At 48.0% G+C, this 122,226-nt stretch overlaps 6 protein-coding genes and 1 pseudogene across 8 annotated transcripts; 3 read left to right on the forward strand and 4 right to left on the reverse strand.

The window, feature by feature from the left end:
• Positions 1-12,131: 12,131 nt before the first annotated feature.
• Positions 12,132-13,740, reverse strand: LOC115511255 (annotated as a pseudogene).
• Positions 13,741-26,980: 13,240 nt separating this feature from the next.
• On the forward strand, positions 26,981-31,695 carry NOTO (notochord homeobox). Its single transcript, XM_030309038.1, has 3 exons — positions 26,981-27,332; positions 28,841-29,055; positions 31,462-31,695. Exons 1-3 carry the CDS (start codon positions 26,981-26,983, stop codon positions 31,618-31,620), a joined length of 726 nt encoding a protein of 241 aa, XP_030164898.1. The 3' UTR covers positions 31,621-31,695.
• A 1,963-nt stretch (positions 31,696-33,658) lies between these two features.
• On the forward strand, positions 33,659-45,543 carry SMYD5 (SMYD family member 5). Its single transcript, XM_030310851.2, has 13 exons — positions 33,659-33,770; positions 37,598-37,706; positions 38,432-38,571; positions 39,037-39,158; positions 39,547-39,616; positions 40,238-40,342; positions 41,120-41,182; positions 41,400-41,470; positions 41,774-41,880; positions 42,273-42,329; positions 43,176-43,270; positions 43,919-43,989; positions 44,086-45,543. Exons 1-13 carry the CDS (start codon positions 33,675-33,677, stop codon positions 44,228-44,230), a joined length of 1,251 nt encoding a protein of 416 aa, XP_030166711.1. The 5' UTR covers positions 33,659-33,674; the 3' UTR covers positions 44,231-45,543.
• Positions 45,544-46,006: 463 nt separating this feature from the next.
• PRADC1 (protease associated domain containing 1) lies at positions 46,007-50,034 on the reverse strand. Its single transcript, XM_030310852.1, has 5 exons — positions 49,915-50,034; positions 47,894-47,994; positions 47,258-47,367; positions 46,809-46,976; positions 46,007-46,558 (listed from the first exon to the last, which is right to left on the reverse strand). Exons 1-5 carry the CDS (start codon positions 49,979-49,981, stop codon positions 46,438-46,440), a joined length of 567 nt encoding a protein of 188 aa, XP_030166712.1. The 5' UTR covers positions 49,982-50,034; the 3' UTR covers positions 46,007-46,437.
• Positions 50,035-50,351: 317 nt separating this feature from the next.
• CCT7 (chaperonin containing TCP1 subunit 7) lies at positions 50,352-69,189 on the forward strand. Of its 2 annotated transcripts, none has more exons than XM_030310855.1 (12): positions 50,352-50,824; positions 56,486-56,639; positions 57,269-57,375; positions 59,561-59,686; positions 60,478-60,530; positions 60,884-61,055; positions 64,762-64,926; positions 65,773-65,961; positions 66,613-66,710; positions 67,092-67,224; positions 67,677-67,883; positions 68,817-69,189. In XM_030310855.1, exons 2-12 carry the CDS (start codon positions 56,612-56,614, stop codon positions 69,036-69,038), a joined length of 1,500 nt encoding a protein of 499 aa, XP_030166715.1. In that variant the 5' UTR covers positions 50,352-50,824; positions 56,486-56,611; the 3' UTR covers positions 69,039-69,189. The 2 variants fall into 2 exon arrangements, with proteins under 2 accessions (XP_030166715.1, XP_030166713.1); XM_030310853.1 differs by lacking the exon at positions 50,352-50,824 and adding an exon at positions 51,115-51,241.
• Positions 69,190-74,108: 4,919 nt separating this feature from the next.
• FBXO41 (F-box protein 41) lies at positions 74,109-84,212 on the reverse strand. The gene is made up of 12 exons (XM_030310856.1): positions 83,320-84,212; positions 81,612-81,837; positions 81,044-81,117; positions 80,415-80,773; positions 79,340-79,581; positions 79,009-79,124; positions 78,734-78,886; positions 78,458-78,553; positions 76,994-77,112; positions 76,657-76,815; positions 75,098-75,213; positions 74,109-74,965 (listed from the first exon to the last, which is right to left on the reverse strand). The coding sequence occupies exons 1-12, from the start codon at positions 84,210-84,212 to the stop codon at positions 74,903-74,905; spliced, it is 2,616 nt and encodes an 871-aa protein (XP_030166716.1). The 3' UTR covers positions 74,109-74,902.
• A 20,405-nt stretch (positions 84,213-104,617) lies between these two features.
• Positions 104,618-107,115, reverse strand: EGR4 (early growth response 4). 2 transcript variants are annotated; one of them, XM_030309041.1, is made up of 2 exons: positions 106,960-107,115; positions 104,618-106,555 (listed from the first exon to the last, which is right to left on the reverse strand). In XM_030309041.1, the coding sequence occupies exons 1-2, from the start codon at positions 107,093-107,095 to the stop codon at positions 105,240-105,242; spliced, it is 1,452 nt and encodes a 483-aa protein (XP_030164901.1). In that variant the 5' UTR covers positions 107,096-107,115; the 3' UTR covers positions 104,618-105,239. The 2 variants fall into 2 exon arrangements, with proteins under 2 accessions (XP_030164901.1, XP_030164899.1); XM_030309039.1 differs by having other exon boundaries at positions 104,618-106,558.
• Positions 107,116-122,226: the final 15,111 nt, after the last annotated feature.

The raw sequence follows: 122,226 nt of genomic DNA on the forward strand, positions 1-122,226 counted from the left end.
CCGGGCCCGCCAGCAGGTGGGGGCCGCTCCAAGGGGACAGGCACCAGGCGGAGGAGCAATTTTTTCTCCCTTCCAATGTTAAGAATTTTGCACCCTTTCCTTAATAAGCTTACACGTGGAGGACGAACTCCCATAAAAATTGGCTTGGTACAAAAGGTCAAGGTGCGAGAAGGAGAGAGAGCGGGGGGGGGGGGGGCGGCGGGAGAGAGAGCAGAGCTGGAGAGGGGTTACGAGGCAGGGAAAGGGGGGAGGAACGGGAAGAGGGAAGGCGAGTGGGGGAAACCCAGGCATGGTCTCCTCTAGTCCCTCGGACCCTCGTTGACTCGCCTTCTAGGGCTGGTTCTAAACCTCCCCTCTCCCCGCACCCCTAGTTCACCGTCTGCCGGCTGGCGCGAGGAACCCCTAGTTGGGTTTGGGGAAGGAAAAAGAGCCAAGAGTGGAGATATGAAGACGAGAGTGGTAGGCCGCAGATTTTCGGCCGCACCAGCGGTCCCTGGGGCGGAGCAGCCCCGAGCCAGCCCAGCGGGGCATGGCGCCTCCTGGTGTCCAGGGGACTGCGCTGCTTGGCGTTGACCGCCGCCCAAGCTCTGAGTCCTGGGCTGCTCGGGGAAGCAAGCCTTTGACAGGCTTCCAGCAGCCCCAGGGGACATGTCCAGAGTCTTAAGCCAGATCTTCCAGGGCCCCAGAGGTTGGAAGGACAATCTAAAACTCCTGAGCAAATCCTCTTCTTGCTTCTGTGGGATAGCCCCACTCCAGCCTCTCCCACATCCCTAGCTAGAGCTCCTCTGCCCTGCCCACCCAACTCACCCTCAATCCCTGCTCCTTCCTGTTCCCTGAACAGACTGATCGCTTCTACAAACGCCTTTGCTCAGGATTCTCAGCGGTTCCAAATCTTGCCCGTTCACAAAGGCACAAATAGCTGCCAACCTTTTCCTCCAGAAAGCCCTCCAGGATTTCTGTAGCTCAGAGGCTTTTTGAACCAGTTTAGCACCTGATTTGGTCTTGGGATCCCTCTGGGAGGGACCTTAGCCATCTGTCTTCTCCTTTAAAGACAGGCTATATGTTCTGTTGGAGCTGGGAGGTTTGGCCAGGGATAGACTTTCCCTCCACCTCCAGACAGATGCTGGAGCTTGAAAAAGTAGTGGGCTGGTCCCTAAGGCACCTGTGCCTTTCCCTCAAGAGTGATACAGTTTCCCTCCCAGGGACCCTCACTGGTGCCTCACACAGAGGACTGGCTCCTCTCCCCCCCCCCCCCCAGCCTCCACCTTGGGAGATAAAACCAGTGCTTTATCACTGCTCTTTTTGTAGGTAATGAAGTTCTTTCCCATACCATTGACATTTCTGAATTGAACAAACAAATCCAGTTCCCTGACCTGTGTGCCCCCTTCCTTTTCACCCTCCCCTAAGTTCCTTAGTGAGCTGCTGGAACCTCCAGAAGTGACCAGGTCAGGCAACTACCAGTTCCACGAGTGGAGGGGTTCCAGCCTCACCTACAGAGAGGTTGTGGCTAAACCCACCAGGAACTTGCCCTCGCTGTGGGTGAACATACTGGCCAGGCATTCAGCTTGTGGAGTGCAGTGCAGCATAGCAACATCAGCCAATATTCAAATGAGCCGATCTCTTATCCCAGAAAGTGAACTTTTAAGAATTTCTCCTAAATAGGGGTGCCTGGGTGGCTCAGTCGGTTAAGCCTCCAACTTGTGGTTTCGGCTCAGGTCATGATCTCACAGTTGGTGAGTTCAAGCCCCACATCGGGCTCCGCACTGACAGTGTGGAACCCACTTGAGATTCTCTCTCTTCCTCTCTCTCTTTGCCCCTTCCCTGCTCGCTCTGTGTCTCTCTCAAAATAAATAAACTTAAAAAACATTTTTAATTAAAAAAAAAAAAAAAAGAATCTCTCCTAAATAGTAACTTGCAGGGAACACAGTGCCAGTAGGGATGCTTGTCCTGAGGGGACATGGAAAACCAACGTAAGGCCTATCAGCAGCTGGCTGCCTCAGGTATATCAAGCATGCTGCACAACCACTTATTAAAAGTGAGGTGCAACTATATATATACCGACATGGTGTCCAACGCTAAGTGAAAAATGAAGCAAGTTAAAGAACAGTGTTACAGTTTGAGTCAATGATTTTTGTAAAAATCATTGTAATAAATATTTATGTTAGTGTATGTACAGAATAGAAATAAACCTGAAAAATGACGCTCACGGTGGTTATTTTGCTAGGGGATTATGGGAAGGCTTTCATTTTAATGGTAATTTCAGTATCGCTTTATTTTTATGCAACATGTATATATTAGTTTTGGAATCAGAAAAGAACCTTTACTGACAGGACAGAAGGGCCTTGGACATTTGAGGCTGGCCAGGATTGTGGTGTGGGAGCAGGAAAATGGGGTCCCCTATGTACTACACGCTGCCACCTCCCAGCTGGGACTGCGTAGGAGGGAGGGTCGCTTCCCTTGCCCCTCACCCCTCCAGGGTCGGGAGAGGAATCAGATGAAAAATGAGATATTTTTCGTTTTGACATTTGGGTATCTCCTGCAGTTACATTCTCTCGCCTGGGAGGTGGGAGGTGCTTGTTTCTCCCCCCCGCAATGAGAAAGTGTTGACCACAACCAGTCCGAGAGCAGTGAGAGCAGCGGTGATCAGCGCCCTCACCGCTTCCTTTCTCCCGCCTGTGCTCTACTGCCCTCCGGACACAGCGCTGCGCCCCTCCTCCTCGACTCAGGCTTCATGTCCTGGAGCTTCTGAGGGGTCTACAGGCCAAACTGATCCTCTTAGGCTCCTACGTAAGGGGCCTTGCCGCCTGCCGCATCACACGGTCTGCGCGCGCCCCCTGCTGCCTGCCGCGAGAGACACTTGCCGTAGGCCCTGCCCTTCAATCTGCCGGTTCTAGGCACCCTCCACCTCTCGCGTCCAGGAGCATTCTCGTGCCCTCGCTGGGACCGTGCCCAGAAGGCATAGGCATTTAAAAAGCAAAATGGTGCCTCCATAAATGGAATCCGCACCCCCTTGAGGCTATCACCTCACTTTGCAAGGGGCCTAAGTGACTTTCCTGCATCTTGTCACACAGCAAGTTAGATACAGGGCCAGACCAGAGCCTAGGTTTCCTGACAGCAAGTCGAGAACTCTACAAACCACTGCTGAAACAGAGGGCTTAAATTCTCCAGGGCATTGTACGAGGAGCTTTCCAGAGACTTGAGAAAACCGGGTCCTGCCTCCCAGGAACCTTGAGCCCCAGAGCAGGTGCAGGCCTGATTCTGGGTTCTGCACACACAGGCCAGTGGCCAGCATCATGAGCCCACCTGTTCTGTTTCTGGGCAGAGCCTACCCAGGCAGTGAGCACACAGGATCCTCCTCAGCATCAAGTTCAAATGTCATCCCAGCCAGCAGTGAAACACCAGCCCAGAAAAGCTCCAGAAGCATCCCCACCCCCCAGGCTGAGGCTGTAAGTTCCCTGAGGAAGGGTGGACAATGTAAGGTCAGAGCCAGAGGAGCTTGGAGGCAGGAAGGAGTGTCCCTCTCTTCAGCCATGTACTAGCTGTATCACCTTGATAGGTGGCTTACCCTCCTTTCTGAGTCTTGTGTTCCTTATTTGTAAAGAAGTATTGATTTGGTCAAGGGAAAGCCAGAAGGCCAGTGTGGCTAGAGCAGAGTGTGTGCGTACATATGGGGTGAGGGGTGCTGAATAGTAGTGGATGAGATTAGAGAGAGAAGAGCTCTCGAGGGCCTTGTCAGTCTCTACCTGGGATGACTTGGGAAGTCATTGGAGGATATTTAGCAAAGAAGTGACCTGCTCTAAACCCATTTACCAAAACTACCCTGGCTGCTGGGCTGGAGACTGGAAAGGGGCAAGGATGGGAGCAAAGACACAGATAGGTAGCTCTTGTAGTGATCCCAACAAAAGACAAGAGGCTCAGCCCCCCTGTGGTAGCAGTGGAAGTGGCTGGATGAAGTCTGATTCCGTTTATATTTGGAAGGTAAGGCTTTATAAGAATTATGCTGATGGACTGGATATGAGGATGAGAGAAAGGCTGGATCCAAGGAAGCCTGAGTTTTTTGGCCTGAACAGCTAAAGGGATGAAGTTGCCATTTTCTGGGATGGGAAAAGCTGCAAGGGGAGCAGGATGGGGACAGATGAGGAGGTGTGAGTCTCCCCAAACTCTCACTATGTGACTGTGCACACGCCTAATGTAAGCCTAGGTCTGTCTGACTTCTGAGACCATTCTTCCTTTGCCCCACCACACTGCCTTCCCAGGGAAAAGGGAAAGCAAACAGCGCCCTATCCTTGCCTCCTCTGCCTTCCCCCAGGTCAGCATCTTCTGGTGAAGGGTTGGCTGGAAGGCTGGGACCTCTCTCAAACTCTCCACGTGACTAGCTTGGGCTTCTTAAGTGGAAACTGGATCCTGAGAGTGAACATCCTGAATGGCAAAGGGAAAACTTCAGATCATTAGGCCCAGCCTTAGAAGTTACACAGTGTCACTTTCTCTACATTCTACAGACTAAAACAAGTCATAGGTCTAGCCTAGATCTGAGAAGAGTGGCTGGGGAAGTGACAAGGCCTCTTTGTAACAGATTATATGGGAGGAAAATATTATTACAGCCATCCTTAGAACCATACCCTACCACAGAATGTTTGTGTCCTGTATGCCCATCAGGCCTACTTTCCCAAGAGGACAGAGAAGGCTGTGCCTGTTGCTTTTCCTCCTGCCCTCTGCTATACTCCCAACTGGAGCTAGTTGAATTGGTTTGTCTCAGGTAGGGTCAGGGATCTGTTTGCTCCACGGAGACTCTGAGAATGACTGGCCTTGGCCAGTGTCTGTGAGGTCTGTTGCTTACTTACCAAGTAAGGTAGTGGGAAAAGAGTGGGCCAGGTGAACAGGTGCAGGAAGCTTTGGGGTTCATGGTTCTACCTCCTTCCTTCTGAGCAATGAGGGCAGTTAGAATGAGAAGTCCAAAGCGGGTAGAGAGCCTTGCCATTCAAAGTATGGTCCCTAGGCCAGCAGCACTAGCATCACCCTGGAGTCTGTTAGAAACGCAGATGCTAAGGAGCCAACCCAGGCCTACTGATGCAGATCTACAATTTAACAAGATCCCACGGTGATTCACATGCATGTGAAGGTTTGAGAAGCTTGTAGACTCTGGAACAGTGGTTCTCACCTTGGCTGCACAGTTGGAATCACCTGGGAAGGTTTTATAAGTCCTGATGCCCTGGCCACACCCCAGACCAACTAAATCAGCATCCCAAGGTGGAACTTGCATTAAGATGTTTTGCTCCCCACCAGACAGTTCCCACGGGGAGTGAGGAAGCCAAACTCCAAATGATTCCTGAGTCGGGACTCCTCTTTGGGCAAGCCCCACATGGCTCTTCTCTGGAAAGAAAGAAGTCAGGGCTGAGCTTCCAGTGAGGTCCAGCCCTCCCTCTCCTCACCAGAAGCTGTAGACATTCGTTTTCCAGGTTATTCTCTGGACCCTGTAGGCTCTGGGTTCCAACCATGTTCCCCCTTCCCACGCCTACCTCTATGTTTGAAGCCAGGACTCCAAGGAGCAGCTCTCCATGTAAGTGTGAACAGCAAACAAATCAGTCTGGGCACAAACAAGGGCATTTCCTAACAGGAATCTCAGTTCAGTGCTGAACAAACAGGCAGCCAGAGCCCCCGCCCCACTCCTAGACCTCCAGCTGGCAGCAAGGCCCAGCCTCTGCACCTGGCCTGGAAAATGAGCTTCCCTGAGCCTTTCAGTGCTCCTTCCCACTCAGTTCTCTTCCAACCTTTCCCCAACCCTTGACTCAACATCCCTAGCTTTAGTAGGGAGTGGCAAAGGCTCGGTGAGAACCCCAGAAACCTGCCTGGGGGATAAGGAGAGGTCTGGGCTGGTACCCAGAGCCTGTGACAGATCTGTTCTCCCCCTGCCCAACACCACCCAACACTTACCTGCAAGACACACACACACATCATCACCACCACTATCTCTATTTTCCTTTCTTCTAAACACAGAAACCTCTTTCTAGATGGTTCTCCCATCCTCTGCCCTCTCCAACCCCATCTGATTATAAGACACTTGGAGAGGTCACATATGCCATAATCCAATTCTTTTTATGTCTTTCCATTTTGTCAATATCTCTGAGTTTCTGGATCCTCAGATGGGGTTTGAATGCCCCTGAGGCAGAGAGGAACTAAAGACTGCAGGGCAGTGACCTTAAAAAAAGAACCAACACCTTTGTTTGGTGTTGTCAGTTATGAGCAGTTAAAGCAAGGTAGTCCCTAAAAGGGTTCACCCTCTCTCACACATACTCTTCTACTACAATGCTATTCCCCCATTTACCCCAAAGGAAAAAAATCCTGCCCCAAGAGCTGTGGGCATGGAGTAGAAATCAATTCAATGAAACTCAATTCCAACCATTTCCTCTGACACCCTCGTCATGGAATTTAGAGTCACTTGGATTTGAATTCAGATACTTGACTACCTGTAAACAAACCACCTAGCTCTCCAGATCCAGTTTCCTTGTCTGTGAAGTGGGAATAACAGCAAGACTGTGGGGATCAAGAAGATGGCATCAACATGCACCCTGCACAGTGCCTGTGGTATAACAGGGTTGGGTGGAGGACCATCCCTCTTTCTTGTCCATTTCTTCAGAAACTGAAGGAATAAGTTTCTGCAGAAACAGAATTCTGAAACTAGAGAAACAGAATTCACTTCAGCAAATAGGTTTGTGCCTACTACGTGCTAGGCACTGTGGGAGGCACGGCTGATGGATAAAAAGACAAATAAAGTGCTAATTTTATCTGGAAGCTGATAGAGTGATCTGGAAGCTGAATCCTGGACCCAGTTTTGCCTTTTGTGCAAATCACTCCCCATTTAGTTGGGCCTCAATGTCCTTCCTTTTTAGTACAAGAACGGGCTTTGGCTAGTTTGCCAACGGCCCAATCAGCTCTAAAGTACTCTAAGTGGGTAGAACACAAACTACCGTCATTGCACGAGGGTTGTTCTTCTCTGATCATTCCCCCTTCTTCCCTCTGTCCTTGCCCATCCTTACAGCTGACAGTCCCCCAAGGGGCCCATACTAACTAGCCCCTCTCTCTTCTCTCACAGCATTTTCTTTCTGCCTAATCTCACCCACTCCTTCCCTTCATAGGCTTTCCTCTCTTTGAAGGTCGTCTGCAGAGGAGAGCTTCCTCTAAGGAGCCTTCCTGATTCTCTGAAGTCATACTCTCTGCACTTCATACTCCCATAGAATCTCCCCCGTCATGAGATTGTGAGTTCCCAATGGGAAGAAACTGTGTTCTTCATTCCTTTGTACCCCTCATTAACCCCGCACATAAAACAGGCCTCAAACAAACAGATGTTTGTTGACTTCAGTCTAATTGAAGAGCATAGGATTTCAGAGAAAGTCTTAAAAGCAGCGTACACACAAAAAAGTTAGGAAACAGTAGGTAACTGCAAAGTGCAATGTGTGTTGCCAGCATATATGGTGCCTCCCTGTGTGACTGTGCATTGCACGAAGAGAGGAACAAACAACAACCTTGTTTGCTCTTGGCCTGTCAGGTGCAAGGGGAGGCGGGAGGAGTAGATGAGGGGAGGAACAGGTGTGGGTTGGAGCTGAGACAGCCGGGCAGGGGGGAGGAGGTGTGTGGCTTCCCCACAGTAGCCTCGGGCCCTCTCATCCTGTGGGCTGGGCTTGACTTAAGGCCTGATGTGTGTGTGCCCTGCATTGTAGCTCCCAAGACCTGCACTTGCCCCCACTTAGCACCTTTCTTCTGGACGCAAAAACTTTGGAAAGTTGAGAGAGCAAGAGAGATGGAGAGACCCTGCACAAGGGAGGGCAAAAGGAGAAAAGGGACAAGAATTCTCAAGGATGTTGGGAGTAAGGGCAGCAGAGGGGCTCCCCCATAACACATCTGCATCTTTCCAGGTCCCCAGGAGCTCTGGGATCCTGACAAGGGGTCAAAATGTTTGTGTCTACAGCTGTGCTTCTCCCCGCAATCCAGAGAAAGAAACCCATTCTCTACCTAAGTGGCATAACCCAAGTGCAAAGCCTAAGTGATCAGTAAATATCAGCAATTATTATTATTACCATTCCCCCCCTCCTTTTCCTCCTCTCTACGTTTCACACCTATCGGCAAGTATAGATTTAAAAAAAGAATATCATTATGTCCACCACCATGTACTGTATCAAATATTTTTACTACAGTCGTTTCGTTTTTTTTTTTTTTAATTTTTTTTCAATGTTTATTTATTTTTGACAGAGAGAGACAGAGCATGAACGGGGGAGGGGCAGAGAGAGAGGGAGACACAGAATCGGAAACAGGCTCCAGGCTCTGAGCCATCAGCCCAGAGCCTGACGCGGGGCTCGAACTCACGGACCGCGAGATCGTGACCTGGCTGAAGTCGGACGCTTAACCGACTGCGCCACCCAGGCGCCCCTACAGTCGTTTCGTTTTAAGAGAGAAAAGATTACAGAAAATTGATGGCCTGTGTGCCCTCCCTACTCCTGTTCCCTTCCTCCTCCCCAGAGCTCACCCTTAGTTATCATATTTTTCATGCTCAAGAATGTCTTTATACTCATACCACATATTTATGGCTTAAGTTATACATGTTTTAAACCTTTTTATAAATAGTGTAGTGGCTTTATATTGTGTCAACTTGGCTAAGCTAGGACTACGCTTCCCAGAATTTCCTTCCCTGCATGGTTCTGGGCTAGGGCTGGCCACAGGAGAAATCTGCATGCTACAGATTGGCAACAGAAGTGAAGTAGCAGCTGTCATGTTTACACTGTGGAAGGCAGGCCCTGTGGTGGCTCATGTATTATGACAGATTTGCTGGCTCACCTTGCTGGTGGGGGAAATGGGAGAAAACAGATGGGCACAAAGCTCCTTTATTTCCCATCAGAGCCTCTACAGTTTCCCCCAACTCCTGGGCTAGTTGTGGATTTAGTTCTAAAACAAAGGACCAGATTCTTCTGCAGGTCACCTGAATTAACAAAGTTAGAGGCTTAGAGGCGGTGTGAGACTGAAGCAGTTTCTAGCTCATTCTTGCTCTTCTTCCTGGGTTCCAATTTGTCCTTGCTCCCCCATTTCACATCCATCTTTCCTTCCCCACTGCCTGCCAGATTATCCATTGATTCTGTGATCTAATTAGATTTAAAGGCATAGATGACCCTTGCCAAGGATTACCAAGGGCTACCAGGGGTATAGGGATCACTAGTACTCCATGTCACAGAATGGGAGAAAAATGATCACCTGTAGACAATTGTAATTTGGTGCCTATAGAAGTCAGTGCTTTGATTGACCAAGTAGTTGCTTGAATATAATTAGAATAAGATTGGTGGATTGTTAAAATGCCCTGAAGAACTTGGGGAAAGAATATGATGAGTTGGGGCTCTAAATTCCCATCTCAAGGTCAATGTAAGGGACCTGAAATTTTCTACGGCTGACGGAAGAATTTCTTTTACATTCAAGAAGAGTGGCAACAGGCTCAAGCTTATGGAATCTACTGGTCTTACCATGTATCCTGAAGCAGCTGGCCTGAGAGAACAATAGAATGGCCTTTTCAAGACTCAGTTACAGAACTACCTGTGTGGCAACACCTTGCAGGGCTTAGGCAATGTCCTTCAGGATGCAAGATGTTCTCTAAATCAGCAACTGATGTATACTGCTGTTTCTCCCAAAGCAGTGGTTCGTGGATCAAGAAGCAGAGGTTAGAAATGAGAACAGCTTCCCTCAATAAAACACGCAGTGCTTCTCTAGCAAAAATGTTGCTTTCTGTCTCTGAAACATTGAGTTCTGCTGATCTAAAAGTATTAGTTCCCGGGGCCCCTGAGTGGCTCAGTCGGTTGAGCTTCCGACTCCGCCTCAGGTCATGATCTCACGGTCTGTGAGTTCAAGCCCCGCGTTGGGCTTTGTGCTGACAGCTCGGAGCCTGGAGCCTGCTTCAGATTCCGTGTCTCCCTCTCTGACCCTCCCCCATTCATGCTCTGTCTCTCTCTGTCTCAAAAATAAACATTAAAAAAAAATTTAAAAAAATAAAAGTATTAGTTCCCAAAAGAGAAATATTCCCACAGAGAACACAGCAGTGGTTGCACTAAACTGGATGTTGAGTCTGGCCCCGGCTACTTTGAACTTCTCTTGCCAGTGAATCAACAGGCAAAAAAGAAGTTTATTGTATTGTCTGGGGTGACTAGTCTTGACTTCCAAAGGGGAGAATGGGGAGCCTCTTGGCATTCCCATTTCCTGTGATTAATGTCAATGGAAAAACTGCTACAACCCAATACAGGAAGAAGTGTTAATAGTCCAGACCAGAAACAGAGGTCACCTCACCAAGAAGAGAATATGAAATGGGAAGTGGAAGAGGATTTATAAATACCAGCTAAAACAACACAATCAGCTGCAGAAATGAGGATGAAACGTTTCTTCTTATTTCAATGTAAATATTTTTGTGTTTTAATAAAAAAATTTCTTTCCCCTCCCTCCCCACTCCTCTACTGTCTGAATAAGTTTTTAACATTATTTGTCAGTAATTAATTTACAGGATATCACAGGAGAAATGTGACTCAGCTATAAGAGAAATGAACAACACTGAACTATGAATAAAGAGACTTTATATCCTCTTTTGGCGGGGAGCATTAAGAATGTACTTTTTATTTCTCCATATGGTTAACCAATTATCTGATAGGCTTTCATTGTGCAAGGGATAGATGCATCATGTTAAGTAGAGGCACAATTTGGCTATCGTTGGCTTTTAAACTTCATTTCAAAGTTAAGTGTAGTGAAAACAGGTATTTATGGATGCCAAGTTGACAAAGGGTGGGCTGTGGTGGCTTTGTACTGTGCCAACTTAGCTAAGTTGGAATCCTACTTCCTAGAATTCCCTTTCCTGTATGGTACTGGGCTGGAGTTGGCCATAGGAGAAATTTGCATGAGATGTGAAAAGTATAAGTGAAGCAGCCATGTTTATACTTGGAAGGTTGTTATAGGGTCAGGGCTCTCCATTCTGTTCCACTGGCCCATTCATCTATCCCTATACCAATATCACACCGTGTTTATCACTCCAGCTTTATAAGAAGTGTTGCTATTGGGTAAGGCGAGTTCTTTCATCTTCTTCATTTTATTCATACTGTCTTAGATATTCTTGGTGCTTCCTTATACAGTTTTTTGAATCAATTTGTCAAGTTGTACAATTCCATAAATTTTAAAAATTCTCATTTCATTTCATTTTAAGATAATTTGGAGAAGAATTGTCATCTTTTGACTTTGAGTCTTCCTCTCCATATATTCAAGTCTTATTTCATGTCCCTCAATACTAACTTTCTCTTTAAACATTTTGCACATCTCTTAAGTTTATTCCTATGTATCTTATAGTTTATGAGGCAGTTACAAGTGAGATATATTTTCAGCTACATTCGCTAATAATATTTACCTTTACCAATTCTTATATACTGATCATGTTTCCAGAAAACTTTCTCTGTGGATTTGCATCAACTTTCTCTGTAGATAATCATATTGTCTACAAATAAGAGTAGTTTGGTCTCTCCCTTTCTAATTCTTATATCTTTCTTTTTGCGTCTTATTGCATTGGCTAAGATTGCCAGTACAATGATAAATAGACTCTATGGTAGTGGATATATATGTCTTATTCCTGACTTTAATTGGCACTGCTTCTGCAGTCTCATTTCTAAATATGATCTTTGCAGTAGGTTTTTACCCTTTAGTTTGGTAAAAGGTATAATTTTTAAATGAATTTATGTTGAATTTTATAAAAAAAATTTTCTAGACCTATAAGATCATTATAGTTTTTTCTTCAACCTGTTTATATGCAATACCACTTTGATGACAACCTTTTACTCTTAAGTTTACTAAAACTTTACATTTTTAAATGATTGTAGAAAAGTGATCAAATGCTCCTTCTGCATCTATTAAGAATGTTATATATTTTTCTTTAATCTGTTAATATGGTGTATTCCTTTTGTGTGTATGTGTGTGTGAAACTCTGTTTTAATAAGATTGAACCCTTTTCAGTATTCCTAAGCTGTAAACATTGGGAAACTGAAGTATCAAAGGAAACACATCAAGGGTCATCTGTAACAGGGAAAAATCTTAAAACTTCTTATTGTCTTTATACAATCAATGCATAATATTTAAGTAAAGCTGAATTCCTTATTAGGCATTTTTGCATATGCTGCCTTCTCCCTATCTTTATGTGCCTTTGTCTTTTCTTTGGCTTTCAACAGTTCTGCCTGGATAGCTTTATTTTCCAGTGCTATCTCCTGAGCTTTCTTAAGATCAGTCAACACTTGGGGCGCCTGGGTGGCGCAGTCGGTTAAGCGTCCGACTTCAGCCAGGTCACGATCTCGCGGTCTGCGAGTTCGAGCCCCGCGTCGGGCTCTGGGCTGATGGCTCGGAGCCTGGAGCCTGTTTCCGATTCTGTGTCTCCCTCTCTCTCTGCCCCTCCCCCGTTCATGCTCTGTCTCTCTCTGTCCCCAAAATAAATAAACGTTGAAAAAAAAATTTAAATAAAAAAAAAAAAAAGATCAGTCAACACTTGGGGCACCTGGGTGGCTCAGTCGATTAAGCATCCAACTTCAGCTCAGGTAAAATCTCATGGTCCATGAGTTCAAGCCCCACATCAGGCACTGTGCTGATAGCTCAGAACCTGGAGCCTGCTTCAGATGGGTTCTGTATCTCCCTCTCTCTCTGCCCCTACCTTGCTCGTGGTCTGTCTCTCTCCCTCTCTCAAAAATAAATAAATGTTAAAAACAAAAAGATCAGCCAATGCTTGATCTATTCTTTTAATCCTTGCCATCCCTGAGCTCTATAGTACCATGATTTGGTATTTGATGGGTCTATTTCAAGAGCCTCCAAACAACTGCCAATTGCTCCCTGCCAACTTGACATCTTCAGTTTACAAGCACCAATATTCAGCTCGCAGCTTAAAGCTGTCGGTGCAGCTTCAATCTATCTGCTTTCTCAATAAGTCTTTGAACCTTCCACATATCTTAAAACTTTCATATATTTTTTTAATGGCCATCTCCCAGTTCTGGGATTTGAAGGAAAGTATTTCCAATATTTTTAAGTCTTCTGTTATTAGTAACATTTTATCTACATCTTTTAAATCTATATCTGCAACCTCAGGGAAACCTGGATGACTGTCATTAGAACCATCTTTTGGAGATATGCTCCAATCATCCCCTTCCTTCAATTCTTTGCATTCTGCAATAACACACAATTTGGCAGGTTTTACACCTTTCACTTCTACATTTTCCAGTATCCTTGCCACACCCATTCCTTTAATTACTTGGCCAAGTATCACATGTTTCCCATCCAAATGAGGAGAGGGAAACTTGTGATAAAGAACTGAGAACCATTTGTATTTGCAACCTGCATTTGCCATGCTTGATAAATCTTCCTGATCATGCTTATAATAAAAATTTTCAGCCTCAAATTTTTCACCGTAAATACTTTCTCAACCTGTCACATTTTGATTTGAGAAGTCTCCACCCTGAATCATAAATTTCTTAATAATCTGATGGAAAGGGCATCCTTCAAAATGGAGAGGTTTCCCAGTGGTGGGTCCAATATCTTTGTCTCCTGTACACATGCACAAAATTTTTCTGCAGTTTTGGGTACAATATCTGCAAGCAATTCTAAGACAATTCAACCAACTTGTTGCCCTCCAACGTCCACCTCAGAAAAGACTTGGGAGTTACTAGGGTTGGAGGGCTGAGTTTGGGGGGATGGGTGCGGCATTTTGAATTGCAGATATACTTGAGTGGGAACTCAGAGAACCTCTTGGACACCTGGCAGTGCAACCCGAAAGCCTGTTAATATGGTATATTCCTTAAAAGATTTTATGATGTTGAAATTCCTTACCTTTTCAGGACAAACCCTACTTGATTATGATTATTTTTATATAAATGACCAAATTCAAATTGCTAAGATTTGACTTAACATCTTAGCACTTTAGCATCACAGGATAATTGGTTTATGATTTTTGTCTTGAATGGAATAATCTCTATTTTATTTCCAGCCTACTCTGTCATCATTCCAAATAATTTCTATTATACCTTTTCTGTTTTTACTCTTGATAAATCTTCATCGTGGTTTGTTTATTTTATTATTTCTTCCAAAGAACCATTTTGGGTTTTGTTGATCTTCTCAACTGTACCATCTTTTTCTATTAACTGTATCTTTTTTTTCTATTTCATTACTTTTTATTCTTATCTGAATTTTCCCTCTATTTTCTTTAGCTTTTTCCCCTATTGGTTTTTTCCTACATACTTATGTTGAACACAATTCATTTATTGCTAGTCTTTATTTTTATTGTAGCTTTTTGTTACAGAAATTTTTAAATATAAACAAAAGCAGAAAAACTACTATAACGAAACTCCATACACTCATCAGCCAGTTTCAACAATTTTCAACTCATTGCCAACCATGTGTTGGCCAATCACCCATCCCAGATTGCTTTGAAGCAAATTCTGATGCCATATATTTTCATGTGTAAATAGTGCAGCAGGTTTTTCTAAAACATAAGGACTTATTATATACAACCTAAAGAATTATCACTAACATACCTTAAAAATATACCGTTACAGGGGCGCCTGGGTGGCTCAGTGGGTTAAGTGTCCAACTTTGGTTCCGGTCGTGATCTCGCGGTTTATGAGTTCCAGCCCCACATCCAGCTCTGTGCTGACAGCTCAGAGCCTGGAGCTGCTTCAGATTCTGTGTCTCCCCCTCTCTCTGCCCCTCCCATGCTCATGCTTTGTCTCTTTCTGTCTCTTTAAATAAACATTAAAAAAATTTTTTTAAATATACCATTACAATCCGTAAAAAAATAAAACAATAATCTTTCATGTCAATCAATTTCCAGTGTTCAAATTGCCTCAATTACCTCATAAATATTTATACAGTTTCTTTGACTCCTAATAAGGTCTAATAATTGCAATTGGTTAATATGTCTCTTATGACTGTTAACTTATATGTTCTCTCTTCATCTTTTTTTTTTCTTACGATTTATTTATTGATGAAGATAGATAGTGGGGCGCCTAGGTGGCTCAGTCGGTTAAGCATCTGACTCTTGGGTCAGCTCAGGTCATGATCTCATGGTTTGAGGGATCGAGCCACACGTCAGGCTCTGCACTGTTAGGTGTGGGATTCTCTCTCTCCCTCTCGCTATGCCCCCTCCCTCTCCCTCTCTCTCTCTCTGTACTCTGGATTTTGTGATTGCATCCCTGTGGTGTTTAAACATGTTGCTCTGGTCACTGTATTTCCTGTGACTTGGCAGTTAGATCTGAAGACTTGATCAGATTCAGGTTTGTGATAATAGGGACCACTGATGATCATTGCCACTATCCTTTATGCTGTTTTCTGTCCTGTCATTTTTGGTTGTCTGAAGTTTTTTTTTTCCAGTATATTCTTCAGGCAGAGATTGTGAGAATAGTATTTTCATATATGTATAGCCCTTCACTAAAACATTTTAAAGAGCAAATTCAAGAACCATGAGTTAGGAAAGCTATCCTGACCTACCATCTCTTTCTGGTTTCGAAACACTCATCTCAGTTAAACATAGGGTAAGGTTCTCTTTCATGTTGTGTGAATGCTATTTGATTTGGACTTTTTTTCTCCAATTTCTTTGTATTTTCTGTTTACGGTTCTTTTTTAAAAAATTTGTCTCCTTTAATACCTTCTAGAAAAATGATAAAAATTTCCACATCCACACTGCTCCCCTTTTAAGACCCTTTGCTGTTTTGGGGGCACCTGGGTGGCTCAGTCAGTTAAACGTCTGACTCTTGATCTCCGCTCAGGTCATGATCTCACAGTTTGTGAGTTCGAGTCCTGCTTGGGGCTCTGCACTGACAGTGCTTGGGATTCTCTCTTCCTCTCTCTCTGCCCCTCCCCTTCTCTCTCTCTCTCTCTCAAAATAAATAAATGAACTTTAAAAAAAATAAAAATCAATTTCTAATCTTTAAAAAATAAAATAAACCCTTTGCTGGTTTCAAAGCATGTATTGTATTTCTGTTCTTTTAGTCTTTGTCCATGAATTTTTTTTTAATTTTTTTTTAACGTTTTATTTGAGACAGAGAGAGACAGAGCATGAACGGGGGAGGGGCAGGGAGAGGGGGAGACACAGAATGGAAGCAGGCTCCAGGCTCTGAGCCATCAGCCCAGAGCCCGACGCGGGGCTCGAACTCACGGACCGCGAGATCGTGACCTGAGCTGAAGTCAGACGCTCAACCGACTGAGCCACCCAGGCACCCCTGTCCATGAATTTTTAATATACAATCTTAACTATTATTTTTGCTACTAACAAATAAAATTAGTCAATATTTTTAATTCTTCTCCTGATCATGACAATAACCTTTTAACAGGCCCATTGTTTAATATGCCCAATTTTATTATTGCTGTTGAAATTTTAATTTTGTAATTTAAAAACATTATTCTTAATAGTTCATGAAAATTTATTGACAGATTAAAAAACCTCTATGCTTTTTTGTGTGTGCCTTTTGAGTTTTGTTTTTTCTTGCTAATCTACTCTTTAACATGTCTCTTATAAAGAAGGGTCTTTGGGTAGCAAACTCTCTTGGTCTTTGTATGTCTGAAAATGCTTCCATTTTTACCTCTCTTTTGAATAATAGTTTAATATGTTAAATGACATAAAATTGTCACTTTATGTTTATGTTTAGTATTATGATATATAATTATAGTTATCCAAATTATAGGATATAAACTTCTAGATGGATAATCTCTCTCAATACATTGAAGAGACGTCTCCATTGTCTTTTTTCCCACTTTTTTCTGTTGTTGTATTACCATCTTTAAGTTTAAGTGTGAAGTCCAGAGGTATTAAATTCATTCACATGGTTGTAGAACCATCATCCCTATCAATCCCCATGACTCTTCATCTTGTATAACTGAAACTCTTTACCCATTAGATGGTAACTCCCTGTACTCCCCTTCACCCTCTCCTGGAAACCACCATTATACATTGTCTTTATGATTTTGAACATGTACTTCATATAAACTGAATCATATAGTATTTGTCATTCTGTGCTTACTTTACTGAGTATATTGTCCTCAAGTTTCATCCATGTTATAGTGTATGGCAGAATTTCTTTCCTTTTTAAGGCTGAATAATATTCCATTGTGTGTGTATACCACATTTTGCTAATCCATTCAACCACTGATGGACACAGGTTGCTTCCATGTTTTAGCTATTGTGAAGAATGCTTCTGTGAACATGGGTGTACAAATATCTCTTCCAGACCCTGCTGTCAATTCTTTTGGGTAAAAACCAAGAAGTGGAATTGCTGGGCCATATGGTAATTCTATTTTTAATTTTTTGAGGAACTGTCATACTGTTTTCCATAGCAGCTTTACCTTTTACATTCCCATCAACAGTGCACGAGGTTTCCAATGTCTCTACATCCTCACCAGCACTTATTGTTTCCTGTCTTTTGGGTAGTGGCCATCCTACTGGGTATGAGGTGGTATCTCACTGCAGTTTTGATTTGCATTTCCCTAATGTTTAGCGATGTCGAACATCTTTTCACATGGTCATTGGCCATTTGCACATCGTTGGTGAAACATCTATTCAGATCCTTTGCCTATTTTTTAATTGGATTGCTTTTTTATTATTGAATTGTAATAGTTCTTTATATATCTTAGCTATAATTGTCTTATCAGATATATGATTTACCAATATTTTCTCCCATTCTGTGGGTTGTCTTTTTACTGTGTTGATAGTGTCTTTTTTTTAAGTTTTTATTTAAATTCCAGTTAACATACAGTGTAATATTAGTTTCAGGTGTACAATATAGTGATTCAACACTTTCGTCCAACACCCAGTACTCATCACAACAAGGGCATGTTGATAGTTGTGTTTTGATGCACAAATTACTAAAAATTTTCACGAAGTCCAATTTGTCTATTTTTCCTTTTGTGTTATAGTCAGGAAATCATTGCCAAATACAATGTTGTGAACCTTTTGTCTTATGTTTTCTTCTAAGAGTTTTATTGTTTTAGGTCTTACATTTAGGTCTTTGAGCAATTTTTAGTTAATTTTTGTATGTGGTGTTGGGTAAGGGTCCACCTTCATTATTTTGCATGTGGATATACAGTTTTCCCAGTACCATTTGTTGAAAAGACTGTTTTTTACCCATTTAATGGTCTTGGAGTCCTTGTCAAGAATCATTTGGCCATATACATAAGGGTTTAATTCTGGGCTCTCTATTCTATTCTATGGGTCTATATGTCTGCTTTATGCCAATACCACTCTGTTTTTATTAATGTATCTTTGAACTAAGTTTTGAAATCAGGAAGTAGAAGTCCTCCAGTGTTTCTCTTCTTTTTCAGTATCGATTTGGCTATACAGGGTCACTTGAAATTCCATACAAATTTTAAGATGGGTTTTCCTATTTCTGTGAAAAACATCATTGGGATTTTAATAGGCATTGAATCTACAGATCACTTTGGGTAGCATTGACATTTTAACAATATTGCCTTCCAATCCATGAACATAGAATCTATTTCCATTTGTGTCTTCTCCAATTCTTTCAGCAATGCTTTCTAGTTTTCATTGTACAAGTCTTTCACCTCCTTGGTTAAGTTAATTCCTAAGTATTTTATTCATTTTGATGCTACTGTAAATGGAATTGTTTTTATAATTTGTTTTCAGATTGTTCATTGTTTGTGTATAGAAATGCAAATTATTTTCATGTGTTGACTTTGATTCTGCTACTTTGTTGAATTCATGATTTATTCTAACAGGTTTTTTGTGTGTGGAATCTTTAGAGTTTTCTACATATAAAGTCATATTATCTGCAAACAGAGATATTTTACTTCTTATTCACTTTGGATGCCTTTTATTTCTTTTTTTTTTTAAGTTTATTTATTTTTGAGAGAGAGAGATAACACAAGCACGGGAAGGGCAAAGAGAGAGGGAGAGAATCCCAAGCAGGTTCTGTGCTGTCAGCATGCAGCAGCCTGATGTGGGGCTTGATCACATGAACCATGAGATCATGACCGTAGCCAAAACTAAGAGTTGGATGCTTAACCAACTGAGCCACCCAGGCACCCCTTATTTCTTGTTGGAAATTTTTTAGTAATCTCTACACCAATGGGGGCTCAAACTCATGACTCTGAGATCAAGAGCTATATGTTCTTCCAACTGAACCATCCAGGTGCCCCAACAGTTGTATTCTGTTTTTGTTTTTAAATTTTTTAAGTTTATTTATTTATTTTGAGAGAGAAAGAGACAGCGTGAATAGGGGAACGGCAGAGAGAGAGAAGCAGAGAGAGAGAATCCCAAGCGGCCTCCATATTGTCAGCACAGAGCTGGACACAGGGCTTGAACCCATATACCGTGAGATCATAACCTGAGCCCAAGTCCAACACTTAACTGACAGAGCCACCCAGGCGCCCCTTCCAGTCGTGTTCTGAATACAAGTGGTGAAAGCCTTGATCCTGATTTTAGAGGAAAAGTCTTTCATCATTGAATATAATGTTTACTATGCATTTTTATTCTATGATTCTTACTAGGTTGAGATAGTTTCCTTCTATCCCTAGTTTGTTGAGTGTTTATCATGAAAGTGTGAAATGTGCTAAATTTTATCAAACACTTTTTCTGCATCAGTTGAGATGATAATGTGTTTTACCCCCTGTGTGTTGATGTGGTGAATTATATTCATCAATTTTCATATGTTGAACCATCCTTGCATTCCAGTAATAAATCCCACTTAGTCATGGTGTATAACCTTTTAATATGCTACAGAATTCTATCTGCTAATATTTTGTTGAGGTTTTTGCACCTATGTTCATCAGGGATATTAGACTGTAGTTTTCTTGTAGTGTCTTTGTTTGGCTATCCTGTATCAGGTAATGCTGACATCACAAAAATGAGGAAGTGTTCCCTCCTCTTCATTTTTTTAGAAAAGTTTGAGAAGGATTGTATTAGTACTTCTTGGTAGAATTCCCCTGTGAAGCCATCAGGTCCAGAGGTTTTCTTTGTTTGAAGATCTCTGAATACTGATTCAATCTTCTTACTAGTTATAGGTGTATTCCAATTTTCTATTTCTTTGTGATTTAGTCTTGGTAGGTTGTGTGTTTCTAGGAACTTATCAATTTCATATAGGTTATCCAACTTTGGCATACAATTGTTCATAGTATTGTCTCATAATCATTTTATTTCTATAAAATTGGTAATAATGTCCCATCTTCATTTCTCATTTAGTAATCTGAGTCTTGACTTTTCTTCTTAGTCCTTAGTCTTTTCATCTAGCTAAAGGTTTGGCAATTTTGTTGATATTTTGAAGAACCAACTTTTGGTTTCATTAATCTTCTCTATTGCTTTTCTATCCTCTATTTCATTTATCTCTGTTTTAATCTTTATTATTTCCTTCCTTCTGTTATCTTTGGTTTTAGTTTATTCTTCTTTTTCTATTTCCTTAAGTTGAAAATTATGTTGTTGATCTGAGATCTCTCTTTTGAAGGTAAGCATTTATAATTATAAATTCCCCCCTTGGTAGCACTTCCATTGAACCCTATGAGTTTTGGTATGTTACGTTTCATTTTTGTTCATCTCTAAGATTTTCTCATATCCCTCATGATTTTTGTTTTTATTTATTGTTTGTTTAAAAGTGTGTGGCTTAGTTTTTTTGTGAATTTTCCAGCTTTCCTTTTTTTATTCACTTCTAACTTCATCTCATTGCTGTTGGAGGAGATACTTTTAAAATCTATATTTTAAAATCTATTGAGACTTAATTTGTGACCTAATATATAGTCTATACTAGAAAATGTTCCATGTGCACTTGAGAAAAAAAATGTGAATTCTGTTGTTAGGTAGAGTGGTCTATATATGTCTGTTAGATTTAATAGTTTTATTGTGTTAAGTCTTCTATTTCCCTACTTATCTTCTGTCTGGTTGTTCTATACGTTATTGTGAGTAGGTTATAGAAGCCTCCAGCTTTTACTGTAAAACTGTGCATTTCTCCCTTCAATTCTATCAGTTTTTGCTTCATATATTTTGGTCCGTCACAAAGTACGTAACTATTTGCATTAAACTTCTTGCTATGTTGAACTTTGTGTAATATATAATGTCCTTATTTGTCTCTTATAACCTTTTTTGGTTTATAATCTATTTTGCCTGATATTAGTATATCCACACCTGCTCTTTTTTGGTTACTATTTGCATGTAATATCTTATTCTATTGTCCCACTTTCAATTTCCTTGTGTCTTTGGATCTCCAGTGAGATATAGTGTTGATATAATAGATTTGGATCATTTGTTTTTATCTATCTATAAATATGCCCTTTTTGTCCCCATATACACAATAACAACTTTATCTTTAGGCACCAGACCAAAGTGATAGCGAAAGTGAGGAGGAGTTTGGCAAATGATTGTAGGTGCTTCTATTCCCCTAACCTTTGGGCGAACAAATATGAGGAACATCCTTCTGAGGAACATCCTCTCTGGAGGACATAACTAGGTATCTCCTGCTGGAGGGGATAGAAGTTGCTTTCATCTCTACTTTCAGCAAAAGGTACTTGTAGTTTTTGACTGCAGGAGTCAAATTCTGTAATATTTAACTTTCTTTTACAAATATAACAAATGTAAAATTAAACCATGATGCTACGGAATGTTAAGCCAACCCAAATAAGGATTTCATAATTTGATAAATCTGACTGAAGTAAATTTTCAATAGAGATAATACAAACTAAGAAAAATATCTACCAACAGTCATAAAATGGATACTACTAATAAAAAAAGAACAGAATATTACATTTAAATATTTACACTGAAATAAAAAAAACATCAAATTTACAAAGGATACAGAGCTTCACATCTACAAAGAAATAAACTAAGACTCGAAAGATTAAATGATGGAAATACTTTAGTGTAGAGAAAAGCTTGTGTCAAACCCTAGTTTTGTCATTTACCAGCTGAGTGATCTTGGCTATTGTTAATCAGCTTCTCAGAGTTTTAATTTCCTCACCTGTACAAAGTAAAGGTATTATTTGATTTACAAAGTGGCTATTAAGATTTAATATGATAAAATACCTAGTTCAGTTTCTCAAAGCCTAACAACTGCTCAATAATTATTATGATCTTACCCAAAGTCATGAAACCTGTTGGCAGAGCTGGTACTGGAACCCAGGTGTCTTGACTATTGGTTGATGTACTGCCCTTTCCAAGGCTGCACTGTTTCAAGGCTTACATTTAAGTCATGTTAAAACTAAGATTCAACTCCATTGGTATACAATATGGATGGGCGTATGCATATGACTTCAACTAAACCAAGGTCAAGGTCTGTGAATAAATTGATTGGCCATATTTCATTCAGCCCCATCTTCAGAAAGTCACTTCCATGACCTGAGTAAGAGTGAATCAGGTATGATACTAAACTGTTTATTAAACCACTTCTATGTAATTATCTCTCTTTAACCTATTTCTGTTCTCTCTGGAGGACATAACTAGATTAATTCCAAAGTTCACCTTTGATATTTTTATGTTCATACACGAAGTACAGCACATTGATAGACCATTATATAAAGGGAATTTGTGAATCTCAAACAAGAAGAAATGCACATGTAGAGCTTTTCTCCCTATGCAGTACCCACCCCCTTAAAAAAAAAAAAAGCACTGCTTTTGTCCAGTTGGACATGGTAGACCATATTTAGTGGAGTATGTCTGACGACGCTTAGGAAAAATCAAAGAAGTTCTTTTCTCATTGGATGGGATATAATCTCTGTTTTTTGATTGGGAAGTTTAATCCATTTACATTTAAAGTAATTACCAATAAGGGGGACCTTACATCTGTCATTGTGCTATTCATTTTCTATATGCCTTATAATAGCTATTTTGTCCCTCATTTCCAGCATTACTGTCTTATTTTGTGTCTGGTTGATTTTTTTTTGTAGTGAATTGTTTAAATTCATTTCTCATTTCCTTTTCTGTATACTCTATAACTATTTTCTTTATGGTTACCATCAGGATTACATTAAACATCCTAAAGTTATAACACTCTAATTTGAATTTATACCAGCTTAACTTCAATAATATTACAAAAACTCTGCTCCTTTACAGCTTTGTCTCCATCTCTTTTCAGTTGTTTTTGCCACAAAATTACATCTTTATATATAGTATGCCAAAAAACATAAATAAATATTTTAAATGTGCTAGTTTCTTAAATTATGTAGAAAGCAAGATTTGCAGTTACAAACCAAAGTTAGAATAATACTAGCTTTTACATAGAAATTGTTTTTTCTTTAAATGTATTAATCTCTTATCATGTAGAAAACAAAAAGTACAGTTACAAGCCATCATTACAATTAATTTTTAAATTTTTGTGTATTTGAATCAATCAATACTTTCATTTATAGCTTCAGATTTTGACTCATCCTTTAATTTTTTTTAAGTTTATTTATTCACTTTGAGAGAGACAGAGAGAGAGTGGGGTGGGGGGCAGAGTGAGAGAGAGGAGAATCCCAAGCAGACTCAGCACTGTCAGTGTAGAGCCCGATGCAGGGCTCGAACCCACAAAATGTGAGATCGAATATGGTTTCTGAGCCGAAACCAAGAGTTGGACGCTCAACTGACTGAGCCACCCAGGCACCCTTTGACTCATCCTTTAAAAATCTTTTCCCTAACAGCTACACAAAAATCAATTCCAGACCTAAATATAAAAGCTAAAATAACAAGGAAAGAAAAAATAACAGGAGAGTATCTTCATGACTAGGGGCAGGGAAAGGTTTCTTTTAAAGGACACAAAAGCAGATAATTAAACTTTATTAAAATTGGTAATTTTTGTTCATAAAAAGACCAACAATAAAAGAATGAAAAGGCAGACCCCAGAATGGGAGAAGATATTTTCTTCTCTTTACAGTGCAACAAAGAACTTGATCCCAAAATATCTATCTATATGTAAAGCATCCTACAAATGAAAAAAGAAAAGATAGTAACCCAATGTAAAAATAAGCAAAGCACTTAACAGGCACTTCACACAAAAAAGGATATCCAAGTGGTTGATAAACTTATGAAAAGATGCTGAACATAAACATCTTCAGGGAAATAACTGCAAATTAAAACCACATTTTGCTAAATGACACATAGCTAAGAGATTTAAATGTAGACAGTCTGTTAACCTCTCTTGCTCTTTTTAGTAATATTTAAATTGAGAATATTAATACCTGTCCTTAGAGGAATTTATAGCCTAAGTGAAATAACAGAAAACAGATAACTATGTACCGAACAGTGAATTGTGTACTAACTCCAGAGCTAGAGACACAGTGAGTACATTCTTTACCAAAAAATCAGCACAGATAGACTTAAAATGTTCTTAAGCCTTCCATCTTCTTCCAACAAGTTTTTTTCTTGTTCTTTGTCAACTCCCCCTAATTCCAGGATGCCTGCTGCTGCAGATTAGCCCATTGAGAGTCTCAGTGCATAAAGTGACACAAACCAGACCCTTGGCCCTATAAATCTGTCCTCATCCTATCTCTCACTGAACACTTTTAAGAAGTTTAGCCCAACACATCTACCAATGTAAATGGCCTCTCTCCTCCCCATAATAGTTACCATTTAACTAAAAACACCATCTCATTTAATTCATGTACCAATCCCATCAGGTGAGTATTATTTTCTCACTTAATAAATCATTCCCATTTTACAAGAAATTCGAGGCTTGGAGTGAATAATCCACTTATCCAAAGTCACAGAAATGACAGATTTTTAAAAAAATTAATGTTACATTATTTTTTAGTATATACACAATCAGGGGATGTAGACAACAGTAAATTTTTAATTAGGATGAAGAATGGAATTTATAATTGTAATCTAGACCTAGAGAAAAGCTAAGATTTACTGAACATTAGATAGATTTTTTTAATATTTAAAAAAAACGCAATTTTTCACTTATTATTTTTTAGTCACTATGCCAGCTACCAAAGATACCAAGATAAGACTTCATAAATACCATCACCTTGGTCATTGGTTCTCAATGTACAGTTCCGAGATCAACAGCATCAGCATCACCTAAGAAACTGTTTAAAATTAATATTTTTAAGCAGCACCTACGTTACTGAATCAGAAACTCTCAGGATGGTGCCCAGTAATCTGTGTTATGAATGTTGTAGGTGATCCTGATGCATGAGAAGCACTGCCCTAAATCATCACTCTAGTCTCCCAGGTGAGGAAATTTAGGAGGTGACTTGAGAGTATGGATCAAAACAAAGATTTGCTAGAAACCAGTCTCCACTATGCCAATAATAGAAATGATGGAGATGTAAATATAGGTTTATCCAACCCCAAAATCCACATTTTTTTTTAAAGTTTATCTATTTAAGAGAGAAAGAGTGCGCACACACAGGAGAGAAAGAAGCCCCAAATCCACATTTTCTATCCCTGTGCTCCAATGACCCCTAACAGCATGAGGTGTTATTGTCTTTATGGGTCTGAAGAAGTGGGTGCCCATGTCCCTCCTCATAGGCATGCTGTTGGCACCTTGATACTGCCATTGGCGTGAGGGGGGGAGTCCTGGGGGGGGTGACATAGCCCCTCCCTCTTAGAGAAAAATCTCCTTAAAAGCAAATATGTTGAGAAATGGAGTGGTGTGTGTAGGATTTGGGAGTTATGGGGGGAAGGGGTCCTCCAGAACTTTCACTTGATTGCCCCAGTAAGTCTGACCTCAGGTAAGTGAGACCCTGTCTTCTGAGTTTGCATCTCACCCATCCTTCCCCAGAGCTGTCACTGTGTTCCTTCATCTCTGACTTAGCCCCCCCCACCACCACCCTCCACAGTAAGGCTACACTGGGACTATCTGGACCACCCACTGATGATTTCACCCACAATCTCAGCTTCCAGGCTGCTTGGGGTACTGTCCAGAAGGTGGGGCCGGTATTTGCTGAGTGGGAACGACAGAGGACAGGTGGCTGCTCACTCCAGCAAGGTTCCCCTGGTCCCCCACTTGGCAGAGCAGACAGAGGCATATTTGTGTCGTAAATAGCTGATGCCTGTTGACAATGACATGGAACTGCCTTCGATTGAGTAGTTTCAATGTTAGGCATTGATTTGAGGAGGCAGAATGCAGTAGGAGCCTGGGAAGCAAGAAGCCCTCTGAGCTCCACAATCCCAGCACAACAATCACCAAGCACCAGGCCAGTTCTAAATGCTTTACATGCATTAGCTCAGGTAATCCGCACAGCAACTCCGTGAGATAGCTACTATTACCATCCACATTACAGGTAAGGAAACACAAACAGTAACTTGTAATTTGCCCAAGGACAACAGCTAGAAGTACTCATTATTCATCTGTAAACCAGGGATACAAATGCCGGCCCTACACCTACAGAACTCAAGGAGTTTTGTAGTAACTCCTATGTATTGGTAATAAAGAGTATTTCTTAACCTGGAACTGTTACAGTTTTTTCCCCTTCCACCTTTTTAGACAGAGGAAAGTTCCTGGAAAAATCCAAAAGAAACTGGTAACCATGGAGGTGTCTCCACTCAAGGAAACTGAGTGGCTGGGGGACAGGATGGGAAATTTACTTTTCACTGTATTTATCAATATATTTAAATTAGATTTTATGTATGTATGTATGTATGTATGTATGTATGTATGTATTTAAAGTCTGCTTAGCCCCAGGTGAAGCTGCAGCGAGCTAGGGTCCTTTTCCGACCGCACCAAGGAGGGCATTTTTAAATACCGAGTGAGGGAGCGAGTGCCCACCTTGACTAGGCGGCTTGACCGGCTTTGGAGGGTGGGGGCTTCGCAGCGCGCTGGTGGCCCCGCCTAGGCGGCTGGAAGAAAAGGCCGACCCCGGCCCCGCCCCGCCTCGCCAAATTTAAGAGCCCTTGTCCACCGCCGGGAATGCTCCTGGCCAACAAGTCTCTCTCCCTTTTGCGTGGTGCTCCCCCTCGTCCCTCGCGCTCCCTGCACGGCTGCCCACAGGCCGTGGCTTCACTCCCTGTGCCCGACAGGGCAGGGGCCGCGCCATGCCCAGCCCAGTGCCGCGAGGCAGCCGGCCGCCCGCTCCCCCGGGCGCAGGAGACGAGACCTCGGAGCTCCAGCGCCGCCCCGCGGGTCCAGGCAGGCCCCGCTCTCCCGGGCGCCTCGAGTCTTCCTTCTCCGTCGAGGCCATCCTGGCCAGGCCTGCCCGCCGCGCGCCCCCCGCCGCCGCCCCAATGTCCGGCGTCGCCGCGGACCTCGGCTCGGCTCCCTCCCGGTTTCCCGCGACGTGGCTGCCGGCCTACCTGAGCGTGAGTCTCTACCAGCCATGCCCCCAGCTGCCCCGGACGGGGCTCCGCGTGGCTCACCTCTACGGCCTCCAGGGCCTCGGCGTCACAGGTACGAGCTGCTCGGGCGCCCGGGAACCGGGCGGGCGGCCGAAGCTTGGCAGCCGCGACAGCGGGCACAGGATAGAGACGTCCCTGAGTTTTGAGAACCACGCACGGTCGGTGGGAAGGGGCCCAATGACCCTTCACCTTGCCGTTGAACCCGAAGCCCAAGAGAGGGACTGGCCGAGAACAGACCACTGCACGAGGCTTCCCCCGCAAGCACGCTGCTGAGGTGGGGGGAGATGTGTGTGAGCGCACGGGTGCAGAGCAGAAGGTGCGGGGAAGGTCAGAGGGGGCCTCGGAAGACTGGGACAAGACCAGCCCTGGGGCTGCAGAGTGCCCCTTCTGGAGAATTAGTCTCTCGCTCCTTCTACAGCCCCTTTGAATAACGACTGTTAGCTTAGACTCTTCCCCAAAGTAGCTCTCTTCTGGAACGCGCGGCCCAGTTAGCTGGGAGAAGCGGCTGCTGCGGTGGTGAGGTTCATCGACGAGCTGTTAGCTGGCAAATGCCGGGACCCCAGTACCGCCTCCACCGCTCACGCCCAGTCCGGGTGAGCATAAAGCCCCACACTTAACTGCTCTCTGAGCCTGCTTGCGTAACGCGCTCTTAAAAGAGGAACCTCGGGCTCTGGGGCTCAGGCACTTAAACCCCAAGGAGAATTTAACTGTGTACCTAACGTTCTCCTCTAGCATTTACATCCACCCACAGGAGCTTTTGCCATTTTTGGCAATCTGATTCCCGGTTCCCCACCTCCCCTTGAGGAAAACAGGAACAAGATTAACGCAAGCCTTGTCAACCCATACCAAGATCCATGTAACATAATCTTACCTGGTGCCTACTTCCTGGGTTCTCTCCATTCTGCATTTCCACCCCTTTCAGCTGGGCATTTCTCCACCCTTCCCTTCAGAGAAAGCCTAGGCTCTCAACCCCATCCAGATTCGTGCCACTGCATCTGAGCGACATGCCCAAGTTTCCCAAACAACTTTCCCTAACTGCCTCACACAGCTGAGGTCTGAATTGCAGCTTACTGCTTTGTATTACAGTTAATCTCATTTTCAAATTAGTTTTTTTTAATGTATGTTTGTTTGTTTGAGAGTGTGTGCTTGAGCAGGTATGGGGCAGAGAGAGAGAGAGGGAGGGAGGGAGGGAAGGAGAGAATCCCAAGCAGGTTCCAGGCTGTCAGCACAGAGCCTGACTCAGCACAAATCCCACAAACTGTGAGATCGTGACCTGAGCCAAAACCAAGAGTTGGATGCTCAACTGACTGAGCCACCCAGGTGCCCCTCATTTTCAAGTTAGTTTTTGCATAGGTAATCCATTCCTACAGTTCAAACTCCACAATGTTTCCTAAGACAGATGGAGAAGAGTTTCCCCTTATATTCCTGTCCCCCAGTCACCTGGTTAACTCCACCCCACAAGCAGCCAATGACACCAGTCTCTTTATTCTTCCAGGGGTATTTTATGCATATTTAATACCTAAATACGTGTGTGTGTGTGTGTGTGTATCTGCTTTTTAGGCTTAGAGCTGGCTCACTGCTCAGGCCTCTGGGGCACTCCAGACTGGGCTCCAGCCGAGGAACTTCAGGACACTGAGAGACCTCAAAAGAGGGTTCGGACCATGTTTAACTTGAAGCAGCTGGAAGAGTTGGAGAAAGTGTTTACAAAACAGCACAATCTAGTGGGGAAGAAGAGAGCCCAGCTGGCAGCCCAGCTCAACCTTACGGAGAACCAGGTGGGAGCAGGGACCCCTGTGGGGTCAGGGCTGTGCCTGGGGGCAGACACTGCTCTCCAGAAGGCCCTGGGTGAGGTTGAGGGGAAGACATGGGCCTTCTTCCTCTGTGCCAGGTCACTGAGGGAGACAGGCCCTAATCACTGGCACACTTCCTACATGAATGAGGAAAGTAGTCCCGTTTGAAATCACATGATGGGAACAACTATGTTAATCTAGATATTAACCTAGAACTTATGTTTCCATGTTAAAAAGGGAGCTGACCATGAAGTTAAGTGTGTTCAAGGGACTAAATATTAAAAATAATAATAAATATTCACTAGAACCCTATACTTCACTTGAGCTACTATACCACTTTTCTGCTCTTTTCATAGGCAAACTTCCCATGAATTTGTTATAGTCACTCCATGTCCTCACTTCCCATCTACTTAACTCATTCTGATATGAATTCTTTCCCTACCATTCCATCAAAGCTTCTCCTCCAGGTCTCTTAATGACCTCCATGTTGCCAAAGTCAACAGATGCTTTCCTCGTCTTACTCCCCACTCAGTACAGTTGACCTCTCCTCTTATGTAAACACATTCTTCTCTTGGCTTTTGGACACCACATTCTTGGTTTTCCAGCTCTCTGGCCACTTCCTCTGTGTCAACTTTGTAGGGTACTCTTTGTGACCTCAAATTGTCTCTGTAGCTGATCTCATTTATTCCCATGATTTTATTTTATTTTATTTTATTTTATTTTATTATTTTTTTAATGTTTATTCATTTTTGAGAGAGAGAGAGAGAGAAACTAAGCATGAGCAGGGGAGGGGCAGAGAGAGGGAGACACAGAATCCAAAGCAGACTCCAGGCTGAGCCAGACGTGGGGCTCGAACTCACCAACGGTGAGATCATGACCTGAGCTGAAGTTGGATGCTCAACCAACTGAGCCACCCAGGTGCCCCATCATTTATTCCCATGCTTTTAAATACCATCTATAAGCCAACAACTCCCAGATTTGTCTCTTAGCTCACTCCTTTTTTTCCTAACTTGTACATTTATCTACCTTCTTTTTTTTAATTTTGTTTTATTTAAGTAATCTCTACACCCAACATGGGGCTCAAACTCACAACCCCAAGATCATGAGTTGCATGCTCTTCTGACTGAGTCAGCCAGGCACCCCTACCTTCTTTTTTTTTTAAGTTTGTTTATTTTGAGAGAGCACACATACACGTTTGTGGGGGAGGGGCGGAGACAGAGACTCCCAAGCAGGCTCCACACTGTCAGTATACAGCATACGCAGGTTTGATCCCACCAACCGTGAGATCATGACCCGAGGTGAGATCAAGAGTCAGACACTTAACCAACTGAGCCACCCAGGCATCCCTCTATCTACCCTCTTGAGGTCTCCACTTGGATGTTTCCTGGGTATGCATTTCAACTTAAGTCTAAACTTCAGTTTGTGACCTTTTTCTCTCCAGATCTGTTCCTTTCCCTACTCATGGTCCCACCATCCATCCAGTTGCTCAAAATACCAAGTCATCCTACATTCTTACTTCTCTCCCACTTCCATTGCATCGGCAAGCCTTGTCACCTCTACCCCCAAAGTACAGCTGGAATCGCTTCATTTTTTTCCATTGCCCGTAGTTCACACCAGTCCTAGCTCTTTCTGGATCATTGCAATAGCCCCCAGCTGTCTCCCTGCATCTCCTTTCATCCTTTCTTCACAGAGCAGCCAGATGTGCAATTCACTTGAGATGCAAACAGGACTATGTCACATCCCATTTAGTAGCCTGAAAGCTGACACTCCTTACCCATAGCCTCCATAGTCCTAGGTGATCTGGGCTCTGCTGACCTCTCCATTCTCCCTTCCTTCACTTCCCTATCTCACTCTCAGCTATTTCAGCCACACTCTCTTTCTTTTTGGTCCTCCAACACACCAAGCTTGGTTCTACCACAGAGCCTTCCTACAGGTTGTCCCCTGCCCCAGCCTGCTTTTTCTGTTCCCATTAAACTGGCCTCTGATCTGGTGAACCTTAGCTTAAGTGCTGCTTCCTCAGGAAGGGCCAGACCCCTGTTCATACTCGCATTTGTGTTTATGGATTTCTTTGTTTCCATATTTATCTGTCTCTCTGTCTCTCTCTCTCTCTCTCTGGACTGTGAGTTCCATGAGGTCAAGGACCATACCTCTCTTGCTCACCACTGTATCACCATCACCTAGGATGGTGCCTAGTACATAGTAGGAGCTCCATAAATACTTGTCGGATGAATGAATGTGTCTAAAATTATAGGGAAGGGTGTTTTGAAGGAGATGCTTCCTTTAGAAGGAAGATCAAATGTGGACCAGAGATCAGGGGCCACTGTGGGAATGGGGGAAGCAGTGGGAACTGCTGGTCACATTCTAATTTCTGACCATTGCCTCCAATTATAGGTGAGGGTCTGGTTCCAAAACCGCAGGGTCAAGTATCAGAAGCAGCAAAGGCTGAAGCTACCAGCTGTGTCTGCCATGGCTGCCTCCCAGGATGAGCCCTCCAGCAGCTCTGACAGCAGCATCCAGAGAGAAGACACTGAGTCAGGAGTGGACAGCTGAGGACTGGGACAAAGGCTCAACCCAGGCTGTCTGGGCTAGTTCTTCCTGGGGACACCCACGGGAACTTCTGAGCCTTTTTTCTTCATCTGTATAATGGGTGCATTGACAATTTACTCTTCCCAGAGCTGACAGGATGTCTGTAAAGCTGTTACGGGGTGCCAGGCCCAGTGCTAAGTGTTCAGCAAGTGTTAAGGTTTATAAGTTCCCTTTACCTGGGGGTGTGGTGCTTGCAACTGAACTGGCCCCTCCAGGGATTAATCTTTTCCTGGCTTGCCTGTGGAGAAGGGGCTTCCTTGAATCAGTATTTGGGCCTAGAAGCCTCTTCCCCACCAGAGATGGTGGATATGAGAGTAAAGAGGAGGGAAAGGTAAACCATTTAGCCTACTTCAGAGTTTCCCAAAGTTTTCTTGTTTTGTCTGAACTGCTACCACTTTTAGGAGCTCAGCCCCAATTGTCTGCTTAGGCACAGACATGCTTCCCTGACCCCATCTTTTTCCCTCTAGCTACCCACTTTGACCCCTCTCCATCATTGTACAGAGAAATTTGGCTCTGCCTTTGCCAAAGCAGGCATTTTTTCACAAACTCTGCTGTATTTCCATGAGACAGTTATAATTTTTCCCCTTCAAGCCCCTAACTCATGGTTCCCTTTCCTTCCCAGGAATCTGCTCCGTTTCTAAGAAGCCTGCTGATAGCCTACCCCTGTGAGGCCAGTCACCAGCAATTCCAGAGCTCATTTCTCTAGTGCTCTACATTCCTGGGCAGGCCTCTGTTCAGAGTATTGATTTAGAATCTCCAATGGCTTCTGGGTAGAGGGGAGCTGGTGAAAGGAGGCCTGCCCTGCCACCTGCCGGTGACAGAAGGCATGGTCCCCACTGCTGTCTGCAGCGTTCTGAGGGAGACAGGAAGGGCAGGGAGCAGAGGTGAAAAACCACATGCCTCCAAGTGGTGGTAGACCATCTTCTCCTAGACACTAGGCCACAGGCTTGAGGCCAGGGTCCAGCTTCAAGAACTCTTCTCTTCCCCTGTCTTCAGGGAAATCCTTCCTAATGCTGGACCCAAAGTCCACTCTGTTAATCAAAGGAATCTACCTGCATCTACCACTTCCAGCACCTGCCTCCTCAATTGACTCACCTTTTAAAAATAATTAAAAAAAAAAAAAATCAACAGTTAACCTATTCAACAGTTACTAGGGCCTACCCAATCCCCCAGTATGACCATGAGACCATAACAGAAGCAGACGCATCCTTTTTCAAGGAGCACAAAATCAATTGGAGGACAAGGAAACGACGCATGGTTGTCAGACTTGGCTGTGGGGACAGATGCTGTAAGTCAGTGGTTCCAGCTTTTTGGGGTCCTGAATGAGAACAGGGCCTTCTGCTGTTCCCAGGACAATATGTATATGTACACTCACTTCTGCACACAATTTCAGGGTCCTCAGACCTGAGCTCCACCATCTACCCCCTTCTACCACCCCTAGGCTGCAAAGTCCCTTAAGCCCCTGAAGGGTCTGAGAGAAGCACAAGTCCAGCTTGATCTGTCGAAGGGCTGTCTGCCCGCTGCCAGAAGGCCCAAGGAGAAGGGAACTCTTGCACCCGACTTTGTAGATGGGGAGGTAGGGCAAGCTAGTCCTTCCTTTCAGGTAGAAGGTTAGAGAGGGTATAAGTTGGCCGGCCGCTGTCCCACGCCATGGCTGGATCCAGAGTGCCTGACTCTAGACGGGGCACTGGGTGGACAGAGACAACAGACACCAAAACACCAACTGGACACAGATACATCAAAACTATACACACACCCACCGGCTATGATACATAGGTACGTACGAAGACACAGACGCAAAACTGCACAGATGTAAAAAACGCGGACCCAGCGACATCCAGCCATCGAACCAATCGACCTAAACACAGATTAAAGGGATCCCAATTTCCCGATTCGGACTTGCTAGCGAGCAAACCCTAGCAGCCTGGAGACACACTCGCCGGGGGCGGGGCCAGAGAGGGGCGGGGCCCCCCGGGTCGAGGCGAGGTCAAGGGTCAGAAGGCGGAGGCGCGCCCAAGATGGCGGCCTCCATGTGCGACGTGTTCTCCTTCTGCGTGGGCGTGTCGGGTCGGGCTCCGGTCGCCGTGGAAGTCCGATTCGTAAGCAGCGCTAAGGTGAGGCCGAGGCAGACCCGCCAGGGGCACCTACCGTGTCCGGCCTTGGAGAGAGCCCCGCGGGACCCTAGGCCCGGAGCCTAGAAGCTCCTGAGCCGTTCCGACTCTGCGGCTCAGCCCCTCCTCGCGGCCCGGGGGCTCCCCGTCTGTCCCCGCGCGCAGGCTTCCGGGGCGGTCAGGCGGTGAATCGGGGGGTCCCGAAGTCTCCGTAGTCTCCGTGCGCGCCCCCTCCCTACGGGACCCGGTGCGCCCTCCGGCTGCCCTGCTCCTGCTGCTCCAGGCGGGGCCGGGTGGGCGACGGGCCTTTTGGTCCAGGCTGGAGTACTCTGCTGCTGGGCCGTGGGGGTGGTGGGCGGGGACTGGCTGGGCAGAGGGTACTGAGGTATGAAAAAGAGTGGGCCCTCGGGGAACTTTCTGAGTGAGATTTGGGAATGGGGTGGGGAGAGAGGCCAGGACCCTTCACAAAGGCCTTGGGATGCTAAGGAATTTGGACTAGAGCTCGAAGCCCGTGGGAGCATTTGAAGCATTGAAACAGGAAAGCAATATGGTTTTGTGGTTATATTATCGTGTTTTAAAAGTTAATTGTAGAAAAATACTCTAAATGCATGTAAGGAAAGAGAAGATAAAAATCACTCGTAATCCTATACTTGTGCAAATATGTGGGTACTAAAGTCACAATTTTAGGAACCTCTGATGCAGCAGTAAATCAATATCAATAAACCTATTCATACATATTTTTAAGAGCTGAGTAATAGTCTGTTTCAAGGGATTGCCACAGTTCATTCAGCCACCTACTTATTTATGCACTTTTGCGTTGTATTTTATTTTTCATCCCTGAGGGCAAAGGTCCTGGAGCTCAGTTTCTGTGCACACATCCTTTTGTTCTCTTCATCGGAGTATTTTCTTTACTAGTTAACTTTGCCAGTTGATACGTGCAAAATGGTATCACTTTGTTTTAATTTACAAGTCTGTGTTTACTGATGAGGGTGAATAATTTATCATGTATACCAGCAGTGCATATACCTGGTCCCTGCCCAAGATGTCAGCCTTCTAGTCATCTGCCTCCTGCTCTCCCCGCCCCAACCTTCCATTGCCTTCTTTCCTCTCCAGTGCATCTGGAGCATTCCTTTCCTTCTGTGGTAAAGCAGCTCCCCAATATCCTTGGCCTCTTCAGCTGCTCACATCTCTGTCTCCACCTCTGTTCTTGATTGGCTCAGTTTGATGGTATCCCAGTTCCATCACTCCTTGCAGGCAGAGACACTGACCTTTCCCTTCACTAAGTCCCCTATCTCTCAGCCCCTCTCTTCTTTATTTCTTCCTCTGACCTCATCACTTCAGCCACTCTGCTTGCCCAGCTGTCCTGTCCCAGCCTTCTGTCAAACCCCACCTCTGGAAGAATGAGCTGGCTGCTCTCTGTATTCCCACACACAATCTTCTGCTGGAGAAAATCACATGCACACCCAGACATGCTGACAAGGTGGTTTACTCCAGGCTTTTTGCATCTATGTTCATCAAGCGAGATTGGTTTGTGACGTTTTTTTCTTTGTGCTATCTTCCTCAGGTTACTGCATCACAGTTATGCTTGTTTTTTGGTAAAATGGAGAAGCTTTCCATTTTTTCTCTGTTACTAAATAGTTTTTAAATAGCATGAGAGTTACTTATTCTTTGGTTTGAGGGAGCTGGCTCATGAACCATATGGACTAGGGGCCTCACATGGGGGTTGTTTTTGACTATTTTCTGTATTGCTTCTATCGATATTGGCAGGAATGATCTTTCAAAGATTTACCAACTACTCTGCCAGGGACAGAACATGATACTGTCTGACCAAAGACAGAGGATGCCAACCAGAATGCCATACTGGTGTGGGTCAGCCAGATACCAGCACTGCTTCTTTCTCTAGCTTTCCTTCCTTTTGAATTCAGTTCTGGTAATTTGTATTTTTCTAGAAAATTATCCATTTAGTAAAGCTCTTAAAGTTTACTACATGGTCTTAGAGTTTTGCACAATCTTTTTTCTAAAATTTATTTTTCCAATTGGAAATATCTTTGCAAGTTTATGCCCTTTCCACTCAAGGCATAAGCTTTCTCCAAGCCTCTTGGTAATTAATATTTAATGAGAGTGGCTTTCTTGGAACCCTGCCTTATGTTTGGGGGATGAGTGGTTTCATAAAGGAACAGCTCTGATTCTGTTCCCTTTATTTTGATTACCAAATATTTTCTGCATTTGATCCTCCAGAAAGAGAGGGAAAGACATTGATATTTGCCCAATGTTGAGATTTGAGATTGTCAGCGATAATGTGGGTCCATGTTCATACTCCTTTGTCCCATAAAATAAGGCCATGTTTTCATTTTGCCAGATTGGGTCCAGGGCTAAAAAGCATGGAGGTGGGGTTCTAAGAAGACAACCAAGGGTGCATCAACGGCTTTGGCCAGAGGTTTTGTTCCAGCTGTCCCCCTCTGCTCAGGGCTCTCCTGGTCTACACATCCCTGCCTCTCTGACTTTGGGAGGTGCTGCTATCTAGCCACAGTGTCAATGCTAGAAGGAAACCGGGAGCTACCTGAGAGGCCACATGACAGGACATTTTACTGCTATGTCAGATCTTTTTTTTAATTTCTTTCTCTTCTTGTGACAGTTCAGTGCTGGCAGGGGCACCACCCCTCTTCTCTAAGTGAATAGTGGGAACAAGTGCCCGGCAGAGCCAGCAACTGCCAGGGTTCTGAAGCTGTCTCCTGAGTCCCTTTGCACATCTGAGAAATAGCAATTCAGCAGTTGTTTTCTCATCCTTCATGCCTTACATGATGTTTACAGTGCTTTAGACCAGAGTTCCTCAGACTTTAACGTGCATTTGAATCACCTGGGCATCTTGTTAAAATGCACATTCTCATGCAGCAGGTCTAGGGCATGGCCTGAGATTCTGCATTTCTAACAGGTGTCCAAATGATGCCCATGCTGCCCACTTATCATCTCACTTAGAGTAGTAAGGAGCTAAAGCTCATAAGGTACATTCACCTGTGCTATATCATGGCATCCTGGAAACTACCTGGGAGGTATCATTATGATGCTTTTCATATGTGAAACCGTTGCCAAGAAGTGAAGCAACTGGGGTGCCTGGCTGGCTCAGTCAGTGGAGTGTGTGGCTCATGGTCTCGGGGTCATGGGTTTGAGCTCCACGTTGGGTGTAGAGGTTACTTAAATAAATGAACTTAAAAAAGAAAAAGAAAAAGAAGTGAAGCAGTTGGCTCCAAGGTTCACAGCAAGTAGTGTTAGGGTTGGTGCTAGGATTCACCCTTCCTTTCAGCATAACTCTGAGAACTTGGTGAGTTCCCCATCGACCAGGGAAATAGGGCACATTCTCCCCCAGGCGAGGCCTCCCTCTCTCCTGTGGCATAGGAGTCCTTTGCAACCCTGAGCAGCGGTGTCACCGCCAGGATCCTGGAGGGACACATGGGTGACTCGAAGAAAATTGTCCTGTCGTTACTGGCTGCTAGTACAGGAGGCTCCAGCCTGCCGTGAGACTTGGCCCTGCTCTGGCCATTCCAAAAATTCTCCTCTGGCTGACAGTGTGGCTCCCTCCCCATCCCAGGCCCTCTGCTCTGAGCAGGCTGAAAGAGGTGTGACTGAAATTAGGTCAGAGCTACATTTCCAGAGGAGGCAGTTGGTCAGCAGGGGGTGGGGGGGGTGGGGAGGTGACCATGTTCCATGAACCCTCCCAAGGCAGAGGCCTCTCCTGAGAGGGAGGCGTGGCGGGGGGTGATGCTGGGAAGCCCTCTGGGAGCTATGTCCTCTTTCTCTCCTTATGGCCATCCTATTCCTTCTCTCCCTGTTAGGGAAAGGGCCTATTTGCCACACAGCTGATCCGGAAAGGGGAGACCATCTTTGTAGAACAGCCCCTGGTGGCTGCACAGTTTCTCTGGAATGCACTTTATCGCTACCGAGGTGAGCACATCTCGTCCACTCCTCATGGCTGCTGGGCCAGCTGCCTGTATGCATGGAAGAGAGCTACATACATTCCCAATAGCTGATGTCTCTGGGAATTCAGGTGTTGGGAGAAAAGCTCTTCTTGGAGAACCGTGCCTGAGAATCATGCTTGTCTCTAGTCTTAGGCCATTTGGGGCTGGGAGTGAGCGAGGGATGGGCTCTTCCAGCCTGCTTCCTGGGGGAGGACTGTCAGGCAGGCAGAACTCAGTGTGACCTGCAGTATCAGGGACTGGATATCATGTGGAAGGGCTCTGTGCCAAAGGGCAGCTCTCCACCAAGAGGAGGCCACTCGCCCCTTGGTCAAAACAGGCTGAGTTAGGGGTCAGAAGCAAGTAGGATGCCCTTAGCTTTTCCAGACACATGCTTTTTTCACACTTTTCTTAGGCTAGAGACAAACATGAAAGGAGGGTCAGTTGGCTCCAGAATGTGGGGAAAGCTCAGTCTGGGGGTTAGGAGGGGAGCCCTATAGACTAAATCCCAATCTGCTTTTGAATGCATGTGAAATCGTGCACCCATTCTGTTCTTTAACACAGTTGTTCATTCACTTACTTCCCAAACATTTGTTGAGCACCTACCAAGTGTCAGGCACTATCTTTAGCCCTAGGGATGCTTCTGTGAAAAAGACAAAATGTGGCCCCTGCTCTAAAGACACTTACATTGTCACATGGGGCTCTCTCCCTCAGCCTGTGACCACTGCCTTCGGGCACTGGAGAAGGCAGAGGAGAATGCCCAGAGGCTGACTGGGAAACCGGGCCAGGTTCTGCCTCACCCTGAGCTGTGTGCCGTGCGCAAGGACCTCCACCAGCACTGTCCCCACTGCCAGGTGAGCATCCCTGGGGAGTGCACCTGAAAGGGAACTGGTGGGAGAAGCCTTAGCCGAAGTCCTCTTTGGGGAGACAGGAATGACAACAGACCTGCTCGTGGCCCCTGAGAGCCATAATGTAGGGTAAGGCATTCAAAAGGCTGTAACTATTCCAGTTGTGTTCTCCCTGTCCCGGTCCCGCTATCTAGAAAATTGGTTCAGTGGGAACTTGCCCTCTTCCCAGGAGCCTGGCAGGGGCTCTTCCCTCTACTTGAAAGCTCTCTCCTTCCCATAGTTCGACAAGCCTGGGTGCCCCTCTCACATGCCCCCGGGCGGTATGTGCTTTCTCATCTTACGATGTCATTGAGCTACTGCTCAGGGGCTGTTTGTAGGAGTGCAGTCAGAGGAGGTGAGTACCACTAAGGAAGGTCTGTGCCTCACCCCATGGCCAGATCCTAGGGTGTTGACCTCCACCCACTCCACCAGGTGATGTACTGCAGTGCGGAGTGTCGGCTGGCGGCCGCCGAGCAGTACCATCAGGTCCTGTGCCCAGGGCCCTCCCAGGACGACCCCCTGCATCCTCTCAATAAGCTACAGGAGGCCTGGAGGTGGGTAGCATTTCATCTCTTCTTCCCTTTATCCTCCCTCTCGACCTGCCTGCCCGCCTGAGATCAGCAGATGCAGTCATCTTTCTTAAACTGCCATCCCCAGATCTTTCCTCCAGTCTTAGCGTTAAACAGAAGTCACATCACCCAACCCCCTGCCTTCAGTGTGAGCCGCCAGTCCCACTACCCTCAGCATTTTACACACTCCCAGGAAGAGCCCCATTAAGCCCATGGGGCGGTAAAGGCCTGCCCTCATCCTTGCCAATGACATCTCTCTTTGGTTATAAATAGAGTTGATAGGAAGGATTCTCTGTAGTGATCAGACTGGGCTTCCCTGAACACAGCTACTGGGGAGGGGATTTCCAGACCAAATCTTTTTCTTTCTCCCCAGGAGTGTTCACTACCCCCCCGAGACTGCAAGCATCATGTTGATGGCGCGGATGGTGGCCACAGTGAAGCAGGTAAGCCCACCCAGACCTCCCACGGAAGCCCCTTCTGGCCTCATGTGCCCCTTGGCCTCAGTCTCCTCCTCACGTCAAGTCCCTGGCTTGGATGCAGAGTTCCCTCTGCGCTTTCCAAAGGAGAGCTGCTTGCTGTGTAAACTCAGGAGCAGCTAACCATAAATCTGGCAGGAGACTCATCTTTCCTGCAGCCTCTGATCTAGGAGAGGACCTCCCGTGCAGCAACAGTTCACACATTCAATTTACAGGTGCCACTTTCTCAGGATTGCCTCTTATGTAAAGTGAGAGAAGCCACTTCAACCCATTCTGTTAGTATTGGAGCTCCACAACCCCATTCTCCTCTTTTTCCAAGTGTTGTTGAACTGGCCAGCCTGGCCCAGTTGGGGAGATGGTTGGGTGTGGGCAGGATGGGAAGGAAGTCCCCAGGCCAAGGAAGGGTCTACCTAGAATCTCATGTGTGATGGTGTTTCGCTGATGGCAGAGGCTTTAGAATCACAGGCTACTCTCCCGCCTGGGTATGAGGGACAGCAAGGAGGTGGGTGTCCCTGAGTCCGTGCGTGCACACACTTGCACGCCCAGGCATATGTGAATGTGATCCTGAAGTATATTTGTTCCCTGCAGGCTAAGGATAAAGATCGTTGGATCAGGCTCTTTTCCCAGTTCTGTAATAAAACAGCCAATGAGGAGGAGGAGATTGTCCACAAACTCCTGGGGGACAAATTCAAGGTCAGTCTTCCCCCATGATCCCCTCATCCCAATAGCCTTGGATGTTCTATGGCTACCTGAGGGGAGCTCCACATTTGGTCCTTTGCCAGCCACAGAGCCTGGAGCCAAAAATCTATTCAGAGAACCTATCTTCTTGCCACTATTTAACTTTGTGACCTAACAGGGACCGAAAGTTGAGAAGTGGGGTGAACAGGAAGGAGGGGTCGGGTGCCCTGACATGGTAAGGCAGAATCTCATGATAGGATAGTGGCGGGTAAGTCAGTATAATGGAAAGTGGAGGGTCAGGGAGCAGGCGTGAAATAGCATTTTAGCTGCCAATGTGCTGAGTGCCCACTCCCACCCAAAGATTACACATTCTCACTGAGGACAGCAGACTTCCACGCAGGAGCTGCCTGAAGGTGCAGGCAGGGTTTCAAGGGCAGCTGGGGTGGGCCTTCCTGCATTTATTCTGAGGAGAGGGAGGGGGTCGTCAAGCTTGTCTGGAGGCCAGGTCAGGGAGCCTGGAAGGTGGTCGCGAGGACAGTCATCTGAAGCCAGGTTGCCTCAGCCCTCCTGGAAAATAGGAATTTGGGGTTCCCCACTCTGGCTTGGAACAGGCCAACAGACTGCCAAGGTTCTTTGGAAGTAAGAACTCTGTGGCCTTCCTTTTGCCTTCAGGGAAAGTTCATTCTACAGAGCTGGCCCCTTTTCTTTTCCTTACCTGGTCTTCTGGGCCTTGCCTGGGTGCTAGTGGGAAATCCCCAGGATACAGGTCTCTCCCTGCTTCCCCTAAACCAGGGCCAGCTGGAACTTCTGCGGAGACTCTTCACAGAGGCCCTTTATGAGGAGGCGCTCAGCCAGGTGAGCATGGGGAAGGTGGGACCAGTGACCTCCTGGTCATTCCAGCTCTCCAGGAGCAACCGGGTCAGCATCTCCTACTCAGAGAGTTAAGCCAAGACTGACTTGGTGTGAAGTTGGGATGGGATTGACTCACAGAAGACTTCCTGAACAGAGAGTTGTTTCAGGAGGAAAAGCGAGTGGCTGTAATCTGAGCACTCATTTTTCTTTCTCCCCACAGTGGTTCACACCAGATGGATTCCGGTCTCTCTTTGCTCTTGTTGGGACCAATGGCCAAGGAATTGGGACCAGGTTAGGAGAGAATGTTCCAAAGCTATTGCACTTGTCTGTCAGGGCTTGGGCGGGAGATTGACAGAGGAAGGTAGCCACACTTCCTTTCAAGATTAGGGTTTGACTCTGTGGCAGGAGAGCTGGACTGGATGCAGTGGTGGGAGTCAGAAAGACTGAGGTGGTAGTTTGCTCCTGGGAGCCTTGGTCTTTTGGGGAAGATGGGCCCCTGCCCTGGAGAAAGAAATGGGCTTAACCTGTCTGGAGGTGGAGAGCCCTGGGAGCTGGGCCTCCTTCTCTCCAACCATGGATGCCTGGGACCCCCAGCTCCCTGAGCCAGTGGGTCCATGCCTGTGACGCTCTGGAGTTGAAGCCTCAGGACCGAGAGCAGCTGGACGCCTTCATTGACCAGCTGTACAAGGACATCGAGGCAGGTTGGTGAGATGGAGCCTTGGTCTCACCCAACCTTGAATGACCCCCTAGCCAGACACACAGTCTTTCCCCGAGGGGGTTCTGAGCTAATGGTTGGGGAAGGTAATCCCTATGTGCCTATAGGAAGCTTCACATCTATCCACAGGACAAATAAGATAAGACATGACCCTGAGGTCCATATAGAGTCTGGATGCTGGGGGAGGGGGGTGCTGGACAAGTAAGGTGATGTCATTTATAGAAAAGCAAGGTTTATGCCTCCTGGAAGCAAGTTTAGATGAAATGGTAGTGACTGGGTGGCAAGACAGTGGAACCATTGCCTATCCTTGTAAGTCTAGTTTTCTTTTTCCACCTGTAAAATGGATAGAATAACATCTACAATGTTACTGTCTTACAGCAACTGGAGAGTTTCTTAACTGTGAAGGATCTGGCCTCTTTGTGCTTCAGAGCTGCTGTGAGTCCTGGCATTGAGGAGGGGTACATCTCTCTCAGCCCCTTTTAGGCTGGTGGGGAGGAGTCTGGGAGCAGGATTAGGTCTGGGCTTCCTTGGGGGTTCTCCTGGGACTTTTTGTTGCATCAGTTTTTCATTCATTCATTCATTCATTCATTCATTCATTGGATTGCTTGTGCCTTAATATATGTTTATATATAAAACCTTCCAGTGGGCCAGGCCCTGTGCTAAGGCAGGACACAGAGCTCTGTTCCTTGCAAAGAGAAGCATTGGCCTTGCACAACCACTGCCCTCAGGCTCCTGGGAGGAGGGAGTTTAGGCTAGAAGGCTGGTCTCATCAGCACCTAACAGGGAGGAGCAGAGCCAATCACGCAACTGTCTTTTCCAGATCTCAGCCTCCCCCCTCTGGTTTCCTCATTGTCAGCCCTCCCAAGATCTGGGGCATGCTACCCCTCCCAAACTAGGCTCGCAGGGGGACTGGCTCAGCTGTTACCAGACATCCAGTTGCCAACTGAGTTAAGTGTCTGGCATGGGGTCCCTTTCACGGCCCTGTCCTTCCCTTTGTGGGACACTAGGAACACAATTGAGAACAAGTTGCCCAGTGCTGAGGACAGCAAGGGCAGTGATGGCAGGTGGGAGGGGGTGGCAAGAGGAAGTACATTTGTGCCTGTGCTCTGTGGTCTTTAGGAAAGAGCACTGGACGGAGGGAGTCAGGAAATTTGGGTTCCAGGACCTATGTAGCCCTAGCAGGGATCAGAAAACAAGGAAGGATGGGACCCAGTTCTTTGCAAGTTGAGGCTGTTATTTTTATTAGTCAGCAGTCCTTATTTCTTGCCTCTTGTGACCCAGGTAACCACAGCTGTGTCCCCAATGCAGAGACCTCCTTCCCAGAAAACAACTTCCTTTTGCATGTCACGGCCTTGGAGGATATCGAGCCAGGAGAGGTGAGAGGGCTAGGAGCTGTGGGGGGTGGGCCTTGCAAGTTCTCTCCAGGGATTGGAAGCAACAGTGGCTAGAGCCCCAAGTTCAGGCTGTTCAGCTGATCCCCACATGACCCAGGGCAGGAGTCTTTTTACCCATGGTTATGCTCAAACCCACAGTACCCCCAATTCTTCAAAAAAATAACCAGAAAACTTCAGAGCAGTGATTCAGAGACAAGTGCATGCCCAGGTTCTTGTCCCCAGCCACCTTTTGATCAACAAATCCACAGCTTCCAAGAAAACAAGAGATGGCTCTTCGTAGCGTGGGCTATGGGTGCACGTGTGGGTTTGGGGTTTGGAGTCCTGGCTGTTAGCACAGTGCACAGAGCCTGGTTGAATCTTCTTCCAGAGCTAGTAGCACCATGTCAAGATAACCTCTGACAATGGCCACAGACCTTAGCCATTGGCTGCCTATAGTCGTGGCCTGAGGCTAACCACTGTCCCCTCTCTGTCTCAGACACAGGCTGTTTGAGCCTCTTGGTGGCCTTCTGAGAGCACAGGGAAATGAATGAGGGCCTAGCTCCTGGGAGATGGGACAGTGGTTGGGGAGGCCCTGATCCCATCTAAGAGACAGCACAGACTGTCAGACTCCACCTCTTCTCTGCCCTCCAGGAAATCTGTATCAGCTACTTAGACTGCTGTCAGCGGGAGCGCAGCCGCCACAGCCGCCACAAGATCCTCAGGTGCCAGCTGGGATGTGGTGGGTGGCTGGGCTCTGGGAGGCTCCATCCTGGTTACTGCCTGACTTCACCCTCACCACCACCCCCCATCTCCTGCAGGGAGAACTATCTGTTTGTCTGTTCCTGCCCCAAATGCCTGGCAGAGGCCGATGAACCCAACGTGACCTCGGAGGAGGAGGAGGATGAAGAGGAGGAAGGAGAGCCAGAGGATGCAGAGCTGGGGGATGAGATGACCGATGTGTGATGTCACCCTGCCTGGAAGGGGCCTGCCCCAGACCCTGCAGGAAAAGGGGGACTTCCCCCAGAGAGGAGGCTTGGAAGGAACTCCCCCACTCCCGTTGCCTGCTTCCCCCCCTCCATTCCAGCTCTGTTTCTGCCAGAGAGTAGTACAGAAGCTGGACCTTAGGCACGCCACCCCCCACTAGACCTCACGCCCTGGACACTGCTGCTGAGTGGCTCAGGCTCTGCGTGGTCACTGAGCCTCTCAGTGCTGCCCCCTCAAAACACACACACACTGAGGTATCCACTCCAGTCGGCGAGCAACTCCAACAGAGGTCAGAAACAGTGTTTCTTCCACTTGGCCCCATGGCCATGCTTCCCTGTCCACCCGAGGCTTCACCGCTTTCTACCTACTACAGACGGGGGTAACGAGAGATCGGCCTGACGGCACTGAAGAAAAAAGGGGAGGGGTGAGATGCCTTCACCTTCTTCCCCACTCCCACCTTTGTGGCTGCTAAGGCAACTGCCTCCTGCTGGCACAGCTAGGAGAGGCAGGAAGGAGCAACTGGGCCTCCAGAGCACCTTCCCTAAGGCTCTGTGCTGGGGACACTGAACCAGGGGGATACCTTCCTCTCCCCACCCCCACTATTTGGACATCCAGGGGAGTGGAGAGTATAACCCCTTCCCCAGATTCCAGAATCTCTGTACCTTGTGCCTTGCCTCTCAGGCCCTGGCACAGTAGCTGGCCACGTGGGGTGTGTAAGAGGCCTCTGCCTCTCTCAAGAGGGGCATGTGGGGAGATGACTCCTTCCTCACACTCCTTTCCCACTGAGGACTCTAGCAGCATGGCTGAGACTGAGTGATGACAGGCCTGTGCTCCTTAATTTCAGATGCTCAAGAGGCTTCCCTGGGATCAGTTTAACATGGGTCAGTGAGGAGCTCTCCCGGCCTCAATCTCCATCGTTAGGGTCTCCACAGAAGAACACTGAAGTCTTCCAGAAACCTAGAGGAGCTAGGCTAGATATTCTGAGATAAGCCCTGTCTGTGTCACCTGCCCCTCCACCCCCAGATTAGTACTACCCCTCACTCTTGGGTTGGATGCTGTGGGAACTATAGCCTATCACTTGCGATTTCTTTGCCTACTTTCCCTGGGCGGGGGCTGCCACAACCCCCTGCTGAGGGATCTCTGAGAGGGCAGGTGCCCACCCCATAGGCTCTATCCTAGATCATGAGCCAGGTGGAGCTCACCTGTCTGGCCTATTGGGTTCTTCACAGCAGCCAGCACCCCTCATGCCCCCGCCTGCCCACTGTTCTCAATAAAGTGTGAGTGGTGACAGGCCTCTGCAGGAATCCTTTGTGTAGAATGACTTGACAAGCTGTCTGAGGCATGCAGCAATCACATAGGTGGCACAGGGGCACATAGTTTTAGACCAGGCAATGGCAGGAGATGGGAGCTGCAGCCCCCCAGCAGGCTCCTCCCTGGTCACATCTACAATGCTGTGCAAAGGTTTCTAAATGCCAAGAGCAAGGACCTCCTCTGAAGTCCAGCGTGGATCCCCAGGACCAGGCTATCAGAGGAGTCTTCTCAGGGAACTGAACTACAGCTTCCTGAGTTCTTGAGCAGGAGGTAGAGTGTGCTGGGATCCAAGAACCAGCAGCCTAAGCACTGGTTCTAAAGGACCTTGAGCAAGTCATTTACCCTCTGTGGGCCTCAGTTTCCTCCCTTCAAAGCAGGGGCATGGGACCAGATGAGAGAGCGAAGGCCCCTCCCACCCCTGTATGCTCTTATTCTAGGACACAGTTGCAACCCTGATGAGAGGCTTTATTGCTAAAAAGTCAGTGAGGGTTTATTAATTCCTCAAACACCACTCCAGCAGCTGCTGTGAAGTACACTGAAGAGACCCTGGGAAGGGGAGGCGAGAACCAGGTGGGATGTGACAGGTCACAGATGGCTCTCAGGCCACCTGCCCTTAGCCCCTGTGTTCCAGATTCTAGTCCAGAAGCTCTGGGGCCTGGCTCTTGTCTATTCCCATAGCATGAGACATTTGGGGACCCCGAGGAAGGGAAGGCCAGTGGCACAGCTTTTCTTAGCATAGCCAAGGCCAAAGCCTTTTTCCCCTACCCGGCTCCACCTGTCCTCAAATGCTATCCCCAAATCCCAAATAGCAGAATTCCTGGATTTCCCCTTCCCAGCCCAGAGTTGTTTATGGCTGGTGTGTGGGACCAACTCTTCTACCAGAAGGTCCAGGGCGGTTGCAGCAGCTCAAAGGTGGGGATGCTGGTGACATTGACTGGGATGGAAATGATGGCCCATGGCAGCCCATGCTGTTCCAGGGAACGGCGGATCATGTAGCTGGGAGGGCATGAAGAAAGGTGGCGATGGTCACTTTCTCAGCACCCCATCATGCCCCATTGTCCCCATCACTCTGGGAGTTCCAGAGCCCAAGGACTTGGCCCTTCAACTGGGGCCCTCCAACATTTTTGGCCCAAGGACTCGGCCCTCCAACAGAGGCTTGTGGGAAGGGACTGGTGATTGCCCTTGACCTCCCCAAGTCATGGCACCCAGCCTGGTGCTGATACAGCCAGAGACAAGGAGCCCTCACCCATCTCGGCCGAGCAGGAAGAGGGCAGGGATGTCAGCTGTGCGCTGGGTACTGTCCTGGATCATCTCCACGTAGAAGCTGTCATTATCAACCGCGTTGTCAGAGATGATCACTGCCCGCCCGCCGTGCTCCTGCACCACCCGTGTCTTGGAGAGGAAGGAGCAGCCCCTGGAAGAGGTGGTGATGAGACCAAAGGAAAGGCAGGGTCCTAGCTACCCCTCCTCCAGACTGTCACACCAGAAGGATGAGAGAAGGACCGTGGAGAATTTTTTGTAAAGGCTCATACGTAAATGGCCAAAAGGCATGGGTAATCTTAAGACATCTCTTAAAGACCATTAAAAACATGAATTATTTAAGAACCGCTACTTCAAAGCACCACTCCCAACACTGATCTCAGAATCTAACCTACACCTGCCCTCCTCTTGTGCCTGTGTCTGTCCGCTCCTTACCCTCTCTCCACCAGAGCGATCTGGTCCTGGATGAAGAAACCGTTGCTGAGTTCTCCACAGGCCTCTGAAGGTTCCGCAGGGACAAGATGAATCTGCTCATACCTTGTGTGCTGAAAGACATTTAGGTCAGAGCGTGAGGAGACATACCTGTTGTAGGACCAGGCTGACCATCCCATTCTACCGGTTCCTCACAAAGTTGAAGGAAACATAGAGTGGTTTCTGTGTGCTGGGCACTAGAGTATTTTTACTAAATTCTCACAAAGGCTTATCTAGTTGTCCTACTCCACGGTGCCTTTTCATGAGATATGTAGGGGAGTTGGTAGGATCCAGAAAGGGGAAGTAATTTGCCGTAAGCCACATAGTGCAGAGACAGCTAGCGGAGCCCTTGGTTTTTTATGATTTCATGTCCCCAGAGAAGACAGCTTCTCCCTGTCTGGTGCCCAAGTCTGTATTACACCCCGGGGAATAGCTAGCTGGAAGCCCTTCCCTCCTGCACAGCAGCCCCTGGAGGGCAGGCCTGGATTGTGCACCCTTCCCTGTCCTAGCAGTCAGGTATTGGTTGAAGGGATGAGACGGTCACCTTGACTTAGTGGGGTGGAGACAGGAGCAGAGACAAAAGGGTCTCCCTGAACTTACAAAGATACCACCAAAGTCCTTGGCAGGTGTGGCCGTGAAGATGTATCGAATGTCTCCAGGACTCAGCACTTGGAAGTACAAATAATCATGGATGCGTAAGCCTGAAAGATAGAGTACAGGTAAGAAACTTCCAGGGAACAAGCTGGTTCAGGTTCAGGTCATGGACCACTTGTGTACAACTGGGCTGGCTATAATCTGGGCTCAGGGACCCAGCTTCAGCCAAGTGAGTCCTCCAGGTGGGTGAGATAGATGATCTCTGTCCTGGGGAGGATAGAACTGATGCAGATAGTGTTAGTAACCCCAGAGATAACAGCTGCTGCTGCTGCACTGATGAGCCAGGAAGAGTGAGAGCTCTTGTGTTCCGAGGATCCATCCCTCTTTGTTCTGAAGTGGACCTGAGAGTTTCAAGGTGGCGATGTGGTAGCCTAGGTATAAAACAATTTGTACTAAAACTTAAAAGTTGACTCTGGTTCCATTGCCATCCTCTTAGTCCAGCCACTATCATTTCTTGTCCTGACTGGTCCAGCTTCTTAATTGGTTTATCTGCCTCCATTCTTGCTCTCTACCATCCATTCCCCAAACAACAGCCAGGGGTCTTCTTGAAATATTTTAAAGCAAATATGATCAAGTCACCACTCTTATGGCTTCAGTACCCTTCAACGACTACCCTTTGCAGGGTCCTGTTCCATCTGCCCTTGGCTACTACTACAACCTTATCTACTCCTTTCTGGCCTCCTTTCAATTTCTTCACCTCTGCATCTCCTTGCAACTGTTCCCTCTATCTGGAGCCTTCCTACCCTTGCCCCCAACCCAGCTCTACCTCTTCACCTGGCTCACTTCTGCTCTTTGGTTAGGTCATAGCTTAAATGTCACTTTCTAGAGAAACCCCTCTGCCCTATCACTGCCCTTTCCCTATGCCCATTCAAAATGTACTTTTTCTCCATTGACACTTTCAACATAATTTGTAATTATACACTATTCAGAATTGTTTAATGTCTGTCTCTTCCACTAAGGCAAAACCCACAGTTTTGTAGCTTAGTTCAATGCTGTATCCACATTATGTAACAGTGGCTAGGATATGTGGGTGCTCAATAAAGGTTGTTGAAGGAGTGAACAACTATTTTCAGCTCAGTCGCACTGAGGGAGAGAATTTCCAGAACAACCAGATTTTTCTGGGGTGTGGGATCCTCTCTACAGCACTAAAGTTTGATGTTTTGCCTGGACTTGAATCCTTGGTTGCCTTAGCCCAGAGAGAGAGAGGAATGTGGAAGTGTGGAAGCTGGTCAAATAGTCAACAAACTATGAAGCCACTACTGTGTGTCAGGGGGTTAGGACTGATTGTGGCTTTAGCTGTCCTCTACTGCCCAAATCACAGAGACCAGATAGAGTTCCATTGGCTTGGCATTGGGCTTTACAGCCTTTCATCCTGAGAGTGAGGACTTCCCATGAGACACAGATATATTTCCAATGAGCCGCCTTTAACACTAAACCCCTCCTCCTTACCACACACATCTTGCCTGGCCTTTGCATCTGCTGATCTGTGTAAATCAAGTGTGGTATACGTATGTGCTCACGTATGTGTATGGGTGTATATACTTATGTGCTCCTTTAGGTGCAAACAGGTTGTGTGTGTACGTGTGTGCTTGTACGTGGGGGCCCACGTGTAAGAATGTGTGTTCCTGTATATGTATGTGAGGGCTCACATACTATCTCCAGCTTGGAATATCTCTAACTGTCCCTTGTTCCTTCTCCTGGTCGCCCCTTCAGCCATCTGGGCCGGCACTACTGGGGGCGTGGAGAGGAGTCTTGCTTCGACGTGGGGAGCTGAGGACTCAGAGCCCAGCCTCAGGCCGCGCCCTGCTCACGTCCCTGGGGGCCAGCACCCACCACTCCAGTCGCCCGTCCCTAGATCTGCCCTGCCTCGAACTCGCGGGGTCCCAAGGTGACCCGTGACTCCCGGCCCGAGACGCGAGCAAGCTAGACGGCCAGCCCCGCCCCGCAGCCCCGCCCGTTCCGCTCACCGTGGGCCGCGACGTATGCGGGGAGCCAGAGCACGAGACAACACCAGCCCGCGGCGCCGGGGACCATCTCCAGGGCCCGGCCCGGCGCCGCGCTTCTTCCAGCCGCCCCACCGTGCTAGCTCGCTGGACTTCAGCCTGACAGCTGCTCCGGCCTCCCGCCCCCAGACCCGCTCTTGCTGCTGGTTGGCGGACAGGAACGAGGCCGACGGCTGATTGGCTCTGATGCCTGTTCCTGTAGCTACACTTTCCGCCTCTGCGCCTTAGCCCACTTCCTATTGGTCGAGAGAAGTGGGGCCTAGGACTGATTGGCCTAAACTCTTAACAGCAACTGCCACCCCTCCCAACCCGCGCCCCAGCGTTTCTTAGTTTGGATTCGACTGCAGGATTGCGCGGGCTGGTGGGCTGGCTGGCGGGCGGGCGGGCGGGCGGGGAGGAAAGAGCACTGGAGGTGGGCGCCCCGCTGGACTCACTTCAGCCCAGGAAAGTCGTGGCCGTCAGCTTTGCGGTCTTGGCTGGATCCTCCCTGCGGCCGCCTCGCAAGATGACGATTTGCTTCTCCCAGATGTGCTTTCCTCCTCACCTCCCTCCTTGGGAAGGCATTCGTCTAGCGCCCAGGTGGTCTCCCGCGACCTCCCCTCCGCTCGTCCTCTGAGAAGTTCCACCAGCGCTTGCGCGCTGGGGTCGCGGCTTGATGATCCCCACCCTCGAGGAGGCTCTGGTCAGTGAAGAGCCAGAAAACGGGATTTGGGGCCAGGTGCCTGGTGCCCACGCCTGCTTCTCTACCATTTAGTGTACAACTGTGACCGTGGACACCTTTCATAACCTCTCAGCTTCAGTTCCTTCATCTACAAAATAGACATAACAGTACCAACGTCATAGGATTGGAAGGGCTTATGAGATCTCTCACCAGGTGCTTATTTGCTTATTTACCGTAAGCCTGTCCCATAGCGTTCAATAAATGTGCTTACTGTGTTCCTTGGTCTGGCTTTCGGAGGTGGGGGAAGGAATGAGGGTTTAGTGGGTAATGCGAGTCGAGCAAGGAGTCTACATACTCAAAGAGAAATGCATAACCACAATCCTGCGACCCTCCGGTAACCAACGCCTCTCCCTCCGAGGCCCAGGCCTCTGGCCTTTCTAGCCGTACTGACTCTGTGGTAGCAAACCATAGAGTGGCGGAAGTGGCCCGTCCCCTTCCTCTCCCGAGCCAACGGCTCGGCGAAGCTTCTGGGGATTTCGCTGGCGCGGGGGATTGTGGGATTGCTGGGCGGCCCCGACGCGGAGAAGAGAGAAGGTGTAGCGGGCCACTAAACGAACTTCCAAAATGATGGTGAGTGGCGTTTCGCCTATCTGTCGCCATCCGCTGCCATCTGGCCCCTGGGTGGCACCGCCCGGCCGGGGTCAGTTCCATAGAGCCCTCCGCTGCCTACTAACTCTGTCTTTGCCCCCACCCCTTGTCTGTGGGCGACCCCGGCTCTCCGCGGCCTGTTTCGGCCGGAGCACGGAGCATGGGCCCTGGGCGAGGACTTCTTGGGGCTGGAGGGAAGGTTCTGGTGTGGCCGACTGGGGACTACAAGTCCCAAGCTGCTTCGGGGCCGCAAGCCGGCTGAGGGGACCCAGTTTTTGGAGCCCCCCGCAATTGTAACCCGTGTTAAATGAGTCCCGACTTGAGCGTGCATACGCGGTCGGCGGGCCGACTGGGAAGCACTGGTGCCTGGGGAAATGTAGGATGTAAAAACGTGTGCTTCCTAGAACAGGGCAGAGGCAGCGTGGGGACCTTGTGTTGGGCTGAGCGGAAGGGCTCAACTAGGGTTGCTTGCCGGTCGGTCAGCCCGCCTGCTGCCACATAAATGGAAACAGACTTGGTTTGTACTTTAACACTCGTTCATTGCTTAAGTAAACGCGTATTGAGCGCCTGCTGAATATACCGTACCCAGCTGGTTGTTGCGGGTGCAGCTCCTCAGCCGGGAGAATGGAGAGGGCAGATGGGGACAGCACATCAGAGGTGGAAGGACCCGGGCTCTGACTCCAACCCTGTCTTGCCCTTCCGGATTTGGCCTCGGGCCAGGCTTTTCTTAGTTGGCCATCTAACTCTGGGTTTCGTTTTCTTGAATTGGGGGTCTTGATGAATCCTGCAGGGCCGCCCCCCGCCCCACTTCTGCATCATCTTTTTGTGCCATCTCAGTTGTAGATAACTTCCATTGGATTCCCAAGCCTCCTGCTATCTCTTGAGTTGCTGTTGAACAGGGCCAGCGTTTAAGAAGGTGTTTGAGGCAAAACGCTGACTGGGATACTTACTGCTCCCTGTAGTGCACTTGACAATTAACTCATTTCTATCAGTCAGAGGAAGTTCTCTGTTCTTTTCTGGGCTTCTGCTGCTTTTTCCTGTCCTGGTAGATGTCAAGCTGATACATATGAAGCGTTCTGTTAGGGAATGTCCTGTGAATCCAGTTGTACCCACAGAGAAGGAACCTAGGATTTATCTGTGCTTTCTCCCCTTTATACCTCCAGTACTGCCCTTTTTCAGTCCCTCTTCAGCATTACTTTTTCTTGAAGTCGGCTTCATCTTCTGTGCAGAGTCAGCAGAGCCCTTGAGAGTAAGGGCTCTGGAGCCGCACTGAATGCCTAGTTTTGTAACTTAAGCTGGGCCACCTACTATGTGTGTGACTATGAGCATGTTAAATTTGTGGCCTTCAGTGTGTTAGAAGGGATTCACTGAGCTAATACATATGAAGTGCCCAGCATCAATAAGCAATTGGCAAATGATAGCTATTCTGCTAGGTAGTGGTTTGCTTCCTTTCCTCCCTGTAATCTATCCTGCTGACAAGGCTACCATAAGAGTTTTGGTTGGCATTGAAAGAACGGAGGATCAGGACCAAGGTTCTTCTGTCTGGTGATAAAACCCTTTACTGGGATGCTCCACCACACTTGGGTTTTTCCTGAACTGACCCCTGCTCTTTTTCCTTGTGGTATTAGCTGTTTATATCTCTCCTTTTGGAATGTGAGACTTCTGTAGGGCCTACAAAGCATAGGGAACAAAGGGACTGTGGGCAGCTGCTCCTTGCTTTGTCTTTAAGAACTCTCTGTGGATTTGGTGTCACCACACTGCCAGTGCTTTTCCAAAAATTAGAAGCTGGTGCTATCTTAGTTCATGGTTTGAATGAAACATGTGCAAGTATACGTAAAGTTGAATTTTTAACACCATAAGCTGCTGTATATTGCTTTCTATGTGGCCAAATCTAGGCGCTCCACAAATTGAGATTCCTATAGTCCTTACCTTTGGGAAGGTCATGCTTTAAGATTGATGGTGATATAAAAATTACGCCAAGAGGAAGCAAAGAGGGAATTACGGGATCCTCTGTTCGGGGTGCCCCTATTGGCTGCTGTTGAGAAAATATGTTAGAAGAATTGGGGCTCTGGTGAATCGCTGGCCTGTTGATAAGAAACTTTTGTTTTTTAAAATGTCTTCATATATATATATATATACGTACATATATATATATACACACGCATATGTATGTATACACACATATGTATATATACGTGTATATATACATGTGTGTATATATATACATATATATATATATATATATATTTTTTTTTTTTAAGTAAGTAAACTCTACAGCCAACATGGGGCTCAAACTCATGACCTCGAGATCAAGAGTCACATGCTCTACCAACCAAGCCTGCCAGGTGCCCCAAGAAAGTGGTTTTGGCAGAAGGTGCCAGGGTAGCTCTTATAAATAGGGGTACAGTTTGGGGGGGGTGAGAAAAAAATCTTTACATGCATTGATGTTAGCCTGTTGGAGAGGTGAAAATTTGTTGAAGGCAATAAGATGAACTTGAGACCCAAGTTAGTTTTTGTTTTGAAATGTAAGACTATCTGGGGCAAGGATGAAGCAAGGAAGCTTGGGGGCTGCCATGAGGAATAATTTAGCAGGACTAGGAGAAGGTGGGGACACCTTTTTCCTTACAAAAGGTGGAAGAGGCTTGAAAGAAGTTTGGCCAAAGAAGCCATTTCTTGCCTCCAGACCTGGGACACTGGTGAAAGGGAAGGAATTTTCCCTCCAGCCCATGCCTGACCCCAGATTTAGGGGATCATCTGACAGGCATTCTTACTAAAGTTGTTTTTTTTTTTTTTTTTTTTTTTTAAAGTTTAGTATTTTGAGAGAGAGAACGCGCCCGTTAGCAGGGGAGGGGCAGAGAGAGAGAATCCCAAGCACGCAGGCTCTGTGCTGTCAGAGCGGAGCCTGATGTGGGGCTTTATCTCACAAACTGTGAGATCATGACCTGAGTGAGCCAAAATCTAGCGTTGGACACTTAACCAACCAAGCCACCTAGGCATCCTGTCTCAGGCGTTCCTTAAAAAAAAAAAGTTTGTTCATTAGAAAAAAATTAAAACAAAACATATAATACAAAGTGTCAGAACCCTCTTTACCTCCACTCTTACTCGTTAACATTCGATGCACATCTTTCCAGCCCCCTTTTATGCACTTACATATTACATCTTGCCTCCTGCTTTCTCTCTCTTTGTATTTTATGTAGATAAATGTAAATCAGAACATGCCATTCGTGGGGCACCTTGGGTGGCTTGGTTGGTTAAGTGTCCAATTCTTGGTTTTGGCTCAGGTCATGATCTCTCTGTATGTGAGGTGAATCCCCGCATCAGCACAGGGGCTCTTCGCTAACAGAGCTGAGCCTGCTTGGGAATCTCTCTCTCTCTTTCTCTGCCCCTACCCTGCTCACTCAGGCGCATGTGCTTCCGCTTTCTCTTCTGTCTCAAAATTAACATTAAAAAAAGAACATGCCATTCCTCTGCTAAAAGGTTTTCCAGGCCTTCCTTTTGTAGGAATAAAATCTGCACTCCTTACCATGATCTACAATTGAGTATGCCGTCTGGTTCTCACCTGCCTCTTCAGCCCTTTTCCAGTCTTCTGTCTACCCACTGCCCTCCTGCTACACTAGCCAGAGGAGTTGAACTTTTTCAGGAATTGGCCAGTGAATATGGAGTCAGCCTCATGGGTCACTAGACTTTCTGGTGTGTGAATCCCTGACTCCTTACTGTTGAGTTGACACAACCTTGTGCTTTCCTTTCCTGCTCAGATACCTGAAGCACCCACAGGGGTGGGCCTGGGCAGTGGCTTTCAAACTTGTTATTGCAATTTGTGGTAAGAAGTAAATTTTAAGTTGCAGCCTAATAGCACACACATAGCATAACAAGTTTTAAAACAGTTTTTGTCTTTACTGTTTTGTTTCACACATACAAAATTAGTCACAAACACAGGGAAGACTGAGTCTGGTTTATGAGCTCATCTCTGAAGGCACAGGTTTTGATACAGACTCTAGTTTGCTAAGCTGAGGAATTACTGTCAGGCTAATGGTCACTGGAGCAGAGGCAGCTAAGCAGGCCTTTACGCGGGTATCCCTGTCTTCCCAGAGTTTCTGCAGGTCTGCCAATTAAGCCCCTTTGGGGATAGTGATTGTTCTCAAGACTGGCATGCAGGGGCGCCTGGGTGGCTCAGTCGGTTAAGCGTCCGACTTCGGCTCAGATCATGATCTTGCAGTTCGTGAGTTCAAGCCCCGCGTCGGGCTCTGTGCTGACAGCTCAGAGCCTGGAACCTGTTTCAGATTCTGTGTCTCCCTCCCTCTCTCTGACCCTCCCCCGTTCATGTTCTGTCTCTCTCTGTCTCAAAAATAAATAAACAAAACAAAACAAAAAAAGACTGGCATGCAAAATAGAGAAAAACTTCTGTGGGACATTTGGTTGGAGATTGGTCACAAGGAAGCTCTGTGGAACCAGCACGAGAATGGAAACACTGCTGTATGAATTAGACTTGTTTTGTGAGGCGGGACAACATGCTGCCTCCCTGCTCTCCAGCTGAGCGTTGTGGTAAAGCTGCCTGCCTGGGCATCTCCAGGACACCACCTGAAGCTGCTGGTGCCTCGTGTTTTGCATCAGTGCCCCATCAACTTCCCTAGGATTAAGCTGTAATGCAGATAAGTGGTTGCTTTGCCAGAGGGTGAACATTGGGCTTCTTCCTCCTGTGCTCTGACCTAATTCTTCAACACAGGGAATAGTGTCAGAAGTTGAAAAGGCTATGCTCGTCCAGCCGAGCGCTGGAGAACACAGTATTTGATTTGTTCTTTTAGACTAAATCGTGCTTCTCATGACCATTTTCTAGCACGCCTGTAGGGTATGTTGTAGTCCTGGCGGTATCTCTGGATGTAGAGGCTGGTTAAGAAATCTATGTGGTGGACAGTGGGAATATGGTTTTAAAGGCCTCCAGAGGGGTGCCTGGGTGGCTCAGTTGGTTGAGCGTCCGACTCTCGATTTCGGCTCAGGTCATGGTCCCAGGGCTGTGGGATCAAATCCTGAGTCAGGCTCTGCGCTGAGCGTGGAGCCTGCTCCTGCACTTGTGCGTGCATGTGCTTTCTCTCTCAAATAAAAAAATAACAAAAGGCCTCCAGGTATTTCTGTTATGAGAGAGATGAGAACATTTTTCTTTTCCCCTCCCTCCTTGAATTTCATTGTAGTCGATGATTATTAAAAGCAGTCAATTGCTTTCTTCTGTAGCCCACACCAGTTATCCTGTTGAAAGAGGGGACTGATAGCTCCCAAGGCATCCCCCAGCTTGTAAGTAACATCAGTGCCTGCCAGGTGATTGCAGAAGCTGTAAGAACCACCCTGGGCCCTCGTGGCATGGACAAGCTGATCGTAGATGGCCGAGGTAAGTCTGCAGGGTTCCTCAGGCCAGTGTGCAGAAGAGGAGACTCCTGGGGAGTGCTGGGGCTAGCAGAAGTTGGTATCAGAAATTCCACTGCTTTTAAGGTCTCTGAGGGATTGCTCGCTAGGAGATGGTTCCATTTCATACATTGTCCTGAATGCTGAACCCTACAGGGATATACGGAAGAACTTGGGCTCAGGAACATGTTGCCTCATAGAGAGATGCAGCCTGGAAACATGAAAGAGAACTATCTGAGTTAACTTTGGTCATTCCCATTGTATCATATTACCAAGACAGAATTCCCCCTCGTGTTTTAGTATATTAACTGACATGTGAGACAATAGTAGGTATCAGCTATGTCAAGAATATCTAAATGGTTTCTCATTCTCATTTAGTATTTTCTACATCCAGTTCAATGTATGCTAAATGCTGTTCAGAGAAAATCGGTAGCTCATGGTCTTCAGAAGTTTGTGATTTTAGGTGGCCCTTTGTGCACAGAGCTAAATCTATAAAAAGATCAGTTTATTTATGCCATGATCTCCTCTACCCCATCCCAGTAAAGTGTGCTTGGGCTCCAAGTCCAACTGGAGAAAAGGTCTTTAAATTTTTACTTTGTGTTTGTTCCTTTTAAGGCAAAGCAACGATTTCTAATGATGGGGCCACAATTCTGAAACTCCTTGATGTTGTTCATCCTGCAGCAAAGACGTTAGTGGACATTGCCAAGTCCCAAGATGCTGAGGTGGGAAGATCAAGCATATGTGTTTAAGTGAAGGTTGAAACACATGCCTGCTTGCTCCTTTGCTCTTCTGTCTTAAACGTTTTTTGATTATATATCTAAAGTTATGATGTCATAAGTAGTACGTGCTTATAAATTGTAAAGTATTTAGATGAAGTTAATCTTCTAAATTCATACTCTTGGGGCGCCTGGGTGGCTCAGTTGGTTAAGCATCCGACTGTGGCTTAGGTCACGATCTCGCGGTTTGTGAGTTCGGGCCCCACGTTGGGCTCTGTGCTGACAGCTCGGGGCCTGCAGCCTGCTTTGAATTCTGTGTCTCCCTCTCTCTCTGCCCCTCCCCTGCTCATACTCTGTCTCTCAAAAATAAATAAATGTTAAAAAAATTTTTCTTTTAATTCATACTCTTTCACTACATGTAGCTGAGATCTTAGGACCAGGCTCCTTTCAGTTACCTGGTAAATAGTTTAAGCTCTCATGTGTTAGTCACCTTTTAAGATGGGGCTGGAAACTTTAAGGTTTCCAGTTTATCTTTTTTTTTTTTTTTAATATTGGTAAAATATAGATAACATACAATTTACCACTTCAGGTTTTTTTTTTGTTTTTTGTTTTTTGTTTTTTAGTAGGCTTCACATCCAGTGTGGAACCCAGTGCAGGGCTTGAACTCACAACCCTGATACCAAGACCTGAGCTGAGATCAAGAGTCGGCTGCTTAACCTTCTGAGCCACCCAGGCGTCCCTCACTTTAGCCATTTTTAAGTGTACAATACTGTGGCATTGACCAGTCTATCTTTTAAAACATTTCTAACACTGGAGTCTTGATACTAAATGTTGACAGAAACGGATTTGCATTTTACAGTATTACAAATAGGTTCTGAAGTTATATAAAAAGGTGTACTGGGACCCAGTAGCCTACAAAACAGTATGGCTTATATGAAATTAAAGTGGGAAGAGTCTGAATTTGACCTGTTACTGACTAAATCCTTTCTGGCCAGGAATTTGGCAGCTTATACCCTTTACCACAGTAACACTTTTTCCCCCTTTGAGAGTCCCTCACGTTACACAATGGACATAAGTGAGCTGAACATAAATTTCTGCCAAATCAGAGGTAAGCTAGTTTTAGTTCTTCTTCTCCCTCATTAAAAATAGGGTTTAGAGGGGCGCCTGGGTGGCGCAGTCGGTTAAGCGTCCGACTTCAGCCAGGTCACGATCTCGCGGTCCGTGAGTTCGAGCCCCGCGTCGGGCTCTGGGCTGATGGCTCAGAGCCTGGAGCCTGCTTCCGATTCTGTGTCTCCCTCTCTCTCTGCCCCTCCCCCGTTCATGCTCTGTCTCTCTCTGTCCCAAAAATAAATAAACGTTGAAAAAAATTAAAAAAAAAAAAAATAGGGTTTAGAGGGGCGCCTGATTGGTTTAGTCGGTTAAGTGTCGGACTCTGGCTCAGGTCCTGATCTCACAGTTTGTGAGTTCGAGCCCCACATCCGGCTCTATGCTAACAGCTCGGAGCCTGAAGCCTCCTTTGGATTCTGTGCCTCTCTCTCTCTGCCCCTCCCCAGTTCGCATTCTGTCTCCCTTTCTCAGAAATAAATAAAATGCTTAAATAAATAAATAAAGGGTTTAGATCCCATTGTGGAATATTACTACATTAGAAAGGTTAGCAGACTAGTGATCTGTCAATTCCAAACAGTATTTAAAATATAAAGGACTTTGGCTGGTCCTGGAAGGTTTGTTTTAGTAGGATTTGGCTGTAAATTATCTTTATGTAAACTCCTATAGTACTTTGTGCTCCTTGAAGAATATTTGTCTCATGCCTCTTGTTACCAGACACATAAGTATTGTATTATAAGCATGACTGGGATTGTCTTAATCATCATAGTGCCTGTATGTAATAAATAAATTGTTGGTTAGTCTGTATATATGATTTCATATCCTGAAGAACTTTGTCAAAATCAGCCCTCTTTGGAGAATGGGCCTGGCTGAGGAATTCATTTTGTAGCCCAGAACCATTTGATGGGATGGATACCTAACTATCGTCACCTTCCTTGTACTCATTGCAATCACCTACGCTTCCAGAAAAAACATTTCACACCCATTTAAACAGTCCCTAGTTTAAATGGGTAGGTTGCCTAAAAATGGAGTCTCAGGCCTTATTCCTCACTGTGAGAAATGTGAATTTCCTGTCATCCTTTTCCAGGTCGGTGACGGCACCACCTCAGTGACCCTGCTGGCTGCAGAATTTCTGAAGCAGGTGAAACCCTATGTGGAGGAAGGTTTGCACCCACAGATCATCATCCGAGCTTTCCGCACTGCCACCCAGTTGGTATGGGAATACTGGCTACCTTAGCCTTGTGTTTCTCAGGATAATACCTTTAGCGGAGTATAGAGAGAGGTAACAGGGTTCCCTGGACATTTTCTCAATTCTCCCTATGAATCTCTGTTCTGCCATTCGGTAGCTATTTGACTAGATATTTCCTTAATCTCTTTAAGCCTCAGGTTTCCTGACTCAGTAAGTGAGAGGTTTTTTGTTTTATCTAAAGTTCCTCATGACACATATCTCGAGACCCTGCTTTTATTGACCTTTGACCTTCATTGTGTGATCTTAGGCAAGTCGGTCCCTCTAGGCTTTACTTTCTCCCTTAAATATCTCTGGTTCAGGGTGGTAACATGAGATCACATATGAGAAGTGCTTTTGAAAAGATACTAAGTTTAACGTACAGATATGTATGCCATACATAACGTGTCTAATAATATATAGTGCTAGCAGTTGTCATGAGTGTTTTTCTTAAGCCAGAAGGTTTGGCCCAATCAAGCGTCCTAGCTTGTTTCCACTCATCTGTTTTAGTGTTCCTTGCATATTCAGAATTCAGTCCTGGAAATATCCTGATGATTCTTTAGAACTATACCTACTGTATATTTGTCACTGGGAGTTTTCTAAACCATAGAGCTGTGTGTTTCTGGGCAGCAACAAGACTCAGAAGTGTGTTTCAGCTGCAGAGTGGAAATGCTTACAATTTGGGAGTAAACAGATTGGAGAGTGGCAAGAGAGACTGGGACCCACCTCTCCAGTTTGCCTTTGGCACCAGGGACTCACTCGGCTTCTGTTCTTGGCAGGCAGTTAACAAGATCAAAGAGATTGCTGTGACCGTGAAGAAGGAAGACAAAGTGTAAGTTTGCAGCGGGCTTTGTCAGAGCCTTGACTTTTTGTGGCCAAATTGGATGTAGAAGCGTGTTGCCACCCTATATGGGCCTGGAGCTATTTGGCTCTTGCTAGACCCTTGGCTGTGCCCCAGCTCACAGCACAAAAGAGGCTGTAGACTGTAATTTTAAAGCTGTCATATACAAGGTCTTTGACTGCAGTCACCATCTGTCAGTGATAATTTGCCCTAAAGATTGTAGAAGATGAAGTTGATGTGGGCTGAGTTTAGAGGCTAGAACAGAAGCCCCCTACACATTACAATAGACTCAGACAAGGGGCTTTCCAGACCTGACACAAGTCCCACCTATCCTTGTGTCCCAGGGAGCAGAGGAAGCTGCTGGAGAAATGTGCCATGACCGCTCTGAGCTCCAAGCTGATTTCCCAGCAGAAAGCCTTCTTCGCTAAGATGGTGGTGGATGCAGTGATGATGCTCGATGATCTGTTGCAGCTTAAAATGATTGGAATCAAAAAGGTGCAGGGTGGTGCCCTAGAGGTAAGCCTGCTGCAGCCTCCCTAGGAGGCTTCTGCTTTCATATTGACCCTTCACATAGGTTGGTATAGGAGATGAACACATGTTACAGGAATAGAGAGAATGTGTGTTGAGCTGGAAGTCAGACTGGAGTTGTATTCCCCATACTGTCACTGCAGGCTGTGACTGTAGATATATTTTGTAATTTCTGTGGACCTATATTTACTTGTCAGCAGAACAGCAGATTGAACTAGTTGATTGTTAGAATCTTAGTGTAATGTGGGAGGGGATGGGACTAGCTCCATCTGATAAATTATCTATGACCCTCTCAGTTAATAAGCCTGAGAAGTACTTCTGAGTCCATTCTCCAAGTGACATGCCCAAGCTCTCCCTTCTTTTATTCATTTATTTTGGATAGATGATACATAGTTCTAAATGTAAAAAGAATCCTAAAGGAAAAAAATAAACATCCCATTCACCACTCCTGCCCCAGATACAACCACTAATAAGTGAGTGAGTGAGTGAGTGAGAGAGTGTGTGTGTGTGTGTGTGTGTGTGTGTGTGTGTGTGTGTGTGTATGTATGTGTGTGTATGAGCAGGTGCTTCCAGAATTGTTTTACGCATCTGTAAATACATATGTAAATACTGCTTTCCTAAAAACAAGTGCTTATTTATAATACATAGTGTTCTGTAACTCACTTTTGTCTGTTTAACAACTTAATTTTTTTAATGTTTGTTTATTTTAGACAGAGGATAAGCAGTGGAGGGCCAGAGAGAGAGACACACACAAAATCTGAAACAGGCTCCAGGCTCTGAGCTGACAGCACAGAGCCCACATGGGGCTCAAACTCGTGAACCATGAGATCATGACCTTAGCCAATATTGGACACTCAACTGACAGAGCCACCCAGGCGCCATTAACAACTTATTTTAGAATTTGATCCATATCAGCATGTGGGGCTTTTAATTCATTGCTGTCCAATAGAACTTCCTGTCACGGTAGAACTGTTACATGTCTGTGCTGTCCATTTTATGGTAGCCACTGGCCATGTGTGGCTACCAAGCACTTGAAATGCAGTTAGTACAACTGAAGAACTAAATTTTTAATTTTTATTTATTTAAATTTAAATAGCAACATGTGGTTCATGGCTACTGCATTGCACAACCTAACTGTAACTTGTTCTTTTTTAACACGGTAGTATCTGTCTGGAAGCATTCTGTTGGTATCTCTATGCTGCTTTGGCCTTTCTCCACTCTGGCCTGCCCTACTTCTTAATTTTCTCTATCTTGGTGACCCAGCTTGAAGGGATTTGGAAGGGGCAAGACCTGCTTCAAATATTATAGCCTGGCCTGGCCCTTCACTTTTCTGTTCTTTGACTTTTACCCTTCTGAGTTGCATTCCCACTCTGTTGTCCTTCCTCCTGTCATGGCACATGTCAGTGGACTGAGGTTCTCTTTCTGCAATAAAACTTGTGAGGAATTTGGAGGTCATCTGAGTTACTCCCCTGTCTTTGGCCCCAGGTACCACTGCTTTCTTGGCCCATCATGGCTTACTGACTTTGTCTTTACCCACTACTTTGGTAGCAGTCGCCCATCTTCTCCTGGGCCTTCCTATTTCCCTGGACTCTTGAGATTAGATTGGCCAGTTCACTCAACTAGGGATCAAAAATAATAATTTGGTGGGGGCGCCTGGGTGGCTGAGTTGGTTAAGCATCCGACTTCGGCTCAGGTCATAATCTTGAGGTTCATGAGTTCAAGCCCTGCATCGGGCTCTGTGCTGACCGCTCAGAGCCTGGAGCCTGGCTTCAGATTCTCTCTCTCTCTCTCTCTCTCTCTCTCTCTCTGTCTCTCTCTGTCTCTCTCTGCCCCTCTCCCACTTGCACTCTCTCTTTCTCAAAAATGAATAAATTTTTTTTTTTTTTTTTTTTTTAAACAATAATTTGGGGCATCTGGGTGGCTCAGTCAGTAGAGCATCTGACTCTTGATTTCAGTCAGGTCATGATCCCAGGGTCATCGGATCAAATCCCGTGTCAGGCTCTGCACTGAGCATGGAGGCTTTTTAACATTCTCTTGCACTCTGCCCCTCTCATTCACGCCTGGGCTCGCGTGCGCTGTCTCTCTCTCCCACCCCCTTCCGTCTCCCTTTCTCTCATAAAATAAACAAATAAAACTAATTTATCTAGTGAGAAGGCCAGGGGCTCCAACCCACTTTCCTCAGACTATTCCCCATTCCTTAAATGCATGTAAAACCTTTAACACCAAACCTGACACACAGAATTCGATAAATGGTAGTAGTGATTATTGACTTATTCTCAGGATTAATAGAACTTCCTGATGTGTATCTTCAGCCCTTAACTTTCCCTTGAACCTCATGCTCTTGTATCTGCTACTGAAGTCATTATTTCATTCTCCAAACCTGAAACCGTTTTCTGTGTTTCTTGATGAGTTGGTATCGCCACCATTGACTCAGTCACTCACCAGAAATCCAGGATTATCTTTGAAAATCTTTCCCAACTCCCACAACCCTTCAGTCACCATTGTCTTATTTTGTCTACCAATTTATTCTTTATTTCTTCAAGCTGTCTTTTTACTTACTCCCAAGACCATTGTCCTGGCAGTGGTCACCCTTCCTCCAGTCTTATGTCCCCTAAATCAATCCTATTTTCTGTTGAAAGGCGAAGCTCCACAATTTACTCTGTCCTGTGTAAAGCCTTTTGGGATTCCACATTGCATACAGGATAAGAGGTAGGCCTTAGCAGAGCCTGTAAGATTCTCCTAAACTGGCCTCTGCCTTCTACCTTACATTCCCACAACGGCAAATGCACTCTTTGATGCCACCACACTCCCTCTGCCTCTTGCGAACATCCTTTCCATTTTCTATTTGACTGATTTCTGCTCCTCTTGATTTGTCTCAGGCATCACCCCCTGTAGGAGGCTGTGAATTTGAATGATGCACGTATGTGTTCACTGATAGACAACAGTATTCTAGATTAGCACTGGCAGAGAACATAGAGTTATTGAACGGAAATACCCTTTTTTATCGTGTGGGAAATGACTTGGTCATTTAGCAAGAAAGAGATCTGAGATTTGAACCCAGGTCTTTAGATAGTCCTAAAGTCAGTCCTAAGTGCAACATGCTTTCTTACTGTGTATGCCCTGCTGTTAAATCCAACCCACGGGAAGCCACAGTGGTGGCTTGGGAACTGTACAGGGAATTTCTGACTCTTAAGATCTTTTGGCTTCATCTCCTGGGAAGAGGAAGGACCTAGGATGCTGCACACAGGACTGTGTGTGTGCGCGTGCAGTAGGAGCGTGTGTAGGTGTGTCCAGTAGAAGACTGGGGGGTGAGTTGGGATTGAAGAGGCCTGTGCCTTATTCATAAATGCCTGGTTCCTTGCCTGGCACTGTCGGTAAATACATTCAGTGTTAGCCCTTGGCTCCTGCTTTGAAGGCCAGTCTTAGAAAATAGCCCAAAGAGGCCTTTCCCATGCTTAGTCCCTGTAAGCTGAATGATTGATTTTCTTTATACTGAAGGGATAACCAAAATATGTTTTGTATTTTTCTTAGCTTTTATGAAAGTGGAAAGGCTTTGTTGTAACAGTGAAATAAAGACGTGGTTAACTCTTTCATGTTTGCAGAAATGGACACATGTTAGTCTAGCACAGCACTAGCTTGATTTCATTTCATGCCAGTAGTGACTGAACTGTTAACTGTTTGTTTTTTTAAACAGGAGTCCCAGCTAGTAGCTGGCGTCGCGTTCAAGAAGACTTTCTCTTACGCTGGGTTTGAAATGCAACCCAAAAAGTACAATAATCCAATGATTGCCCTTTTAAATGTTGAGCTTGAGCTGAAAGCTGAGAAAGATAATGCTGAAATCAGAGTCCACACAGTTGAGGTAGGCCCCACCAGCTGGCTAGAGGCATGGAGTTGGTCAGTGTTCTGGGCCAAAGTCTTGGGTCTTTGTGGCTCTCTTGGGCCCAGCTGTTTCTCAGGCTCCTTATGAGCCCCATTCTCCTCCTGTCCCCCTGAATATGTTGATGTCCAAATACTAGGCCCACTTCTTTTCTCACTCTTCTCTCTGTGAGTGAAGAGACTTGGATAGGGACCTGAGGAGACTTGGATAGGGGAGACCTGCTGAAATATTCTCTGGCCCCAGGGAAGGGGCTGGCAGCTGCCCCCCACCCATACACTGAGCCCAGTGTTTTGATTCCTCTTACCTGGGCAGTTGAGGGCCCCTCTCCTCCTACACTGGGTCCCACACTGTAGGGATAGGTGTGCTCCCATCACTGATAATACCAAGGCTATCTCGAGTAGCAGTGTCATCCAGCTATAAGTAGGTGCTGTTGGGTAATGTGTCGCCAAAACACAGTGGCCTCTGGAGGGAATGGATCTTGTTATTGGGAACTCCATGGGTACAGCATCTTAGAGGAATCTACAACTCTGCCAAGCTAAACTATTTCTCACACCTTGGCATACCAGCTGTGGAGTAACTCCCAGTCCTGGGGTTTCTTTCTACTTTGGTGTCTGAAAGTTTTGGGTGATTCCTGAGTTCTCATGTAGGGTTCTTGTTACTTGGACTGAGGAGAGGCTATTTTGTTTACCCTTTTTAATTCCCAAATACATCAGCACGTTTTATTTTGGGGAGTATATTTTAGCCTACCATATATGCTAATCTCCCCCCCTGCCCTTCACACCCCTCCCCTCTCCAAGCATCCTTATCCTTTTTTGGGTCTCTCTTCAGGATTATCAGGCAATTGTTGATGCTGAGTGGAACATTCTCTATGACAAGTTAGAGAGGATCCATCACTCCGGAGCCAAAGTCGTCTTGTCCAAACTCCCCATCGGGGATGTGGCCACCCAGTACTTTGCCGACAGGGACATGTTCTGTGCTGGCCGAGTGCCAGAGGAGGATCTGAAGAGGACAATGATGGTAACTAAACATTCACAGGCTGCTTCTTGGCTTTTGTGGCCCTGGAGGGGTTTTAATTTACTACGGGTATACTGGAGTGCACTGTCAGGTTGGCCTGTGACTAGGTCTGTCTAAACCTTTTTCTTTTCTTTTCTTTTCTTTTCTTTTTTTTTTTTTTTTTTTTTTTTTTTTTTTGCTGTGAAGCACTCCAATCCCATGTGCATGTGCTCATTGTAACCAGAGCAAGTCAGGAAATCTGATTGGTGAGGGAACCTAGCAGTGATGCTCTGATCAGCTAGATCAGTTCAAGTACTGATGTTTTCGGCCACATTTCTCCTTTTTCTTTTTGAGCATCTCCACAAGATATGTTAGGTCTAAAGCACTGATCCTAACTTTAGTTGTTGGGCCCAAGGCACACTAGTTTGGGGGCGTGGGTGTTGGGTGAAGTAAAAGGTCTCCATCTCCTTTTGACCAGGCCTGCTTGCCCTTCGTAGGTCTTTGTTCTGTTTTGTTTTCTCCTCTTTTAGGGAGGTAAATGGGAGGTTGTCCAGTGCAGGGAGTCCTGGGGCACTGTGGCAGGGTCTAGCATGGGAATTGGCTTTTGAGACTAGGTGGCAGGAAGCTCTCTTCTGGCTTCACGTGAAGGTGATCTGATCTTCTTGTGCTCCTCAGGCCTGTGGAGGCTCCATCCAGACCAGTGTGAATGCTCTGTCAGCAGATGTGCTGGGCCGCTGCCAGGTCTTTGAAGAGACCCAGATTGGGGGCGAGAGGTAAGCAAGCCATAGGCCTGGGCTGCCTGCTGGCAGAGCTCATGAGACCTGCCTGGGTCTGGCCTTCTGCCATCTTTTGGGTGTGGTATACAACATGTGCTGCTCTTTTTTAAGGTCTCACCTTTTGGGACATAAAGAACTCAGATATAAAGTATTTCAGGAGAGCAGAAGATCAAGTTGGGTCTAAAGTCTGACTCTACAGTATCTTCTGCCCTAGGGTTACAGCCCCATACCTTCCCCAAAACTCTTCAAGAGTAGGATTGGAAACCCTAGTGAGTAACAAGAGAGCAGCTGTTGAGTGTTGGGCGAATGTGGTGAGGTCATACACAACAGGTTGGCAGCAGAAAGAAGTTTACATGTATGATTTGATCCTGGGTGTAGGTATAATTTCTTCACTGGCTGCCCCAAGGCCAAGACTTGTACTATCATCCTCCGTGGTGGTGCTGAGCAGTTCATGGAGGAGACGGAGCGGTCCCTGCACGACGCCATCATGATTGTCAGGAGGGCCATCAAGGTAGTAGACAGGGGGTTTCCTGGATCTTTGTGGTGATTTCTGCCATATATAACTTATCCTTCCCTGGGTGGCCTGTTAGCCCTGATTGCCTCACAAATCATAGACAGCCTCAGTCTCTCAAAATAGGTCATGCTGCCTTAAAGGCTAAGACTTGTTCTCGTGAACAAACAGTGGAGCTACTGTCCTTAGCCATCCCAGTGATTGTACCAATGACCTTGAGGTCCAAGGTGACCTTGGAGATAGTCAGAAACCATAAGGTCCACCAGATGGAGGTTGGAATGTGCTAGACAAGAGCCACATCTAGGCTTCCTGGGGTTTGGGATGAGGGAGGAATGAGGAACTACTCCCTTTCTGTGCTGGGAGGACCTTTTGACTGGCTGGTCCAACTCTGCTGTGGCTGGACCTTGAGCCAGGGGCCTGTTAGCATTAAGAGGTGGGTCTGGTCTCTGCAGAACGATTCAGTGGTGGCTGGTGGCGGGGCCATTGAGATGGAGCTCTCCAAGTACCTGCGGGATTACTCAAGGACCGTTCCAGGAAAACAGCAGCTGTTAATTGGGGCATATGCCAAGGCCTTGGAAATTATCCCACGCCAGCTGTGTGACAATGCTGGCTTTGATGCCACGAACATCCTCAACAAGCTGCGAGCTCGGCATGCTCAGGTGGGTCCTTCTCCTTGAGTCCAGGGATTGGGTGCATGGGGCTAAATTTTGAGTGTGTGCTATGCTTACTCAGGCTCCATAGAGTGTTCAGGCCCATGACAGGGCTGGAACTAAACCTAGTACCGACTCAACTGTGTTTCCTCTGAGGGCAGAGGGAAAGCCACAGTGCCAGGACTGGAGCCTCCAGGGTTTCTTCAGTGCTTCTACCAAGAGTATAATCATAGCTCCTTGTGGTGCCATCAAAGGAACCAGGGGGACCCTGCAGCCTCCTCCCTGGAAGCACACGCTGAGCACGTTACTGGGTTTCCCAGTGGTGGCGAGGCATGCCAGAGCCCTGCTGCTGGGCGGTCCAGCCACGGCGCTACCATCTCTTAAGTTGTGATCTCTGTGAGAACTTAAATGTGTTCGTTTGCTATTTAGCAAACATTTGTTTAGAGATATTTGTTAAGTGCTCAGTACTGTGACAGCAGCGCTCCGTGACCTTGCTTCTGCCTTTGTTAGGATTTTAAGAGAGTCCCTTCACTTCTTTGCATCTCCATTCCCTCATCCGAAGTGGGGACTGATGGAAGCAGCGAGATAAGGGATTGGAAAGTGTTCCTCTTGAGAACTGTGGTGTGATATACACGGTCCTCGGGTGACCTGAGGACTGGACCTCCCCAAAACACGGCACGTTGCCTAGAGGAGGGCCCAGAGCTCTTGTGTGAGCAGCATGTCTAGGGTTTGAAGGGGGTGGTTGTTGGGGGCATGAGTGGGAAGAGAAGACCTGCACTTTCAGGTTCTTTGTGTGATGCCAGACAGATGCCGTCTTTCTTAGGGAAATGCTGGCAAGTTCAGAGTATGAGGTTTCCTAACGACCTTGTCTTTGGGAGGATTTGCAAGAAGAAACTTGAGAGTAGTTCCTTATTAACCTCCCCTCCTCTCCTGCTCTTTCAGGGGGGCATGTGGTATGGAGTGGACATCAACAACGAGGACATTGCTGACAACTTTGAGGCCTTCGTGTGGGAGCCAGCTATGGTGCGCATCAATGCCCTGACCGCAGCCTCTGAGGCTGCCTGCCTTATCGTGTCGGTAGATGAAACCATCAAAAACCCTCGCTCAACGGTGGACGCTCCCCCAGCTGCGGGCCGGGGCCGGGGCCGGGGCCGCCCCCACTGAGAGGCACCCGGTCCCTCATGAGTGGCTGGCGGGCTGGCTGCAGGGTATGCTTACTCTCCCCGTCTTGGTTAGTTGGTATTACAAGGAAGGGGTCGTAATTGGCCCACTCTGTTCTCACTGAGGTTATTTAAATAAAGCTTAAGACTTAGAATTCACTTTGCAAATTATTTGGGCACCGGACTTTTACTGCTAAATGTCTTGACTCCAGCTCAGGATTTTACTTTCGTATGTACTCACCTGACAGATGGAAAAGTTTTCTTCTCTCCTATCGGACTGAGTCCTCAACAGCGTCTGGTTTTTAAGGCAGAGGGTCCACTCTGCCAGCAGAGCTCCACCTGAGGGGCCTCCGTCCAGAAGTTTCACTCTGAGCGCTCTCTTAGTCCCAGAAGTAGTTAGGAGATGTGGAGTCCCTTCCTTTTCTTCTGACGTCATCTTGTTTAGCCCTGGCCTTGCCAGGCAGTGCTCCGAGGACTTCTATGGATTTGAATCAATGTATTCTATTACCTTACTTGCTCCTTCCACTTGTATATTCTTTTTGGCTCAGTGTCTGGTCTCTCTTACTCGAGATCTCTCGGAGGAATGTATAAAGAAGCCACATTCCCTTTAAATTCTGTAGTGATTATCTTAAAAGTCCATTGAGGAGAGGTGGCTGAAGGAGCACCCACGTGGTCTTCTCTGTTTGACCACCAGTGGTCTTGGGGGTTCCTTTTGCTTTCTTCTGACCAATGGAAGTTTGCAGTGGCCACCACAGATCAACTAGAAACCAGCAGGGTTTGACTGCGTTCTCGTTTATACTAGTCCTCAGAGCTGGCCTGCAGCTAGCTGTAGTTAGTAACTGTTGAAGGTAGAGGTGAGTGACTATGTCACTCTGAGCCATGGAAGCTTTTGCTGCCTACAACTGGAAGTTGATTAGAAAGAAAGTCTCTTGAGTCTGATCCCCTCTTGGTTAGATGGACTCAAAAGCAGGGATGGGGTGGTGATCAGGTCCCGACTGTGGAGTCTGACCTCCTTCTAACTTGATAGTCTCTGGGTAAACTAATTTTTCTGAGCCTCAGCTGCTCTACCTTTGTTATGAACATAAAAGTAGCTGGCTCAGAGTTATGCTCATCTACCTGTTTGATGCTAGAGCCACTCACAATTTAAGCCTAAGCACCTGGTCTTTTTACTGGCTTTAAATCTTTCAAGACCTGAGTAATAATCAGTGGCGCAACTTCATTTTGCAAGCTGGGGTAGTCGAGGCCAGTGACGGGCAGTTTGGTCTCTCCCAGGCTAAAGCCTATTGGCTGGCTAGAACTTCCGGCAGAGGTGGCCAAGCCATTGAGGGACTGGACAGTGCCCGCTGCTCCTTTCGTCCTTGTGCAGGGGTTGTCCTTAAAGATGGCGTCTCCCAGCTGAATCAGAAACGACACCCCAAGGTTTTTTGTCTGCATGCAGACGCTGAGTGAACTGGGACAGGGATAGTGACCTGCATGGCTTTCAGCGACGTCTGCAGTCCTGACAGGTCTTCCTAATGCTTTATTCACTCTGTTGATGCCATTCAGGTCATCCAGCCACTTCCTGCCTCAGTGCAGTTTTGCTGCAGAAAGGCTTGGTGACGCAGATGGACAAATACGGCCACCTACCATTTACTTCCCTGGCAGATATTCCAGTTTCACCACCTTTTTATTGGATACAAAGTCATAAATTCTCTGATGCCCATGTGAGTCCTTTTAAATACATACACACTCAGGTACATTCGGCACAGGGCATCTGTGGATAATGTGGAGCAAAGTGCTGGGATGGTGATGCCTGGGTGGGGCAGAGAAGTGGGGCCAGGGAAGGCCCCCTGGGGGCTGGAGGTACAGGCACCACTTCAGAAACAAAACCAAAAAATGCTCTCCACCCCTCCACCTCATTTGCTGGGGGTGGGGGGAGCTACCCTCTCACGGCTCAGGCGCATTGCAGCCTGGCTGTGCGGGGAAGGCAGGCCCGGGGGCCACTTGTGGAGGTCCCCGATAGCGGTGCCCACTAGAGCCAGGCCTACCGGTGCCAGTCATGAGGCAAGCCTAGGTCACTTCAGGCCTCTGCACCTAAAAGCAGGAACCCAGCTAGGGCAGGGCTGAGGCCAGGGAGCCCGAGGCCAAGCCTCCTGGAGCCATGCCAGCAATGGCAGACAAGGCTTGGGCTCATGGTGGGGAAGCCTGCCTGATTGTCAGGGCAGTCTTGGGACTGGCCAGGGTCCCGGGGGGTTGGGGAAGAAATAGGAGCTGGTTGCCTTAGTCGGCCCTGGTATTCTGGTCTTCACCCAGTCCTAAACCTTATCCTCAGGCAAAGGCTGCAGATGAATACACTTGTCCAGGAATAAATACATACACACGATACACAGCAGTATATACAGAAATGCGGGCCTGGAACAAGGCTGGGTGAGAAAGCATGACCACCAGGGTTAAGGAGAAGTGCCGCCAGGCCCCTGGGGGAGGGAATTCTACTCCTCAAGGACTGATGGGCTAGACAGATCCCATCAGTTTGAGTTAACTCCTCTGGGCACGTGGGCCCTGCACCCGCTCACCATCTCCCATCTTCAACCCAAGTCCACCAGGAATCGGGTGTTTGGCACCAATAGTCACTCTGGAAAGGTCTTCAGCTTAGTGCCTTAGAGGGACTTAGGGACTGGGCAGCTTCCCACCCATGGCCCAAAGGACCAGGGGAACAAGCAGAACCCAAAGGGAAAGGATGGAGCCAAACCTTGGAGCAGCAGGCGTTGGGAAGGAGGTGGCTTTTTCGTTGTTGAAGGACTTCCCATGAGAGGCCGGCTCAAACCACTCACAGGACCAGGAAATCCTGGACTGCCTTGCTCCTTAGGTGGTTTCTCGGCCAGTGAAAAGCCATGGTTCTGGGCAGCACATTTCCTCTCCCCGGGGGGGTCAGACATACACAGCATCTCCTTTGTTCCCTGCTGGTGCCATGGGGAGACAGCCCAAGCAAAGCCTGATGAGTCAGCCTACCATTGCAGGCTATATAACAGGGAGAGGTGGTAGGGACACCAAGTGCTGGGGCCCATGGGACCTCTGCATGTGCCCGGGACCCCCGAGCAGGGCCTGCCTTGATTGGGTCTCTCAGGTACTCCTCTCCCTTGCATCTTACTAGGTGTGAGATGGAGGAGGATTCTCCTTTGAGTGAGTGAGGGATAAGGTGCCTCAGGGATGGCCAGGCCCTCCGTCCCTGTTTTCCATCCTCAGCCTGCTGCGTGGTTGCCAAAGAAGTGAACAAATGGAACAGGCCTGCAGACGAGCTCCCCGCACAGCAGCAGGGCTCATACCGCTGAGAGTCAAAAAATAGCTTTGAGTTGGGGGACAGGGGGCCTGCAACTTTCCGGTTCTCAGCACACGTGAAGTCCAGGGTGCAGGAGTCTGTCAGCCCCAGGGGCAGCTGTGCGGAACACGCTGTGACCCATCGTTCCGGTCGGCAGGAGCCTGTGCAATACGTACTCCCGCACATCCTTTACACACACACTAAGCTGGCAAATACAAGGTGGGGACTTGCTGGCCAAACTTCCTGCCAGCCAGGAGAGGGGAGGCCCTGTTCACTCTTCTGCCCCCAGTGCTGGTGGTGGTCAGGGCTGTTGCAAGGATGTGTGGATGGGTGGGTGGAGTGGGTGAATGAACCTACTCCTGGAATCAGTTCTTTCAGCACTTTCTCCCACTCTAACTCACTGCCCATGCACCCTGACCTCCTTTCCTGACATTCCAGTGGCTGCCCACCCCGGGAGAAATTACCCAAAGCCTTCTATTCAGGGATGGAAGCTTCCTGGGGCAGAAAAATCCCTCAGTAAGGCAGGCTCAGGCCAAGCAGGGCATCCCTTTGTGCTTTGTCCAGGAGATTGGGGGGGGGGGGGACGGGGGCATGGGTGGGCAGCACCTCCGGTCCTAAGGTCTCAAGCGGGAGCTGTAAAGGGTGCAGTTGGCAAGGCAGGACAGATGCACCCAGGGTACCCTCATATCTTTTCCAGGTCCCTGGAGGACAGAGAAAAGTTGTGCTTCTTCCTGTGACTCCGGGGGACAAGGCCGGGGAGGTGGGAGCCAGTGGAGCCAGCCGCTCTGGAGTGGGGGATGCCACACAGCCAAGGCTTTGTGCACGACTGGACAGGGAATTGCCAACATGACACCCTTGGTATTTGGGGTCTTCAAAGGGCAAGGCCAGAATAAGCCACGGGAGGAAAAGTCATCAACAAGAGCTGGGACAGAGCTGGGTGTGGAGCCAGGGGAGCTGGATGCTGAGCCTGTGGGGTCCCCGCTCTGGAGGACTCATTACAGAGTAACCCAGGCTGGGTCTTGATGTCTAAGCCAGGCTGTGGCAGAAAGTTGGGTCACTGCAAAGGGCTGAGAAACTAGAGGAGTCCAGCCCCAGCCAGGACCAGCAACCTAATGGTTAGGGCAAAGCTGGTCCTGTATAGGAGAGAAGGAAACCCTAAGATGGATTGAGGCTAATGTTTGAAAGAACTTTCCAAATGAATGTTGGCAGGACCCGTGGCCTCTACACCACCGTGAGGGTTCTGAGAGTGGGAACTGGGGAGACCTGAGTCTTTGGAGCCTTAGTGCCAGAACCTGGTCTTGCTGGAACCGTGCAAGTCTGTGAAAACCTGCTTGCGTTCTGTGACTTCTAAGCCAAGTGGCTGTGGCTCAGGCCCCAGCACTGCCCCTAGGCTAAAGAACTCCAGCATAGCCCCCAGTCCATAGGGCCAGTGGAGACTGGGGAGGGAGGCAAGTCTGATGAAGGTGCTCTTCCTCATTCTTGGCCTCATGCGTCTGGTTCCCTACCAAGGCTACATCTTCAAGCAAGCTAGCCAGACAAGGAAGCAGCCCAAACCACCCTCCTGGCCTCTTCCAGACCCCAGCACAGAAGGCAGCCCAGTGACTCCCTCCCACCACAGCACTGGAGATCCAGAGGCCATTACATTGCTGCCCAAGCACCTGGAATAGAAGTTGTTTCTTGAGGACAGGAACTGCTTCTCACTGCTGATAAAATTTCCAGAGCTGGTTCCTTGCCTCGCCAGAGGCTCAGGATTGGTGGAAGGTATAGAAACATGCACCTTTTAGCTCTGAATTTAGCTCTGGTGTGCCATGGGGGTATGTGGTTGTTGGGAGGAGGGGTCTTGTTTCTACAGCAATAAAAACTAAGTTTTCTCTACTTGGCAATTTCCCCACTTTGGGAGTGGTAGTTTCAGTATCCTGGGGAAAAGTTCTAGATGAATGTTTTGCCATTCCAAGCCCATTCCACTACCTCACTGCCCCCTACCCCCCACTTTTGGCTGACCACATTCCCAGACCCCCAAGGCCTGTCTGTGTTATCCCTGGAGAATGTGGACCCAGAGCCTCGGCAGGCTATCTGATGGGGGTGCCCCACAGAGGGCTGGAACAGGGCAGGGGGAGGAAAAGAGCCCTTCTTGCCAAGTCTGAGCTGCTTTGGGGAGCCCCGTCTGGCCTGGGGACTAGCAGAGGCCCCTGACAAGGGGAGGCCTGCCCCAGCAACCCAAGCAGCCGAGGAGCCACTCAGTGATTATGGCACGTCCTCGGGGCGATGACACCGGGTGCTGGTGGTGACTCAGCTCCTTCCTGGCTGTGCCCAGAAGGCTGCTCCAGTTGGGGGTGGAGTGGGGGTCGGAGGGCAGCTTCTGTCCAAGCCCCTGCCCTGAAGAACCAGTGCCCGACATCAGGCCCGTTGTTCCGCTGTCCCAAGAGGAGGACAGGAAACTGTCAACCCCTCCCTGGAAGCTAGGGATAACACAAGGCCTCCGAAGGTCTAGTCCAAATCAGGGTCCCTCTGGAGGTCCAAAGAGAGTGCCCTGGTGTGGGGCCGGCAGGGGCCCTGCCGCCCCCCACCCCGGGTTAGCAGCCGCCGTCCACCTTGATGTGCAGGATCTTAGAGAAGCCGGGCCTCCGTCGTAGGGCCTGTAGACCGAACCCTGGTTAGTTCCCCTCAGGTCAAGGCAAGTGGGGCCCTCCCATCACACACCCAGGTCACCAACCCCAGCCCAGGGATGCCACCTGGGGTTTTGGTTGGCCTAAGAGCCAACTCCTTACCTGGAGTTTTGTCACCATGTCCTCAAACAGCTTCTGGGCCTCAGGACTGCTGGGCTCTTTGAAATAATCAGCAATCCCAATCTGGACCACGATGGACTTGAGGTTCCGGCAAATGCCTGGGAAAAGGTGGGTAATAAGGTGATGGCTCATGTTTGGCTTGGACAATGGGGCTGCTCTTCTATCGCTAATTCATGAAATCAGAACCCTACGGAGATGGTCACGTGCCAGGCATTGGGAACCACCTAGAGGAGAGCACACTGGTGGCACCCAGGGGATCAACCACACGGGAATGCAGGGGAGGAGGAGGGCAAGGTCATAGAGCAGAGGCTGCAGTGAACTCTGGGAGGATGAGTGGGAAGCAGCCAATTGTGCAGGGGCTCTAGGAACTTCCCTGGCAGAGGGGACAGCTGTGCCATGGCCTGGGCATCTGGAAATGAATTAAAAGGACAGAGTGGCTGAGGTGAGGCTGATGGCTCTTCTCTGGAGCATGGAGGAGGGGACAGGCAGCAAACAAGTTGGGAGCAGAGGGCTTAAGGGACTAGATGTTGCCATGAAGTCAGTGGAGGAGGAAGAAGAAAATCAGGTGGCTGAGAAGGTTCTGGAGGTCATGATTTTAGAGGTTGAGCAGTTCTGGTGGTCAGTCCAGGGCCAGGCCATGAGGCTGATGGGGAAGGAAGAAGAGGATCCTAGAAATAATAAGAAAGTCAGGGAGCCTTCAGTGCTGACGATGTAGGTGTGACCAGGGCCTCAGGAAGGGGAGGCCTGCCCCAGCAGCCTGAGGAGCTGAGGAACCACTCGGTGGTTACTGCAGATCCTCGGGGCGATGACACTGGGTGCCGGTGGTGACTCAACTGTGCTGGCTGTGCCCAGAAGGCTGCTCCAGTTGTCGGGGGGGGGGGGGGGCGGAGGGCAGCTCCTGTCCAAGACATTGCCCTGAAGGAGTGTGAGCAGCCTGAGCTGGACACCCATGTCCTCAGTGAAGGTGGAGGAGTGGCCAGGAGTGAAGTAGGTGGCTAGAGGGAGGTGGGCTCAGAGGAGGCATGGAGTCTACACCATGGAGAAAGGAGTCTTCACCCTGAGAATGGTCCTCACCCTCCCACCCACTCCAGAGGGTCAGCTTAGAAGAAGGGGATACAGAATCCAGAGAAGTACAGTAACTTGCCCAGTCACACAGCTAATAAGCAGTAGAGCCAAAATTGAGACCTAGGTCAGTCCAGCTCCAGAACCTGTGCTCCTAACCTATCTGTTCTGCCTCTGCCCTTGGCCAGAGGCTCATGTGGGGCAGATGGCATTGTACAGCTCGTGTCTCCAACGTACGTAGAGCATAGGGCAATAAATGTTGAACCGAACCGTTTGGACCAGATGCTGGCAAGACTTGAACGCCACACTGCCCGCAGAAGACACCTGTGGCAAAGTCAGGATTAGCGTCCCGGTTGGTCTGCCCCCAGTTCTGGCTTGCTGACTAGGAGCGACAGACAGGGAGCTGGCTATGCTACTTGCTGATGTGGCACAGTAAGTGGTGACAGTGGTAGCCCCCCTCCTGCATTCCCATCGCTCACTGTTGAAATGCAGCAGGGCCTTGGGGGTGACGGGGGTGGCTGTGAGCACCAACATCTCCAGTCCCTTCAGGCCTTCCCGGCAGACCTCAGCTGCCACCTCCTGGGTGATCTCCGACACATGGTCCAGCTCCAGGACCTGCAGCCGCATGCAGTTTCTTGCTAGGAAGGGGGAGGAAGAGGGGAGGTCCTGCTGACAAACTCCCCAGGCTGCCTCCCGCCCAGTGCCTTGGTGCTCCTGCCACCACCCAGGCTGCAGCCCCAAACCCCCTGGGATTTCAGTGTTGCACCCACACCTGCTTCCCACCACCCTCCACCCCAGTCCCGAGGAAGGACTCACCAAGTGATGCCAGGCCCTGCACCCCACAGCCAGCGCCCCCAACCCCCAGGGCCCGAAGGTGGGGCCAACAGCGGCCGATCATCTGCAGGCAGCGGTTACTGAAGCGCGTGGGCTGCTGGCTGGAGAATGGGGCGGAGAGAAGGCTGTCAAGGAAGTTTCTGGTTGCATGACACCCCAAGCCGGCTCCTCTTTCATGCCCTGCCTTAGGCTGGGGCCCCCGCCAACCACCCAGCTGCTCCAGTTAGAAACCTGGAATCATCCCTGACTCTTCTTCCCTCACCTCCTGCCAAGACCTACAGATTTTGATTCCTGGATAACTCTTCGACCTCTCAATTCAGGCCACCATCCATATTCATCTGGATTCATCTAGAAGAATCCTACACACTGCTGACAGTGAGTCATTCATTCCTACATTCTCTCAGTCATTCAACAAATGGGCCTCAAGTGTCCACTACAGCCAACAACTGAACTAGCCCCTGGGGATGCATCAGTGACAATATAAACATGGTCCCTTCCCTCAAGGAGTTGGGGAAGGGAGGGACACAGAAGGTAACCAATCTGATATAATCCTGTTTTTAAGATCTAAGATACCCCAGTGGCTTCCCAAGCACTCTCTAGATGAAATGCAAAAATCTAAACCCCTTAGGCCAGACCTGCCTAACCTTGCCCCAACCTTCCTTTCCACACTCATTGCTCCCCTCTGCCCACCACCCACATCAAACTCTCTATTTCCCTGAACACTTCATCCCTCAATATTCACCCTGGCAGCAGGTTCTCTGGCGTCTGCTTGCACTTGGAACCAGAGATATGGAAATGGGCATTCATAGCCCCTACTCTGAGAACTGCGAGTACACCGTGGACTGAAACATAGAGAAATTATTGCAAAACAAATGACAACAGGGGTTGGGACAGGGTGCAGTAGGACTGGAGGCAGGGAGCAGTGCCAAGTTCTGCCAGGTGTTCACGAAGGACACTGGATGCCCTGGGAGGAGTTGTTCTGTGGAGAGAGGGCTTGGGGGACAAAGCGCAGGGACAAAAACGCCTGGTCTGAGGAACTCCAAGTAGAGCGGTGAATGATCTGGATTCTCTAAAAACCAGCTCAAACAAGTGTGGCTATTTCTAGCTAGCGTTGCCTGAACACCTACTGTGGCCCCTGCAGGCTTTATGTACACATCTCACTGGAGCCAGCTACAGTCCTCCCAAAACTGAAAGATCTCTAATACCATCTTCACTCTGCACTTGAGAAACTAAGACATGACTGGATTGCCCAAAGTCTCACTGCCAGTAAGCCAGGGCATCACCCCCTGTCTGATTTGGAAGCCCTGCTCCCAACACTTACTTACACCGACTAATGAATGCGAATCTGTCTCCCCAGTCAGCTTTTGGAATGGCTCAGATCTGCTCAGTCCTCAGCCCCAGCCCCAGCCCCACCCTGTCCCCCACCTGACCCCTGCCAGGGCTCACCAAGGGTGAAGTGGCGCCACCTGGAGGGAGACAATCTCTCTGCAGCCTGCACCCAGAGCCCAAATGACCTCGTGGCCCACGGGGTCTGTGGCACTCCTGTTGAAAAGACAAAGGTGAGACCACCCACCCTAGTGGCCTTTGCTCCCTTCCCTTGGACCATAGAACTCTTGAGTCCCTTTGCCTAAGACCCCTGGGGAAAGAGTATGCAGACCCCAGGGATCCCTTTGGCCCGAGGCCAAGAGGGTGTGGACCTTGAGTCTAGTGGTGTGCACCTACCTGTAGGTGACGGCCTGCAGGGCACGGCAGTAGCAGCTGGCCAGCCAGAGTGAGCGGTCAGTGAGGATGTTGGGACAGTGGGAGATGCGCAGGATCAGCAGGTTCCCCCCAGCGGCCTTCAACAGGGACTCCAGCCCTGCTTCCAGGCAGCCTCTGGGGATGGCCAAGAGGTCAGGGCACTGCCTGTGGCCACCTCCCCCTCTGGGAAGCAACCCCCAATGGAATTCTGGGTCTGCAGCCTGCAACACCCACCCGCCCACCCGCCATGGGCTCACCGGGTGCTCCGGGCATATTCTTCCTTGCTCTCCTTCTTGCCCCGCTGCCGGGGCTTCAGGTTCTGCAGCGTCAGCGAGTGGGCCTGGGTGCACCACTGAGCCAGCATCGCCAGGAACTGCAGGGAGACAAGGGTTACCTGGCGATGAAGGGGTCTGTGCTTGCCTGCCTAGAGGCAGACCAGCCCCTAGACAGGAGGCCCCATGAGAGCATTGTGGGGAGTCAGGCTGAAGCTGGGGTATTGTAAGCATTTCAAGGACCTGACCTTGAGGGGCCAGATTCTGCTGGGAGCAAGGTGGGTTCACAGCAGGGGCAGTGGACAGGGACAGGCACCTTGGAACAGACGCGGGCATTCTCCAGCAGCACCCGTGTCCAGACCGCGGGGTGACGAGCCACAAAGCGCCAGTCCCGGCAGACCTCGGCAGCGTGCAGCAGCGTGCGTGTGTCCAGATAGGTGAAGATGCAGAACAGGGCGGCTCGCATCTTGAGGATCTCTGGGCTGATGACCTCGTTGGAGCGTGAGGGGCTGCCCCTCTCAGCTCGCCGACCCCGCCCACTGCCTCCCTCGGGGCGGGCTGCACAGTACCAGAGGGTCAAAAGTCAGTGTGGAGAGTCAAAGGCCAGTGTGGAGGTGCGGGTGGGGAGATGGGGGGGGGGGGGCTAGGAGCTGCTGAAGGAATAGTCACAAAAGACTCATGCTGGAGGGCCAGTGACTTGGGAGGAAGGACAAGGGGCCTCTGCTTCCCCCTCCTCTGCCACACCCTATCTCTATACAAATTAGAAAAAGGTGACCCTTCCTCAAGCAAACTGTCTTTTTAAGATCATATATCATCACAGAGTCCAAACTCACCCCTTAGATGAATCAACTGAGTCAAGAGTGGGGAAGGGTTTGGAGGGTGAGGGTACAGATGGTTAGAAACCCAGTCTCTGTGAACAGAAGGCCAGGGTGAGGCTGCCCAGAGCACTCACTCTACAGCAGTCACACACCTGATCTCAGCCCTCTAACCTCCTGACCCTGACCCACCCACATATGCACATGGCCTTGTCCGTATACAGAAGGGGGCTCTCTCTGCTGCTCCGGGACTTCAGCCTGCAGTTAACACTCAACTACTCTCCTGTAAATGTCAACGAGCCCACCACGTGAATGGACCCCTGAGATGTGGCATCCTTGTGCAATACCCAACCTGAGCGCCCCTGTGCTGCAGCCCTGCTCTGTCACGTGAGTTCCTTGCCCAAGCTCACAGGGCACTTGTAGGACAGTTTGTCATTCTCACTGTGGGGAGTCTGGGACAGGGGGGAAAACAGGTGTGGGAGCCCAAGGGATTTACCGCCTCAGCCCTGTGTCCCCTGAGAGGGCCCAGCACCAAGGAAAGACTGGCCTCTCTGGACTACCCTCCCCAGGACTCACCTGAGAGCCGGCAGCTGCTCAGTGGCCCGGCCATAGCAGGCCCAGAGCGGGGGGCATCTGAGGGGCCCTCAGCCTCTGACTCCGTGGTTCGGGAGCCCACGTCCGAGACATCACCCTCCTCCCCCTCCGTGCTGTGTCGGCGGGGTCTGCGCTGCCAGTTCTGGATGGCCTGGCGCCGCAGGCCTGAGCTGCGAGGGGGCTGGGTACGCTCCGAGCCGCCGTTGGCAGCCTGGGCCCGTGTGCTCAAGCCCCCAGGGCCACTGTCCTCGGGGGCCCCCTCTTCTGGCCGGGGTAGCTCCAGACTGTCACTGTCATAGCAGCCTGAGCTCTGGGATGCAGCAGGGACACGGCTGGAGGCCCTGGGGTGGGGTGGACCAGACGGTGAGGAGCGAGGGGCACCAGGACTGCCCGAACTCCCCATGCCACCCCTACCACCGGCCAAGGGCAACCCACTCCCCCTACTTTCCAAGAGCCCCCTTCCAACAGTGTGGAAAGGGAGACATAGGTGACCCAAGGAATATGGGGAAAGGACAAGGAGCCAAGGCCTCAGATGGGCCAGCCATCCAGTGGGCCAGTGGATCTTTCCAGGGTGAGGGTGGGCTATGGGGCGGGCCAGGCCCGAGGCTTACCCTGTGCTGGGAGAGGAGCCATGCCTTGACACGGCGTATGTGCTAGGCATGGCCGGGCCCGCGTGGTGTTCTCGCTGTGGGCCCCCAGAGCGGGAGGGAGAGGCAGGGCAGAGGAGGCAAAAGGGTGAGAAGGAACGGGAGAAACAGGGCACAAGATGGAGAGAAGAGAGGAGGGAGAGGAGAGAGAAGGAAAAAAGTTGGGAAAGATGGACAAATAGACAGACAGACAGCCCAGAGAGGCAGGCTCCCCGGCCCCCTCCCCACACCCACCCAGCACCCCAGACCCCGACTTGTGGCTCCCGGGCTCTCATTTGAGTGGAGACGGGCCCCTGAGAACCGGAGCGGCTGGATCACACCTCACTGGATCGCAGCCTCAGGGGCCAGCACTTCTGCCCAATCAGAGGGGCCCCTACTTCAGGCCTCGAGTCTGCTCGTGGGGAAGAGCCAAAGAAGGGAAGCATGGAGCATGACCGGGGGGGGGGGGGGGGGGGGATGCCAGGCAGTGTGTGAGGTGAGGCTGCACGGGGCAGGGGCGCAAGCGGAGGGGGGAAGGCAGGCAGGCACTCACCATTCTGCCTGGACCCCGGGGGCCGGGCCCGGCACCGCTTCCCCCCGCTCCACGGCCCAGGCTGGCGCTGGGTGTGCTGCCACAGCTGCTGCTGATGACCTGCAGCTGCCGCTCGGCCCGGTCAGCCCGCTCGAGCAGCTCCTCGATGAACTGCTGCAGCCGCAGCTTGGCGCTGGCCTCCCGCGCCGCCGTCTCCTTCAGGAACTGGTCGATCTGTACCACCTCCCTGGGCCCGGAGCAGTCTCTTACCCCCATGCCTCGGCCTGGCCGCCCACCCACCCTCCGGAGGGGACCCCGAGCAGTGGGGAGAGACACGGGCACAGCTGCCTGTGGTCATGTGGGTGCACGCGGAACAGGCCCAGGCACAATGCCCCATAGGACAGCACACACAGAAATGCGAACATCCACCCCGAGTCACACACTCACACCCCGCTGACCCAGCCCCAACACTCCTGCCAGACACCCCTCCTCCCCACCGAAACAGTCATACTCAGTGACACTCAGAGCCACCCCCTCCCTCCAGCAATGCTCACGGGCACACAGCCACGCACACTCATGTACGTGTCAAGTTCGTGTCATGCTCGTGTCAAGTTCACTTGCAGGCACACACGCAGTCTGAGGCAGGCACAGTCCCAACGACACATTCCAACACACACACACACACACACACACACACACACACACACATTTTCAGAACCATTCTCAGACGCAGAAGCCTCCGGGAAGTGCATGTACACACAGCATGCTTCAGAGTGACTTCAGGATTCACAGTTGGTCATGCATCCACTCAACATTTACTGGGCACCTTCTAGGTGTCTGGCACTGTATTAGGGACACAGCAGTGGACAAGCCTGAGAAAAATCCCTGCCCCTGTGGAGCTTACGTCACAATGGGGACAGATAAATAACATCCATCTACTACGAAATTCTACATTTAAAGACCAGGGAAATAAGAAGAAGCCAGCAAAGAAAACCGAGGAGGAGCAGACAGGAAAAAAGAAGGACATTCCAGGAGAGTGTCCTGGATGCCAAGTGAAAAAGGGGTTTCAAGGTTATCACTGTGTCAACGCGGCTGAGACGCTGAGATGATGACTAGTGGCCTTGGCAACGTGAAGGTCGTTGGTGACACAGAGGACAGTGGTGGAGGTAGACATCTGATCAGAGTGCATTGAAGACGGAAAGTGGGGAAGGAAACTGGAGACAAGGAATATAAACAATACTTTCAAGGAGTTGTTCTGGAAGGAGAGAAAAGGGGCTGTAGCTTAAGGGGGGCAGTGGGGTTAGGGCAGATGGGAGTAATGATCTTATGTCTGGATGCTTTTAGGAATGATACAGTTGACGAGGAAAGTCTGGTGATGGCAAAGAGGGAGAGCAGAACTGCGCTATGTCTTTGAGTAGGCAAAAGTAGGAAGAGGGTCTGGTGCCACAATGTAGGAGCTGGCCTTCGCTAGAGAGACAGAAAGGGAGAGAAACAATTTTCACAGCAGGCCCGTGGTCACACTTACATGTACTCACAGTCCCAAACACATACCTTCATGACACTCTTGGCCCCACCCACACCGTCATTACAGGCTTGTGGCTATTGATGCCATATTACAAAGCCATGGCCACACAGACACAAACAGACACACTCAGGCCCAGTCACAGTGGTGGCAGCGGCAGTGACACACACGGGCACACCCGCCCACAGGGCCCTGCGGGCCACTCACTGCTGCTTGCGGCTCAGCTCCTGTTCCTTGTGCACCAGGTCCTGCTTGAGTGAGGCGAGCAGCTCCACACTCACGTCCACCTGGCGCGAGAGCTCGGAAGCACGCTCCTCCAGCTCCTCCTTCTCGCGCCCCAGCCGCGCACTCTCCTGTCGCGCCGTCTCCAGCTCTGCCGCCTTGCGTTCCAGCTCGGCTTGCAGCCGACCCACCTGGCCTGCGATCTTCTGCTCCACCTCTTCGCTCAGCCTCTCCAGCCGCCGGTCGACCTCCAGCTTCTCCAGCGCACGGATCTTGAGGCGCGCCAGGCCCTCCTCGTAAGCCACATCAGCGGGTGAGGGGGACGCGGGGGAGGCGGAGGCGGGCCCGGGTCCCGGCCCGGGCGGCGGCGTCGAGCAAGCCGAGGAGGCCACGGACTTGCGGGCGAACAGCTCCCCCAGCGGGATTTCGATCTCTCTCAGCGCGTAGCGCGCGGCGGCTGCGGGCACGAGGCCGGGCTCAGCCAGCTCCTCGCAGGGCAGGCTGGCGGGAACCAGGTCGCCGGCGAAGTGGGCGAGGGGCGCGTGGTGGTGATGGTGGTGCAGCAGGTGCGGCGTAGCGGGCGACGGCCCGGCCGCCTGCTCCTTGCCCTGGAAGGACGTGCTCTCGAAGACCTCGCGCCGGGCGCCGGGCACCGCCAGCAGGGCGGCGGGCTCGGGCGTCAGCGGGAAGCCCGAGGCGGCGGCAGCGGCGGCTGCAGCGGCCGCGGCGCCGTCGCAGATGCTGTTGGTCTTGGAGAGGATGTAGAGCGTCTCGTACGTGTGGCTGTACTCCAGGTGCGCGCGCAGCGACGACAGGCTCCGGAAGCGCTTGTGCTCCCCGCAGCGGGGGCAGCGGTACGGCAGGTCCAGCGAGGCCATGGCCCCGCCGCCCCCGCGGCGCCTGGGCTCCACCGCGGCCGGCCCGCCGGTCAGCCGGGCGCGCTCATGGGGGGCTGCGGGCGAGCCCCCCTGCGGGGTCAGGAAGGCCCAGGGCGCTCACGGCCAGGGGCGAGGAGGCTAGAAGAGAGGGAGTAAGACTTAGGAGGGTGGTATCCCCACCCGTGAGGAAATGTACTTCCCCAGGAAACCCATGCCCATAATAGAGGGGCGAGGGGATACCAATGGCTTGACCTCCTGGAGGAGGCTGGCCTGCTCTGGTACTGGTGGGAGGGCCTGTACATATATGAGAGTGAGAAAGAATGAGGATTCTTTAAGGGGGGAGAGGGGGGAGAGAAAGGCATTAATATTATGTATAACACTTCCAAGCTATATTCCAACTTAAACAACCCAAATGCCCAACACCGGTAGAATGGATAAATTGTAATATATTCATAATGGAATTTTATCCAGCAATAAGAAAAGGAAGCACTGGTACATTCAACAACGTGGATGAATCCATTCAATATTATGTTGCATGAAAGGAGCCAGAGGGCGTGCATACTGGAGGATTCCATACATATGGAATTCAAGAACAGACTAAATTGATCATGACAGAAGTCAGAATAGAAGTTACTCCTGGGGACGATAAACTGAGAAGGGGCAGGAGGGAACCACATGTGATGCTGAAAATGCTCTAGATCTTGATATGAGTGGTGGTTTTACATGTGAGTACGTGTATACGTAAACAATCAAGCTGTATACATAAGGTTAGTGTACTATATGTATTTGGCTGTATGTATGTTACCTCTGAAAACAAATCTTTGGGGCTTCTGGGTGGCTCAGTTGGTTGAGCATCCCAACTCTTGATTTCAGCTCAGGTCATGATCTCCTGGTTCTTGAGATCAAACCCCACATCGGGCTCAGTGCTGACAGCACACAGCCTGCTTGGGATTCTCTCTCTCCCTTCCCTCTCTCTCTCTGTTCCTCCCCTGCTCACGCACACACACTGCTCTCTCGCTCTCTGTCTCTCCAAATAAATAAATATACTTTAAGAAATCCTTAAAAGAAGGTGTTATTTCCACCTTGATGGAAATACCCATCAAGACAAACTATTGGTACCATGTTGCAGTGACCAAATTGTCACCTCACCTGATGATACCTGTGTGTGTGTCCCTGTTTGTTCCTGTCCTGTTTCTGTACCACATACTCCCATCCCTGCCATGCTAGGCACATAGCTCCTTTTTCAAATGTCTTTGCTAGGTTGGTCTCCAGTAAGTGCCCCTGCCCTGCCCTTTACTCCAAGGGCCACCGTATTTGTCCTCTTCAGGCTTCTAGCACAAGACACCACCCTTCCTGGCATCCTAACCCTGCTCACTCTCAACTCCTGCTGCCCATCCTCCCTCATCTCTGGCTTCTGGTCACACCACTCCTGCCTTGTGGAATCTCTACCCTATTCGTCACTGCTCTCCTCTTCCTAACTGCCTTCAACCACCCTCTGCTGTCCCTGTGCTCCTCTGGGTCACAGACCACTGCTTATCAATCCAGTTGTCATCAAGGATCTTCCCCCACTGGTCCCACCGCTCATACTAATGACCAGTCTGTCTTTACAGACTGCCACGAAGCTGCCCCATTTGGGTTCTCTGACCTCCTCTTCTTACTGCCTTCTGAATCTTCCTGTCTCCTGATGGGAGGTCCACTTTCATACCTACCCTCTCCCCAGCAGTCTGGTTTGCTCCCATTCACTCCCAGCTTTAAGCCACTAACTCTCAGCTCTGCCTCTCTATCCTGACTTGCTCTTGACTTCCCTTTGCCTTCAGGCATTTCCACATGGATATATGGGTGAACATCTGTTCCCTTTACCAGCCCAGAACCCAGTCCTCCTCGTAGAATCATTCTGCTTTGCCCTTGGGGAACCATCCTTCCTTCCCCACTTTCTCAGTCCCTGTGGTCTGAGTGGGGGTTGATGGTCCACCCCCGACTCCAGGGGTAAGAAAGTAATATAGACCTGGCCAAACAGAGTCCTGGGATGGGCAGAGATCGCCCAAGTTGAGTCAATGAGTCATTCCTCCAGGACTTTTCTGGAACTACTGGGGAAAAGCATCCTCTTTGCATTCAGGTTTCTAAGCTGATGGGGAAGGCTAGAGCTGCAAGGGCTATCTTTGTCTCTTTGGGGAGGAACCTCCTGGGAATGAAGCCAATACAGAGAAGCAGAGCTGAGATGGACAGATTTCTCACAGATACTGTTTGAGATTCTGGTCTGTTCAGTTGGGTGAGCCAATCAGTTCCCCTTTTTTCTTGACCATTTGGAGTTGGGTCTGTGGCACTTGCACTAGAAAGAAGTCCGAAGCCAGAAATTAGAGTGAGAAATTGAATGTTTTAAAGGAATAGGCCCTAAGGAATAGGCCCTAAGGAAGAATTAGCTGAATTAAGTGGGGAAGTAAGATAGTACCAGATCCCTCCTCAGAAGCTGGTGAACCCTACTACATAGCAGCAAAGCAGCTAATTAAACTCTTGCACTATCTCCCGAGCTCAGCTGATGTTCCTACCTGGAACTTTAGGGGACCTGTAGAAAAATGTCACCATATGGGGTGTGGCCTTTCCCATGGCCTCAGTAAGGTCGGACAAGAAAGAGACACACTCTGGCTGAAAGGGGCACATCTGAAAGCAGACAGGAAGAAAATGCTGCTTTGCCTAGAGAGGCCCTTTCTGCCTGAGGCCAGTAATCCAATATGGCTGAGAGTCAGATAATTAAGAGCCAGTTCTCTGCTTCTAGCTAAAGTCAACTCAAGCAAAGACAGGGAGGCTGGAAACACAGACAGAGACAAACCTGGACCCTCACAGGCTCTTGACTCCTCAGGCTCTCCAAGAACCCCTCCTGCTGTGCCCTCCCAGCTCGACAGAGGTTATCGTTGCTTTCATCAAAAGAGCCTTCCACTGGGATACAGCTTGAGTGAGAGAGGACAAATGAACTCTAGACTAGGGGTTTGCATTGCCCTTTGCAGAGGCCTAGCTAGAGGCAACAGAGCCATGGCTCCTGGGAAGGGCAGAGCACCAAGAACTGTTGCTAAGAGACAACTCCTGCTCCTCCCCCAACACTATCACCAGGGACTTGATTCACGAATTACAACTTCCAATGAGGTCTCTAGTTTGGTTAATGGCTCTGGGGACAACTGAATGCAAACTGACTGAAAGCTTCCTAATGATTAAGGGGATTGTATTGCCAGAAAAACCCACAAACCTGGAAAACAAAGGCCAGGGATTACTCAGCTACTAATGTTCCTCACCCCTTAAACTTGCCGTCAGTGGGAGGTGACTCTCCCCCACCCCGCCCCACCGCAATGCCCCTTTTTGTGTGTGGCACAGAGCATGAAGAACAACGAAGGCTCCTCGAGATGGCAGAACCATAGCAGCCAAATAGATGAGCCAGGGAACCTCATCCTTGCCAACTGGTCAAGCATGTGGACCATGCTATGGGTCTGTGACCACTGAGCATTTTTCCTCATCTCCCCTCTTGAGCTGGGAGGGTATTGTTCTTTCAGCTATCCGATCTTTCCTCCATCATAGTCTGGCCGTAAATTGAAAGACCATGAGTGGCTAGCTCAGTACCTTGCCAAACAGCCCATCACCAAGATCTTGAATTGGGTCTAGATGTGGTAAGTGGATGAGAACTTGGAACATCTCCTTCTGGAGATGGAACAAGTGTGTTTGACATTTTGTGAGGGATAGTTGCATTATCATAAACAGAAACATTTTAAAAAATTGTACAATTGGGGGTGGGGTCTGTGTAGATCTTGTTCAGACATGGAATGTAGAGGACATTTATTGTTTTTGCTGTTCAGCTCCAGCCCTGCTTTGTGGATGGACCCCCAGTTTTCCCTTGAGAACCATTGCCCCCACTTTGGGTGGGGCTCTGGGGGAGCACATATGACCTTAAGCCTGTTCATCAGTCACAGCGCCAAACTCCAGGCCAATATAGCCACTCCAGGACCTGTGCTCAGCTGGTAGAATGTGAGCCTGGAGCTGCTTGTGGCCACTTCTTTTTTTTTTTTTTTTTTAATTTTTTAATGTTTATTTATTTTTAGAGAGAGACAGAGTGTGAGCGGGGGAAGGGGCAGAGAGAGAGACACACACAGAATTCAAAGCTGTGCTGAGTTGTCAGCACAGGGCCTGACACGAGGCTCAAACCCACACACTGTGAGATCATGACCTGAGCCGAACTTGGATGCTTAACTGACTGAGCCACCCAGGTGCCCCTGCTTGTGGCCACTTCTATCCTCCTTGGGCAAGAAGAACAATAAGGCTCCTGATGACCTCCCTTGAGCATCCAGTTCCAGATCTGCCTAAAACTTTAATCCAGGACTTGTCAATTGTGTGAGGCAACAAATTTTTTTGTAGCCTAAATCATCTGAGTCAGTGGCCAGTCACTAGTAATGAAGCTCTAGACTAACACAGTGACCCACAGTGTAAAAAGCAAACCTTGGACTTCCCCTCACCCACTCCCCAGAGTCCATCCCTGTTCTCTTCAACAGTGCCACTGTCCTCCCAGTCATACCACACCACTGGCCATCTTGGCTTTGCTCTCTGCTAACCATCAAGACCTGCTCATTTTCTCCATCAGTTCTCTTCTGTTCTGTGCTCTTCCTCACACCCAGACTGCTGGCCCAGGCTTCAGCTCAGAGCTCTACCTCGTCCCGTATTAGGCACCAGATTCCTCTGTCTACCGAGAACTCATGCTCCTTCAATGGCTCCCAGCATCTACCAACTGCAGCCAAATTCAGCTTCACCTTTGGCCTCGCTGTACTCTCTCTTTTTTAAGTTTATTTATTCATTTTGAGGGAGAGAGGGGGAGAGAGAGAATCCAAAGCAGGCTCCGCACTGCGGAGCCCGATATGGGGTTCAAACTCACGAACCACGAGATCGTGACCTGAGCAGAAATCAAGAGTCAGAGGTTTAACCTACTGAGCCACCCAGGCGCCCCCTGGCCTCACTTTACTCTTGCCAATTTGAGAGCGAAAAGTGGCCTGGCTGTTTTGCCTGCATTTCTCTGATTATTATGGCTGGATATTTTTTTTCCCACATATTGAGCAGTCATTTATATTTCTTTGGTGACTTGCTTATGTACTATTCTTTGCTCATTTTTATACTGAACGTTCATATTTTCTTACTGATTTGCAAAGGCTTTTTATAATGTTGATCCCTTGTCATTTATATACTACGAATGTTTTACTCAAGTCTGTCAATTGGCTCGTTTACAGTCTTTACTGATATAATAAAGCTTATAGTTGGCTTCAGTAAAAATCTTTAGCATTTCTGATTTTGTTATCATGCTTAGGAAGTCCAGCCTTACTGAAGATTTTATAAACAGTTATATATGTTTTCCTTTCATACTTTGTGTAATTACCTTTTTTTTTTAAGTCTAGAACAATTTTTTAAAATTAAGGGCCTTAGGGGCACCTGGGTGGCTCTGTCGGTTAAGCGTCCGACTTCAGCTCAGGTCACGATCTCACGGCTCGTCAGTTCGAGCCCCACATCGGGCTCTGTGCTGACAGCTTGGAACCTGGAGCCTGCTTCAGATTCTGTGACTCCCTCACTCTCTGCCCCTCCCCCGCTCACACTCTGTCTCTGTCTCTCTCAAAAATAAATAAAAAATGTTTAAAAAAAATTGTTTTTAATTAAGGGCCTTAAACAAATAATCATCCATAAACTGACAATGACTTGGTAGCATACACATACTTCAGGCTGTATGGTTTCCTTTTATACAATGGAGTTTTAAATCCATCTAAAAATTTTTGGTATGCATGGTGAGACAAGGATTAAAACAAAACAAAACAAAACAAAGCACTCCCTCTCTCTCTGCCCCTCCCCAGCTTGTACTCTGTCTTTCTCTCAAAAAATCAATAAAACATTAAAAAATTTTAAAAAGACACAACTTTTTGTTATGGACATCTTCACATATATTCAAAAATACAATATGAAGATAAACTATGTTATATACCCATCAACCAACTTCAACAGTTACCAACTCATGACGCTTCTGTTTTATCTGTATACCTGCTCCCCTGCTTTGTATTTCCCCCACCACTAGATAATTTTGAGCAAATCCAAGTTTTATTTTACCCAAAAACAACTTAGTTATCTATAAGCCAAGGACTTAAATTAAAAAAAAAAAAAAAAAAACTTAGCAGGTGTCTGGGTGGCTCAGTCAGTTAAGCATCCTACTTCGGCTCAGGTCATGATCTTATGGTTCACAGGTTCGAGCCCCGCATCAGGCTCTGTGCTGACAGCTCAAAGCCTGGAGCCTGCTTCAGATTCTGTGTCTCCCTCTCTCTCTCTGCCCCTCCCCCACTCACGCTCTGTCTCTCTCTCTCTCTCTCTCTCTCTTAAAAATAAATAAACATTGGGGCGCCTGGGTGGCACAGTCGGTTAAGCGTCCGACTTCAGCCAGGTCACGATCTCGCGGTCTGTGAGTTCGAGCCCCGTGTCGGGCTCTGGGCTGATGGCTCAGAGCCTGGAGCCTGTTTCTGATTCTGTGTCTCCCTCTCTCTCTGCCCCTCCCCCGTTCATGCTCTGTCTCTCTCTGTCCCAAAAATAAATAAGCGTTGAAAAAAAATTTTTTTAAAAATAAAAAATAAATAAATAAATAAATAAACATTAAAAAAATTTTTTTTTTTTTTTTTAAATTTTTTTTTTTTTTCAACGTTTATTTATTTTTGGGACAGAGAGAGACAGAGCATGAATGGGGGAGGGGCAGAGAGAGAGGGAGACACAGAATCGGAAACAGGCTCCAGGCTCTGAGCCATCAGCCCAGAGCCTGACGCGGGGCTCGAACTCACGGACCGCGAGATCGTGACCTGGCTGAAGTCGGACGCTTAACCGACTGCGCCACCCAGGCGCCCCAACATTAAAAAAAATTTTTAAATACTTAGTCACTGTTCTAACATCACCATCGTTTAGGTATATTAACATCAAAATCATTATCATCCATCACCATTATCATTAGGTATATTAACACCAAAAAAGTAGCCTTGGGAGGGAAATCCAGAAGAGAGTTCTCTGAACAGACCAACAAAATAAATAGTCTTGTGGCAAATCTATTCAAAGTGCAAAAAAGAAAGAAAGAAAACAAATACATAACACTGTGAATGAGAAAAGGGATATAACCACTGACACAGAGATTTTTTTTTTAATTACTAAAATGCCACCAGGTACAATTCTTGGCCCAAATTGTTGAAAATCTGGATGAACTGAATATTTTTCTAGGAAAATATAAATTATCAAAATTGACTCAAGAAGAAGTAGAAAACCTGAATGGATTAATAAGTATAGATAAAATTGAAGAAGTTGGCAAAGTGACCAGAGATGTTATAAATAGAATTCAGTTCACACACACACACACAACTGTTCAGGAACAGGGTTATTCTGTGATGTATGGTCAGCTTGGTATCAGGGCACACGTGGGTACCTGCCCATCCCAACTAAGTGCTGAGCCCTCCAGTGGGGGCACTTTCAGGGATCAGAACTGGCCAACCTGTTCCGTCCCCTCCCCATATACTTTTGAAGCATCCTTTTCCTACACAGCACCCTGCTAGCCAGGCTCTGACAAAGGGGAAAGTCTGGGGGTGCAGGCCTATGTGTGGACGTGCAAGGTAGAAGTAGGAAGGGACTTCTTGGTTCCAGGTGGCTCTTCCCCTGAGGCCAGCCTGCCCCACAGTTTCCCTCCATATGCTGGAGCTGAGGAAGGACTATGAATCATTCTTAGGAATATTTTTGCCTAGATGTATGTACTCCCTCAGCATGAGCATAAGCTTTGCCTGGATGCAGGCAAGAAGGTGATGGAGGCAGGGGGAGGTAGAAGAGGAAGAAAAAGAAAAATAGAAGTGTTGCCTGTTCAAATTCTATCACAGTCCTGTATTAGGAGTATCATGACAGAACAGTTGGAGATTTTCCTTTGCATTCTAGTCTCTTCAAATCAGCAACCTCTGCGTTCCTAAGTCCTGCCTCCTTTTTCAGCCTGGCCCTGCCCCTTGCCCCCATCCCCAGGACCTGTTATGCTCCTGCCATCTTTCTGAAATGCCTATCTCAAGTCTAATTTCTTTCAAATCCAGCTGAAGGTTTGCATTAGGTAGAAGGATTCTACAGGATGAACCACAGGATCTTTTTTTTTTTTTTTTAAGGCTTTCAGGTGTGTGAATCTCATCTCCTCAAACAAGACCAACCATTTCAAGATGTGTGTCTTCTCTGGCTCCCGTCTACTCTCACATTCTCACTGACTCTGACAGAAACACAGATTATCTTGCATTTTCATGGCTTCCACTACCATGTAATCATTGAGAATTCCTGCAGTGGATATTAGTATTTTTATCTGCTCAGCAAGTCTTCTTCACCTTCCGGTAATACATCTCATTCTTTCTTTGGTAAACTGGCCCTCCCCATTCCATGTGGTTCTGAAGGGCTGCATGACCCAGGCCTAGCCAATCATGTCAACCATGGTGCCCCCATCTCCTTGGCCACAATGAACAACCCAGGAATGGACACATTCCTCAAGCTGAGCCAACAGAGCCATTCACTGGGAACATAAATGAAAGACTGAGGAGTCTCTTATTCCTCTGGAATTACATATTAGGATGCTAAAGCTATCTATGGCCTTGTGTAACCCCCACCTACTACATGGAGAAAGCCCATGCATGGCGGGGGAAAAATATGGCCACACTCAGAGCGCAGCTGAGCTAAAAGCTAGAAAGAGTCCTCACCACATTTTCGAGAACCCAGGTACAGTCATACCCCAAACACACCCATCCCCCTTCTTTCCAGTTACATGAGTTGGTACATATCCCTTTTTGCAAAAAAATAATTTGAGTGGGATTTCTGTCACTTGTAATCAAAAGTCCTAATAATCTCGCAAATCTGTATTTCTAGCCTAGCATTCTCTCCTGAGCTCTATTAAAACATGAATTCATTCAGTGTATGTTTACTGAATACCTGCTCTGGGCCATGAATTTTATCAGGTGCTGTGCTAGGTATGCTGAGGACATCTTGAGATCTTGCCTTCAAACAGCTTGGGGTTCCCTGGGACAGACTAAGTAAGGTATTAGATGATACAGCAATAAAATAAATGCTGGGCAAGAGGCTAGCATGGGATTCTACACTCAACTTAGCTTGAGGAATTGGGGAACCCCCAGAGGCAGTAGCATCTAAATGACTGGAAGAGTCGAGTCAGGTGAGGAAGTGTAATTATGAGATTGGGGGAGGAGAAGGAAGGCATTCTGAGTAGTGGAAACAGGATGCGCAAAGGCAAAAAAAAAAAACATCTCTCTCTGGGAACTAAACCCTAAGCTCTGTCTCAACCACTGCTACTTCCCCAGCACTTCCAACACTGACTGGCATGGGGCAGGTGCTTGGGTAAGTGTTTGTGGAATGAAGGAAGGGCAAGGACTTAAACAGATATACAATTTAGAAAATGGACTACTGAGGGCCAAGGTCAAGCAGAAGGCTGTTGGAGGCAGAAATTGTTAGCCAAGGTAGCAGGAGTGCAATGAGGACAAGGATGGATACGGGAGCAACATAGGAAGGAGAGTCAAGAAGGCTTGGTGACAGAATGATTGTGGCTCATACTGAAGGGAAGAGTTGAAGATCAAGCTCAGGTTTGGGTTTTGAGCATGTAGATAAATGGGGCTGTGGTTAAGGTAGGAGGGAAAGTGAAGGAAAGCAGGTTTGGGGGAGAGACGAGCCTGGTTGTAAATTCCATGAGTTTGAGGTTCCAGAGGGCCTTGGAAATAGAGATAGTCGTTGATACATAGTTTGCAATATGGAGCCAAAAATATAGGTCTGGCAACTTAAGCATAAAAGTGGATGAGTAGGACCAGGGAGAGGGTGCAGAGAGAGGAGAGCAGAGTAATAAAGGTAGACCCTCAGAAAAGCAGGGGAGGGAGAAGAACCAAGAAGTTTCTAAGAACCAGAAGCAGCAATGGGAATTCTGGTAGCAAACCTTTTGGAAGAGAGGATGTCAAGGAGGGAAGAAGTGGGCAGTAGTGTAAATGACAGTGTAAACAACAGGAGTTGATGACACAAGTCAGAGCAGAGGTGGCAAGGGTCCACTGGAGACTTCAGGGAAGACCTCTTTGATGAGCCCAGCTGATGGGGGCTGAGGGGAGAGTGAGGTGGAGACAGTGAGTACATACAGGAAGCTCAACTATGAAGGGGAAGAGGCAGCATGGGAGATTCCAGAAGGAATTTTTAAGGTGAGAGACACCAGAACATATTTAAATGCTTCTTAGAGATAACCTAATTCTAATCTCTACTATCACTTCCACTAGCATGAGGCATACATAACCCATGCCTTAGACCTGACATTTATAGCAATCTTTTTTTTTTTAAATGCTCCTTAGAAGCAGCCTGTAGAGAGGGAGATGATGAAAGGGTGGTATTTTAATGTAGGTGGCTCAGAGCTTAATGTGGCTAATATTGTACTCACAATACATGATTCCTTCAAGCCTGCATCTTTCTCCTGTTTCCCATCTTGACCAACATCTTCATTATCTACTCAGCACCCTGGATGCAACCCCCAAGGCACCTCTGCATTCTCAAAGTCCTCTTCAGACCTCATCAATCACCGGTTTTTGTTCTACTGCCTTCTAGATATTTGATTCTTATTTCCTCTTGTCCCTCCCCCAGACCATAATTATCCGCTTCTATCTGGTCTGTTGATACTGTTTCTAACTGAAGTCTCTAACTCCTCCTGCTTTTTCTGAAAATACCAATCCGGTCATGTCACTCTTCTTCCAAAATAAATCTCTGAGGGCAGGCCATTTTCTGGGAGGTAAAGTCCACCCTGCTTTGACTGCCCTCAAGCCTGGCCAGGACCAGACCACCAGACAGCCTTGCCAGCCTAGCTTTTGTGTCCTGCTTCCCATGTGCATCCTTAATGAGCCCTGCAGGGCTCAGCTTCACTGAGAAGTGCCATGTGCTGTCACACCCTCAAATCTTGGCTCATGCTGGTCCCTCTTCCTGGGACTCCCTGCACCAAATGGTGAATTCTGCAGGGCCACCTCAAATGCTACCCTTTCCATGAAGCCTTCCTTGACCCCCTCCTTCAGCTCAAATCACATCACAGCGCGAATCACTCCTTACCACAGCTCTTCACATACGGTAACAGGTGTCACATGCTGGATGGTCATGGACTTGTTTGCACATCAGATCCCACCCTATTCGTACACTGGAAGGCAAGGACAATGCAAATGATTCACCCTCACACCTTTCTCACCCACAGCAGACATCAGTATATCATTCTTGGAGGAATCACACTGAATAATGGATGAACTGATTGATTTCATGTAACCAAAGTGATTTCTATCACTCATTATCATGGAACTGGATGAATCTGGTTATAATTAAGTCAATCTAAGAATCACCTGGAATTACAAGTGCTTCCCTGGTTCGGCTTACGTCCCACCCACCGGGAAGTAAGAACTTGCTGTGTCTTCTTGCCTCTGTCACTCTAACAGAGCTCCAAGGCTTAGGGCTTCTGTGCTTCATTCTGTTTTATCCACCCGACAGAAAGATATCAAACACAAGGGCCATGCCAGCCACTGGGAGACACAGGGATGAATAAGACAGTCAAGCCCTCAAGACGCTTACAGTCTAATAATCTAAACAGTGAACATTCACCTACTAATTATTCTGATCAGATACCATGCTTCTCATTTAGTCTTCATGACAGTGCTGCCACATAGGTGGTATTGTCTCTATTTTAGGAGGAAAATGAGGCTCAGAGTGGCCAAATCACTTGCCCAAGGCCCGGAAGTGACTGTAATAGACTTTGCTCTGATGGCCTCCCTGGAACCATGCTTCCAGGATTTTTGCCCTTCTGTTGTGCCCTCCCACACTGACTCAAAAGTTGGCCATGTAGTAGCAGAGGCTTGATAAGCAATTGTACCTTAGAGCTTATAACCTCTTACAGTATTTCTCTAGGGATGCTTATAACCTCTTACAGTATTTCTCTAGGGATACAGCTGCCATAAAAAAAAAAAAAAAAAAAACCCTCCGGCTGAATTACTGAATGATTAGATATTGTATGTAGAGAGACCCTGAAGGATGAAAGACCACCTTGATGTTCCTTTCCAGCCAGTCCCTCAACTGAATGCTGCTGAGAGGTGCCAAGTGAACCCACAGCCACGGCCATAGTCATGGCCAACACACAGACCATGAAAAATAATAAAGCATTATTGTTTTAAGCCCCTACATTCTGAGGTGGTTTGTTGCACCACTGAATAATTGAAACAGTTACAAGTCAGGATTTGACTTGTAAGTCTACCTGATCAAGTACTACCTGATTTCAAAACCCATACTAAGAGTATATCAACGTATGTTACTTCTAATTGGGAGGGGAATGTGGCACCAACTCTACACTATTCACAGTAAATATTTGTTGATTGAATGAAGGGAGTGGGGGCACTTCCATAGAGGCAGGAAAGTCCAGGGAATTCAAAGGCAGGATGGCAATTACCTTTCAACAACTACCACCCCCTTCCAGCTACAAATATTCCAAAAACAAAAATATACTAGGCATCCCTAAATCTAGAAACATTTGTGTGGACATCACCAAACTTCCTCTCTGTCTCTTTTTCTGTTAAATTCAGATCAGGCAAAATCGAGAAGTTAGCAGAGTTTGGTTTTTGATGGTCACCCACCCTGCCCTCGACTCCCCCAACATGTCTCTGGCACCTCCTCTACCCTCTCACTTGGCCCTCTAGGCCCAAGAGCTCTTTCTCCCTCTTTCCATCTAAAATCCACATGCAGAGGAGGGGAAGAGGATTTGGATGTTAATAGATGGCTTTACAGGCCAAAGAAATGAAGCCCTAAGTTCAGTGCTTTCAGGAGACATCTGCCAGCAGGTGGAGGAGGTGTTCTAAGGATGGGGAGGCAGCTGGAAGTGTCCCTGTGGATGGAGAATAAAGGAATGCCCCCCCCCTCCAAATCCCTCCAAATCCCCAAGAAGGAGGGGGTTGTGGCTCTCCACACCTGGGGCTGTGGTCCCCACTTGTGTACCTCCCAGGGCAATCACTATAGTCTAGTGAAGACCCACAGGGGTCAATGCATCCGGTCCCCTGCTTCCCGGCAGCCCTGACACTGCCTTTTCTGTTCTAAGCTCCCCTTCCCTCTTGTGCTCCTGCAAACATGCACACACCTCCCAAGGTCACACACACATGGCTCCAGCACCTGGATCCCACACCCGGAAAACCATCGGGGTCCCTCACAGCACACTCGACCTAAGGAGAGCAGGCCCCACTCCCGCTCCCAGGCACACCATGGCAAGTGCACACAGGCGCCGTGCCACACACTCACATGCAAAGCAATGCAGTGGGGCGCGCACATCCAGATCACTGTGGGTAGTCACCAGCGGAGGCACTGGGATATGAGGAGACAGAAACATGCGTGCACACACATGCACACCTCCAGATCATCCTGACTATCACACGTGCACGCCGGCACGCACACAGACACCCAAAGCCTCCCACCCTCAGACACCCGCACAGGTGCCCAGCCAGGCCTCAACACCAAGCCCCTCCCCCACCCTTTTTCAGAAGCAGGTGAAGAGGGCTGGGTTTGAGGGCGCTCCCCTTCCTCCCTCCCTCTGGCCCTGCTCTCCAAGGTCCAGAGTCCCAGAGGGGTCTGGAGCCCGCCCCCGCCCCCCAACCTGGCGCGGGGAGCAACTGGAGAGAAGCCGGGGGGATGGGAAGCCTGGTCTCAAAACGTTCTGATTTTAATTCCTTAAATTAACCCCTTCCTTGCCTCTGGCCTGGCCTGCCCAGAATCCCTCCCTGTCCGGCAGCCTCGGGGGCCTCCTGAGGGCTGTGGGGGAGAAGGAAGAGGAGGAGGAGGCAGCGGCTGGGGTCCTCCCTGCCTTCTCTCTCCAGGAGCGGTCCCGCAGCGCGCCCATGACTCGCCCTTACCTCCTCCACCCCGCGGCGAGGCCAGGCCCCGCGGCCCTCGGCTGGGGGTGCACAGGCAGCCCCCGCGTGCCGTGTCCAGATGCAGGGCCGCCCTGGGGCCTCGGATCTCGTTCCCCTCCGCAGCCTCGGGTGGCCGCCGCGGCTTGCGCCCCCGCCTCCCTCCCGGGGCGGGGGCGGCCGAGCCTCCCAGCCAGTCGCAGCGGGAGGGGCACACAAACCGGGTGGGGGAAGGATGGAGGAGGAGGTGGGAGGAGGAGGGGGCTCGCGGCCGGAGGAAAGGAACAGAAGGGGGAGGGAGGCAGCGAGGAGGTGGGGCGGAGTCGGCCCCTCCTTCGGGGCGGGCTCTCCTGCGAGATGGGGAGCGGCAGATGCCGCCAGAAGCGGCTGCGCCGGGACCCCACGTTTTCCGCTGAAGGTGGCTTCGATGGGGGAGGGGTCCGCGGCGCCTCCCTGGGGGTGCAGGGACCGCTTGGCCGAGCCCTTCCTTGGTCCCGGTCTTCCAGGCTCCCGGCACCGCCCAGTGCACTCTCCCTGCCCCAGGCACCTCTTCTGCCCACCTTTAATTCAAACCGCTCCGCCCTAGCCCTACCACTCCGGCTTGGGCCTGCTCCCACCCGGAGCAGATCCCGGGCGTAGGGGGGCGGTTCTGTGGGTCAGGAAGAGGGCGGGTGCGCTGCAATGCTCCTAGGATATGCGCCACGGTCACTAAGCAGCCTCGTGGGCCGCGCCCTAGGTTGTGCACCCGGCGACCTCCGGCCAGATGCGTGGTCTCGGCGGCGATTGCTTGAGTCAATCTCCTCTGGGCATCCCTAGGGAACCAGGAAAGCTTCGAGTGGCTGCTTTCCCAGGACCCAATTTTGTCCTTGAGGATGCCATCGAGGAGCACCTGTCCCCATCACAAATCCCATCCCGGACCTAGAGGAGGAAAAAAGAGGCGGTGGTCTGTAGCCCTGGTTCCTTCCCACCCACTCCACCCCATCTCCCTACCCACCCCCCCCCCCACCTCCCACCCCCGCTTCGAACTTGGTTAGGAGAGAAGCCCAACTCCCTAGGCCTGGAGCATCTGGAGGGCCTGGCCCTTGGCTTAAGGCCTATCCAGCCGAAGTAGAAACAATCTGGCTGTTCCAGGCTTGGAGGAAGTCCACAGGGCTGCAGTGGGGCCTGAGAAATCAGACATGGTGTTGGGGCTATCGAGCCCAGGGCGAGCTGGGCTTTAGAAGAGAAGGACAGATGGAATTTCAGGCTAGGGGCAGTACTTGGGCAAAGACACAGAGCCGAGCTTGGGCAGGGTTGAGCACCAGGGCTAAGAGGGGCAGTCTGGCTGCAACAGCCTAGGAATCCAGCATAGCCCCAGGATTCTCCAATAGAGGCTGATGGGGACTTTCCTTGACCCCCTCCTACTCCTGCTCTGGCAAAGGCATTGGGCATTTAGTATCAGGAAAGATAATTTGTAAACTTGCCTGGTGGCTTTTGGGGATAGGCAAATTTAAGAAAGACAGGCTGAATAGTGGCCAATCAGGTCAAACTACCACCCCCCCACCCCTCCCCACTTTTCTCTTCCTTCCCCTAGCTGAATTTTTTTCCTCCTTCAGAAAGTCTTCTTAGTGCGAGTGGGAAATCACTTACTCTAAGACCTAAATGATAACAGCTCCTCTTGGCCAAGTGCCAAGCATCATACTAAGCATTTTTATGCATATCATTCAATTGTCCTAACAAATCTATCAAGTGCATATTATTATTCCTACTTTACAGACAGGGGAGCTAAAATTCAGAGCCCAACGAATGGCACAGTCAGAATTTGAACTCAAGTCAATAAACTCCAATGTCTGTGCTTAAACACAGTGCCCTCCTGCAACCCTTTTGCTGTATTAGGCTTACTGAACCCTCCTCTTCTAAAGTACAGATTCCCTAAATCCACCTGCTTTTGCAGAGAACCAAAAATGTCCATATATTGTCTGGTTCTATCTTTGTTCTCGTAATGTTTGTTCGTCCTCATTCTATGTTTCTTATGAATATGCAAAAATAATACAGGACATGCTTGTGTATGTATGCATGCGCTTTTGTGCATATATGTATGCATGCAGGTATATATCTGTGCATATGCACATGTGTGCATGTGTGTACGTGCACAAGTGAGTGTGTGCATGTGCATACATGTGGGTGTACATTGCATGTTGTGAATGTCTATTAGTGAATGCTCATGTGGATGTATGTGGGTGTGCATGCATTTGAATATATGGGGGGGCTGTGCACGTGTATGTGCACATGCGCATATGTGTGTATGCATGTGTGCATGTGCGCATGTGTGCTCGTGCTACATTTCACAGACAACAATTCCTGCTTGGTTGTTATGGGAACCACAGTTCTAAAAATGTTAAACTGAATCCCACTCCATGTGGGCCAGAAAAACCAAAAGAGAAAGAGCTGAGTGACAGACATATCTGGGGGCCCAGAGCTAAGGTAGAGAATCACGGGCTTAGCCAAGACCTGGACAGGCACAGAGCAGCCAAAAGTGTGGTCCCACTCATAAGACCCCCATGACTTGGATCAGGACCTCAGTCCTGCTTCTGCCCAACTCTCCCTCCTGATCTTTTCTCAGCTTCATGCTCTCCAACCACCTTCCTTCCTTGCTCTTTCCCCCTTCTCTTTTCCTTTCCCCTTTTAGCACTTTAGGCCTTTTTTTGGCCAACGAATCCACACAATAATTAGGCCCTTGAATGTGCTGGGCAGTAGGCATGGTGATATGGAGCCCACACATGTGGATCAGACATGGTCTCTGCTCTTGAAGGAGCTCAGGGTGGGAGGATTTGGATAATTCATGGTGGGGGGGGGAGGAAAGAGCAAAAGTAGGGATGACAGAGGAGGGTGGAAAATGAATTTGGATCAGACATGTAAGGCTTTAACTGCAGTGTATTTTTTGTAGGAAGGGGGAAGTTGTGGTCAGTTGGGATAAAACACCATGAACAATGGTTTAGGGAAATTACATCAGTAGTGATGTGCAATGTGGAATGGAGGAAGAGGGACCACAGGGAGCAGTTTGGTACAGTGCAGGCTTGTCTCAAACAGGGCACAGGGGGTGGGGGGATGAGGGAAGAAATAGCAGGCATTCTTGGTTGCTTTGTCACTCTCTTCCCCCATATCCCACCTCATCAAGATTCTCATTACTCTTCCCTGTCTCTCCACGGTGAAAATGGGGATTAGAGTGACCACTGTTACTAATGTCTGTGTTGAGTTCTTCAAGTATACTGGAAAGGAAACAAGTTAGGGGCCACTGGCCTGGCCTATGGTAGGCACTCAATAATACTTGTGGAACGAGTAGATACAGGGATATACACTGGTCTTGGAACTGGATGGCCCAGGTTCAAGGCCCATTTCAGTCTCCCAACATCTGTGTGCCCTGAAGAAAATCCCTAAATCTCTTGGTCCTCAGTTTCTTTCTCTACACGTTGAGAGGTCAGAAATTCTGTTCTTCTAAGTTCCGTCCAACTACATGTTATTATCATGTGCTTCTATGTGCTTGTCATAGCCACAGTATTTGTGTATGTGCAGGGAGTGGCATGGACTGAGGTACTGGCAACAGGCAAAGAGAAGATAAACATGGGAAACATTTTAGTAGAGGAACCAATATGTTCTGGCTTCAGTGTTAATCAATATTGTCGAATGGATAAGCCAAAGACCCTCCTGCTACAGAATATGTGGACTGATTCACAAAACATAACAGACCTCTGAAACGCTTAACCAAGATTGCAGTAAAGGAAAGAAAATCTATATGGGCCAAAACTGGGAAGAGAAATGAGACCAAGAAATGTAAGCAAGGGATATGCTATGACTAACCCCAGGAGATATGGGGAGGGAGGCTTATTGCTTATGTGCTCTGACCTGGGCTCTGACTGGGGGAGTTGCCTATGAGAATGTATAACAATATGGGTTAGAGTTTGAACTCACAACTCCTGTGTGATATAGGAACCGTGGGCTGAAAATTAACATAAAGACTGATGTCCACCAGTTGGTACTCTTAGGATGCATGGCACAAGCACACACAAAACTGCTCAGGAAAAACATACCCTCAAGCCAGGCCACGGAGTATTTTTGCCCAGGTAAATCCCCACTGAAGATGAACTCACAAGCTAAAAATTACAATAGACAAAAGGAAATATGTACCATAAATGAGAGTAGATAAGACCCTGAAGAACTCCAGGAAGGTCCAACAGGTCTGAGTGACAGCCTGGATACAGGAGGAGGGATCAAAGGTGAATCCCACAGAACTGTTAAGTTATTTGGATGAGACCAGGGACCCAAACAAATGATAGTCACCATTAGCAGAAATTGGGTATATGGAAGAATGATTTGGTTTTAGACAGATAGTATTTGAAATGGCAGTGGGACACCCATATGGAGGTGTTCATTAGTCCAACCAAGTGGCTACAGCTGGGGTAGAGACCAGGGCTGGCTGGCTTAGGAGTCATTTATGCAGCATTGATATCTAAAGGCCTTGAAGTGAATGTGCTTTCCAAAAACACTGTTGAAATAGGGAAGGTGAGAGCTAGGAACCAAGTCTGGAAAAACACCCATATTTTGAGGGCCAGATGAAAAAGAGGCTCAAGTAAGGAAAGAGCTCTCTGTTAGTCCCTAGTTCTGTGTGGGCCTGGCCTAATATTCTCTTCCCTCAGAATCCCTAGAGGAAGGTCCAGTAAATGGAACAATTTCTCTTGGGAGTGACAGGAGGGGCTTTTCAGCTGGGAGTTCTAGAGTCAGGCAGGGCTCTGATACCAGCACCACTACCAAGTCACTTCTGTGGGGGTTCAATTTTCTCATCCGTGATATTTAGGCCTAGGTGTGCGTGAGGACAAGAGAGGGGCACGATAGAGCTGACGGTACCTGACAGAATGCTATGAAGGGGGTAAGGGTGGGGTGGTTAGACACTACCCACCCACAGTCTGTCTGCCCTTCTCTCTTTGCTTAGGTTGTATGGTTTGCAATCAGTTACTTGAAATCTGAGCCTCTGTGCTCTTCCTTACATTGCATGGGAAATGAAGTCAGGTGGTCCATACCTATAAGTGAAAGGTATGGTCACTTCAATAGTAAGCTAATGAAAATCATCATCTTACGTCTTTGCGAATCTGCCACTTACCTATTACAATACCTGATGGTCCACCATTTGAGCCTCTCTACAGGGTTAAACATTGCCCTCTGCAGGCTACTTTTAAAAATGCTAACTCTTCTAGAAGAGGTAATGTGGAGTGGAGTCCTTTACCACAAATTGGTCTATTAGATACAAGATATTCAACCATGTGGAAGTACTTAATACCTGGGGAAACAAATGGGTGGAATTCTCGGACTTGATCATTTTGTCTCTGGTCCACTTGACTGTGGGGTGGAGGGTGAGCATGTCTGACAGTGAAGAGACAAAGAAGCCAAAGGATCAGAAGCCGGCTTGATCTGGCATCAGAGGGCTGTAAGGCATTCTTAACTCAGGAATAGCTCAGTGCAAAAGAGAAAAGAATAAAGCCTGAAGACAGGCCCTATCCTTTCCTTAGCAGAGAGGAGTTACTGGGGAGGAGAGATAGGGTGGCAGAGCAGGCTTTTAATGTTCCAGGTTGTGCCCAAGGTGCCCAGAAAGAGTATAAAAGCTTTTGAGTTGTAAGCTCAGGGAGTAAAGGGGGAGCAAGTTGCATCCATTCCCCATCTTCTCCATCACAAAATCATGTTTTCCTCTCTTCTTGCTCCAAACCCCCTCCTCAAGCCATGAAGGATTCACCTGGAAGAAGAGCTAGGGAAAAGGGACTGTGGCAGGTGCATGGCTGGATGGTAAATGGGCTGCTGCCACCTGGAAAAGATCCTTTGTGAGCAACTAGCCTGTGAGAATGTGGAAAGCACCCTCTCCTTGCTGGGCTTGGCTCTGCCCATCCATGGTCTAGCTGAACGCTGAATCCCTTTTGGCCATGACAGCATGTGCTTCTCATACAGATGCACAGGCACTGGCTGGAGCCTCTGTGATACCCAAGACTCTGGGTGTTCACAAACAGCACTGACATATTGCAGTCTTCTGTTGCTGTCGCTACTGCTTGGGGCTCCCTCTAGTTGCGGAACCTATTTCACTTCTTGGCAGGAAGCCTTTCCAAACAGTGCTCTTAAGCTGAGGTGCCACCATTCTGGGGTTGGTAAAAAAGCACTGGCTCTGGAGCCAGATAGATCTGAGTTTGACCTTGTTTGTTCCTAGCTGGGTTACCCAGCAAGTTACCTACTTTCCTGCCTCATCTTTGAAATGGAATTTCAGGACTGTGAAGATTAAGGATAATATATGATCAATGTTTAACACCTAAGCCTCTCAATCACTCTCAAGTTTCAGAAACACCTTGAGCCCTTAGGTCAGTTGTGATTAAATGCATCTGTTAATTCAGTACATATTTATTGAATGCCTACTGTGTTCCACAGTGCCTGACAGAAGCTGCATAATGATTCCATTGGCGTCATATCTCCCTTCTCTTCTGGCACATATTCTCCTGGGGGAGTGGTTGGGGAATGGGTCAGAAGCTTGGATGGCAGATTCGGTAAGCTTTTAGCACAATAATTTTAATTGCAAAAATAAACAGTTTTGTCAACTGCTCGAGAGTAGCGTCTGCTTTACAAAAATTAACAACAACAAAAGGAAATAACCCCAAAGCAAAACGTTACATCCAATGGCTGCTGGAAACGACATTGCTGTACAAAATCCCGCGCGAGACCGGCTCGGCGCTGCCCCAGCCTGCCTCTGGGGGGGGGTGTCTAATGGGGGGCGTGGGGCGTGCGCCAAGCCAGTTACAAAACACTGTCTTAAGTCCCAAGGAAGTGCCCGCTCAGTGCATGAGAGGGCTTCCCTCATAGCGCGGCTAACGCGGGAGTTGGAGCCCGGACCGCGGGAGCTGTCCACGGAGCTGGTGCTGAACGAGGCGTGAACGACGGGCGCTTCAAGGGAACTGGAAGGGGGACCAGAGGCCGGCCCCGGGACGTGCCGGAAAGAGGAGAGGGGAGGGGGGCAGACCAGGTCGCCTCTTTCGTGCCAGGAGACGGCGCCCCAATCTACAAACCCATTTCTCCCTCACAGGGCGGCGAAAGAGAGGCCCAAAGAGTAAAAGCCAAGGCCCTTGAGCCGTTCCTCGGCGCGCGCCTTCTGCTTGAGGTGCACCTTGCTGTGCCGTTTCTTCTCATCACTGCGCGCGAAGCGGCGGCCGCACACGTCGCAGGCGAAAGGCTTCTCACCCGTGTGAGTGCGCACATGTGTGGTAAGGTGGTCGCTTCTGCTGAAGTTGCGTAGGCAGATGCGGCACTGGAAGGGCTTGTGGCCCGTGTGAATGCGCAGGTGGCGGTTGAGCTCGTCGGAGCGCGCAAAGCTGCGCACACAGCTCTCCACTGGGCAAGCAAAGGCCTTGGCATGCGGCCGCGGGCAGAAGCAGCGCGCGCTGCACTTGCCGCCCCTGCGCCCCTTACGCCGCGCCTTGGTAGGGGGGAATGGGACCGACGGCGGTGGCCCAGGAGGCTCAGGCACCCCACTGCTCCCAGGGATGTCTGCCACCAGAGGTTTCGGGAAGTCCGCCGCGGCGCTGCGGAGGCCTAGGGGGGAAACCTGAGGCTGAGTAGCGGTCAGAAACTCTCCACTGTCACCGCTACTCCCTCCCTCCCCGCTAGGAGGGGTCAGGAGACCTGGGAGGCCTTCGGCCACCTCCCCTAAGTCACCCGGGGCCAGCGGGAAAGCGTCGTAAGCCCCCGTGGGGTAGAGTCTGTTGGCGGGGCCGGCTGGCAGCTCCGCCGGGCAGCTGATCGATAGCAGGTCTTCAATCTTGGCCCCCATCGAGGGGAAGCGGGCGTCGGGGGCCGCCTGGTAACCTCCTTGTGACCCACAGCTCCCTGGGGCTCCAGCTGAAAGTAGCTCCCAGGGAGCATAGGGGCCTTTGAAGGCCGAGGCAGTGTCCAGCGCTGGAGAGGCCGGAGGCGCCCGAAGGCCTGGCTTGACGTCGGGTGGGGAGAGCTGAGGCTCATACAGGCACTGTGAGGGGGCGCCTGCTGAGGGAGAGACCTCCCAGAACGCCTCTGGGAAGGTGGCAGCGCCCAGATCCGGGGAGTAAAGGTCCGCTGGACCCGGCAGCAAGGCGTCGGGGCCTGCGGGAAAAGAGGCGTCCAGCGGAGACCGAGATGCTGCCGCCTCAGGGCCGGGGAAAGGTGCCAGACCTAGGATGCCCGACATGAGGTTGAAGAGTGCCTCCGGGTCGTGCGGGTGTTCGGGTACTGCTTGGATGAAGAAGCTACCGCTGTAGCTGAGGCCAGGAGGGGGCGTGGGTGCAGGCCCCTCCAGGAAGCAGGAATCGGCTAAGTCCCCCCCGGCGCCGCAGCTGCTCAAAGCCCAGCTCAAGAAGTCGCCTGCTGAGGAGGGAGCAGGAATCAGCTCCGGGCACATCAAGGGGTGCGCCTCCGGAGTCTGCAAGCCCCCACCCACTAGGCCCTTGGGGCGCACGGACACATAAAAGGTGCCTTTTCCACATTCTGATCCAGCCTGAGCCCGCATACGCCCCAAGACGCACACACAAACATGCACACGCAAAACACACGTGCACGGGCAAAAGGACGCCTTGATACACCCACAGGTTCCTGCGGAGGCGCTGGAGGCACAGTGGGGCAGGGAATGGGGGTGAGCACCCCAGGACCCCCGAGCCTCCTAGCACCCCTACCCCCACAGCTCTAGCGTTTCCGTCCCTGCCCGTTTTCAGGCACCATGCGCCCCCGCGCTGCGCCGCCGTCTGAGCACCCTCGGCTGTTCTCCTTACCTCCGGGGTAGCCGGCTGCCGCCGGCGCGTCTCTGCCGGGCAACCGGGACAAGTCGGTACTGGGTTCCGCGCAACAGCCCTCGGTGGACTTGACCAGGAGCGCGTCGGGGCCGGAAAACTCGCTAAGGTGGAGCATGGCGCGGCAGCGGCTGCGGGGCGCCGGGGGCCTCGCCCGCTGGGCTTGGCGCGCGGGTGACGGGGAGGCCAGTAGTTGGGGTGCCCTGCGCCTCACAGACCCAGGCGGCCGGGCTCCTGGCTCCAGGCGCTCACCTCTGGGAAAGAGGTCCCGGGGTCGAGGCTCCCTTGCTCGCCGGGACCCGCCTCGGGCGGCGGCTCCTCGCCTCTCCAAAGCGCAGCCGGGCTCCCCCGATCCGCGGCCCCCCCACTTATATAGCAGCGGCCGCGCTGGCTCCGGGCTTCCGACTCCCCGGGCCACTGCCATTTCGGGAGGCCCCGGCCCTGCCGCCGTGACGTAAATGCCCAAACATGGACACAGGATGTGTGCCGGGGACTCCCGAAAAGGAAAGCTCGGGCTGTGACGTCGCCGCCGCCGCCGCCGCCGAGCCCGCGCCGCTGCGTGCGCGCGCGCTCCCCGAGCGTGGAGCCCCGTGCGCGCCGGGGCCGCGGGTGCGCCTGACTGGGGCGCTGCGCCACGTGGGGCCCGGCGTTCAGTTAGTGCACTTCCCGCCTGCAGGCAGAGGTCGGGGGTCGGCGAGGAAACGCTGCCTGGGCTTTGGATTCCACAGTTGGGGATTTGAATCCACTCTGTACAACCTGTGTCACTTAATCTCCCTGAATGTCAGTTTCCTCACCTGTGAAATGGAGCTATGTGTACCTACTTCATAAATTTACTGTAAACAGTAATTGGGTTAGAGCATATTAAATGCTACGCATGGGCACACAGTAAACTACAGAGATGTTTGCCATTATTCATTATTTGCTTCCACCTGTGTGTTTTTTCATTTTCGTAATAGTTTTTTTTTTCCTTTAGTTTGTTCTAGGAAAAATAACAGTTCAATTAAAAAGGACCATAACGCTTGCTACCGATGAGAGGAAAAATCAATTAGGACAAAAGGGTATATTCTAAGTTGAAAAGTAAAAGTCTCTTCCCTCCCCATATACCTCCTGAGGTAGCAACATCTAAGTGTCTTGTGTATTCTTTCAGAAAAAAATATGCATATGCTGGCATACTCACTGTCTTGGAATATAATTTTTTTCCATTTATAATAGTTGAGAGATTGCTCCATGTCTGAACATAAAGAGCTTTGTCATTCTTTTCTAAGGCTGCTTAGTACTCCATTATGAGGGAAGTCAGTTTGTCCCCTATCCATGAGCACGTAGAAGCTTACAACCTTTGGTTTTTACCAACCTTGTTGTACTAAACGTTCTTGACTATATAAATGAGAATATATCTGTGGGATAAATTCCAATGAATGTAATTCTGGGTCAAGGGTATGTGGAATTTTGATAGACAATTGGCAAATTGTCCTCCAAAGAAGTAGGGCCTATTCCTGCTCCCTCCACCTACAGGGTATGAAATGCTTTTGTAGACTTTTTTTCTGCCTTGACTTTTACTCTAAGGATGCTGTTCCCAGCAACACACCGATAATCCACAGGATATATTTCCCTGAAATCAGCACCTGGACTAATTGGAAAATTTTGTTTCCAGAAGAATTTTTTTCTTCTGGGAAAAAAAAAAAAAAAACAAAAACCCTTATCTTAAGGTGGCTGTGAATCTTGGCTGCAGAAGGTCAGTCAGTTCCAGCAAAGAAGCCTGCCTACTCTCCTGATCTATCTTCCGCTGTGGTTTTCCCTCTGTCTTATTTTCTTTAAATAGTTGTGGTTTTATTTTGTTGTATAGTTCACTTAACTCCTTTCTGGAACCAAATTAGGAGATTAAATCAATACACAGGATAGCATGTTTTTCTTTACAAAGAGCATCTGTTCTTGGGACTCTAGGAGTTGGAAGTGGGGAGGGCAGGGCGAGGGTTCCCTCTTCTTTCTCTGCTTTCCTAGGAATAGGAACAAAGCCATTCAGGGGTGATGGGCTACAGAATGATTTGCAGTGTATCTCCCAGCCTCTCTCGCCCACTGATGTTCTCATTTTTGAGAGAATGCCAAAAATGCCCCAACCTCACCAAATTCTCAGGCCTTTCACCCTATGTCCATCATCCAAACATTCATTCATGCGTTCATTTTCTCAATGTTCATTCACACAGTATTCCTTCCTTAAGTGCTTACTAAGGGCCAGAGGTAGATTTTGGTTTTGAGTCCACCAGGACCCTGAGACCCTTCTCCAATCCTAACTGCCCCAACCCCACTCTACTATGACCCCACAAGTATGGTCACAGAATATGCCATCACATAATCACTTGCAAAATCTATGCTGACACACTTGCACTCACCTTCTCCCCATGTCTGGAAATCATACAAAGGTTTTCAAGAGTCATGTATGAGCAGCATGTCCTAACAAATGCCACAGATATAATTCTATGTTAGCTACACACATGTTTGCATGTCGGAAATGCAGAAACCCAGCACAGATCTGTAAGGATGAAACACACAGATCACTACTTCCATTATACACTATTTCAGACCGGGGGATTGATTGTAATCCAAATGCATTGCCAAGGCCAGGTGAGCCCACACCAGACACACAGGGCACACATGTCTCAAATCCATTCTGGCATCTTACTGCCTGGGAGGGAGGAGGAATGGAGGGGTTTGGCTAGGCCGGTGTCCAGGGCTCCCCAGGCTGCCCCGTCGGGCCAGATTGGCCAGCCCCAGGTTCCCCGTCCCTTCTGTTGTTCTTCCCTCTGCCACAGCATTCCTCCTCCTTCTTAGTCATGGATAATTCCCCTACTCCTTTGGCAAGTTTCCAGACCTTTGCTGCTCTCTGCCAAGGGCTGTTGGGCTAGGTCTGTGTTGATAAGGGTCCAAGTCACCCCAACTTCTTGTTACAGGTCAGGCCTGGGAGTAGGGCTGCGGAGGGAAGACTGAGTAGGAGAGGAAATGAGGAACACAGCTTGCACTCTGGGTGTGGGCTGGCCCACACACCCATCTCTGACCCACTCACCTTCAGTGGACACGCATACACACACTCTCACATATGGGATGGTTACCTCTGGAGGGTAATTGCATCTGCATTTGGTTCCTTGAGGAGAAGAAGGGGGGACTATAAACAGAATGGGCATTTTATAGCCCTTCCCAGCTCAGCCCCTCTTACCTCTAAATTTTAACAGCTCTAAAAGAGATTCTGGGCCTAGATAGAATAAAGTCTCTGAGAGGGGAAGAAAGAGGAGCTTAGACCTATGAGTTCTACTTTAATTCACCACTTTAAATATAAAAACACAAACTGGAAGGGAAAAAGGGAAATCACACACTTTGAGCATCTTATAAACATATCATTTAATCATCCCAAAGCTCTATGGAATAAGGAATTGGAGACCTATTTCACAGATGAAGAAACAGACTAGGCGTGCCTGGATGGCTCAGTTGGTTAAGCATCTGACTCTTGATTTCAGCTCAGGTCATGATCTCATGGTTCATGAGATCGAGCCCTGTGTGGGCTCTGCACTGACAGTCCAGAACCTGCTTGAGATTCTCTCTCTCTCTCTCTCTCTCTCTCTCTCTCTCTCTCTTTCTCTCTGCCCCTCCCCCGCTCTCTCCTGGGTGTGCTTTCTCTTTCTCTCTCTCTCTCTCTCAAAATAAATAAATAAACATTTTTTTAAAAAAAGGAACAGACTAGATAAGGTTAAATAACTTGCTCAAGACCACACTTCTATTCAGTGATAGGATGGACTAGCTAGCCTACTCCACAAGATAATTTAGGAAAAGATTATTCATTTTACAAAAGGATTCACTCTAGGATTGCCTAGATGGATGACATCCCTCTAGCTTTTCAAGTAGGGTATGATGTACAAACTTGATCTGGCTGGTGTCCATCCCTGCAAAGATTCCATGGAGTGACTGCCATGGATAGGATGGATAGGAGCACTGTGGGTCACATCAGACATGTGCTGAGGAGAAGCAACGCAAGGTCCTTGGGAACCAGTGTGGAAGTTGTCATTGGTGGTAGTGTGTGTGTGTGTGTGTGTGTGTGTGTGTGGCCTTGGGGAGGGTGAGAGGAAATTTCCATGGGATTTCCATGGGAAAAGGTTGGGGAAGCAGAGTTTACCTTCTGGACAAGCATGGAACAGACAATTACTGAATGAATTAATGAATGAAAAAATTCATTCATCAAATGTTCATTGAGTACAGCCTTGTGCCAGGCACTGCGCAGGCTCCTGGGACACTGTTACTGATGCTGCGGTGGATAAGACTGGAAGCTCTGGATCCAGGGTGGGAGGAGGGAGGAGGAGGAGAATGGGGAGGAGTGAGCCTCCCTCTTCTCTCTTCTAAGAAGGGCCCAGCCCCTGTCATCATTCTGGTAATGCTACTGCCCCCTCCTCCACCCCCCACCTTGATCTTTCTGCTCTAAATATCATTGTGTTCAAATAATAGTGTGTATATTTAAAAAGACTCCAAGAAGACAGCTGCCTCAGAGTATTAATCATGAAGAGGCCAGCACTCAGTCTCCATGGCGACTCCTGACAGAGCTGAGGAGCAGCTTCTCGGCCCACTTCCTGGGGCCATGGAGATGCAGGGACACAGCATCTCTCACCCTTCTCTTTCCTCTCTGCCCCTCCTCTCTCCCTCCTTCCTCTCCTTTCTTCTCTCCCCACCTTCCCTCTCCACTTCCTCTCTTTTTCCCTTCTTAAAAGATTTAGTTAAAAGCAGGGACAGAGGCAGGATCCAGCCATCAGTCTAACAAGGAACAAGGCCAGTGAGACTACAGCAGGGATGAAGTATGTCTCCAACTGCCACCTCTGCAGAACACAAGTCCCATCCCGGAGACCCCTGCAGCGCCCCTTAGGCTGCACTGACCACTGTGATGGATGCAGTCTGATCATCTGTCCTGAGACAAGGGACCCACTGCCAGGGTCCTTCTCTGTCCCCTCCCCTGGCCATGGCCAGTCATTGGTTTATAATTTCTGTCTTTACCATTTTTAATGCTCATTGGAAAATGATAAACACGTTTTTTTAAATATTTTTTTATGTTTAAGTTTATTTATTTTAAAGAAAGAGACAGAGGGAGTGAGTGGGGGAGGGGAAGAGAGAAGGAGAGAGAGAATCCCAAGCAGGCTCTGCATTGTCAGCACGGAGCCGATGTGGGACTCGAACTCACAAACCATGAGATTGTGACCTGAGCCAAAACCAAGAGTCAGACTCTTAACCAACTGAGCCGCCCAGGCGCCCCAAGATAAACATGTTAAAATGAAAATATCTTCCCCAATTCTATACCCAGATAAATACATTTAAATAGTTTCAAGTTGATTCCTATAGCCTTTTCTTCATGCATATTCATTCAACATTCCTCTATCCAACTGTAACACTACCATCATCATCATTATTTATACCAATGGTGTCACACTATACATACTCTTGTTAGTTACAAGACATTGTACCTTAAACGGTTTTTCTTTTCCCCATCATGATACAGATTAATCGATAGTGCTGTTAACAACCGCTCCAGCGTATTCCATCATGTAGATGTACATAAGTTTTTAACTCAGTTGTTTTCTGTTTTTCAGTATTATATAATGAATCTGGCTGTGCATAGTCTTTTTTGTGTACTTGGTTCACTGATGGAGGTAATAATACTAAGTATGCTAGTTAACATTTGTATACCACTTACTATGGGCACTATTCACCAGGTATTGAGAGTTTTACATACACTCACCATTTAATTCTCACAATGTGTTGAGTACTATTATTATCTCTATTTCATAGAAGGGGAAATCGAGGCATGGGGAGGTTAAGAAGCTTGCCCAAGCTTACGGGGTTAGTAAACGATGGTGCCAGCATCTGAACCTACAGTAAAACTATAGGCTAGATTCCAAAGAGTAGAATTCCTAGGTCAAAGGTGCACACATTCAGAATTATAATATATAATGTCAAATGTTCCTCTAAGAAAATTGTTTCTTTTTTTTTTAATTTTCTTTTTTTGAACGTTTATTTATTTTTGGGACAGAGAGAGACAGAGCATGAACGGGGGAGGGGCAGAGAGAGAGGGAGACACAGAATCAGAAACAGGCTCCAGGCTCTGAGCCATCAGCCCAGAGCCCGACGCGGGGCTCAAACTCACGGACCGCGAGATCGTGACCTGGCTGAAGTCGGACGCTTAACCGACTGCGCCACCCAGGCGCCCCAAGAAAATTGTTTCAATTTTGGAGCCAGACAGCAGCATACGAGAGTCAACTGGTAAGCACCAAGAGGTATCCTGGTGATATTTTAATTTGCACTGTAAGTTTAATTTGCACTGTAAACATTATAGGAATCTCTCCACAGGGCCTTAGTATTTCCTTTTCTGTGATCCAGGGGAACCTTCCTAATGCTCTTCACATTCCCACAAGGGGCACTGGAGATCAGGCTGTTCTGACATTGACTGGAGTGGGTTGTGGGGTGTGGGGGGCTTCTGTACCCTTCTTCCTTTTGTGATTTTTAGTTCCGGGTCATGGGGGAGGCAGAGAAGAGAACAAGGTGGCTGTGAACCATTTAGGAAAAGCTTCCTAGACTCTTCCAAGGCAGCTTCTAGTTGTTCTGTCACAGGACAGAGGGAGGTTATTCCTTCTCCCGTCTTCCATTCAACTCCCGTGGGCAAAGTCAACACTGGACAGAACTGAGAGGTAGATGATCACAGGAGAGCTGTGACTGGGATGGGCTCCAGAAGGGTCAGAGGCAGTGTCGGGGGGATTGACTTAGTGACTTCTCCACACTGCTACCCACCTTGGGATTTGGAATCAGCCTTCTTCCACCCCTTTGTGTCCAAGTCTGGTTCCTCCTTTGTGGGCAATAATGGACTTGAACCTTGATATACGTTTTTATTTGATTAGGTAATGGTGTTCAGAGCATTGCGTTTCAGTTCTTGAGTTGAGAAGGTGAAAAAGAGGCTGACAGAGTGGCCTGAGAGGCTTTAGCTTTGGAACAGAATTAGAATCAGAAACAAGCCTGCTACGCCTCTCCTCCCCGGTGTATTTCTCTCCCCCCTGGCCTCTCCCGCTTCCACTGACCTGACTTCATCTCACTGTCTTCTATCCTCTATCCTCCCCCGCCCTGTCTCACAATAGTTCTCTTTAAACTGCTTTAAATGTTTATTTATTTTTGAGAGAGGGAGAGAGCACTAGCAGGGGAGGGGCAGTGAGAGGGGGAGACAGAGGAGTCAGTGCAAGCCATCCAGGTGCCCTACTGCTTTAAAGTAGATTGGCCAATGTACTAGAACCAGACAGCGTAACTCCAAAATACCCAGGCAGTTTATCCACAGATGGGCCACTGAGCCATAGCCTGAGTCCTCTGTGTGTCCTCAAACCCTGACAACCATCAGAAGGTCAGGCTTCTGGTTGAAAGTGGCAGAAATGCAGCCTGAACTAGTCTAGGCCAAATTAATTATACCTCCCCCCACACCCCACCACCCAAAACGGAATTTATCAGCTCACAGAATCCAAAGGCGTGTCAACCAACCAACCAACCTACAGGGGAGGGGAGGGACACAGCTGTGTGTCATGAGCTAGTGGAACCAGGGGCTAAGAGTTTTTCAAATGCTCTCAGCTCTTCCTCTTTTTCTCTCACTGATGACTGAAAACCTGGCTGATGCTCTCCATATCAGCCTGCTGTGATAAATGGATTCTCATTCTCAGTTCCAGGTAGGAAATACCAAGAAAGGCCTGTGCTATCCTCCTGAGGACAATTATCTGGCTAGGGGGAGGGTAATATACAGCTGATGAGACCACAAGGGGCTTGTGCTTGTGTTTCAAGGGCCTTCCCAAAGAAAAGGAAACCACTGGGAGCCAGGAAAACTTCCAAGAGGCCTCTGCCTTGGGCTCTGCGGGCAGGAGCTAGGCAGCAATGGCTCTGGCATGTTCTCATAACAGGGGCAGAAATGGATAGTTCCTTTTGCTTTAACAGTGCCCCTGGAGCAAGTCGCCTACTCCTTCTGTCTGCCAGCTCCAAGGAACACTGCCCAAAATAAAAATCCCTAATTAGCAATTCCTGCAATCCAGAGCAAAACAATGTATTTATTTCCTAGAATAATCTGGAGCCATATTCAGCTTGGCAACCAGTGGGTCCCACACATTCATGCGGGGTGCCATGTGAAGACTCCAGCAGAGGCTTATACTCAGTGAGGGTATGAGGGGCAGGGCTGCTGGGGTCCCCTGCCCGGGCAGCAGCAAGCAGGGGCCCAGAACAGAACTGGCTTTGTCAATGATGTACAGCGGGTTTCTGGTACAGGGTACGTAGGGAATGAAAGGAGCTTCAACAGGATTTCTAAACACCAGTTCCCATAAAGGCCAGTCTAGGGACACATGGCATACAGGGTCACAGAGAACACCATTATGGAGTAGTGACCCCCAGCCTGGGAGCCTAGGGAACTCATTCCAAACCAGCTCTACTGTTAACTTGTTCTGTGGCTTTGAACAAATTACCAGTGCTTTCTGCGCTTGCATTTTTCTCACCTGTGTAATGGGAATATGCATTATTTGCTCACCTACAGTCTGACGATCAAGAATCAACCAATCAGGCAGTTGAAGGACAAGCACATGCTATAAAATTGAAAGGCGATGAGATGCAATATATCCAGTTAAGAAACAGTAGATAACCCTGCTCACCCCAAATGCGCTTCCAGTTTCCTGGGTACCATCTCATATGGGGGTGGGATTGGTCACCATGACCAGGATTTTGTGACTAGCTTCCCCCCAACCCAATCCTTGCTCTCATTCATTCACTTATTCATCTAAATACTTATTGAGGAGTTACTGTATCAGCTGCTTTAACAAATTATTACAGAAAGGTGTGATGCATGTGACAGGGTGGTTTGGGATCATACCATGAGGCAGGAGATAATAATCTAGTTAAGACTTTCAGGGGAGGCTTCCCTTGAGGAAGCAACATTTCATTTGAGACCAGAAGGTTGAGTAAAAGTTAGCCATGGGAAAAGGACAGGTTGAGTGAGGAGAATGTTCCAAGCAAAAGATCAAAAAGTGAGTGAGAGAGAGAGAGAGAGAGAGAGAGAGAGAGGATTGAAGGACAGAGAGAGAGGATTCAGGGAACTGAAGGAAGTCTGTAATGGCTGGACCACAAGGAGTAAAAAAAGCCAGAAAGGAGAAGTGGGGCCAGGTGGGAGACGGGGCAAGCTCAGGGTCGCGGAGGATCTTTTAAAGCATATTTATGCATCAAGACTGTATCCTTGGGGCAATAAGATGCCTTTGAAGGGGGTTAAGCTGTGTAGGACATGTAGTTTTTATTTTAGAAAGACCAGTCTGCCTACTGTATGGAAGGTGATCTGGAGAGGAAATCACTTAGGAGGACACTGCAGCAAATCAGGTGACAGAGGTCTTGAGGCCTGAGCCATGGTGATAGTAACAGGAAAGGAGAAGCGTCAATGGTCATTTAGGAGCTAGAATATAATGGACATACATGGGTGATTAGCCACTCCATGGGGCAGAAGGGAGAGGAGGGAATCTCAGGTTCTGGAATTGACAGTGGGGTAGTCATTTATTTAGGTGGAGAACCAACAGGAAAAGCAGACTCCTCCAACCAAACGCACTGGGTTTTATTTATGGAATTATAACTTACATACAGCGAAAGGAGCAAATCTTAAGTGTACAGTTTGAGGACTTTTTACCCAAATCAAGATACAGAACAATGACTTACCCCAGAAAGTTCCCTTGTGCCCTTTTCAAGTTAACAGACATCCCTCTCTGAGGTAACTGCTTTTTTCCATGCTATCCCTATTGATTAGTTTTGCCTGTTTTTGAACTTCATATACATGGAGTAATTTAGTATGTGTTGTTTTGCATCTGGCTTCTTTTGCTCAACACAAAGTCTGTGAGTTTATCCATTCCATGTTTTGCGTGTATCAGTAGTTTGTGCTTTGTTTTTGTTTTCGTTTTTAAATCACAGACTAATATTCTATTGTTTGAATATATCACAGTTTGCTTATCCATTCTCCTACCGATGGAGGCAGGTTTTTGTTGTTGTTGTTGTTGGCCTTTATGTTTGTTTGTTTGTTTGTTTGTAGAAACCAAAAGAAAAATGATTTAGAAATGAATGATAATGAAAAGATATAACAGTTTTAAACCCTTATGACCTACAATGTAGCTTTAAAATATATAAATAAGGGATGCCTGGGTGGCTCAGTCAGTTAAGCAATCGACTCTTGATTTTGGCTTGGGTCATAGTCTCATGATTTGTGGGGTTGAGCCCCACACTAGCCTGCTTGGGATTCTCTCTCCCTTTCTCTCTGCTCCTCCCCCCACTCACACATGTGTGCATGCTCTTTCATAATAAATAAACTTCAAATAAAGTAAAATACGTAAATAAAAGGTATGAATGAGAGATAGCATTTACTTAAGCAAAAAAAAAAAACTTAAAAATTTAGTAATGAACTGAAGAATGTGCAAGATGAATAAGAAGAAAACTATAAAATCTTCCTGAAGGGCATTTACGAATAGAATAAGTGGGGAGATATATTTTCTTGGATGGAAAGACTCATTATAAATATGTCAATGTGTCAAAGTCAGTGGGTTCTCTGTGAAGCAGACAATGAGATGGAGTCAGGAGTACAAGGGGCTTATTTGGGAGTGATACACAGGGAGGAGAGCCTCAGCCCGCACTGCATATCTGACAAAGTCTCAGGAAACCCAGTGATGAATTTCAGAGCAAAACTTGCCCGTTAGTAAAACCTCGCACTGAGAAGAATCGGCCTGTTCCCGTAGTTCGCCCTCTGTACTCAGTCAGTGGGGAGGGCCTTCCTGGAAAAAGCATGGCCTTGGCTTGAAAGCTGAGGTGAACCTGAAAGGTGCTAACAGCTGTGAGCTCAGCTACACCTCTGCTCCTTGCAGCTGGGTCCCATGTCCTTTCCTGAAGGGGGACTCCACAGCTGCTAGTCAGGTCTCTCCAGAGTAATCTGTACATTTACTGCAACTTCAGTAACAACACACATATGATATGATTATATACAGCAAACAATCTAAAGGAACAAACAGATGAATTATGAGAAATCATATGAGAGTTTATAAGTCTCTTGGTGCGAAGTCAACATGCAAAAATCTATTCTTTCTGGGGCATCTGGGTGGCTCAGTAGGTGAAGCATCTGACTTTGGCTCAGGTCATGATCTCACAGTTTGTGGGTTCAAGCCCCAAGTCAGGCTCTGTGCTGATAGCTCAGAGCCCAGAGCCTGCTTCAGATTCTGTGTCTCCCTCTCTCTCTACCCCTCCCCGGTTCATGCTCTGTCTGTCTCTCTTTCAAATATAAACATTAAAACAAAAGTTTTTTTTAGATCTATTCTTTCTATATATCAGCAGCAATGAACCAGAAATTGAAATGTAAAAGGAAAAGAAAATGAAGCAGAATTTTAAAAATTCTATCATAAGAACAACAAAAATATGAAATACTGACACATAACATAACAAAAAAGTAATATCTGTATAAAGAAATTGATATCTGGGGCTCCTGGGTGGCTCAGTCGGTTGAGTATCCAACTCTTGATTCTGGCTCAGGTCATGATCCCTGGGTCATGGGATCGAAGCCCCATTATGGGGCTCCGTGCTGAGCATGGAGTCTGCTTGAGAATTTCTCTCTTTCTCCTTCCGCCCCCTCCTCTACTAGCACTCTCTCTCTCTCTCTCTCTCAAATAAAAAAAATATTTTTAAAAAATAAATTGATAACATTTTATTGAAAGATACTATATGAAGCTTTAATTAAATGGAGAGATCTATCATTTTCATGTACTGAAAATTAAGAAATTGTGAGAACTGACCCACGCAAATTTATTGGTAGTGTAAACAAATTAATGGTGGTTCTTGACAAGTTGATTATGAGATATTTATGAAAGTGCAAAGAACAAAGAGCAGTTAATATGCTTTTTGAAAAGAATAAGGTTGGGGAGGGAATCATGCTGTTAAATACCAAGACAACTTATAAATGTAGGGTAAATAGTGTATTATCACAAGTATTAGAGAAATAGAACAGGGAGTCTGAAAGTGTACCCATGAATGTAAGAAAAAAGCCAATAAGGTGTGGGATTTTTTAGGAATTGGGGTGCAATTTGACAAATTAGTTCTGAAGTATGTTTGGAAGAACACGAAAGAATAATAAGATAATTTTTATTATTATGACTAATGCTTTTTAAACATAAAAATCTATTAAAATAATGTAGTGCTAGAGCGAGGGATACTCAGATGGATTAATGGAATAGTCAAGAAACCAACCCACATATATAAGGAATTTAGTGTGATAAAAGTAGAATTTCACATGAATGGCAAAATTTTGATTATTGAATGAGTGGCATTGAGAGAATGGGTAGACCTGTAAGAAAAAGTAGAGTACATATTTTGTAAGATATTCAAAAGTAAATTCAAGATGTATTAAAAAATGTAACAACAGGTGCACTTGGGTGGCTTGGTGGGTTGACTGTCTGACTTTGGCTGAGGTCATGATCTCATGGTTTGTGGGTTCATGCCCTGTGTTGGGCTCTGTGCTGACTGCTCCAAGCCTGCTTCAGATTCTCTGTCTCCCTCTCTTTCTGCCCCTCCCTCCCCACCTCTCTCTATCTCAAAAATAAATAATAAACATTAAAAAAATAAAAATAAGGGCACCTGGGTGGGTCAGTTGGTTAAGCATCCAACTTCGGTTCAGGTCATGATCTCCCGGTTCATGAGTTCAAGCTCCATATCGGGCTCTCTGCTGTCAGCACGGAGCCCGCTTTGGATCCTCTGTCCCTCTCTCTGCCCCTTTCCAGCTTGTGTGTGCACACGCTCTCTCGCTTTCTCTCTCACAAAAATAAACATTTTAAAAAATAAAAATAAAATAAGAATAAAAATGTAATAATGAAGCTAAAGCTATAAAATAGCAAAACATGTATAGGAGAATATTTTTATAATCTTGGCATGAGGAAGGTCTTAGCAAGCATAAGACTCAGAAGCCACATTAGAAAGATTGGCAACTTTGTCTATGTGAAAATTTTTAATGTTTTTTGACAAAAGCCATAATAAAATCTAAAACAAAGTACACTTTTGGAGGAAAAAAAATCTCTCTGCATATAGTTGACATGGCTTAATATTGAAAGAGTGCTTACAAATAACTTAAAAAGGCAAATCATAGAGAGATAGCCAGAAGTTATGATAGGCAACTTAAAGAAGGAAAAATACAAATAATAAAGAGATAAAATGATGTTCAACCTCATTACTAATAAAATAAATGCAAATCAAACAACAAGATATACAAGATAAAGATTTTTACCCTTCAGATAAGCAAGAGTTGAAAAGGTTAATAATAATCAGCATTTGGCATTAAAAGAGTGAGGTGTATCTAAACAGAAAGTTATTTATGATAATATTTATTATTATACATTTAATTTTATTATATTGTTAGGTTTAAAGGCAACCTAGAAATAAATATAAAATGATCCCATTTTTTGAAAAACAAACAATTATATTTACATGTTTCTGGAGTGTGTGTTTGTCTATGTACAGACCAAGATCTTGAAGGACATACATTAAACTGTTGAGTGTATAATTCTGGGGAAGTATATATGGAGGGATTTCTGTATTTCACTTTATGTAACTCCTTGTTAGAATTTTTAAACAATAAGAGGGCATTTAAACATAAAGAAAAACATAGCTACACTTCCAGAATCTATTCCAAACCAAACTTCCCGCAATGTAGATGTGAATGAAGATTCCTGATAGCATTGATTGTAGCAGAAAAACATTTGAAGCAAGCTATATATCAACCAGAAGATTACATAATTACAGTAATTCTTGGCATTGAGAAACTTGTAGGTGTTAAAAATGAGATAGTATATCTCATATATATACTGTTACATGTAATACGTATCTCATATATACTGTTAGAAAGGTGTTTTGATACATCATAACAAAATTGCAGAACAGTATGGATGTCCAGCCTATTAAATTTTTGTGAGTATAAAAATATTGATGTTATTAATTAGGAGAGACCAGATGGGTCCTGCAGGTGCTCCTGGGTGCAGAAGACTCTGATCGCCCGTGTGGAGGATTCACTCTCCTCAGCGCGATCGTGATTACATCCATTAATGCTGCTGCCCCGTATAAAAACAAATCATGAAGAGCAAAGTAATAGAGATGGAGAAGAGAAGAAAAGGAGATGTAAAATGAAATAAAAGCATAGTTTTTATGTTTGTGGCTACTTTCGGCTGATCGCTCAATCTCTATTTCACCCTGCCTTTAAGGGCTTCCCTGTATGGCAGAGGCCAGGAAGCCGAAATTGATGGGTCTCAAACTCCTTTGCAGCTAGAATTCAGAATGCAAATTAGGTAATGCCAAGTAGTGTTGTGAGATTCGGAAGGCGGGCGTGGGGCCGAAGGCATCTTCGTGCCTCTTTGGGTTGTTTTTCTGCTGCCAAGTCACGTCAAGGAGACACAAGGTTTTCCCACAACAGTGTCCAGTGTCCAATCCCTGGCTTCTTAGTCATTGAAAGGTGGTTGTGTTGGCCAGTAGGAACTTTCTAGTTCACTCCTAGATTATATCTTCTGTAGTGTTTTTGAGCTCAATGATTTACATTCTGGGGTTCATTCTAGCCCTTCCAAACATTTTGTAAGTACCCAATCTCCTCTAGTAAACCTCTTCCTCTTTAAAATACCTAAGGTAGTTTCTATTTCTTTGTTTTGTTTATTTTATTGCTACATAATACAGCATCCAACACTTAGTGGTTTAAAACGGCAACAAGTGAGGCCCCTGAGTGGCTCAGTTGGTTAAGCGTTAGACTTTGGCTCAGGTCATGATCTTGAGGTTTGTGAGTTTGAGCCCTGCACTGGGCTCTGTGCTGACATCCCAGAGCCTGGAGCCTGCTTTGGATTCTGTGTCTCCCTCCCTACTCGTGCTCTATCTCTCTTTGTCTCTCAAAAATAAATAAACATTAAAAAAATTTTTTTAACGGCCACAATTATTTCTTTTGCTCACAAACCTGTGACTTGGGCAGGGCTTGCTTGTCGGGGAAAGCTCAGCTCTGTTCCATACCTTGTAAATTGAAGGGGCTCTCCTGAAGGCTGGACCATCTACTTCCAGGAGGGCAAAGTGGTGCTGGCTGTCAGCTGAGTTGCTTGCTTCCTAGTCACGTGGGCCTCTCCTCACTGCATAGTGGCTGCGATCCAAGGTGGAGTGTGTGTGTGTGTGTGTGTGTGTGTGTGT

Source organism: Lynx canadensis, chromosome A3 (assembly GCF_007474595.2).
Source record: "Lynx canadensis isolate LIC74 chromosome A3, mLynCan4.pri.v2, whole genome shotgun sequence".
In the NCBI taxonomy this organism is placed as follows: domain Eukaryota; kingdom Metazoa; phylum Chordata; class Mammalia; order Carnivora; family Felidae; genus Lynx; species Lynx canadensis.

Excerpts from the sequence above, each read along its gene's own strand:
- NOTO (XM_030309038.1), top strand. The coding sequence starts at position 26,981 with ATGCCCAGCCCAGTGCCGCGAGGCAGCCGGCCGCCCGCTCCCCCGGGC. Across the intron at positions 27,333-28,840 it reads CCAGGGCCTCGGCGTCACAG|GCTTAGAGCTGGCTCACTGC; the intron begins GTACGAGCTGCT and ends TCTGCTTTTTAG. Across the intron at positions 29,056-31,461 it reads TCAACCTTACGGAGAACCAG|GTGAGGGTCTGGTTCCAAAA; the intron begins GTGGGAGCAGGG and ends CTCCAATTATAG.
- SMYD5 (XM_030310851.2), top strand. The coding sequence starts at position 33,675 with ATGGCGGCCTCCATGTGCGACGTGTTCTCCTTCTGCGTGGGCGTGTCG. Across the intron at positions 33,771-37,597 it reads GATTCGTAAGCAGCGCTAAG|GGAAAGGGCCTATTTGCCAC; the intron begins GTGAGGCCGAGG and ends TCTCCCTGTTAG. Across the intron at positions 40,343-41,119 it reads TCCTGGGGGACAAATTCAAG|GGCCAGCTGGAACTTCTGCG; the intron begins GTCAGTCTTCCC and ends CCCCTAAACCAG.
- PRADC1 (XM_030310852.1), bottom strand. The coding sequence starts at position 49,981 with ATGGTCCCCGGCGCCGCGGGCTGGTGTTGTCTCGTGCTCTGGCTCCCC. Across the intron at positions 47,368-47,893 it reads AGGACTTTGGTGGTATCTTT|CACACAAGGTATGAGCAGAT; the intron begins GTAAGTTCAGGG and ends AATGTCTTTCAG. Across the intron at positions 46,559-46,808 it reads TTCCTGCTCGGCCGAGATGG|CTACATGATCCGCCGTTCCC; the intron begins GTGAGGGCTCCT and ends ATGCCCTCCCAG.
- CCT7 (XM_030310853.1), top strand. Across the intron at positions 59,687-60,477 it reads TCCGCACTGCCACCCAGTTG|GCAGTTAACAAGATCAAAGA; the intron begins GTATGGGAATAC and ends TGTTCTTGGCAG. Across the intron at positions 66,711-67,091 it reads ACCCAGATTGGGGGCGAGAG|GTATAATTTCTTCACTGGCT; the intron begins GTAAGCAAGCCA and ends TCCTGGGTGTAG.
- FBXO41 (XM_030310856.1), bottom strand. The coding sequence starts at position 84,212 with ATGGCCTCGCTGGACCTGCCGTACCGCTGCCCCCGCTGCGGGGAGCAC. Across the intron at positions 76,816-76,993 it reads GCAGGGCCTGGCATCACTTG|CAAGAAACTGCATGCGGCTG; the intron begins GTGAGTCCTTCC and ends CCCCCTTCCTAG. Across the intron at positions 75,214-76,656 it reads GGCCCTGCTGCATTTCAACA|GCATTTGCCGGAACCTCAAG; the intron begins GTGAGCGATGGG and ends ACCTTTTCCCAG.
- EGR4 (XM_030309039.1), bottom strand. The coding sequence starts at position 107,095 with ATGCTCCACCTTAGCGAGTTTTCCGGCCCCGACGCGCTCCTGGTCAAG. Across the intron at positions 106,559-106,959 it reads GGCAGCCGGCTACCCCGGAG|CAGGCGACTTCTTGAGCTGG; the intron begins GTAAGGAGAACA and ends CTCCCTCCTCAG.